Source organism: Perna viridis, chromosome 14, assembly GCF_037379345.1.
Source record: "Perna viridis isolate PV_CMFRI_1.1 ecotype Kerala chromosome 14, ASM3737934v1, whole genome shotgun sequence".
In the NCBI taxonomy this organism is placed as follows: domain Eukaryota; kingdom Metazoa; phylum Mollusca; class Bivalvia; order Mytilida; family Mytilidae; genus Perna; species Perna viridis.
Genome location: NC_142458.1, coordinates 29,321,048 through 29,436,982, shown reverse-complemented (window position 1 = coordinate 29,436,982; position 115,935 = coordinate 29,321,048). Strand labels below are relative to the sequence as shown.

General features: G+C 32.4%; 2 protein-coding genes and 1 long non-coding RNA gene across 14 annotated transcripts; 1 reads left to right on the top strand and 2 right to left on the bottom strand.

Annotated features, from left to right (window-relative positions):
• Positions 1-13,351: 13,351 nt before the first annotated feature.
• LOC148598920 (aquaporin AQPAe.a-like) lies at positions 13,352-83,320 on the top strand. 9 transcript variants are annotated; one of them, XM_088560375.1, is made up of 7 exons: positions 13,352-13,368; positions 68,442-68,682; positions 69,413-69,600; positions 71,957-72,161; positions 77,996-78,076; positions 79,064-79,175; positions 80,119-83,320. In XM_088560375.1, exons 2-7 carry the CDS (start codon positions 68,476-68,478, stop codon positions 80,208-80,210), a joined length of 885 nt encoding a protein of 294 aa, XP_088416501.1. In that variant the 5' UTR covers positions 13,352-13,368; positions 68,442-68,475; the 3' UTR covers positions 80,211-83,320. The 9 variants fall into 9 exon arrangements, with proteins under 9 accessions (XP_088416501.1, XP_088416507.1, XP_088416502.1 ...); XM_088560381.1 differs by lacking the exon at positions 13,352-13,368 and adding an exon at positions 13,419-13,436; XM_088560376.1 differs by lacking the exon at positions 13,352-13,368 and adding an exon at positions 16,382-16,492.
• Positions 71,124-86,293, bottom strand: LOC148598919 (uncharacterized). Its single transcript, XR_015918370.1, has 2 exons — positions 86,080-86,293; positions 71,124-71,822 (listed from the first exon to the last, which is right to left on the bottom strand). It is a non-coding gene; the product is annotated as an uncharacterized LOC148598919 (long non-coding RNA).
• A 3,119-nt stretch (positions 86,294-89,412) lies between these two features.
• LOC148598918 (uncharacterized) lies at positions 89,413-101,395 on the bottom strand. 4 transcript variants are annotated; one of them, XM_088561305.1, is made up of 6 exons: positions 101,238-101,395; positions 98,579-99,169; positions 97,766-97,861; positions 93,132-93,464; positions 92,091-92,726; positions 89,413-91,257 (listed from the first exon to the last, which is right to left on the bottom strand). In XM_088561305.1, exons 1-6 carry the CDS (start codon positions 101,292-101,294, stop codon positions 90,283-90,285), a joined length of 2,688 nt encoding a protein of 895 aa, XP_088417431.1. In that variant the 5' UTR covers positions 101,295-101,395; the 3' UTR covers positions 89,413-90,282. The 4 variants fall into 4 exon arrangements, with proteins under 4 accessions (XP_088417431.1, XP_088417432.1, XP_088417430.1 ...); XM_088561306.1 differs by lacking the exon at positions 101,238-101,395 and adding an exon at positions 100,690-100,708; XM_088561304.1 differs by lacking the exon at positions 101,238-101,395 and adding an exon at positions 100,557-100,683.
• Positions 101,396-115,935: the final 14,540 nt, after the last annotated feature.

Sequence of the window (115,935 nt, the reverse complement as noted above, 5' to 3'; positions counted from 1 at the left end):
CTCTTGAACATTCAATGAATGAGCAATCACTAGCTATGAAAGAACGAGATTCAGACATAGATGCATGCATTATACAGGAGAAAACAGATTGGAAAGCCAGGAACAGTATTCTAGGAGAACTTCTCTTAGGTTCCATAATATAAAGGTACCCACTGAAAATGGTCGCGTAAAACATCCAGTAAACACAGATGATTTGGTGCTGGACGTTGGCAATAACAAACTTGGATTGAACATTAGTATCAACGACATTGGCAGATCTCAAGTAATTGGTAAGGTTAGAGACGGAAAATCTCAGGTTATTGCAAGGTTCTTATCTTACAGAGTTAGACAACAAGTGTATACCAACAAAAAGGAACTGAAAGATGATCCAGATGGAATTTTCATTACCGAAAATTTAACACAATTCCGATCCAACCTTACTCGAAAATTAGCCGATCTAAAATATAACGAAATCATATACACTTTCTGGACGACTGGTGGACGCATCTTCGTGAAGGAAAATGAAAAAAGCAGAAAGAAAATAATCCAAAATTTCGGTGACATTGACATCATCGAACGTAGAGCTCAAGTTGTTGCTTCTATTCGAGCTAGTCGGCAGATGTCAGAAGAACCGAGAGATCTAATGCCCTAAAATCAAAAGTAAACTTGTATTTCTGATATTCGAAAGTGTAACTATCTTAATATGCCATAAACTGTTCCATTGTCATGTGCTTTATATTAACTACATCTTAATGCTGTCTAAATCATTTGAAAAATCGCATTTAGATAGAATCATGCATATTATACCCTGAGTTCAGAACAGTTAATGTTCAATGACTTGATAGATAAATGTTCACCCTAGTAAACCTGTTTTCCCCTACTCCTTCAATAATTATGTCAATCGTACTTTCATCACGTGTGATAGTTTCCGAACGAACCTATACACTAATATATAATTTGAAAAGTAATTGAGTGTTGTCTTGTCGCCTGTTTAATTATAATAATACCGTACTAGGAATTTAACCTATGACCCAACTTGAAATTTAGCCTGTTTATACAAACATGTTTTCATTGAAATGCTTATCAAATTTCATGGTTCATTACAGATCTCTATACTGGAGAAATTATTGTATAATCTAACCTTCATATATCATCAATTGAAATATGCAAATTACCAACATTTCCTTTTTACAGCTTCACAATAAATACAATTTACTAAGTGACAAAATGCTTTTATTGATTCCAAATGTATAATATAAAATTAAAATCTACAACTTCGTGTTGATTAAAAATCAACTAAACTTTCATTGATTGTCTTCCTTTTTTATGTATGTTAATCTTATATCTGTTAATTTTTAACAACTTTTTTTACAACTGTTTTCCTAAAAATCCTCTCTTGTGTCCAGTGACCAACTGAATGACTCTCTTCCTGAGATAGGACTCATTAACTAGTATTAAAGTATTGGCTTATTCACATTCATTAGTTCGATTATTTTATTTATTTATTTCAGACTTTAAAAATCAAAGTTGCCGGTCACAAGAGACTTTCTTGACCTTCAATATTAATTTATAACCAAATTCTATCGACTTCTAAACCAGATATTGATATGAAATATTGTTAATCAATTTCCCATGTTTAACATTTGTTTTCCAAAATGAAACTCAAACCAGCCTTGTACATAATTTTACTACATATACTCATTCCATTTGTATTTTATTGTATTTTCTTAACTATTAGTGGATGCGATGTGATGTGCAATTCTGTTTTTTTCATTGGAAACATTCCTTTGGTTGCAAGTTTATATCCAAATACATACTACCAAATATGATTGACTAACCTACGCTGTTCTATACTGTTTATCTCGCTATTGGCGCTTCAATGCATAAATCCCAAAGTAAATTCTGTATTTCTATTATATCTACTACACTTTATTCTTATTATTGGAAATATTGAATTAAATCCTGGTCCCGAATTTGCTAATTCTCATAATATTTCATTTCAAAGTAAAGATTCGTTAACCGACAAATCTATCTCCATTTTTAACCTCAATGTAAGAAGTATCAGAAATAAAACGGCATTTCTCGAAACTTTTAACGAAGAGTTTGATATTCTCATAATAACAGAAAGTCATGTTGATAGCTTAATAAAAACGATGACATAAATCTAGACTTTTTTAATCCGAATCCACTGCGGAGAGATCGAACCAACACTGGTGTGGGTCTGCTTATTTACACAAAAGATGATATCGACATTTCACATCAACCTGAATTAGAAAATGACATCGATGAAAGCTTATGGGCTGAAGTCCATGCTAGAGGCCAATCCTTTTTATTGTGTAACACATACCTACCACCCGGAATTGGTATTGACTACTGGGTAACACATACCGTTTGCATACCGACCGACCGGAACTGGTATTGACTGCTGGACACGTTTAAGTTATTCAATCGAACTCGCCCAACAGGTAACCGAAAACATCGTGATCGAGGGCGACTTGAACTCTAATCTCTTAGCTACGTCTGATAATAAACTTGTTGATTTGATGCGTAACTTAAATCTTCAAAACGTAATAACAAAACCAATCAGAATTGTTAATTATAGCAGTACTTTACTTGACCCTATAATCATAAGTGAAAATACGAATTGCTTGTACTCTGATGTATTTAATATCCCGAATGAGATTAGCGATCATTATGCAGCAATTGCAGTGATCGAAATTTTCATAGCCCTAAACATTCTCTTACAAGAGATGTGTGGGAGTATGATAAACTGGACACTGAAAAATTTGACGAGAAACTTGGAGCTATAGACTGGGAAACTAAACTTAATAATTTACTTGATATCGATGCCATGTGTGTTGAATTTACAAATACATTTATTAATTTGGCCAGGGAATTTATACCAATAAAAACAATTCTCATACGTGATAAACCTTGGTTTAACTGCACTATCAAAAAAGAAATTAGAATTAGTGATCGATTGAGGAAAAAAGTCTTGAAGCATAAACGGGATCAAGACATCCAAAAATATAAACATCAACGTAATAAGGTTTATAATATAAAGAAGATTGCAAAGGAAAATATTGAAAGTAATTTAGATAATATGCTTCTAGAAAACTCTCCTAACTCTAAAACCTACTGGAAAATCATGAAAAGTCTATGGAGGTCCAGTAAAGCAAACACCTGTATTTCACCTCTTCGTAACATAATAAACGATTCTGGTATTAATGAAATAGCATATGATGATAATGATAAGTGCGAACTATTGAATAATTATTTCAGTTCAATTTCAAACTTATATGAACAGGATGTCCATCTTCCAGACTTCCGGTTGAAAACCGAAATTTCGATCAGTGATAACGTAATCTGCGAACAGGAGATCATTGATGTCATACAAATTTAGATGCTAATAAAGCATCTGGACCTGACAAAATTAGTCATAAAATGTTAAAGATCTCACCCCAAAAATTTGCTGTTCCTCTTCAGATTATCTTCAACAATTCTTTAAGACAAAGTATATATCCTTCTGATTAGAAAGTTGCCTTTGTTACTGCCATTTTTAAAAAGGGAGACAAATCTATTCCCTCAAACTATCGCCCAACATCGCTTATAAGTTGTGTGGGTAAAATTATGGAAAGAATAGTTTATAAAACATGTTTACACCTACCTCGTCAGTAATAGTTTAATCTATGATTACCAATCAGGGTTTCTACCGCAACACTCAACTGTGCATCAGCTATTAGAATTGTACAACACAGTACTGAACACAATGGAGAAAAAAGAATACAACTGTTTCGTCTTCTGCGACTTTTCCAAAGCTTTCGACAAGGTCTGGCATCGTGGTCTTTTGTGTAAATCAAAATCGTATGGTATTAAAGGAGAGCTATTAAACTGGTTCGAAAATTATCTTTCATGTAGAAAGCAAAAAGTAGTGGACAAATCTGCGTCTTCTTCCTTCGCTACAGTTCTAACTGGAGTCACTCAGGGATCTGTACTGGGACCTTTACTATTCCTTATATATATATAAATGATATCAGGGACAAATTATTTTCTCTTACTAGATTGTTTGCAGATGATACGTCTTTGGGTTACTCAAATTCCAGTCTTGAAGACATAAAAAATGTAGTTTATCACGATTTAAGAGAATTGAATGATTGGTCCTTTAAATGGCTTATGTCAGATAAAACTGAGATCATGTGGTTCTAATAATGAATTACAGGAACCTTTTACTGTCTCATTCGATGGGATGCAAATACAAAATACAGCCACTCATAAGTATCTTGGAGTAACATTCTCTGATAATGGTAAATGGAACACTCACATTGATAACCTTATTCTAAGTGTATCCAAACACTTGTGTGTACTACGAAAATTAAAATTTAGATTAAGTAGAAAAAATCTCAATAAGTTATATCTTGTCTTTATACGCCCCATCTTAGAATATGCCAGTGATGTCTGGGACAATTGTGGTATCACGTACTCTGACAAGCTGGAAAAACTGCAATTAGAAGCCGCGAGGACAGTAACAGCTCTTCCAGTATTTAGGAAATGTACTATTTACACGAAGAAACAAGTTGGGAAAAATTGTCAGAAAGGCGAAAAAAGAGAAAATTACGAATGTTTTACAATATACAAAATGACAGTGCTCCAGGCTATCTCCGCAAATTTATCCCTCCTCCTGTTCAGAGTACAACAGTCTATCCGCTACGAAATGGATCTGATATTATATTACCCTTCTTTAGATTATCATTAACTAGTAAATCATTCATACCATCTGCTATAAGAGAATGGAACAATTTAAGTGAAGACGTGCGAAATGTGAATTCAATATCAGGATTCAAATGTGCAATCCGAAGCAAAAACACCTTGCATAAACTAGACATTCCCCAATATTTTAGTTACGGCCCTCGTAAATTAAATATCTGTTTGACCTAGCTACGATTTTCTGTGTCTTTCCTTCACTACGATTTACACAGAGTCCATATTGTAGCTGATCCTGCGTGTAGTTGCGGTGCTCCAATTGAAAGTGTCTACCATTTTGTTTCTTCGAATACAAAAAATATACAGAAAACCGTATTACACTATTCGACAGTTTACGCTTAATTCCTTTAAGATTGGATGTTTCACTGCTTACCAGGGGCAGTACTGATCTAACGTTCGAAGAAAATATACTTATTTTTGATAGTGTCTTCATATTTATTAAAAGGTCAAAAAGATTTCTGACCTAATATTGTTATGGAGGTAAAACCAGTGTCACACAAGAACAGCGCATCAACTCGTCCACTTTATGTTTCTCTTCAGTTTTGTACATATATTTTTTGAAACTTTGGTGTATTATATATGCATCGTATACTATTGTTGATGGGAAAAGATTTCATACGTTGGTAAAACTTGTGTCCTATCCCTTTTGTAGAGTTAACAAATAAAATTGTTGTAAACTAAACTTGAATTTTATTTTGAACAGTCTCCATCTATGATGATTAACTGCTAGGCTAAACTGATTAATGAAATATAGTAGGCTGCCAACCCGCATGGAAAGATACATACGATGTGAACATAACTTTTTGTAGTTTTTAACTGGTCTCGAGCTGGTATGTCCTTTAACTAATAGAGTCCTTTGTTCATTTGTGCAACGTATAATCAGTTTCTTTATTTCTATTTTAACAAAGGACTCAGACCTTTTAGAAGAGATTTTAAATGTGTTTAATTGTGTAATAAGTTTTGTGCCATATTTTTTTCACAGTGGCCAGATTTAAAAGGGAGATGATTGTGCTTTAACCCCGCCGCTCTTTTTGCGCATGTGCCCAAAAAGGAATTTCTTGTCTGTGTGTATTGTTTCATTTTCACTTTTAGTGTACATTTATGTTAATGCGGTATATAGAGGCAACAATAGAAGGTGTTATTAAAAAAAACAACAACATAATTTTCTACATTCCTAAATAATTTAGTACAGCTGCCTCTGAGATTTAGAACTGACACTGTAATACCGTTCTTTTAATGGCTTTGCACAATAACTGATACATAATTCAGTTAAATACTGTTTATATGAACTCTACAATCCCATAACCTTTTATGTGCCACCTTGACACTGAAACACTACAAAACTGTCAAAAAAATGATGGAGGATTGTTTACGTGTTTTTTTTATACGATGACAAATGATCATTGGGATCACCCAGTCCAATCTTCCATTCTTTGTTACTTTATATATTCTGTTCTGTTTACTTAAATTTTGCTAGTGCAAAAGATTTTATTTACGAATTGTTTGACTTTACTATAGGCCATTTAATTTTTAATAGGAGTCCAAAATAGTACCATGACCCTAAAAGTACTTTAGCTATGATCATGAGTTGGCCCAATTTTTGGTAAACTATGACCCTAAAAGTACTTAAGTTATGATCATGAGTTAGTCCAATCTTTGGTAAACTATTTATGAAATATAATGGATTTGATTATTAGATTTCACACGGGGAACAAGAAAATAACAAGAATTTTTTTCTTAAAGATAATTTTATTGATTAAGTATTTATAATTCTTTAAGTATTGTTAGCTTTAACAAAGATTTAGTATTTTCATCCGCTTGTATTGAAAATAAAATTCGATTCAAGTAGTTGTCAACTATTTAACAAAAACGAGTTTTATTTACTACTATAAAGATGGGTAAACAATTCATTAATTTTACCTTGAGAAAAAGTAGATTGATTGAATACCATCATATAAAAAGTACATGATGTGATTCAAGGCTTAAAATCAAGCCTTTCTTTAATGAGATTGAAAATGTTGTCTTTTTAAGATGTTACAGTCGTAATTAAAAAAATTTATACTTCGGTTAGCTGTTTTAGTTATCTTCGTCATTTCAATGAAAAAATACAGTGTATTTAGCTTGAACCTTGTTTCGATCGTTCCTTCTCAGTAAACAAAGGAATCGCTTCCCTAACTTCCAGCATACCTACTTAACTACCCTTATTCAAACTTGCGAGTATCGGAGTAGGAAAACCGCTGATAACAGCATTTTAATTTAAACATGACCTTACAAACCGAAACATTCGATGTTTTATTATAACCCAGCTTAGACTAGGGGTATAAAGCGACAAGGGTGTCGCTCTGCCTGCCCTTCCATCATTCCTTCCTTCCTTCTGTTCGTCCGTCAGTATATATGTACATCCTTCCGTTACACAGAGGGGTACCGACATATCATATCTTACTTCCCCTACATCACTGTATGTAATTTAATGAAACTCTCCCAGAATTTGTTTTCCATATTCTCATTGTGCACGTCCTATTTCTATTTTGTTATAAATCAATTTGGAGGTTTCACATTGCACAATATGGACTTAGTCATTTATCTAAATGGGCGATCTGGGATCTCATCCGTTGCTCCTACACATCGGAATGGATTTCAATTAAACTTCCACAGAATATTTTTTAGATATTGACATTGTTCATGTTCTATTTTAGGTTTTGATCCAATCGGATTGGAAGTTTCACGTAGCAAAACACGACCTTTGTCATTTTTGAATATTAGGACTCGAGATAGCCATCTCTTATTCGTAACTTCTATATTCACAGGATCTTCATTGCATATTCATATTGTGTACCGCCTATTTTAGATTAATATCAAAATCAATATTGAGGTCTAAAGGTGCATGTAACGGTAGCAATTTAGTGACCATTGTATTGGTCACTGTTTTTTTAGTGTGAATTTGAATGTAAAGAAAAAAAACGAGAAATATGTCAAAGACAACAACACATTTAAATGCAAAACAGCCAAGATAGTCTATGAAACCTCAATGTATAGTGTGAAACGGACCCCTGAAGATATACCAGCTCATGGAAAGGAGAATTTCTAAAACACAAAGGATAAAAATCAAGATAGCCAAGACTAAGTGTTCTTGATTTTAAACAGCTACAAAATAAGTGACAGACATGACCTAGCTTGTTCGGGCCCAAACCAATACCACTAGTTAGCTGAATAATGATCATTTGCCTAATGACTTAAATATCTAATCAAGACTTAATCGTCAAACAAATGCAAAATGCTAAGTTTCGTATACGATTCGATATTACATTTTGCAACTTACAGTACAAAAATTCTGACTATTTCAAAATTATCAAACTATGTTCCATCACTTCAAGTGATATATTTGACTACAACGATTATGAACCACATTGTACCATATCAAAATGTGGTATTAAAAATTGCAAAACATGCAACATTCATATAACCGACTCTTATTTCTCCAGTTCCCTTACGTACAAAACCTTCCATACAAGAAGTCACGATGACATAAGTTGCAAATCAACTTAATATATGGATTAGAATGCAACTTATGTGGTTTAGTATATGCCGGAGAAACAGAAGAGCGATTAAGCAAAAGAACGTACGGTCATCGTTCGGGAATTACACCGCCAAATTGGAATTATAACTTTAAAGTTCTTATGGATGCCGTGGAGGACTATGCAAGAAATGGATAAAACAAGAACAAGAAGACATTAATTCTCTGTCGGAGTGGTTAAAGGCCGTGAGGTCTTTAATTTTGAAACGAATGACAGTTTTAAGTAGGTCAATGAGTGCCAAGGCTACACAAGTTTTCAAAGACCCCGATGTAGCAAAACCATTGTCTACTATACATGACAAATATGTTGTCGTACCAGCAGACAAAGCCAAAAATAACATTGATTTTGTCTGCACAACGTTTTACAACCAATGTTTATTATCAGAGGTAGACGTAGAAAATAATAGCAGTGATAAGACCTATACTGCTACCACACTGTCCAAAGAAGAGATTGTAGAAAACCATAAATCCGTCCTCTTTTGGTCTCTCTACCAAGGACGATGATTGTGATTTACCGTCTATGTACTGGATTCCTAAACTCCACAAGAATCCATACAAACAACGTTTCATAGCTGGATCTGCAAAATGTACCACCAAACCTCTTTCAAAACTTTTAACTTCCATACTCACAACTGTCAAAGAGGGTCTGCAGTCCTACCACAGCACTTGTTACTCCCGTAGTGGAATTAATTCAATGTAGATCCTAAAAAATTCGAAAGATCATTTGGAGACAATGAGTACAAGACTATTATATATCTGAATATAATAGCATTAAAACCTATGATTTTTCAATAATGTATACGTCTATTCCCCATACTCAGCTAAAATCCCGACTTAAAAACATTATACATCGTTGTTTTTCCAAAAAAAGATGGTACACCTTGATACAAATATATAGTTCTTGGTAGAGATTCCTCATACTTTGTAAGAAAGAATTCCTAATCATCTTCCAAATATACAGAGCAAGATGTTTACAAAATGCTGGAATTTTTAATCGACAACATATATGTCCAGTGTGGTGGACGTGTTTTTCAACAAACGGTCGGCATTCCAATGGTGCTCCTTTACTTGCTGACCTATTCCTTCACTCTTATGAGGCTGACTTTATAACTGATCTTATCCGAAAGAAAGAATATCGTTTGCCTACATCCTTTAATCTCAGTTTCCGATATATAGATGACGTATTATCTTTAAACAATCCTAATTTCGGGGATTTGATACATCGCATCTACCCCAAATAACTTGAGGTTAAGGACACTACAAACACTGCCATGTCAGCCTCATATCTTGACCTACACTTAGAAATCGATGGTAAAGGAAAACTATTGACCAAACGTTACGACAAACGTGATGACTTTTCATTCAGAATTGTCAACTTTCCTTTCATCTGTGGCAACATCCCTTCAGCACCTGCGTATGGAGTGTTCATATCACAACTTATATGTTATGCCAGAGCTACGCATACTTTTTTTTTATCGCGCTAGAACTCTAACAAAAAGGCTTTTGAAACAGGGTTATGTTGCTACAAGATTGAAGTCATCACTACAGAAGTTTTTTGGTCATCATGAACTTGTGGATCGTTATGGTATATCCATCTGCACCATGAAAACTGATTTATTCAACAGGTCAGAGTTTTCCTTTCCTCGTTTGTCTACCCCGGAATTGATTTTTTATGAGCAACTCGGCGGGTGTTTCCAGAAAAGCAGAGAACGCTTACCCTTCCGGTGCACCTGGTCCATGCTCCCAGTTTTTAGTGGAGTCCGAGTTGCTCATTTGCTTTTGTAACTTTGTATGTATGATTTTATTTGATTTATGTTCTTTGTTGTATATGTCTGTTTTTCATGTCTGGTCTTTGTCTCTGGATTACATTATTTTGATTACCGCTATAGCCTTGGTTCCCTTGATTACTCTTGCATATATTATATTAAACCCTTTTAAAAGTCGAACTATGCAAAACAAAAGATCTAGAATATTTAATAATTATAGTTGTAATATGTAGATGAATTGAATTGAATTGTAGTGACAATAGTATTAATTTCTAAGCATAGATTTTAACTAAATTAACGGAAGGGTAATGACGGGAACCAAAAGGAAATCTAAAGAATATACCCAAGCATAAAGACTAGACTGCGAAAATAGACACAAACAATTACGAACTTGAAATTACCAGAATACATTATTTTTGTAACATGTTCAAACAAACAAAAGTAAATGACTCTACTAAAACTAGGAGCATGAACAAGGTGCACGTTTTGGGTAAGCATTCTCTGCTTTTCCAGAAACACACGCCGAGTTACCCATGAAAGGTAACGTCCGGGGTAGACGAAAGAAAAAAGGAAAACTATGAAACGATAAACAAATCATTTTCATGGAGCAGATGGAAACACCATTTTGATCCACAAGTTCATGGTGACGACCATAAAACCTCTTCGGTGATGTCTTCAAGCTCATAGCAACACACCCTTGTTCAAGAAATTTACATGTAAGAAGTTTAGCACGCTACAAAAAGTTTGCGTAGTTAGGGCAAACTCTGGCATAACGTACTGGTTGTGATGTGAAAAAACTATACACATGTGCTGAAGATATGTTGCCACAGATGAAGGTGTTATTTTTGTAGTGTTAACCAGTGACGGTTTGAGGTATCGTTGGCACTTTCTTTGCGAGGGGATGTGGAAGTGTTATAATATTCTGAAGTTAAAAGATGCTTTTATTTCATGTATAGAAAATGTAAGTAGATGGAAAGAGCCAACAGGATCATGTATCAAAGATATTGAATGTTTATACCAACATACCATCATACATTGTACACTAAAGACAAATACTGACTGTTTCAGAATTGGATGTGATAATATCTAAAACAAATAGACACGTACAATGTAACATAATATTTTCAGCTGGAGTTAAATTCATGCAATTTGAATAGAGAATATGAGAGGATATATCCATGGTAGATCTAGTTAGGGTTCTAGATCAAAATTAGTGTCGAATAAACAAATATTTAATCGTGTCACATGAAGCCAAGATTAATTCAAACAAGATACTGATATGTCGTACAATGTAAGAATCAACTTTCTCATAAAAAAATCTCAAGTTGCGATTTTCATCAAAGCCTTGAACTTTCCCTCAAAGCTTTACTTTCAAGTTATTTGATTGGTTGAAACGTTTAAGGATTTAGGGAACATCTCAATTTGAAATTCTTTATGAAAATGGGCCCTGTTTGCCTAACATCGATTGCGGGAATTTATTTACTACAAGAAAACCATAACGTTACTAAAACCGGTTGCTTTTTCAAGGTACTTCAGTGAATATCATAGGATTAGTGCATAAAAACTGGTGAATGGTATACTGTTGCACGGGCGTGTGAGTGCACTATGATAACTGGCGAGTGCCAATATTCATTAATATTCATGCAATATCCCTAGTATACTATAATAATTTTTCTAGGGATCCTGGAAATATTATTTAAACACTGTTTTGATATCGCACTATGTCCAACATAGCACTTGTGCAATATGACTATTTTCCTTTGACAGTGCTTATTTTTGAAAAGTACGTAATTAATTAGGTTTTTATTAATTAATTTCATTTTTTTTATCTGAAACATGATCAATTTTCACTCAGTCCTGTAAACAATCAAATGAGACGAACGGCAAAATTTCCTATACTTTCTCGTTACACATGTAACCACTACACGACTGAGATATTGATTGAACAATGAAACTTAAGTAAAATGTATAGTTGGTAAATACTGATCCATGCCCGAATAAGTCAAGAAAGTTCGAAATCGGGCACTTGTACACCATGTATAAAGTTTCTAGTCCTTTTTGTACCGTTTACGCTTGTTTAATTACTTTTTCTGCTGATTTATAAAACTTTCATAATAGTAGTCAGTTGGTTCTTCTTCTAGGATTTCGACTAATTCGCCTATATTCGAAAGATTAATGGTGTCCTGTTCCACCGTTTTATTTTGTCTACCACGAATAAGTGTGCAATATACAATTGAACACGCGGAACGTTTCCCAAAGGGCATTTTTCCTATCCAAAGGAATATGGTCCTGTGTTCACTAAAAAGATCCCAAATAACGCATGATGCCGGTATGTTGTCATCCAATCATTCATTCCAGGTGTCCTTGGATGGAATACTAGAAAAGACTTATTGTCATATCTTACCCTACCGGTGCACCTGGTCCATGCTCCCAGTTTTTAGTGGAGTCCGAGTTGCTCATTTGCTTTTGTTACTTTGTATGTATGATTTTAGTTACTTTGTGTTTTTTGTTGTGTGTGTCTGTTTTCCGTGTCTGGTCTTTGTCCCTGGATTGCGTTCTTTTGGTTTCCGCTATAGCCTTGGTTCCCTTGGTTGGTCTCTCGCACCTGTTGTTAGAGCAATAATGGCAGTCAATTTATCACTCATCGAAACTGCAACCAAACTGCATTCCATTATGATATTTCGAATACAAAGTAGAAACTGCCTGTGTGGAAATTAAAACAAGATATAAGTTCAAAATTAATGATAAGCTGAAATTTCATAATTTGATTACTCGAAAACAAATGATAAACCACCTTATATTAAGCAAGTGCTAATGCTCTGGTAAAATAAGCAAAAGAAAAATGCACCAAAACACTCAGCTTTGATAAACAACTTCAACAACATCAGCAGAACAAAATGGTAAAAATGACAGAATCTAAGAAATTTAAGGTACAGTAACATGAAAGGACAAACAATATCAGATATTAACTTAAGTTCACAGAGGAAGTATTTACATGTAATTTAACTAGTGAAGTCTTCAATTTAACGCTTATATAACAATTCATCGAAATCCATCACCCTTATTTTTTCTTGTTTATAGTTCGACCGTAGAAAATAAAAGAGAAAAAATGACAATTCGAAAATATATCAGGGATGATCCATCAATTGGGAATTCACCACATGAATCCTGTTGTATTTAGACCTCTATATAGATGCATATAGAACTGGACTTTCGAGACTTCGCTGAGTAAAACAGAAGCAATATGACGGTTAAATTGGAAAAGCAGAATGGAGATGCATGTGTCAAGTAAGTTGATAAAGCAGAAAGATAATGTGGATTTACTAGCTCGTCCGGATTTACATTTGTGTAGTTGTGTGAGTTTACTTATTTATTCTTTCTCTATTGTTTTAATTCCCTGCGTATATATCCTTTAAAGTTTTGGTTATCTACTAAGCGGGTAAAATATATCCTTACATTTGATAGTTTTTGAAGATTTTCGTTTCTATCGCGATATACAGACATATATAAGTACGAAAACTAGTACCGCGAATTTGTCTTTTTAACACTAGGAAACACTAACATTTTAAGCTGTGAAAATGTGTACTCGCAAATGACAAAATTTGCGAAAATTAGCAACCGCCGAAATTAATAAATTTACAGTATTTACGAAAGTATATGTTAAAACGATTTTTAAGTCCTATAAAAACTTGATATACTATATCATATATTACTTCCGGACTGTATTGACATATTACTAACATAAGATAACTGGTAATTTTGTAACTATGTCTTTAATGCCAATACTAAGCATGTTGGTTTTCTAAAATGCATCAGACTGTTCTGTCGACTTTTATTAGCATGTGTTATCCTGCAACCCAACTTTGCAACTAAACAATATTCGTTGGAAATACAAATCAATTTGCTTTTAATGTTACATTTAAAAAATATTTTTTCTGTTAAAAGTAATTTGTACTGTGCCATTCCTGTTTTATTTTTACCTGTGGTTGATATTAGAATCTCCGGTACCATTTGCGCCTCCTCTATTTGTTTATGTTTAAAACATTGCTCTATGTGTCTTTCAATTTAACAGATATGCTTATAAGATCCTTGAGAAGCGAATGACAAATAATAAATCAAAATTAAGCAAGTGTTATTATGATACTTTTCTAACCCATCTAAATCAATTTTACTGAACAATATATACTTGTAACAGTACACAGACTAAATCTCATCACGTGAAACTCATGTGACGCGAGCTCCACGTGAACACAATTTCTGCGGAAAATTTATTTAACATGAACTCCGTATGAAAAGTTTAAATATCATCAAAATGTAAATTTCATGTGAACCCTGTTATAAATTATATTTGCATTATATAATAATAATTAATTATATTCCTGTGAAACGTATGAGAAACAATTTTACATTTGTATCAGAAAATTAAAAAAATCAGTTGCGTCAACTTAAAATTGCTTTCTGATTAATCAATATTTATAGTAGACAAAACACATGCACACTTACAAAATAAATAAATAAACAAAAAAGGAAAAAGAAATTAGATCAATCACAGTAAATTGTGCTTGTTAATTGTTGATATCAATCCATGTAAATTAAAAGTACATCAAAATAGCGAGGTTTGAACGATTTTATTTGTTTAATGCACTTATGTAAAAACATGAAGATAATCATATTGACAATGATGAGTTGTAAAAGTAATTAAGGAATACTGCGATGTTTGGTACCTTACATATGAGTATTACAATGACACCTAATCTCCAGACAATAAGTAAAATTAATGGTAACGAACATTGAGTAAAATGAATCTATTTGTATACATGTTACTTTAGAGGGAATGATTTTGTACAGATGAACAATTCAGTTCATGCTGGACTTAACATATTCATATTTTAATTGGTGTGATTTTTTTTCGCTTTAAAGAATAAAATTAGCTATGACAAAACTGTTGAGGTAGAATTTTTTTTAATGACTTAGATTTTGGGCGCTTAGAACATCAGCAAGTGCAATTCAGTGGATGTTTTACGCATACACATCAAAACAGATAACTAAACACCAATAAAAACGGAAAAGCAAGCAAGTTTTTAACCACCGTTTTAATTGATCTTAATAAGATGAACAAGTAGTTATTGCTAGACACAGGTACTAACTAGAATGCTTACAAAGGGTATTATGAAAGTTTGCTCTATTCCAAAAACTGCCATGGCAGACTGCATCTTCCGCCCACATGCTCAGCAGCAAAGTTGGAGGAAATTCGCACGATGTAAATCACATTTAAACATTCTGTTTTTTTTTGTTTTTTTGTTTGGTTTGGTTTTATTTTGTTTTGGTTTTTTGGGGGGTGTGGGAGGGAGTATACCAGATTTTATCTTTCATATTGTTTTCGTTTTTTAAACTTCTTAAGGTCATGCAATTGTATACTTTGTTTTGACAATTAACTTCTGATATAAATATTTGTCTTGCAAGAGTCAAATGCAATAGCAGACAGATTACGAAATAACTGGAAAACATCCATGATTTAGATATATATATATATATACATAACAGAATTCAAAAGCCAGTCATAATCCAAATTGGTTTTATTATGGACAAAGCATAACCCCTTTGGAAACATATATATATAGGCCCCGCATTTTTTTTAGTTTGTTTTGTTGTGTTTTGTCGTCAAATTTGTAGCAGATGATAAACGTATGGATACAATGAATTCATGTGTTACTAGTCCATCTTTTTTTCAATAATGCATGACATAGGCCATGTAAAGAGAAAGTAAATTAGACAATTGTTAGTCGTATCGATTCACGATTACAATAAGCTCCATAATAATTCAACTGAAATCCTTCTCTTTGTATTTACTGGTGCAACATCTTGATATTTGTATGACATTTGAAGTACAAGTTCTTGTAAGAACTTGGCTGTTTTGTGTTAGAAACTGTCTGACAAAAATACGCGTATAAATCTAATCTCAAAGGATCCATTTATGCATTTCGGCTCTATACAAATTTGACATTTTTAACAAAATCAATATTTCCAATAAACTTGGTCGTTTTTGTTACCCATTTTACAGCTAAAATTTGACGTTTTGTAACACAACAAAGCATTTTCTTTTCTTCAGTCACCACTCCAAGAAAAAAGTTCAGATTAGTTAATTGACATTAACGAACGTATTGACGGACAAAAGGTATGAAAATGGGTTCCATTAAAAGACGGACAATTTAGTGTAAAGAAAATAACTAAGCTAATGTATCGCAATTAAACTCTTGCCCGTTTCTTACCAAAAACCTTTATTTAATACTTTTGGCTAATAGTTTATGTTCAGAAAGTTCATATCAGTCTTGTAGTTGCAAATTCCTATTAATTTTGCAAACGTTTTAGACATGACATCTGATAGTGCAACGGAGGATACAGAGTCTACACCGTAAGTTTTCAACGTTTACTCATAAACTAATTTAACCCCACCGCATATTTTGAGAGGAATAGAAACTAGACTCGTCTTATAACTTTGAGTAATTGACAAAATACAATGTAGTTAAGAACGTTTTGCTTCATCTAGGAAAGGTTTCATATCATTCCAACGTTTTATTTTTATTTTAGAAATACGACCAAGACTAGGGAATCCCCACCCCTATGTATTGTGTATAGCTCAGGTTTCAATGCTTAACCATATCAAGTATAATATATGGAAATTGCAGATCCAAGATCAAAATAAATGAATTGCATTAAATTTTGGATTCAAAGTTACAGAGGAGAACCTTTTGTGTAAATATCAATAAACATGGTACGATGAACAGCAGACCACGGGTATCAACAAGACCATCTTGATAATTGGGTATCATTTACTCATGTTTGCCTATTTTTATCAAAATATGACAAACTTTGCAGATAAAAGTAGGAAAGAGAGTTCCGACCCTGGGAAACCCCTCCCTTTAATCGGTCACTGATCATTATTAATGCCTACGAAACGTATCTCATAGTTCATCATACAACTTTGTGTTCATAACATCAATTATTGTACAAATTTTACACAACAGTAATACAGGATAAGCGTATTAGTTATTCCACTTTATAAAACATTATATTTCTGTCAGTTAATGATTATACATATATGTGTTTTGTGTGACGAGTTCTCGAGCCTACAACATGAAAAGCATAGAGAGTTCTGAATATTTGTAATCATGGCAACATAAAATATGCTACTTTCGATTATTCTTCAAACAACAACGGGATAACCACGTCACAGAAATTAGAGGTTTCTATTGGATGATGACATATAACTGTGTAAAATCTATTGTATTCTGATAATTAGCTTTGGTACCTGTCTGCATATTGAATGAAAGGCAAACTCAAGGTTGTGGTGTGTCCTGTTTTAAACTAATAATAAACTAGTGTTCACACTTAAGAGTTTGGTTACGAAGTTGTTTATGCAAAAACAACACCATTTACAGTTCAAAGTTGGCACATAACCAAATAGTTTTTACGTCACGAACTCATCGAAAATGATACTCAAAATGTAGTGTAAGCAATGTATAGTTTTATCGAAATGAATTACTAGTACTTATTTAAGAGTCCTTTGATTTAACGACAAAATCATCAGTATATTTTGTTTAATTATTCATAGAATAAGAAAAAGCTTTAAAAACTTAATAGGAATCAAAGCAGAAACGTCCGTCATCTACTTTGATTTATCTGGCTCATCCTGATTGATATGTTGACCCTCGATATTTCTTTATATGAACATTGCATTTGAATAACAAATATAGAAATACCGATCATACTAATATTGTAAATTTTGGTATGGTGTACATGTGTTCCAATGAGTAATATTTCATCAGCTGTATTAAAATCAAATACAAGAGAAAATAAAAAATTAAGTCCATACAAGAAGTACTCAACAACAACATTATAGAAATAGGAAGCCATATCCAAGACCATGAGGTTTTAATATGTGCAATACAACGACTGAAGCCTCAATTTTAAGGGGATTTAGAATTTTGTAACAGTGTAAATATCAATAAATAATATATGGTGTGATTCGGGGTTAGACAAGTCTGGTTACTGGGCTCATGAATACATCCGGGGTCCTCCGGTCTACCAGGAATGACATCAGCCGAATGGTTATTAAATACCAAAATACGAGTTAAACTTTACATTTACGTTTATTTACTTATAAATTCTTTATGACATAGAATGAAGATGTTTTGTTTACCAGGAAAAATGGATTTGACATGAATAAATATGAAATTGTTTCTCTTAAAATACAAACGCCCTCACAAGAATCAATCAATTTTATTATTGTTATATTTTAGTATTAAAATCTAATTTGTCTTTTAGTCATGAAGCGTAAGCCTTGTTTTTTTAGAGTTTCTTTATGGATTACTTGAAATCATCCGTTTAATGGTCCTATAAAAGCCCATACATGCCTATCTTGATGTCATAAAAGATATACTTTCATCATGCCGTTCCTTCAACCAGTGTCTAAAACAATTATGGACAAGGACCCTCATCCAAGGTAGGGGTAAAATTTTATCAAATGCCAATAATAATGAATTAAAAGAATGTGTCTTATTTGTATCATTTTTTCTAATTATATTTATGTGCACCATTTCAACTACTACCTACCTAGAAGTTGTCGGCGGAAAGCATCTCTAGGTCTCATTTTTCGATATAGGTAGCATACTTGCTATTTAAAACACGTCATAGTGACAATGGGGAATTAAAGTTTGTCGAAAACTGTATGTTTTAAGATTTCGCAGTATTGATCTTGACAGATTCGCGACTGTACTCGACGAAACGTCTCTATCTTATAAGATGGGTAAATACTAAACAATGACAACACTGCCCCTTCAAAAAAGGTCGGCATTCCAATGGGAACAAATTGTGCTCCTTTACTTGCTGACCTATTCCTTCACTCTTATGAGGCTGACTTTATAGCTGATCTGATCAGAAAGAAGGAATATCATTTGGCTAGATCCTTCAATCTCAGTTTCCGCTATATAGATGACGTATTATCTTTAAACAATCCTAATTTCGGGGATTTGATACATCGCATCTACCCAAAAGAACTTGAGATAAAGGATTCTACAGACACTGTGAAGTCAGCCTCATATCTTGATCTACACTTAGAAATCGATGATAAAGGAAAACTATTGACCAAACTTTACGACAAACGTGATGACTTTTCATTCAGAATTGTCAACTTTCCTTTCATCTGTGGCAACATCCCTTCGGCTCCTGCGTATGGAGTGTTCATATCACAACTCATACGTTATGCCAGAGCTTGCCGAAACTACGCAGACTTTTTGTATCGCGCTAGAACTCTAACAAATAGGCTTCTGGAACTGGAGTTATGTTGCTACAAGATTGAAGTCATCACTACAGAAGTTTTATGGGCGTTATCATGAACTCGTGGATCGTTATGGTGTATCCATCAGCACCATGAAAACTGATTTATTCAACGGGTCATAGTTTTCCTTCCCTCGTTTGTCTACCCCGGACTTGACTTTTTATGAGCAACTCGGCGGGTGTTTCTAGAAAAGCAAAGGGCGCTTACCCTACCGATGCACCTGGTCCATGCTCCCAGTTTTTAGTGGAGTCCGAGTTCAGGATAATTGGAAGTTTCTGTACAATGTTAACCAAATAAATATACAAATATGCCAGTTAATGGAAAGATACGCAATTATTTAAAAATAAATGACAAAATCAAGAATTTATACCATCTATGTAAGTATTATTATCAAAAATCTGTATTTATTTATTGAAAGCAAACACGAACCTTAACTAAACCCAAATAACACATTAAACGAAACGAAACGAAAATGAAAACTACAAAACATATTTTTTTCTTTTTCATTGTGTTATAAAATAATGATATAGGATTTCCAAAGAACATCCCAACATGCATTCTAAGTATACCCATTCTTTCAATCCAATATTGCGCGACTTAAAACAGAAAGCAAAACTACTGTATATTCCGCTTGATTATCTTTTTCATTATCCATCCATTGGAGGAAAAAAAACTGTATTTGATCTTTACAGCCATTGACTTTTCATCAAAGTCTGATTGGTAAATACGTTATCTCGTCGCACTTCAAAGATAGGTTTATTAATTAAAGTGCATGTTTTTCTTGGAGAAAGACAGGCGTGGATTGTCATCATCGTCTTTGAAATTATGCATTTTCTACTCCATACCATTCATATTATTGTGTTATAAGTTTTTTTTAACAAAACTCTGTGAGTATGTGACGGATATGTAGCCGAAGTCCCAAACGTAAATCCTTTTAAGTGTAAATGTTAAGAAACATGTTTTCAATGTGCTGTTTTACATTTCAAACATTTGATGTTAAACGGCTTTGGCTAAATGTACTTTGAACGGCGCGTAAAATTGTATCGAGGAAAACAATTGGAACCCCTTTGTGTTGGAAAATGTTCATTTTGTGCAGATAGTTCGCAAAAGTTTCATTGGGAATGTTTGTAGTTTTACATCAAAACATTATGCTAGATTTGTCAATTTTTTGTTCATTTTCCAGTATTGTTGTTAGTTTGCCTGCTAATTTGTATGTGAATACTCCTTTTGGAAACTATGTTCAAATTTGTATTTAATACTTTTAAAAAAGATCAAAACTATACAAATTTTCGATCGATCCTCGTAAGGTATGCAAATTTATTTGCTCATAAGTATCATAAGGAAGATAAGGAGCAATTTGAGACTATTATTAATGAAAAAAATAAATATTGGCAACAAACAGTTGATACCTTAAAGTCAATAATGTGACAATTAACAAACTAAAGAAATACAAGGCTGAATGTGAAAACAGAAAACAAATTAGGACGAAATTTGAAACATTTACATTTCAAAACTCAAGGTTAGGGAGACAAGACACCACACAAAATACTAATGCACTAGCAATTGAACACCCAAATAAAAAAAACCCCACACACTCCAGGAGTGACATCAGGTTATCTGGAGGCAGCCAGTTGTTCGCTTCATATCGCAAACGAGTTAAATACAGTAAGACTTTTAAGCAATAACCTGTTTCATAGCGCAGTAGGTCACTTGCTTTCATAACGCTTACTTAATATCATTCCAATTTCAGCCGTATCTCCTTTTAGTCATGTGATGTGTACATATACTATTTGATGTGTACGTATTAGCTGCTTAGTACTTGCTTCAACCTTGTATATAGTATTTGTATTAAACGACGGAGCAACATACCGATTCATCTTGTGATGACGTTAGAAGAAACAAAATATGATAGATTACAGTTACGACAAAACACATCCCTTCTTTGATACCTTCTGTTTGTTTTTATTTCAATTAAGTTGTTTTTTCCCTTCAAATTGGTGTGATGGATGTATACATGTAACTTCACATACATGTACAACATGAACATTATACTAGCGCATTTATAATCAACAGAACAATAAAAATATTTTTTTTCCAATGAAAAAAGTATTATAGAAATTTTTTTTATAAGTAACATTACAATTATCCTTTACGAAAGCCCATCGAGCTTATTTGTGCATATAACAAAATGTGTTTTCACGCAATTTTCTTTATTACTTAAAACCATTTACTTCTTGCTTGCAGTGGCTATTTGGTTCGATATCGAACGCCTTGCAGTGAGTGAAATTATCCTACGATCCCTCATTCTTAAGTGTCAGTCTCTGTAAGAATCAGGCAGTTGGTGAAACTTGGAATGAAAAAAAAAACAATCATTTTGATAGTGTAATTGTGTAACTTGACTTCGCGCCATCAGAATCAATGGAAAAAAGACAATATTTTCCATATCATGTTGGAAAATTGAGTTATAATTTCATTGAAATGCACTGAAAATAAACATTTCTAAGGCAAATAACTCTGTCAAAAAGCTAATTTTTCTAACATTCTATCGACAAATTTATGAGTAAAGCCAGTGATGCCAAGAGCAAATAATGGTCTTTTCAAATAGAACAAGTATCTGTGAGTGATACTATATTGTCCGATCGGTGGGGTATTACATGCAAGTCACTGATTTTTTCACGTTTTGCCTGTTTCTTACAAACACTTACACTTAATTAAAATAAAAAAATAAATGGCGTATAGCACAAAACGTTCTTTCCGTATTGTTTAGATTGGTGGGTTTTTGCTTACTGTTTCACAGAATTTAAATTTCAATGATATTGTTTTCTAAGCAATTTTTCACTCTAAAGCATATGAATTTTCAATTACGCTGAAATATTTTGTTTCGGTAAAATTGAGTTTATTTTTTTCACATTATCTTAACAATTAAACAATTTCGGAGTCAAAAATTCTAATCATGTTCCATATTTCTATTTTAATAATTTTATTGTTATGCATCATGGTCTTTTGTATATTTACGTAAGTGTGACACATACATTGTTGACGAGCAAATGTTTTTCATCAAGTTAAAAAAATGTTAAAAAAGAAAAAAAATTAGGTAATTACTTATAAAATTGACAAATTATATATCTCCATTGTAACCTTGTGTCAGCGCGTGAATCTATAATATCTAAGTTGGTATGATGAAGTGGTATTCGTTAACTTGTTGAAATATCCAGGAATCCCCCTTTTATATTTCATTTTTCCGTATCCCAAAAAACAACATCCGCCGTTTGTGACGGAAGTGACGCATATAAGTAGTTCTTGCATTAGTTCTTTATGTACTTACGATACGAAGTCGTCAAAATGATTCTAGTATCGAATAATTGTCTAAATGTTTTCGGCTTCCTATGGAATATCGTAGCTTAATTTGATTAAGTTAGGTACGAACTTGGCTCTTGCATATAGCAACAATCTTATGTACTTATTTAGCCACTGTGGTCGTGCAAATAATTAAACCAAAAAGTTTTTTGCACCACAATCTATGCAAGTTTTGTGCAATTAAACTCGTTTGTAGTAGCCGATATTCACCCTTCTGTTTCTATAGTTCGAGTATGCTTTCATTATAGAAACTTCTTGATAATAGTACATAATGCATGATATAAACAACTCGATTTTAGCAGACTAAAGTTGCTTTAATGGTTTCCTATGAGAGTAACACTGAGAATTACACCCAAGTCGCGGCAATATAGAGTATAATGGAATTTAGAAGTCGAGTAAAAATATTACAGTTTTGATGTCCTGTTAAGATGTCCAAGCTCACGTTATTCTTTTTTTTTCTGTTTATGACGTAATTATCAAATATTGTCGATATATTTAGAATAACGAGAGAAGCATATAAGATAAAGAGCATAAGGCAGTAAGAACAGAAGAAAGAGCTGTAGGACATTAAGTGACGACATATTTTTTTCTAACTTTGTCGAAATAAAGATCTTGTCGTCCTCTAGGGTTCTATGATCATCATGTTATGTATGAATACATTATGACATTGTTTTCATGGTCAACGTATCGCGTATCAGACGTGTATATCTATAAACAGAAAAACGACATTATAAAGAACATATCGCAGTGAGCTGTCTAGATGTTAAAAAAACCATATCTCTTTTTCTCGATGACATCACACTAGCTTTTACGTAACTTTGTCAGTAGAAATTGTCTATATATTTAGTATAGCGACAGAAGACTAAGATAAAAATAATATCGACAGTAAGAACAAGGGACAAACAATTAGGTTGCCAGTTTTAAATAAAATTAGTGGCGACATGTTCTTCTGTCTAAGTCAATTTGTCTACCTGAAGTCCGTGCTGTTTCTTAGATACTGCATTTGTGTTCCAATAAGTTACAATCTTTTGAGATGGTTAAGTATTGTACAAATATAGAATCGTAAACTGCATCCGTTGTGAAAGTAATTCCTACATTATAGGCGCATCGAAGGTTTTAGAACTGACAAATTTACTTTTGAAAGTTCGGAAAAATGTAATTTGAAACATTATGAGATATAATAGTTTGTTTCCTTAATGACTTTTCTTTACGTCGAATGAGTTATTTCATTAAGATATGAAACAAAGTTTATTATTTCTTTTAGTAACTTCATAAAAAGAAATTTGTTTTACGGTTGCCACATTCCCATTGAAAAGTGATCATTTCCCGGGTACAAAGCATAATATATATTGGGTGAAGCATTTTGTCTCACACTGGCTTGAACTTGTAAACATTGATTAGACAATGAAGGACCTTGGATCCTTTCTGTGTATGAAATTCTATCGACAAGAAATATTTTTCAGCGGATGTTTGATTTTTATTTTCATTATGGTACTAACAAATTATCGAACACATCATCATTGATCGAAGAAACATCAAATAGTTCTGGCAAAAGAACTGGCAAAAATCAGAAATAAGCCACGATGAACGAAAAAAAGTTTCTATGTTCATAACTTAAAGCCATTGTAAAGTGAAATGTTGTGTTGAACCTTTTAGGGATAGTTAGATCTCCTCCGATAGTAACTGAAACCCTTCCAGTTGAAGTTGGTGTTTTCAACACAAAAATATGTATGGTTTGACCCATTAATGACTGTATAATGTAAGGTTTATCAACCTACATTAACATATTGGAATTTTTGCCAGTAACCATAGCAAAAATTATGATACCTTGTACTGAAATAAATACGTCTAAATTACTGTTGTATTATAATATTGAAAAGTATGTTCAAATATTATACCGAATGGTTGATAATTAAAATGATCCTGTCTGAATGATACTTTATCAATTTTGTCATTAGATTTTGATAGCTGAAGTGTCATTGTTTTGTCTTATCATTAACATTGATAAGTTTTTCTTCCTTTTGGTCCCTTGTTGTCAATTCTGAAGTGCACATATCAAGCCATTAGTATGTGAAAAGATTTTAAAAATGTTAAAAAGGACATGTATTTTTGCATGTTGATATTAATTTTTATCAGTCATATGAAAGTCATTAGAATATAATTGTTAAAAGATCTTCTCTATATTGACAGAACGCGATCGTGATTTTGTCGAATGAGATCCAAACATGTTTTGATTGATTAATCCACAGATTTTCAGACATGATACATATGTAAGAAGTTGTTTCTAAAATGCATTTGGTCATAGTTTTCCTTTCCTCGTTTGTCTACCCCGGACTTGACTTTTTATGAGCAACTCGGCGGTTGTTTCTAGAGAAGCAGAGGACGCTTACTCTACCGGTGCACCTGGTCCATGCTCCAAGTTTTTAGTGGAGTCTGAGTTGCTCATTTACTTTTGTTACTTTGTATATATGATTTTAGTTATTTTATGTTCTTTGTTGTGAATGTCTGTTTTCCCTGTCTGGTCTTTGTCCCATTCTTTTGATTATCGCTATAACTTTGGTTCCCTTGATTAATCTTTGATATTTCAATAATAACGAAATTTAATAGCGTAAAGGAATCTGTATTGAATTTTATTTTTTGTGATTATTATTTTGTATGCAATTTGTTAAAGCATCTCAATTTACATGTTCTAATCCCCGATTTAATGATAAATGATGATAGTATTGCGTCATCCGTAGACAGATATATCACCAAACAACGAAAATATGTGTCGTAATTACTATTTCTCTCACTATACGGATTAAGCTTTACATATTCCTTTTATTAAATGACGATTGCCATTTTGCGATATCGATCTTAAGATTTTATTTTATATGCACTTTAAGTCCTCGTTTAAAAAAACAGACCTGAAAAAATAAAATACGACATTGTTAATAACCTGCATGTTTATAAAAACAATTTATTTTTTGAAATATCTTCTAACAAATCCTTGTTTTATGGCCACATCCGCATTGTGAACCTACAATTACCTGCTTTAGTATTTTAAGTTCATTAGTAAATCAGACAGCAAATATCAAACCCACGTTCCAAACAGCAAATATCAAACCCACGTTCCAAACAGCAAATATCAAACCCACGTTCCAAACAGCAAATTTCAAATGCACGTTCAAATGAGCACACACAGATACATATTTTGATACTAAATTATGTATATTAAGAGTCGATCATGCATAGACGCCGTAGTGTGAGTACTGTGTGTCACGTCTATTAAGTCTTGTCTTTGTAAGAATCAGGCCAAATCGGAAAAATGTGATACACCCCAAAAAAAGCTACATATTTTTATTTTTTTTTTGTAATTAAGTTGTTTTATGGGTGTGTATTGTGAAATGTGTAATTATTCATTCATGTCTGCCTGCTCGTAGGAGATAATCAACATTGAAAATACAATAGATTTTATCGTTTTTGAGTGTCATTTACAGATTTATCTCCCTTAATTTTGAAATAATCCACAGTGCATTCTATATATTTTTATCTCCTATGAACATAGGTTATATGAAAAACCACATGTATCTTTAAGTTTACTATGACATTTCAACAAAATATCAAAATTAAAAATATGTAGGCTTTCCAACAATGAATCACATTTTGCATGATTCTTATGTGGAGTGCTACTTAAAAGATTTTAAACGTGTGAAAGTTAGAAGATGGTGACTACTACCTACATAAACATATCTGTTTAAATTTTCAACGAAGCCCACGCATTATGGTTATATGTGTGAAACTCTGAACTGCAGATATATTTATACAATAATGTAAGAATCACCTGATTGTTCCCTTGTCCTGTTAACAGTTCTGGTAGGTACTACTATGTATATGTGCTTATATCATATATTTATATTGAAATATACATTTTTCGTATATGCATTGTTAGTGTTTGTTTAAACCTAATATCGTTACCACTATATAATATACCCTTTATCACAACCCTAGATCTAGATCATACCCTCTATATCACAAACCTAGACCTATATCACATACCCAATATCACACCCCTAGACCTATATCACATACGCTATATCACACCACAGACCAATATCATACCCCCTGTATTACACCCCTAGAACTTTATCACATACCTTATATTACATCCCTAGACCTATATCTCATACCCTACATCACCCCATGACCTATATCGTATACACTTTATCACACCCCTTAATCTATATCGTATTCTCTATATCACACCCCTAGATCTGTATTTCATACCCTATATCACACCCTTAGACCTACATCGCAAATTCTACATCGCACCTATTCACGGACCATACTTGAATTAACTTCATATAATGAACACAGGTCAGGATCTGTATTATATATGGTAGCAACTCTCGACCTGGCCCTAGGAGTGATATACACTCTTTGAGACCTTTAGGTTTCCCGCACTCCCGATACCTAAACGCACGATAAACGAACGCTCCCAGCGTGCGTTTAAACGCACGATAAAAGAATGCTCACAGCGTGCATTTAAATCCACAATTAAACCTCCGTTTAATATTTCTCAGTATTCATGGGTTAATCACATACTATAGAACCTTTTTGTTCAAACATATGTATCAAAAAAGCATTCCCAAAATATTCTATGAAACAGACTTATTTTCATTCTGAGTATAAATATATCATATTCAGGTCAATTTTGTATATTGTGTCGCATTGTTTTACAGTTTAAACATTTGTTTACATATGAAATTCACGACAAGTAGATCAATGAGGAGGTACACGGGTATCTTTATTATCATGTAAATATTTCAGTATCACAAACTTTTATTACTATCTTACCCCCCTCATAATGCCATTGATCTCTGTTTCATTGTCAATAATGTGCGAGTAAAAAATATATTTTTCATTGAAAAATAGTAGCAAGTAAATGTATCGGTTCATGGAACTAAATCTTGATACAAACTGCAAATCGAAATTATTTTTGCAATAAAGTTATACAAAAATACAATTTTAACCTTTAAAAATAGTGAGAAAAACTTTTATCCGAAAGTTTCTTGTAATAGAGCGAGTTTCGTTTTGTTTCATATCAAATTCATAAAAAGTTATTGCAGTTAGTTTGATGAGAAAAGTACAATTTTCCAAAATAAAATGATCCGAGAACATTTTCCCATATAATTTTTCACAGACCATTAGAAATGTTCAACTGTAAATGCACCGATAAATAAATGTCGTTTTTTTCTATTTTACCTTTTTGTTTTGAAAGAGTATAAATACCATTGTTCACATGTATTTACCTTAAGAAGTCCATAAAACGCATTGCTTTATTGCAATAATTCGTAAAGATACTAAAGACATTGATTGGTCAACTTATGTTAAAAACATATTCTTTTAAACAACAAAAAAGATGATACAGCAATGAATTGTCACTAATTTTGCAGTCACACGTAATAGCATTGTAAGTATCATGCTACGTTGGCAATAAAAATTGCTCATGACATTTACGTGCAATCTGACACTATAATAGAATCTTAATTTAGATATTTAAACGACAAAAACATCCTTTCATTCAAAATCATGCGATTGATTATAAACATTCATATTTTTAGATCGGTCCGTTTCTTTCTTTCTTTTAATTGCGTTCTTTACATCATACCACATAAAAATAACAACAAAGATGTGTATTTTGTTTTCATTTTAAAAAAAAAACATCCTTCGGCATCGCCTGTAGGTAAGTGGGAATGATAACAAGTATAATATTTCAATTGGAATTGTTTTGATTAATTATTTGATGTAAATCTCTGATACATGTATATCACACAGGAATAATTATTTAACATTGATTTTCCTACAAATTTCCCATGAATTGAATACATAATTTGTGTTATAGTTTACGTGAAATTTATATGAACATGTCACATGAATTTCACGTCAAGTGAATTGCTCATGAAGATAATGTACATTTTATGTGAGCTTCATTTGAATCTACATTCAAATACATTTAGCGGGAACATTTTTCCCTGTTTACACAAACGTCAAATATCAATTCGCGTGTTGTAGGATTTTGTCTTTTCACAGATATTTCATAATAATATTTGACGAATTAAATGTATTGCATGTTTATTTCATATTCGTCATACTCGTCCGACAGCTGTACCTTGCCCTCTACCGATCTAACAACTGCATCCTGTTACTAACGAGGAATTTCACCCTATCGGTGCCCCTGGTCCATACTCCCAGCATTTTGTGCAGTCCCCATTTATTATCGTTTCTGTGTATACATGCTATCTTGGTTATTTCATTTTCTTCATTGAGTGTTTACCTTTTCCTTGTATAGTCGTCATCCTTGAATTATATTCGTTTGATAACCGTTCCCCCCAATTTACCTATGCTTAATTAGATGCAAAATCTTTAAATATCATGCCTGCCCAACATATTCAATTCCATATACCTATTAAATGCATAAAAGCAAAGATAAAAAATGTTAACACTTTGATAAATGAAAATAAAAGGATTACAAATGACGAAAAATATTACATTTGACGAAAAATTAATTGTAGATTGCACATTACACAAACATATAAAACCCATTAAATCGATACTTGAAAACAACCAGATCTCTTAGCACTTAATGTCTAATATATAACTAAACTAAATATACAATATGAAATGTATTTTTATTTCGTTTGCAAGTCTTAATTTATTGTGATTATACATAAACTAAAGCTTACAATACCAGTCCCTGTTTTACGGCCATGAATGAATACAGAAAAAAAACTTGTCAAAGTCAAAGTCATTCAATTATAATTTAGTTGTCCATATTTTATGATTTAAAAGTAGAAAAAACAAATAACTGATTATCATATTGTTGGAAGTGAAAAGCGCTCACATCGATGTAACCACGTGAGTTTATTTATTTACTTTAGGTGATTGAGTGAAAAATAATTCAGTAATTTTTATCCACCGGAATATTTAAACCTTAACGTTCCACCCAAAGTTTACCATTTCTAGTATTGACGTGCAAAGATAGATAACGGATCTTAAGGAATTACCCGTCGTTGTAAGTTAATGTAGAATTAGTCAACTATTATAATGTGAAAAGTTTTATTTACAAATTTGTCCTATAATTATTTAAGTATGCTATTATAGCAATTTAGTAAGTTTATTTCACAAGTATATCTAAATTGGTAGATTTTTTAAAAATATTTCAGTAGCAGTCTTTCTAAAATTCGGACTGAAATGTGATTTATGCATGTTAAAAACCCACCGAATTAGGTCTCATTCCTTATTACTGATCACATAACCAGTTTTATGTTTTCATTGGGTTGTTGTGCTTTTGAGATATAAATCATAAATATTATACATGAAATTTGCACTGTGGAAGAGTTATCTTTCTTGATTTGACTTTATTTGGTTGATTTCAGGGAGGGATAAATGTATGATTTTCTTTAAAGTGCAGATCTAAATGCAGAAACCATTGTTGTTATGTAGACTGAAAAAAAAAACATCGTTTGTTTGGAGGCTTTTTTTAACAAGAATCACCTTACCATTGGTGGTGTCTGAATTTAATGCAGACTAGAACTTTTATACATATTCCTTTTATTGTTTATTCATTAAAAAACAGAAAAAAGATAGTCATGTTTTCATATGATTTTTTTTATAAAGACGCAAAGCAAAAACATGGGATCAAGCTCACTTTAATTAATAAAAAGCAAGGGTGACAACTTAACAGATGTTAATTATTAGATAACTTATGAAAAAGTAAGATTTGCTCTGAACTGAGAAATTTTATACAAAATTCCCTTCAATTGACGTTTTCTCTTTAATTGTATAATTTACTTCATAAGTAATACAGTATTATTAAAGTTACTTCCAATTCTTTGAAAGTAGTTTGCAGTTAAGAGTAACAACAACCGAACTCAGGGTAGTATATTCTTTTGCATTACTATTTGTGGTATGTATCATATCATTTGAAATACCCTTAAACGAATATATGACGGAGTTCACATTTAGATCACTTTATAACGGAATAATCGGAGACATTATTTCTTTTTAGTTCAATGCTGTGAACTTTTAGTTTCCGTAGTTTCTTCAAATTTCGTAGATTCATGGATGATTGATTTCTATAATTCAAAGAGTCCCATTAGAAAATTTTATGATTTTAATCAAGGAAAATTGTTTCCCCTACCGATATTATTTCTTTCACTTTATCAGTATTTAAACAATTTAGCAACTAGATAATTAGGAATTAAAACATCATGACAAACTTCAGTATCTTAGTTTTAAAACGATGAGACCTTTTAGGTATCATTTTTTCCATTCCTTCCTTTTTGTATTATGTAACTGTACATGCATATGTAAACAATTACCTAATTTGTACGTACATACGTGAGTTGCTGATAATCGTCGGTGTAATTGTGGTTGAAGTAGAAGTAGCCTTTGTTTATGTCTGATCAAGAATAATGCAATCAGTATATCATGGTCAGGATGAAATTTGACAAAGACTAAGAGAAAGGTAAAATATACCATGTCATAGACATACTTGTACCAAAAAAATATTAAGTAAAGAATGAAAACAATACTTCATACATTTTGTATAACAGTTAGGTAACTAAAGGACATACACCACAGCGTTCAAACTTGCGCAAATATTGAAGTCCATTACAATGAAAGTATCGACGTAGCTTTTGCTTTGTGGATTCTTGACATACATTTTAGATACTTAGGTTTATGCATGATTGATACAGAAATATGTTTTTACATTGTATTTGCAGTTTTTAAGAGCCCAGTTATTGACGTTTTAAGCATGGCACTGAAGTGCCTATTTGTCTGGAAATATTACTTCAATAGTTTACATGAAACGTTTTTTTTGTACATAGTTTTCAAGCATGGGATTTAGTTGTCTCAAGTGTTAAAACGTAACCAGAATTAGTCTTAGTTGAAACTTCTATTTCATTCTTACTTGACCTAAAATTATGGAAACGGAAATGAAAAATGTTGCAATTGAAACGCAACTTGAAATGAACTGTTAACCTATTTTAGGTTGCCAATGTTGTAAGAATATGAAACAAAACCAATTCATTCGAAAAACGAAGAGAAATATGTCTCCAATTTGTAAGGGCTTTATCTTACGTGGACAATCGTGGCATCTTGGTCATAATTTAGAAACCGCTTGTCACGACATTGCGGAACTTGACATGTTCCGTTACAATCAAAAGATCATTTTACTAGTTGCAAGATCCTAACTACAATGCCCCGGATAGTTCCTACCACTCGGTAAGATTTTTTTCTTCTATATAACGTAAGTTGTTACTCTTGTAACTTCACTGAATCCTCTGTATGTTTTAAGCAGAGTTTTTTATGTGTTTTCTTATGCTATTAACAATAGCAATATTGTTATGCTGATAGTCTAAAAATAATACAGTAAGATCTTACACCTTTTGGTTGTAATAACATAACCTGTTACTCATTTAAAACTCTCTTACACTTGTATTACTTCAAATAATGTCGTAAGAAGAGAATATATCGTTAAAATATTGCTGTCTTTATTTCTTTTAAAATTAGTTATATTTTTACAACATTAATTGTAAGTAACTTATACATGTAGTTACAAACAATGTATTTACAACTATTTAACACCGTTTAAGTACTAAGGCCCCAAAAAATCATGAATGAGGATAGGAAGATATTGATTCTTGTATGACATATTTCCCACGTTTACCTACTAACAGTGGCCCTGATAATCATGTTGACCTTCAGACTGACCATCAAATGTAATCTGCCTGTAGACAAATGTTTACATTTATAATAGAAATGAAAGAAACACAGATTTATCGTTATTTATTTACGTCCAGTCTTTTAGACTGAATGTTGCATGTTGTTCTTGTTTGTGGTATTCTCTTTTAATGATAAATTGACCGCATTTTGATATGTTATTTGCCCCGTATTTGTTGCATACATTTTTATATGAAATCAACGTAAAATGATCAAGTGGAATTCCTCAGAAAAGCCTTAAACAAGGGAGTAAAAACTGTTATAATTGATCATAATGATTGTCCATGGACTGGTCAGTAAGGATATTGGACATTGGGATTGTCCATAATCTGGTCAGATCTGTTTACCCTCATATCTAAAGATAACGTCCAGTAATGATTAAAACTTGTGTATCCTTAGATAAATATTTGCATTCAAAGATATATTACAATTTAATTTCTCTCTGTTGTCTTTATTTAACGACAGTGTAGTTTATTGTTGTAATTTGCATTTAACTGCTTTAAGGAAATGTAACAATCTTCTCCCGGGGTCGAATGTGTTTTTTACAATTGCGTTCATCGCCTTTTAAATATAGGCATACGTGTGGTTTTTATGATATTTCAGTGAAATCTTGTATTATTGTACAAAAGTATCGGAATGTTTTGTAGCGTCAGTATATCGAATCAGACCCTAAAAAGTAAAACTATTTAAACTAAATAATGTTTAAGTGTTAGTCGCTATAAGAATCAGGCAGTAATTGAAACATGGTATGAAAAAAAAATCATCATTTTGTTGGTGTAATTCGACTATTTGCACCATCAGAATCAAGGAAAACAGAACAGATTTCCCATATCATGCTGGACCATTGAATTACAATTTCATTGAAATGCACTGAAAATGAACATTTCAAGGGCAGATAACTCTGTCGAAAATCTCATGTTTCTAAGATTCTATAAATGAGCAAAGCCAGTGACGCAGAGATCAAATAATGGTCTTTTCAACTAGAGACACTATCTTTGAGTGATATTATATTGTCAGATCGGTGGGTTTTTAACATGTTTGTTTCTAATTTTTCCCATTTTGCCTGATTCTTACAAATACTTACACTTAAACATTCAAAACTATTTGGTTTCTAGGTTTAACTGTCCTCTTAATCTTGTGTTTTGAAAAGTACTCCTTCTGCTGGTGGACCTGAGGTCCCCAAAGGTATTCACCAACCCAGTAGTCAGACTTGTCAGATCCCGAATTATATCATATTTTATCTACCCTATTTATGAAATCTTGCAGTATTCCAAATTCAAGAATACGTAAAATACTGAGGCTTCATTCCTTGTATTGCATATGGTAGGACCTCTCAGTGATGGATTTGGCATCCTCTTTCGATAGATTTGGTTATGAGTACTTCTTGTATACAACTAATATTTTGATTGTGATCTTCCTACATATTTGATTTTAATGCTACTGATGAGAAGTTACAACTTGAAACACGTGTACAGCATACTTTATTTTGAAAATGTATATACCATGTAAGCAAGCATAATTAGTACAGTAATTCAAAAGTTAATGAAGGGTCTATCTGTCATTATTATGATAACAGAAGCGTATTTCAGTTTTACCAATTATCACTTAGCGAAAGGCATCATCTCAATTTTGGAGGTCGACTGTTGTATTTGCTTTCCATATCTAGTGTTACTTTAATCTAAACAGATATGATAAACAAATATTTATGTTCAATAATTAAAATTATGTAACAGAATCCTTAAGTATACTTTACGTTTGTAGAATTCCATTAAAATTAATCTTGGGTAAGATAGACTACTGTTATGTCCTTGGATAAGGTCAAATATCATGATAAGTTATTTCACTAAACTACACTGATTCTGTACGCCTTATCATTGGGCAAATACGGGTATACGTCTTTTCTGTGTCATTTGCATTCCAGGGTATACAAGAATAGTACGACATATAATTGGTATGTCTTTGAAATTAGGACAAAATCTGCTTGGGCAACTCATCCATATATTCCCATACGAGGACTACGCGAAGTCCTTAATCGTGCTAAGTTTAAATTCTATCTGTGTCACGATATGATCGACTAAGGATAAGTTTGTATAAAACTATTTCACAAGCTTTATCAAGGATTACGATAACTATCTTAAATATCGTCAATGAATAAAGAAGTTGTAATCATTTAATGATTGTATATTCATTTCAGACAACATTTTTGTGTAAACATATGTATTCATAACATTATAAAGTCAAAACACTTGCTCTAAGATTTGTCAAAAAAATGACAAACAAGTTTATAAGTATGGTACATTTACAAATGACCATTTGATAGAAAACATCTTTCTGTTTAATTTGCTTTATTAAAAAGACCTCTGTGTGGTTGAATATAATAAATGAAAATCCGTTATGAAAAAAAAACAAATAGAAAACAAAACAAAACAAAACAAAACAAAAACAAAAAGAAACATAAAAAACAAAAACAACAAAACTAAAAACAACAAAACAAAAAACAACAAAAAAAAAACGGTAAGTGATTTTCCTCTACTTTGTTCGTGTTTGGATTCACGCTGTGGATTGTCATTGTTATTAGTATTTACTATTGAGGACTGATTACTGTGAAAGTACTTTAATTCGTGGATACAAATTTTGAGGATTAGAAAAGATACACAAGTTCGTAGATTCTTGAATTCGAGGTTTTGAGGTTTTCAGTATGCACATGAATGTGAATCTTCTTTTCGTTGGGAACCAAATTTTGTGGTCTGATAATTCCACGAAAATCGCGAAAATTGGTACCTCACAAAAATCAATATACTTTCTCTGCATATGACAAAAAGTTGTATAAACAAGACATTATTAATTGAGCAATAGACCATAAATTCCATTTTTTTTGTTAAAGCAAGTTAATGTCCACTACAGTTTTAGTTCATTGCTTAATATTCAAAAGTTTTTTTCAGGCAATATATTGTTTTAATTTCCTCACTTTTTTTCGCTGCATTCAATTCATCTTTGTGAGTAATATATATAGAACATATTTTTGTTCATCGTGGTTGAATTCAAAGCATTCCCTTTTCACCTACATTCATTCATCAATTCAACCACCAAAAATGTAGTTAACCGAATATGACATATTCAGAACTTTAAGTGTACAAATTGCTGGTAATATTTATTCTACAACAGGTTAGATTCATGGCGCATAGAAGATAAGAAATTAAACCTTATATGTAATAAACAGAACAATAAATATTTTTCGAAAGAAACATAGATAATATACTTCATCCGGTCACGTGTACACTGTCAGTTGTGAGAACTGTTTAACCAGATTCAATTTAAGTAGCTGTCTATGTAAGAATCATGCAAAATCTGAAAAATGTGATACACTCCAAAAAAGGCTAGATATGTTTATTTTTGTAATTAAGTTGTTTTATGGGTCTATACTATGAAATGTGTAATTATTCATTCAAATCTGCTTGCTCTTAGGAGATAATCAACATTGAAAATCCAATAGATTCTATTGTATTTGAGTGTCATTTACAGAGTTATCTCCATTTATTTTGAAGTTTACAGTGTATTCTATATAATTTTGATCTCTTGTGAACACGGGTTATATGAAAAACTGAATCTTAATTTCTGTTTACTATGGCAATACCCATGAATCACATTTTGCATGATTCTGAGCTGGCGTGCTACTTAATTCCTCGGAAACAAACAATGGGCGTTTTGCTCTAAAACTGTATGCAATAAAAGGATAGAACAGTAACTTCATTCAATATAGATATAAACTGGATATAGAAGATCGCTTTGTTTACATATTTGTGTACATTATCCACTATCATCATCTAAAACATATATCAAACAAATTAAGTAATCTTCAAACAGACTGCGTCAAACCGTTACCTTAGATGACATTTCTTACACCGTGAAGCGGAGCAAATTCTCGAGATTTTGCTGTTTTCTCCTGGTCCACAAACCATCACGAAAGTAAAGCGGTTGGATATTGTCAACTAGTCAAGTAGAAAATGCATGGATATTAACTTATCCCTTTAAAACGCTGAATTTATTTGAATACATTAAAGATCAGCATAACTTAATACCTCATAATAGTATTTTCGTAGCAGATAATCATGTCAAAAACCTAAAAAGTCATTCAAATATCTTTCCATGACAAATTTCCAAATATCTCCTGTGATGCAGACTAAAAACTATTTGCTGCATTTGTTGCGTTTCACAATATTCGTTCCTTTTTATATCATTTCAAATAGAGAAAATCTTCTTGAATGAACATTTATCTTCATAGATCACCATAAGATTTTGATATGCATATTTCCAAATATTTTATTTGTGAGATTCTGAACGACCTATACTTAATTATCATTGACCAACGAATCACATCTCATTCCTTATTGTGACGTCTCTATCTTTATTGAGATTCTTCTGACGTCTCTATCTTTATTGAGATTCTCCTGACGTCTCTATCTTTATTGAGATTCTCCTGACTTTCTTTGATATCATACTTCATATATTTAATAACTACCAGTTAAATTATGACGCACGTTCAAAGAGAACTAGGATTCTTGGGAAAATCATAAAAAAATGTAATCCAGGGACAAAGATCAGACATGGAAAACAGACACACACAACAAAGAACACAATCAAAATCACCTTATTCAGTGAAGATATCAAATAAGGTTGTAATTTCACTTGAATTTCACAAGATTTGCACGTGAAATTCACTTAACATGAACTTTATGAGAAAAGTTCCCGTGAAAGCTTGATACACACAAAATATTGTTCAAATTAATGAAATAATAATGACAATAATATTTTTTATTCAGACTAGTTCAACAAATTTTATAAACATTCTATCACAAAACATTAAACCCAACAAACACATACATAATAATGTAAAGACATACAAGCATTCAAACTATGTCAACTTGATAGTCTAAATTCACCCACAAAGCCTGGCCAAACCAAAAGTTTTTTTTCTTAAAAAAAAGACACGTTTTTACACTGAGGTCCTTTTCGTGAATAGTTGACAAGAAAAAATACTTAAAAAATTACTTATTATTCCTCAAAAAAATAAATAGATAAAAATGAAATAAAAATACTATAATTGTCAAAATCAGAGTCATAGTATATGGAATAAAACTAAAAGTTAAGGAATACAGAGTCAACTTTTTCGCTGTGCATGTGTATAATGTTGTCTTCGGGTCAGCTGCAGCCTGATCAGTTGCGTGAGAGTTTTCTCCTTGTTCATTGAAGACCCATGTAAGGCCTTGCTCTGACATTTTTCATCCCAGTGGGGTTGTTATCTCTTTGACATATTCACCATATCCAGTCTCCTTATTCATTTTCTTCCCATCATTTTGGTTATTCTTGTAAAACCATTTTGACCCCATTTTTAAAAAGCCTGTCTATTTGTTTATTTTTTGTTAGATTCGTGTGAAAATCATGTAAAAAAAGTTTGCCTATGTACGCACTTTACGAAATTCTGATTTCATCAACATTGTTGCAATAGTTACATAATTAAAGCTATTGATTTAGACTTCTTAACGAACATATTAAATAGATTAACACCATGTTTTTCCTGTATATCTCAGTAGTGTCAGCCGTCGTCAAGAAGAAGTACACATATAACTACGTTAATTCGCATTAAATTGCTTAAACTGCATATATTTTATAGCATTTGTTTATAATTTCCATGAAGAATTAATGCGATTATCGAACCGTGAAAAACTGTTTATATAGGGATCACAAGTCTGAATGAACGAACTGATAAAAGATTTTAAGAGATCGCAACTTTCGTTTAAAAGAGTTGAGTGTCTATTCTATATAACGTTTAAAGGGAACAGAAATTACTAGGCCATACAAAATGCCAAACAAGTAAGTTGTAATATGCCATTCATGATTCGAATTGTTTAATACTTTTTTGTAACATTTCGAGATTGCTAACTCATCTAAAATATCCCTTTTCGTTTATTTAATATAGGCTATGTAGAAAATCAAAAACAAATCAAGAATGAATTAACGATTCGTATCTAAGATTCTCTGTCTTTATAAATTTGAATCAAGAAGAATGTTTCTTAGCTATTCAGAGTTTCTCATGTCTACACATGTATCAATGACTTTCCATAAATCAACATAATTTGCACTAGACAACAAGGCACATATGTATTAACTTACAAAAGAATTGTAGATAATCGTGAACTCTTGACTGCTTTCATTTGCATTGTATTGCAATGAAACCATGTTATCAAAACGATATAGGAAATGTAGTCTATATACCATAGTTCTAATAGTCCATTTACCTTTGCTATAATGGTACAGCTAATATAAGTTAAAATATGGTACTCCTCGTGGTCTACTTTACATGAACTTGTGAATCATTACAGTGTATCCGTCTGCACCACAAGAATCGATTTGTTTACCGTGTCATAGATTTCCATTTCTCTTTCGTCTATCCCGGACTTGTCAATTAATGAGCAACACTCGGTGGGTGTTTCTAGAAGAGGTCATAATGCTTATCCCACCGGTACACCTGGTTTTCAGTGGCGTCCGAGTTGCTCGTTAACATTTGTTTCTGTTTAGGTATAATTTTGGTTATTTCATGTTCTTTGTTATATATTTTCCCTGTCTGGTCTTTACATATGAATTGTACAAGTATTCTTTTGATCTCTGTTCGAATTATGATTCCCCTGAATTTTCTTATTCAGCCAAAATGGTTATAACACCCACAGCCCTTTTATTATTTAAAAAAAAAAAAAAAAAACAAAAAAAAAAAAAAACTTAACTATATACTGAGTCTTAACTTTTAATAAGTATTTTTTTTTTTTGGTCGTTTAAAGTGATTAAAGTGTTTATTATTGTTATACAACGAAACCTGTCTAAATCAGCTACTTTTGAATGTCCTATTAAATCAATTTTTATGTATGTTAAACCTTGGTAAAGCAAGCACCTGTCAAATCTGAACATATTCCAAATGAGGTCGGTTTAGACAAGTTTAACTCTACTGATATCAATAACAAAAGCAGATATATTTAAATTTGACGACACATACATTATAACAATGAAGTGAAAATCACAGCAAATTTATTTGTGATATCCCATTCGTAAACAAACGGGACACGATCCTTACAGTTATATATATTGCTTTAGAAACTTATAGTATAAGTGGGGAAATGTATTTGTTTGTTTTTTATAGAAAATCCCAATGCTTATGTTGGAAAAAGCAAATTGAAACTGTGTCATTTATAAATGTGATTGATAGGATACTGGTTTATTCCAACTCATGTCATTTTACAGACATACTGGACTTTACTTATCCCCTTAACATATAATTCTAGAGGAGATTAGAGACCTGATTCTAAAAATATGTTGAACCTGAGCAAACATAAGGCAAAATTTCATCAACAAATCACCATCATATAACACTATAACAAACAGCAACAATCGTATTGAATAATCGTGAATAGTTAGAGAAGAGTGTAAAGTATTTTGAAATTCATCTTTGGTTTAACTCTCCGAATCTGTTATGCAGACAACAAACTCTATCGATGCGTAAAAGTTAGCCTAGATTTAGTAGTATTCAATTTTTTCAATATTACAATGTACAAAACTGCTACAACTTAAGTGGGTTTCACGTGACCACAAAACATTCTATAGTCTGGTAATGTTATTTTTACATTATCGTTATGGTAACTTGTAGTACACCTTTGATATTTTATGACGTCACACACAGTTTAAAACGTTAAGACTGAAGTCATGTTTTGTGGCGTCGTACAGTGGTCATATAAATAACTAAACGTTGAACGCCTATCTTGATATCATAATTTATTTCTAACTACAATTTTATGTTTCGCTTATATCAGTTTTACTGAAGAAAGGTCCGATTATACGTTCAAATGAAGTAATACAATTAATACAAGACTTTCTTTGGGAAAATTAAGAACTTTTTACTACGGATCTTATTAGGAAGCTTTACCTTATCAACTGCATTTTTTCCCATTACTACTTAACTCTGAGACAGTATATTCTAAAGTAAATATGACCTATGTCAGTTAATATAAAATAGAAATTGCATGCTTTGTATGTTGAGAGTCTTTCATATCGATTTTTATCTATCAGTGCAGTTCAATGCTATGCTATAAAAGTGAATCTTTCTTCGGGTATAAAGACTTTCATATGAAAAACGTCAGTGTTATGTTCTGTTGTTGACTTTGAAAGAATAGGTGACTCAAGATCAAACTGTATAAAAACTTTATAATACATTATGTGTTTATTTAAGACCTTTAAGGCCTTAACTTTCTCCTCAGAATTAATAGTATTCGTTTTTTTAATTATCTCATCCTGTATTACGTTGTGATTAAAATATTCAAATACAGTATTTAAAAAATAATACGAATAGTGGAAATATTCTAAATAAGCGGGTCATGGTGTTTAATACGATTGTAGCGTGTTTTAACATTGAAAATTAAAGTGTTAACTGTTTAAAAAGAACCAATGATTCAAGCGGTAAGCAATGGGACAGAGACTAGACAAGAAAAATAGACACTCACATAAAACATTATATAATCTAGAACTTACCAATCATATGGTTTAAACGTGAGGGATTATAACATATCTATATCTATATGATTGGTATTTTTACATTGTCAAATATTGGTTTCCATCACCACATGTTAGCAAAATGAAATCAATCTCACATTATAGTTTTAGTAAAAACGGAGAATTTTTTTTGGCTTCCATGTGATTTTGATCCATACAAAGATTGGATGGCTTTTAGATTGATTTTTTGATTGGTTGATTGTTGGGGTTTAACGCCCGAGCAGCAATATTTTAGCTGTATTTAGGCGATGAACATGAAATGATAATGAAATGAAAAATGGGACACAAGGACAAAGGGATCGTCGACAAAGTTTGATTGCCACTGGAAATAGGGAGAAGTGGGTAGGGTCGGGCAATTTAGCCTCCTGTGGCGGAGCCCTATTTTTCCTACTCTGGGATAACACCATAGAAAGGTTCTTTAACGTGTGAGGAACGTGGCATCTTTCCCAACACGTTGCATCACTATGGTTTGCGGTCAGGATTTCCGTATTATGGCCTGACGACCCCATGCCAGGGTTACCCCCATTAGAAGATTCGATGCATATAATCATGGAATGTAAAAAAAAACTTTATAAAGAAAAATATTTAAAATAATCATATCATAATAAAACAGTCCTAATAACGTTGGTGAATCAAAAGTTAAATGTATTAATTCCCAATGTAGTCATTTTGGTCCACTTACTTTTCATGAACACCTAAATAAATAAACAAAATTCAGTTCGTCACTTTAGTTTACACACCCTATCCATTGAATGTCTCTGCAAATATCCCATTTAATCAGATACAAAGCAGAAGAAGAAAATCGTAGCTACTTTGTGTACTTCTCAAACTTTGACCCCACTGAAAAAAGCTTAAATGTCAAATCCATAGATATGATCTAACAACCAAAAAAACAAAATGCCTTTCTGCCCTAAAGCTTGGGAGATTTATCATTTATCATAACACATCTTTATCTCTAAATAAATTGAAACATAAAAAAGGGCAATTACAAAAAATGTTATTAAAAACTTCATTTTCTTTGAACAGTTATGTATACATTTTCTTTCCTACATATCACTTCAAATTTACATACTTGAGATGAATTATCAAACTCTGTAATGAATTCATTTTGTGATTTTAAAAAGATTTATTTGAACTTGTCACCAAATAAATACTCAACTTCTTTTCCATTGTATCTGTACAAAATAATCATCTATTGACTTTGCATATTTGTGTCTTGTGTTTGTCATGTCATGTCTTTCTTATAGAATTCACATGTGTTTGACGTGAAATAAAGAAAAAGTCACAAGAGGTATGATGTTTTGATCAGAATGTAATGGAAATTGTGAGAGGCAATGGTAGAAAGAGATACAGATTAACCTATCCTATGGAGTATTGTTAAAACTATACTCATAGCAATATGTTCTATCATGTATTGTTTCTGTCTCTATACAATTATTCCGTTCTGTTTCTGTTAAAAAGATATATTCACCACAATCTCTTTGATTTTCTTCGTTTTTATCGTTAACGTGGCGTTGACCATGCAGCTGTATAGGTCTAAATTTGTAATACGTGGGTTGTGAGGAAATCGTTTTAACCAAAGTAATCTAGACGGTCTATTATGGGAACAAGATAAATATTCCCTCGATTCTTCAATGGTTATATGTTTTACAAAATTAATCAGGCGTAGATTATTACTAAAAACAAAGCATTCAATAACAGGTAAAACATAATCGAGAAAATAAATAAAAACGGAAGAAAGATGGGGAAATGACAATAGAGATAGAAACAACAATACCGGAAGATAAAACACAATTAATCTACAATGAATGAATAATTCAGTCTACAGCAAGTTTTTGGAGCGAACAAGATAGGCTGGTGGCTAGAATCTTTTTGCGCCATTTAAAGATTTTTGTAGGAAGAAATTGTGCCACATGTCAGCATTTCGGTGGTAGAAGCTACGCCAAATAATAGAATCTAATTGCGCCACACTTACCTGTAAATCTACTTGCAAAATTCTCCTAAAGTAATTAACCTTTACTGAAAAATGATCACATATAATTGTATATGTAAACTCCATATTGATCAATATTGCCAAAATCTTCAGTCAAAATGTTTGATTTGGAAATAAAAAAGAGATGGAATCCGACAGAAGAAAGCCAGTTATCATTGTAGAAGATTACAAGTTTCACCAAGCAAAATGGAGACATACGATGTACAGTCAAGTCTTGTAATATAAGTAAATGGTTACATTATTTCTTCGGGCTAGCGTTCCCACAACCAGAGGAAATTGCAGAGTGTTTCGTGGAGGATTTAATGCCTACCATGCCTACTGATGTTGGACATGTTTTGTCGACATACCGTGTTTAGAACGCGCCGTCTTCCACCTTAAGTATAGATCAGACACCCATTACTCGCACGAAGAACCAACAATGGAGCTGAGGCTTTCCACATCATTATAATGAGCAATTTTATTCCTCCCTCCCTTCAATGTTTGTTTTTATAGACAATTTATATTGAGATTCTGAGAAGTACTGACTATGTAGCAGTAAGAAGTCGCCACGAATCTGGAAGGAAATCCTTTGCAATTGAACGGTATCAAAAACTCACAGCAGGTGAAATTTTAAAGACAGATTATGTGCGTGCCCTTTGATAAAAGTATCAGCCTCTTATTTAGACTATGAATTTACCAGACACTGCAGGAGTTTCAAGCCTTCCATGTACAGTTTAGTCAATAAGTTGATACGTGTATATTGTTTTAAACTTGCATGTTAACTATAGTGATTTAAAATAAAGTTAAAATATACTTTTATATACAACGTACCTATATTTTACACAGTTTCTACCTAGGGTCTTTCAAAGGAGTGGCGCAATAAGAGTTCTGGTGCAATTCGACTGTGACGAAATTAAAATCATTTTGGCGCAATTTGATTCCGCCTGTGCAGATGGGGTAAACGTCTAATTTCTAATTATCAATAGTCTATAATAAAAGAAAAACTGAATTGGATAGTACGGACTCCATTTAAAAAAAAAACATACCATATTGGTCAAAATGTTATTCTTGCATTATTATGGGATTGGTTCCTATATATTGCATACAGTTTACGTATAGACATTGTGTCCATTCAATTTTTGTATAAGAAATTTAATTGTAGGAAGTTACATAATGTTGACATCGTGGGAAACTTTAAAAAGGGAGACAGTATGCATCGATCTTACATGAATTGTTTAATCTTCTTAAAGGAATATATCGTATTTGCTGCAGGAAAAACTAAGCGTCATAGCAATAACTCCTTCTCATTCATTTTAACAACTAAGGGGTTTAAAGCACAATAGACAATTTTAGTGAGTCTGATTATTTTTGTTGGTGTTTATTTAAATAACTGTTAGACATTGAATTTCTACAATCCAGTATGTCACAATTATATACGGTTATTTGAGCGGTTAAACTTTTAATGATTTTCCGTTTTCATTCAGTTTGAAAAATTAGTAATTAGAATCAAATGTAAGTTTTAAGAAATACTGCTTAGCTACAAACTTCTGACAACAGTCTCTCTCCAAAAATCTCGAAGGACATCAGAAGTGATGACGAAGTGTACATATTCGCATGAAACAAGTGTCAAAGTAGGTCAAATCAATATTGGTTAAACTTTCAAAGGAAAAAAAAACAATATTGATGCATTTTTGGAGTACTTTATAATCAAGTCTGAAACTTCATCCCTATCTTAAGAACTTATACTAGGCTGTTAATTTGGAATGCAAATCGAACCCTTTCTCTTGCTCTCGCACCTAGTTCAACTTGACGGTTAGCGCAATGTTATATGATGTAGATGATATATATATATATATATATATATATATATATATATATATATATATATATATATATATATATATATATATATATATAACACACATTAATGCATTGATTCAAAAAGAGAAGATAAATAGTTATTTGAATGTGATTATTTAACCTTGTTTTACAGTCATAAAACGGGTGTTTTGATTCCATATAGGTATATAATATATAATGGTGGGCTTGAAGTCATATACTAATTCGTCTCATTCAAGTTTATTCAGTATCGATATGAGAACGATTAACTACAAAATATAAAAGAATAACATTCATAAGCATTTGTCAAAATACTTTCACAAAAATACAAATGTTACAATTCACATTAATAGTATTGCAAACATACAAAATCCGATTCGCACTAGATACATAGTGGGAAAAGTGGAAATATCGAGTAGCACTTTGTGGACAGTGAAAAATGGAAAAATCGAACGTGACCCGTTTAACAGAGAGTACCTTTAGAAATAAATATGTATTATTTGTGTGGAATAACAAAATATAAGTTTGGTGTTGTTATTGTCTCTGGACATTTAAACATTCACATGGAAAAGGACACCTCGGATAAATATAGCCACAAGTCAATATCTAGAACAATATATCAAAAACATTATGCATATATAAAATACACATATCAAATGGGTTTTCAAGAAACATAAATGTACATACCGTATTGGTAGACTCAATAAACCCTAAAAAGTGATCATTCTGATAATTCTTCATCGAAATAGATATGTGACCTTCATTGTTTTCATTTAAGAGTAAGCTTTTTTAAAGGGACATAAACCAATGTTACATATAATTCTATGCAAATTGTGTGAAATCAATCAATCACCAAAATCAAACACTTTGATCTCAACAATATATATATATATATTTTGTTATTCATCCATTCATTTAAAAACAAAGAAGCAGATGGATTTGAAAGTACACACTTATGACGGTGTATCATTTATAATGTTGATATATAAGACTACAAAATGTAAAACCAATAAATGATCTTTTTTGGAAAATTATTTGAAAAACGACTACGTTTGTTTGCATTTTTAAAAACATTGTAACGAATCATCCGATGAAGGTGGCGTTTATTTGTTGAAAAGAGATCTTTCCCTGTAATTGTCATATTTATATTCAGTACCGGTTTTAAATGCACAATGCAATATTTTCATTTTTAATTTTTAGAAGTTCATTTAATGCTAGAATACGCACAATCACAATCTACATGTTATTCAAATTAGATCTATCAATTGTTCCATTTAGTCGCCGGGTGTAGGATCTTCGTCTTCTAACAACACTACATTCTTCTTTTGCGTGAACTGAGTGTATGTTAAAATTTTATATTAATATGTACTACAAAGGGACTTTTTTCAAAAGAAATTTAAAGAATTGTATCAAAACGTTTAAAACGTAAACGAGTAAAATAGTTTTTTTACACTGAACTCCGGCCAGTTATCGGCCTTACTGCGATACCTACTCTGAATTCCAGTCATCGGCCTCCGAGCGAGTACCAAACTGTACTCCAGGTCTCGGCCTCCGAGCGAGTACTAAACTTTACTCCGGTTCTCGGCTTTCGAGCAAGTACTAAACTTCACTCCATTTCTCGGCCTCCTAGCGAATATTATACTGTTCTCGGCTTCCGAGGGAGTACAAACTGTACTGCAGTTCTTGGACCCCGAGCGAGTAATATACTGTACTCCAGTTCTGGGGCCTGCAAGCGAGTACTATACTGTACACCAGTTCTCGGCCTTTGAGCGAGTACTAAATTGTACTCCAGTTCTCAGACCCCGAACGATTACTAAACTGTAATTCAGTCCTCGCCCTCCGAGGGAGTACAAACTGTACTCCAGTTCTCGGCTTCCGCGCAATACTACAGTGTACTCCAGTTCTCGGCCCCGAGGAGTAATAAACAGTACTCCAGTTTTTAGCCCCCGAGCGAGTACTCATGCCCTTCACTAATGTAAACCAGTATAGTAATATGACCTATTCATGACGTTTCTGCTTCAGTTGATTTCCATTCGATGTCTGTCGACATAGATCGCCAATTATTCAAGTTTTCTTCTGTAAATGATATGCAAGGAAATTTACATCGTCATCGTGTCATCTAATGTATGTAATAAAAAATGACCTTATTGTTGCATCATGGGTAATCTAAACTTCTGGAGATTTTAAAGCTACCATTTAACTGAAGTTAAATCAAATTTGTAAGCAGTTAAAATGATGAGGCTAGATTGTAATTTTTTGACACTCTTTGCACACCTTTGCATAACATATCTAAATAAGGTTTTACAGCGGTTTTACAGCTTAACATTGTTATTCAAATTTCAAGAAGTGAAACAGGGGAAACAGGGGGAAGGGAAATGCAACGTGATGTTATCCTTGATGTTAAGCCAATTCAAATTGTAATCCATCGTCAATAAGGATTGCTTGTAGATGCAAAATACGCTATTAAAATTTAATTTGAGGGGATTAAATGGGCTATGTTGAGAAATTTCCCATGTTTGGAGCAAGGCGAGGTTAAATTTTTGACAGGGAGAATTTCAATTTACACAGATAAATATTCATGTAATATATGATTGAATTACATAGAATGCATTTTAATTATTTTCTTGGGCCAATAGACACATCGTAAAATTCTACATACTGTATGATAAATGGCATTGTTATATGCACATTGGTGAGAAAGGGGCTCGAATGACGAGCAAGACGGATGATTATATCTTTGAAAGGTATAGTACATTTATCTAGTGAAGGTTATAACGTAGAAACCACAACCATATGGGGCACGGGTGATGCCAAGCGGCACACTCTTACCACCAACAACCTTTATTTCTGACTGATATCTTAAGAAAAGATCGACTTAGGTCGACTGGGTCGATGTCACATGAATTTCTTCATATTTCAAAATAGGCTCAGATATAGGCAGAAATACAATTCTTAATTAGAAAGAAATGATACTGTAGTTATCGAGGAAAATAAGTGGTGTAGGAAACATTTGAGCCGAATATGTGTGTGTGAAGAAGTGGAATAGTTAAAGAGACATTTTTAAAATCTGCAATGCTTGGCTATAGTAAGCAATGTGTATTTAAATTTTATGTCGATTGAATCATGTTATTATTGTAAGATCATGCCCCTCGTGAGCTGTTAATTGGATTGATAAAAGTCTATATCCACATATATCCATCGGTCATTTTGAGATGAAAGTGAAATACTTTGCATTTTAAAGATAAAAATAATTTGTATTACCTCGTCTGTATTATCGTACGATACCATTCAACATAAACAAGGCCCCAAATGACGGTAAAGTGCTATGATTTACAGCAATAACATAAAAGATGACTATCAAATACCGATCATTTTATTTTATTTAAAGTGTTTAATAATATATGTCTCTACTCTTCATGACGTGCAGTTATAAAATGCAGCCATCTGCCTACATTAGGTATAAAATATGTCTCTTTTCCACGTCAAGTAAGTAACATTTATATTGCGTAGGCGGGTCCATCGAGAAACCCCGTGCCTCTTTCCCTTATCAATATGTTTTTTGTTCATTAGCGTATTTCCGTGTGTTTATAAACACAAAAGGAACATAGTGTTTGTCAAGGATTTTTTTGTGGGCTACCTGGTGCACCCCACCCCTCCACACACTTTTAGGTGATGCTCTGGATTCGCAATTGTTATGGAACTGTTTTTCATCCGTATATTAGGTTTATGTCAAGTCAGTGCAATGTTACTGTCTTTGTCTTACGCCCGTTCTTACAAATTCATTCAAACAACTATGGCTTAAAATTAAGGATAACATTATGTTGCACATCCCTGTCGTCTGTTCCCCCCCCCGTAATTCGAGATTACTCGTTGAAATCTGAATTACAATGTATCAAGTAGAAATAACCAAACCATAGGGAAACTGGATAGGTCTTTTAACAACTTAATACTGAGCGTCGCATGCGAGGCTCACAATAGATATTTAGTCAAGCCGGAATTCGTATCAGACATGCCCGCAGTAAAGTGTCAAGAAAGTTAATTAAAATGAAAATGCCTTTAAATTGATCAAAAATCAAAATGTGCCATTCAAAAACAAAGAAAAAATATGTACAGTATCTAAATCCGGTCCGCTAAATTATTTTAAAATTTGCCTATCTTTTCTCGCCTCTTTCAGCCATCGTCCCTTTTTCAATGCCTTTACTCATAAGAGAAGTGTGTAAGTGCGATTCTCGTCTGTAGACTTTGCCTATAATTCATATTAAGATTTTTTTTTAAATTTTGCTGCTCTATGAGACACGATTATTACCCGCATAATTTTCGAACACTTGAAAAATAATGGAAATACACGACATTTTACTTAAGTCAGTGTTATGTTTGAAGATTAGGACGGTTTCACCATATTTGTATATGAAATTTAGCATTTTTGAATTAAAAAAATAAGAACACTTGACATTCATTTTATCCGCATGATGAGATAGGGTATATACTTATATAGTAATATTTGGCAGGTATAACCCGTAAGAGGACGAAATTGAATTATACATGTAGATATTGTAGCGGTGGAGAGGACGGTAGTGAAAATAACACCCGCTAACCTAAAAAAGGTATGTGTAAGCGCGCTGACTACCGATTTAAAGTCTCTCAATAGTATGTCCAGCATTGGCTACGAGAGAGAAGAATTCTGATAAGTACAATTAATTTAATAACAACCACATTTTATTGAACTACTAGTATGTATAGATCATAAAATATATGACAAGATGGCCTGGCTATATGAGATAAGAATTGAACTCTTTAAAATTAAGTGAGTTCTGAATTAAAAGTAATTCATTTCAAGGCCCATAGTTAAATATCCAGATACCAAAGTATGATCAATATCACGGAGAGCAAACGATAATGTATATAGAGTAAGGTATATCTGAGATTAATAAAAAAAATGGCCAAAGCCTAATTTCGGACTAGTTAAAAATGCAACACTTAACTATGGAACACGCTAGTTAAAGAAATCAACAAACACGTAACCATTCTGATTACTTGTATTTAGTGAATTAGATTCCTTATTTGAAATACAGATTTTTACCGGAAATGTACAGGTTTCCCTTATTTCTAATAAATAAATGGACCGATAATTTGTGCCAAGAATAACTTTATGGGAATATTTAAATGACTGTGAACCGCTAACCTCAGCTAAGGTCACAGGCTCCTTAAACTTTTATAGAAATAGTGAACCGCTAATCTCTGCTAAGATCACAGGCTCCTTAAACTTTTATAAAAATAGTGATCCGCTAACCTCTGCTAAGGTCACAGGCTCCTTAAACTTTTATAGAAATATTGAACCGCCAACCTCTGCTAAGGTCACAGGCTCCTTAAACTTTTATAGAAATAGTGAACCGCTAACCTCTGCTAAGGTCACAGGCTCCTTAAACTTTTATAGAAATATTGAACCGCCAACCTCTGCTAAGGTCACAGGCTCCTTAAACTTTTATAGAAATAGTGAACCGCTAACCTCTGCTAAGGTCACAGGCTCCTTAAACTTTTATAGAAATAGTGAACCGCCAACCTCTGCTAAGGTCACAGGCTCCTTAAACTTTTATAGAAATAGTGAACCGCTAACCTCTGCTAAGATCACTATATAATCTTTCAGTGAAATAATTTTAATATGATTGTGAACCGCTAACCTCAGCTAAGATCACAATCTCAGATATACCTTTACAAATAATAATAATAATAATAATAATAATAATAATAATAATAATAAAATCAATAACACAATGATGTTACGGTCTGATGTTTGAAAATGTTTTCAATATGAAATATGAATGATAACTTCTGATAAATCCTCAAAGGTTTTAAATTAACAATTTATTTTTTGCCATCTCAAATACTTCAAAATCCTTCTAAAATGATAAATTTCGTTTTAAAATATATTATCAAAATGATTAAATAATAAGAATAAGAATATAAGGCCAAACATCTCTTACTTTGTTAAACTACAAGAACATAGTGATACCAATCAAGAAAAGCCCTAAAAGTGACGTCATTTCAACGTTGACGTTTTTTATATACTCGGACATCGCACAAATGCACATTTGTGCAGTTGTGCGGTACTCGAGAAATCCACCAATCAGAGCGTCGCAATAAAATGGTAAATCCCCGTTTGTGCACTTAAGTGCTAATTCTAAAATTAAATATACATATATAGTTAAAAAAAATAAACATACGTGATTACAAATAAAAAATTGTGAATTTATCATATCATTTTGCAAGAAATATTAAACAATTCGACGAAATGTTTTTACTAAAACTATCCGACAATAAACAATTCCGCAGCAAATCATTATATACAAAATATGGCGGATAACGATAATCATCCACTAGTGTGGACAAGTCTATAATTGTATTCATGAAAATAATTAAAAAATGTAAACAATAAAAAGTTAATTCCAGGTATCTATTATATGTAAGGTAGCTGTCAGTTTCACTTGCAAGCCGAAACTTATTGCGAATTACGATTTTCACCCCCCCCCCCCCAAAAAAAAAAAAAAAAAAAAATATTCTACCGATGATTTCTAAACACACACTAAAATACTCAACAGAGTAACCAACATTGAGGCATTCTCATTCAGTGAATGATAAAAAGAGTGAGAACTAATGTAAATTTAGCCTTAACAACCTGTAAAAACTACATGTCATTCAGAGCTATCAATAATATCAGCAATTTTCAATAAAAAAAATAATAAAATAACTGGCTGATCTTCCCCTACAATATATTCAAAAATCTCTAGACAACTTGTCACTTTTTGACGTTTCTTGACTCTTTTTGTCGCTAACTAGTGAAACCGGTAGTTTCTGGAAAGCTTCTGTATTTATTGAAGACTATGTATTTCAGTGAAGAAAAGATACAAAAATTCATATAGCTTACTCTGTATCACTGACCGTCAGTCAGTCTGATTTTCAGTCCGTCATTCCGTCCGCCAGTGTCACACTTCTGGTTTCCACTATAGCAAATCTGATTGCAGGGTTATGTGATTACCAGACAAGATGTACCTATATTATATATAGAAAATATATTAAGGTATTTGTATTTAACCTTGCAGGGTTATGCTTAACTTAAAGTTACTATGAGACCTAGTCTACAGACATATGTGAATAGCTAGCTAAGATAACGTGCAAAGGTCGTTTATCAGCCAAACCATGGGGTAGAATTTCGTATTCTTCTTTTTTTCCATTTTCATTATCATTAAAAAGAATGCATGTAAATATTTAAGACAATGACTAGTGTTGACTTGGTAACCTGTGCGTTTTTCATTTCGCAGATGATCATATTATCCTTGCTCAAATGAATGCAATTGGACACAATACAGTAATCAGATCTAATCAAACCGATCTTATCCGATCATCTACGAGTTTAAATATACTTATTTTGATATCTTTATGTCGGAAAGGGAAAGAATTGGATACAAGGGTGTAAATCTAGTTTCTGAAAAGTGGGCGGTCCTAAATTTAAAATTTGCATATTGTCTGTCTACGTTTATCCCATTGTGATCGATGTTTACTTATTGCATGTAAATGAACTAGTTGGCAACACTGCAACTGAACAAACTGCACGTCCTAAATAAAGTTTTGACCGAACACTGGCCACGCCCAACCAGTTCAACAGAAAGTTAATGTTCTTTACTAGTGTTTAAGTTTTAAAAAGATCTTTTTGTTTTGAGTTTTTCGCTAAAGTATCGGTTCATTCATTACCGGCTTGCGTCTCTTTTTGAAAATCGTTTTATTTCCCTCTCTTGAGCCAAGGGATTGTTAAATTCTTTTGCTTGCAATATAAGTGGGGAAACTCTCGTTGGATCGAATGACGAAAACGACGGAGGATTATATATTTGAAAGGTAGGGTAAAACATACAAAATTATAAAAAAAAATTGAAAATAAATTATATTGCAATTTCAAAACGTGCTGTATTTTATGTCGGTCTTAAACTCGAACACCTATAAGTTGTTCATAATATTTTCCAACATTATTTACAATCACCTTAAGTACATAACTGATATTGACATATTTTATGATCATTGCTTTAATGGGGAGCAGTAAATTTTATAATACAGTAGTTGATATATTTTATTTACCTATATACAACAGGTGGTTAGTAATGTCTCTAATGTTTAACGGTCCCTGTCATAGAATCTACTTCAATAGGGTATTACATAGTTTGACGCTTCAAAAGATGGAACGTGATGAATATTATAGCATTATTGCGGAAGGTTTTCAAAATTGGCTTAGTTATTGGTCCGCGAGGCTAGCCAGATTGGACTGAGGCGTAGCCAAAGTCCAATTTTGCTAGCCAAGGAATAATAACTCGGCCTATATGGAAAACATTACATAATTATACCTTTATTTTATTAACCAACTACCCAAAATACGTTAAAATATGTCAAAAACTGACCAAAAGATATGAATTCAAACCGGGCATCTATACGGGGCCAATACGAAAAAAGAGGGCCAATATGGATCAAAGCAAGGCCAATACGGCATCAAAACTTCCGGTCGTTTGAAACCGCAATTGCGAATTAGACATTCTCACTTCATTATCCTGCTGGATTATTTATGCATATGTACCTTAACATGTATATAATTTACCAAACAAATAAGAAACTTAGAATAAGGTAAGAAAACTTTATTTTGATTTGGCATGTGATTCAAATACAATCACAAGCTTTAAGGAGCTTCAGACCAAATATAAAAACATACATTATGTGACATAAACAAGACAAACTAGAATCAAAGGATGTGCACATAGAAAAAAAATAACAGGAATCCGACATAATTCCAACATAATTATGATATGCAAACCAATAATTTATTACACATGGCAAGCCTATTGTAATGTCTAAAACAAAAGAGCATAATATATCTTCAATTGCACATTTGTATATCTAAAATGTGCTTTCAGAATTGTGTTATTTCGGGAACTTTGATAACCAGGACTAAAAGCAGCAGAAAAACACAAAAATCTTCCATATTATACAAAAGAATACTTAGGACTGATAAATACAAATTAACATTGCTAAAACATGAAAACAACTATACTACAAATCATCTAGTTGAGTTGGTTAATAAAATTGTCAATAAATATGTAATTTCATATTGGCCCTGTTATAGGTTTCGGTCGATCATATTGGCCTCGACAGCCGTATTGGCCTAGACAGCCGTATTAGCCCTCGGCAAAGCCTCGGGGCCAATACGACCGCCTCGATCAATATGACAGGCCTCAAACCTATAACAGGGCCGATATGAAATTACATATTCATTAACATATAGACTAACTAGTTCAATATGTCATATTGACCTAAACGCACTTTTGTATTTTATATTGTATCGGCAGTTTGATCATATTTAGACTTATTTTTCGAACGTCAGTAAAAACATATCCTTTCAAGAATCATGCCGGGCTGATTTAAGAGGCAAAAGATAATATTTTTTATATTTGCCGTTTATAATTAATAGTGTTTCGTGTTACCGATATTCAACATTGACTTCATATAATCTTTCTTCTTCTGGTAGAAAAGGTAAATTTTATGCACCATATCTGGATCTGCCCTTGTACTCCAGAACGGTTAAAGGTCTTTTATGGCTAACATTGCCATCAGACAAGACTCTGTTAAGGATGTATATAAATGAATTATAGGTATATATTTTCTGGAAATCTGGAAACGAAGCTGCAACTATTGGCCCAAGAAACTGGTAATTGACTTGTAATTAGTCGACATTAGGAATATTGTTATTGACTGGCATTTCTTGTTGACTACAAACTGGATTGTGGCACACATGGTCACTGATATAACATTTTTATGGAGTCCATATTCCATTTATTATAACCAAATAAATTTAATTATTATTGTTGCAAGGACAAAGAACTGGTCAAATCAATAATTGTTTTATAGGACACGTTTTCATGCTATCGTACGACGTTATTAATACAGTGGTCAAAACGTAAATAACTGAATGTATTACAATCTTTGACAATGTCACACAGCTAACACAATCTTTGATATTGTCGCACGGCTAACAAAATCTTTGACGTTGGAAGTTCACACGGCTAACACAATCTTTGACATTGGAAGTTCACACGGCTTAAACAATTTTTGTCACTGGAAGTTCACACGGCTAACACAATCTTTAATATGGGCACACGGCTAACACAGTCTTTGATATGGGCACACATCTAACACAGTCTTTGACATCGGAAGTCCACACGGCGAACACAGTCTGCAGGCAATTGGCATAGCACACAAAAATATTCTAAAATAAGATCTACATGTACATGTACATACGCCAGCTATATTTGTGTTCAACACTGCCCTCAGCCTTGAGACCCATATCCCTTTCACCCCGATAATTTTCAGCACAATTGTCACTGCACACACAAGCGGTCACTTTTTATGACCACTTCTTTGCCTCTTCTCAGCCAATTTATTTCATGTAAGAATCATTTTCTGTCATCACTTTATGACAGTTGTTAATCCTTTAAAGGACAAAACGATTATTCCTGCATCAATCACGCGCAGGCACAACTTCTGTTTATATGGATTACACGTTATCACGAATGATCACTGCTTTGATGTTCATTTCGTTCCTATTTATTGGTGCTATTTTACTTCCTATAATAATCAACAATCATTGAAAAAAATCGTTTAGTACGAATTAAAATTATAAACGAAAACAGGTTTTTTTCCTAACCAAGCATCACAAATCCTTTCGCAATAAGAGTCAAGAACTATTTTTCTGGTCACGTTTGTAATATCGAAATTTAAAACTGCATGCACAGATGAATTAAGTTCTAATGCGGATCGTACATTGCTGGTGCCATAGTTTGGGGAGTGGTTAACATTTTGCGGGTTTTATTTCTGCAGCTCTACTTCATAGATTCTAGGTAAGAAAAGTATACGGACTGATCAAAATATTTTTTGCTGCTGCTGCAGGAAAAATGTTCAACAATGTGACACAGTATTTGTATTTAAGAAAAACGTATGTTCCACGGTTTTTACTTTTTTATTGGTGAATATTGTCCCTCAGAGTATTGTACCAACATTATTATTGTATAAACTTCCGAGTGCGGTATATACATCATACAGAATAGTGCAAATAACAAATGGACATTGTATATTTTCAATTATTTTTGTTGTGATTAGCACTGAAAATTAGAATAAGGTCAGGTAACATTCCTTTATCATGACGTCATAAACAAAATGATGTAAAATACTTACGTCATAACGCATGTTCGAAGTATCAAATTCAATGGTCATTTAAAAAATATAGGGTAAGTCTTTTAATTGTATTTTCTTGTTAATTATTTTCTTCAACACATGTGAATAACGTCATTGACAACCCCTTTATACGACGCCCATGCGTCCGTTTCGTTCAGTTCGTTTTGTTTCTTTTGCTTTATTTTGTTTGTTATTTTTTTATTATTTTCTGGCAGATATTCAGATCATTAAAAATTCACTTCAACTGGACCCTACAACTACAAGTCAAGTTAGGTTTTGGTGAATATTGTTAATACAGAATAGGAGCTATGGTCCTTTTTTTACTTTAGAAAATTTAGAATACGGAGATCACGGGATTACCTTATCAACTTCTGTACGTTTGAAATTTATGTTACATTGTTAAAAAAATAAATTAAGTGAGCTGCCATGGTTCGGATTAATAATAATCTATTGACACAGAACAGGACTAAGAATTATCAATCAGTCTTAGAATCTGCGCCTTGTATTTTCGTTAAAGTACAAAATCAATTTATATTCATGTCAAGAAGTCATGCTCACTAACAAGTTATATTCTTGTCAAGAAGTAATGTGCACTATAGTCGGCGTCACATAAATAACATACTGTTAAAATTTGAATAAAAATATTTTCTACGACTTTATTGACACCTACCGTCGTTTAAATTGTCTTAAATGACTTGCTCATTCGTTAAGCCAAACGGCTTCTCCCTAAACATTGAATCGTTAAATTCCGGTCAGATTTTAATTCTAGGTGGCAATATTTACATTGTAAAAAGTCGGCCATGTTTACAGTGATCGGGTTGCTAGGAGATGTTGTTTACGTTTAAATGGTTTGTCCAAAAACCGAAGAACCCAGAATGCAATTCGGCGTTATTTCGGATATCTCGGATTTATTTTACGCGAACAACGTATAATACCGAGAAGTTGATCAAGCAGACGATTGTCACCGGAGTTCGACGGGAACTTACGCACTTCGTTTGTAAACAAATCGTCCCGTAAAAACCAACATGGCGGATATTAGTATGGGATTTTCCCGTAAGGATTTGTTACGCATGATTTAAGCTAATAAGCGACTTGTTTTTGAGAAGCTGTTTGGCTAAACGAATGAGCAAGTCATTTAAGACAATTTAAACGACGGTTGGTGTCAATAAAGTCGTAGAAAATATTTTTATTCAAATTTTAACAGTATGTTATTTATGTGACGCCGAGTATAAGCAGTTATATTCTTGTCAAGAAGTCATGCCCACTAACCAGTGTCACTATATGTACTTTAAATTGGTTTCTTTAAAGTACTCGTTATTTTGATTATTTCATGTTCGTTGTTGTTTGTGTCCATTGTCTTTTCCCTGGATTGCGTTCTTTTGATTTTCGCTAGAATATTGATTCCCTTGATCACTGTTTGTATGCTAAAGCAATTGTTAAATTGTGGCTTTTGAATGGTCAAATACTTTGGCATAATCCAAAGTTTAGATATAGTTATGTCTATAGGCAAACCTTGCATTGATAAGCATCGTCTAAGGAAACAAGAAAAATTATTCTAAACTGATGATATATGGTGATAGGGATGTCCGTGCTTCTGTTAGCAAAGAGAGGACCATGTTATTTTATAAGTTATTAAGTGAATTAAAGTATCGTTCTGTATGAGAATCAGGCAGTGGGAGGCACATCATCTTCCCCAATTTAGTCATTTTTGCCTGAAATATATTCAGTACATTTAGAAAACAACCAAAAAGCTTTTTAAGTTTATCCTGAAGCATTTGTGACGTAGATATTTCTGACTGCTTATATAGGGAAAGAGTACGGGAAAATTTTCCCGCCATTTTTCCGTAGTGCATTTCAACTAATTTTGACCTATCAATATCTTAAATAGGCAAATTTTACAAACACTTTGGTGGTCAGTTCTGGAGGTTATCAGCAGTCGATCCGAACGTTCATTGGACCGTCGGATATCACCGGTAAAAATGTGAAATGACCGGTAAAAAATTCGGAACACTAGACCGGAAGTCCGGAAAATTTCTGATATTAGTAATTCTTGTTTGATCCAAGTCGCCCTGGAGTCGCTCACTTCGCCCTAAGACGACACCAAAGCGAAGTGAAGTCACCCATGATCGTGATTGTACCCCGCCTTTAGCGGTAGTCTGATCAGAGTTATATCTCTTCCGATAACAATTCAAACAAAAATGGCGCCTGTTCGAGAAAATAAATAGTATTGTAAAAAGTTTCGAAATCTATCGAATTATTGATTACAAGCGAGTATTTTAATCACTTTTGTTTCAAACGTTTAAGACAGGATACAGAAAGAACATTTTTCACTTCAACTTACGATAATTCATGTTTTACCATTCACATTTCGTTATGAAATGTGCAAATTTGTTGTACGTGTTCTATGTACTTGGGTTAAATTTATCTCAGTTGATAATTCGGTAGAAAACCTGAAGCATTTGTTTTGATCTTCATGCTAATAACAGAACAATAAATTCTCCATTTCGACGGAAAATTTCTTAAGCTTGGGACGAGCTGTTACCGACCGCTACAATATGTGACTGTCAATAAAATTGGCTTGATTGTCAGTAATAAAGTTTGAACATGATTATTGATACTTTTGATCAACTGATATCAAGAGATCTTTAATCAATCAATCGTTATCAGGTATAAATACTTAGTTAATGCAATAAAGTCTTTGTGTTTTTTTCCTTCATGTGCCACACCCAAAACATGTACATATTTTGCCTGATTCTTAGACGGAGAAGTACTTAAAACTTGTTAGTACACATATACATTGTAGTTTTGACAACTTTGTTAAAGTCCTTATATATAAGTGCTCAACGCCAACGCCAATTGAATGTACAAGCTTACTACATGTATGTGGCAATTGTTATCAGTGTATATGACGATGCACAGTTTCTTCTCATTCTATATCTTATTTATTCACCTTTCAAAAACATGCCGCGCAATCACACTATAAATAAGTCTGTTTACCTTGTTTTGCCTTTTAAAATGTTTTTCCTACTATGAAACGTTTTTGATCCTCATGTAAGTGTTTTATTATTGATTTTGATAACGGGCGTTCTCCGTTTAATGACTAGAAAACGCAATTAAAAATGTCCTATTAATACTCTCTAATGAAGCTACATCCAGAGTCGTTTACAGATAGGCCGAAAAAATAGTAGTCTTGTTTCCTGTTACCTGCAATAAAAAAATAATTTACACCGGTGTAGGAAGGTAGGGAAATTACTTTATTTTTCAAAAACCTATTTACACTGAGTTAATGGGAAACAGTTCAGACTTTAACGGGGCTTGAGCCAAACTGGCCACAAAATATTAACTGTAGGCACAAAAAAACTAAGGATGGTAGGGAACAGAAAACAGACATATCATTTGTTTTAGCCTTGACCAACTCAGTCCAACAGTACTGCAGGCAGGAGTAGGTTAAAGGTTTAATCAGTGTGATTTTTTTCCGGATTACTTTCACAAGTTTCTTTGAATACATTAGAGTTTAACAACATGAATGTAAATTTGAAAGAGCATGATGTGTGTAATAGGAACTTGAAAAGGCTATTTAATCCATATTTGGTTCAACACGTAATCACTTTCAAGTTGTATGATAAATAAAGGATACCAATGTACAATGATTACGGAATATGTGATAATATCAATTTTTCAAATATTTCAAAGTTCTTGAAGGTTTAGAAAGGAGGTCTACATGCATCATCATCTATATAGTTACAGCTTCGCATGAGTCTTCCAATACAACAAAAGACAAAAGCGATCCAATTCATATATTTTGCTCTGATATTTTAGACACTATACAGACATACGAAACTTTTTGTTGTGCACATTTCTAGAGAATATCTGGAGATTTCTTTGGCAACACCATCCCGATGCTAAACAACTCTGGGGTCACGTGGGGTGGGTTGATATAAAAAAATGTCATAGAGATTGAAACGTTACTTGGAGAATATGATTTATAATTTGATCAGTACGTACAGCATTCTGCATCATATACTTAAAATGGGAGTGTGAAACACAAAATGGGGAATGTTTAAAAGAAAAGACTTAAGTTTGAATTGAAGGGTTATAAAATACTGTGGATGGAGGTAGAGGATCGAAAATTACTGAAAAGGCTGAGACGAATGACTACGACTGGATGTTGGAAGGATTGTTGGAATGTAGAATTACCTATGCTGTGGCAGCACTAGAAATTTACAAAAGAAAGATCATGGTATAATACCGGGACCTATTTTATCTCCATAAGGAAAATATAAAAAGAAACGCCATCATTTACGGAAACGTATTAGGGCCATTTTTTTTTTTATATTATTTTTTTTCATATTGTATACTTTAATCTTGGAATTATCAACTTTAATCTTGGAATTTCCTACTTTACTTTTGGTATTATCAATATTAATCTTGGAATTATCAACATTTATCTTGGATTTATCAACATTAAAATTGGAAATTCCATTTTTATATTAATTCCAAGATGAAAGTCGAAAATTTGAAAAAATAAAAAAAGGGATGGCCTTAATACGCGTCCATAAATAATTACTTGTACAAATAATACAAACTAATTCGCCTGATCATTAAGCGAACTACATTGTATATTGCAAATGTACATACAGAATACATGTATTTGTCAAGGTTTTAACATAATATTATATTTAATTTTTTGGATTTTATAAGGGGGCTGTGACCTTCAATCTCCTACAGAAAAAACGCAATAAAAATATGTTGGGTGGGACGGGAATGGATTGGGATGGTTAGAATGTAGAATGAAACCAATATTCTGATAGCTACACTCGGAGACGTCAGAAATCTTGACAGGATTTTTCATTACCATCATTTCATCAATTGGTGATTGAATTATCGTTCATTCTTAGAATTATTCATTGATATTCACATTCAACTTTACGTATAAAAGTTCAAATTATCGGTTTGTTACAGAATATAATCTATATAACCCAATTGTTATTAGCTGTGTAAGTAAATCACTAAGGTTTATAAGATATATTCGATATCTCTCATTCGCGAACTTATTATTAGTATACAATAGGTTAGACAGTCTTAACACGGTTCTGAAATAATAATTTTATTCACAATAACTCAGTCGTGAATCAAGATTACCATGATACATCAAATCTCCAAGAAATAGGCAGCATATAGCAGTAACCAATACTTTATTCGTCGAACATTTTTAACAATGTATGGATTTGGAAGACATCGCATTAAATTGGTCATCTTCCGTTATTGAGTTGGCGTACCGGAGCAATCCAAGCTTTGCATTCAAACGTACATGTACATGTTCATTCCATTTGACAATGCATATTAATGAGTGAAAAGTAATAACAAAATTCTGATTAACTCGAGACAATAGTCGAAAAGAAAAAAATCCGTATAACAAATGACAAATATCAAGGTAAAACCCGGAAAGTTGGAAACCACAACAATGATCCTGACTATGTACAGGTATTTTCGACGGAAAACGTTATTATTTTATGTATAATTTTATCAATACAAAGGGGCAGCCTAAAATCGCCAAAGATCAAAATTGGTAGAATCAGTAGTCAAAACAAGACAGAGATATGAAAAATAAGTAAGTGACAATTAAAGGAATTATGTGTACGTAAGACAAAAAGACTCCAACTTCAAATTAATATTGAACATTGTGGAGACGCGTTAAGTTCAATGGAAGAATAATTAGATGTGACAAGAAAGTGCAGAAAAAAATGTTGATATAATTTTGAAAAGCCCTCATCTATTTTCTATTTGTCAGAAAGAAAACATTTTTCTCAATAAGACCTGGATATCGGAAACAAAACATTATTTAGGCAGCGCATGAGAGGCATTTTATATACTGTAACCTTGGTTAAATAGCCTGTCTCGCAGACAACGATGGCGCATTAACAAGTCAGAATAATGGCTACTAGCTCTGACAACTTAGAAATATAAGTTATACTATGGAACGCCTGAACTGTCTGATGAGATACACATTTGTTTACGTGTTGTCAATTTTATATTACTTGCTGTGGTTTCATAACTAAATGGGATCATTTTGTATTTACGTTATGTAGGAACATCTTTACATTATGTAGTTTTGTCTTTACGTTCTGTCATTTCGTTTTTGCTTTCTGTACTTTTGTCTTTACGTTCTGTCGTTTTATTATTACGTTATGTCAACATATATTTACGTTATGTGGATTTATCTTTACATGCTGTGGTTTTATTATAACATGAGGTCGTTTCATCTTTACGTGATGTCGATTTCTAAATACTTTATGTGCATTTTCTTTTCTTTACGTGCAGTGATTTCTTCTTTACGTGCTGTGGACAAAAATTTCATGATCATGTGTGATCCCGGAACTTTTCGATCCGGTGTAACTTCAAATCAGTTCGTAAAAGGCAAAATAGACATCACAACGCCAATTAGAAAAATGCTGAACGAAATATACTTGAGTAGTCTATCCAATCACCCTAGAGTGTTTATTCTATAGTAAAAATAGCTTATTTGTTATTTACGTTCAATATTATCACAATTGATACACCTGGGACTCTGTTGATGACTTGTGGCGATTTTCGTAGTCAGAATATATTTTTTGAATTCCAAAAACATGGGAATTTCGAACCCCGCGAAATTTTGCATAAATTCGACTCTTACAAGTTATTGCGTGACTAATTTATTTTCTACATTAATAAACCACCAAAACTAATTTTCAAGAAAGAATTTAAAAAAAAAATGTTAGAAATATTACCCCTACCCCTAGAAAATTGGTCTCAGTATCAAACATATTTTCATTCACAGCATACCGACACTGTGAAACTCATATTTTAGGCATTCATAATTAAAATAATGATTTAATCAACATATCTGATCAATTCAGGCGTTTGAATTTCTTTATGAATTTTCCCTTTTTATGAAAAAAAAACCACATTATTGTCGCCTACGCTCTTGAAATTAGCAAATATGTTGGATGCATCGCTAATGAAAGCAATCGCCCGCAACATGCCCAGTGTACGCCGTTTATATGTTAAAAATTAACATTTTGGTTCATGTTGAGGTTTTCTTTTCATGGGTAGGGGTGGTAATTTTTGCACCAACTTTACTTGGAAAAGTTCAAATATTAATTACCTGGCCGATTTGAAAGCTTAGACACTATACAAATCTACTGTATCACACAAAAGCTTGTTTAAACTACCGTATTCTGAAAAAAGATAACGGGTGATATAGAAGAAATTCTGAAATTCTGTAAATTCTACTTTTTACGATTTTATAGTAATTGTAACCCTATAAAAAATCATACGCCTGAATTGTTCAGATATTTTGGGCAAATAATTATCTTTTAAATTATGAATGCCTAAAATATGAGTTTCACAATGTCGGTATGCTGTGAATGAGAATTATGCTTGATACTGAGACCAGTTTTTTCGGGGAAGGGGTTAAATTTTAAAACATTTAAAAAAAAAATCTTTCTTGAAAATCAGTTAATGGTGGTTTATTAATTCGAGAAATTTAATTTCTATCGAATTATTCAAAATTTGAGACGCTTTAGTCGAGTAATATCTTGTAGAGTCGAAGTTATCTGACTTTTTACGGGAATATTGAAATTCCCATTTTTGCATTTTTTTATTTTTATTATTATTTTGTTTTGTTTTGGTTTTGTAAATTCTGACTAGGAAAATCGCCACAAGTCACCAACAGAATCCAAGAAGTATCAGTTGTGAATATCCAAAACATAAATAACAAATACTAGTAAGCCATTTTTTACTGAAGAATAAATACTCTAGGGGTTTTGACATTGAAACCTACGTCAATTTAAGCGATTTCTATGAGACATTGTATTCATTTTGATACAAAACCCATATGTTATCGCAACTTTCTTAGTATCATTGTAAAGCTGAGACATTTGGCAGCATATTGATACATACATATGTGAATTTACTTCGTTTTGCAGAAAAAAAGAAGTTAGAAGTATAAAAAACGTAAACAAGATGCTCCAAGGACCCTAAGTAGCTCACCTAGTTATTTTTTTTCAAGGACAACAACTCTAACTTTAAGGATCTGTCCAACAATTTTGACTCAATGAACACTTTGGTAGGACTTATCAGAAGGATCCTTTTATCAATTGAAGGTTTCATTCTATCTATTATAGTTTTCAAAATATTGACTGAAAACTGCTAAAAACATATTTTTTTGTCTTTCAAGGGCAAAAAAATTAACAAGGAGTCATCCAACAAGTTTGATCCTCATAAACATTTGTAGGTCGTGTCATAAGGATCATTTCAACATTTTAAAGTTTTATTCTATCTTTCATAGTTTTCAAGATATTGGCTAATCATTTTTCACATTTCAAGTGCAATAACTCTAACAAGGAAACGTCTGACAACTTTTTCTCCCTGGAGGCTTTAGTAAGCCTTATAATAAGGATCATTTCAGCAATAAAAAGAATTTGGCAAAACCTAACGGTTTTTGGAGATATATGCAAAAAAACTATTGCCTGACCCCTATGTACTATTATAAGTAACGGTGGCCATGTTTTTCGACGAAACAAAAATCTCCATTTCAGTTCTATGGAAGATACCACAAGAAACTTTCATATCAAGTTTGGTTTTAATTGGTTAATTGGTTTCAGAGGAGAAGAGTTTTGTATAATTGTTAACGACGGCGGACGGCGACGGACGCCAAGTGATGGCACTAGTTCACACGGTCTTGGGACAGGTGAGCTAAAAATGATTTTTGCCTCAACGAGGTATAAAAAGTAGCCAAAAAAACAAAAACGTATTGTTTTGAATTGATCAGATATGTTGAGTAAATCATTATCTTAATATTGTGAATGCCTAAAATATGAGTTTCACAGTGTCGGTATGCTGTGAGTGAAAATTATGTTTGATACTGGGACCAGTTTTCTAGGGGTAGGGGTAATATTTCTAACATTTTTTGAAAATTCTTTCTTGAAAATTAGTTTTGGTGGTTTATTAATGTAGAAAATTAAATTGAGTCACGCAATAAAATATATTCTGACTACGAAAATCGCCACAAGTCATCAACAGAGTCCCAGGTGTATCATTTGTGATTATATTGAACGTAAAAAACAAATAAGCTATTTTTTACTATAGAATAAACACTCTAGTGTGACTGGATAGACTACCCAAGTGTATTTCGTTCAGCATTTTTCTAATCGGCGTTTTGACGTCTATTTTGCCTTTTACGGACTGACTTGAAGTTTACACCGGATCGAAAAGTTCCGGGGTAACACGTCATGATGAAATTTTTGTCCACATCACGTAAAGAAGAAATCACTGCACGTAAAGAAAAGAAAATGCACATGAAGTATTTAGAGATCGACATAACGTAAAGACGAAACGACCTCACGTTATAAGAAAACCACTGCACGTAAAGATAAATCCACATAACGTAAATATATGTTAACATAACGTAATAATAAAACGACAGAACATAAAGACAGAACGAAATAATGTAAAGATGTTCCTACATAACATAAATACAAAATGACCATATGTAATTATGAAACCACAGCAAGTAATATAAAATTGACAACACATAAACAAATGTGTGTCTCATTAGACAGTTTAGGCGTTCCATACTATACCCGGGAAAGCTGGTATATTAATGCACAAAAAAGTGACAATTATAATTTGAAATTTAGACTTTTACTTTTATACTGAGGTGACTACTGTCACTTTTTCAAAGCCTTCTTGTCTTTCTCTATATATTATAACTCCGACTCATATGAATAAAGAAACTAATCGGCTAGGATAGAGGCACAATTAATGTTCTTTGGAATTTCTATAACTTGTTGAAAGAGTAATTGTTGATATTTTTATTTGCTGTTATAAAAAACCATGACAATAATTTGATTTTTAATTTCTAAAACGTTCGTATGATCATATTCATCTAAAGCATTGCAGCTTTCTTCTGATGTGTCCAGACACTGCTAACCCGTCCTCTGTATTTGAAGTATGGTATATCAGAACGCTGCCTATACGTATTCCGTATCTGTAGTTATTGTATATTACTGACAATGGTCATGTGACGTCTGATAACTATGATATTTGACATACTGCATTTTTTACATATTTATTTCAAATTACTTTTCATATAAATCTCAAATTGTTAGAAATCTTGATAAAAGCCGAGATTTCTCGAATTTTAATCCACTTGTTGATACCTCCGTATCTTCCTGTGTCAATGAGGGTCTTACTGAATAAAAAAAAATCAATGACTCTGATTTTCTGATTTTCATGTTGTCTAAGCAATCAAGGAAAATGAAATAGGTCGACTTTAATGAAACATAGCAGAGTAAATAAACGAATCGAATCCTAAAAGCATTAAGAGGCTTCAATTTGTTGTCAAACGGTTAAGTGTTTATTTCAAGGAAAATTATTGTATAGAAGACGTTGCTCATAAAGCTTCATATCTTAATGTGTTGTTTGAATGTAGCACTAAGTAGAGTGTAAAATGGAACGTATTGATGTCAGTACAGTTAGTGGTCCTTATAGATTTACCGGGAAATATGACTTAAGCTTTGATGTAAAAGAGTGAATGTTCTAATGATTTTGTTGTAATATATCGTTACCTTGACGCTGGATTATATACACAAGATGTGAAATAAAAGAACATGCACTGAACATATGGAGCAAACTTTAAATGTGTTTGGATGTACGGTTCGAGGTTAAGTTTCATTGGCAAAGGTAGAGAGGAGAAAAAATATTTATTCGAAAGAAGGTGAATTTCTACAAATTAGTCGATGTGATAAACTTAAAAACTTGCGTTTTGATTCGTAAAGCTGTTTTTTTTTTAACATTTAATGGATGGGCTGTTTCCTGAGATATTGGAAAGGTCAAAGAATTGTATAAAAATATCAGTAATCCAGGCAAATTATTAATTTTAAAATGTCACAACCAAATCAACAAACTGACAAGTTTAAGTGTGATCACATGATATTACAATGATTGATGGAAACGGAACTGCTACAAATAAACAACGGAAGTGCAAGATTTGTGAAAAAGAACAAAATAGTTCGTCATTACATTGGAACTAATAGTATGAAGAATCTTTGTTTTATTGAAAAGGACTCACGTTTGACGGTTATAAACCAATACGTAAGATAACGAATGGAAATGCTTGATTGCTTAGATTCATGATTTAATCCCACCTTGAAACTTATTTCAATAAACTTTAACGTTAAATGAATTATCGGTGACCATTGAAAATATTAATATGATATGCGTATGACAGAAACTAATGGATCAATTCATAAAGAGGAGAAATAGGCCAATTGACCTTTTGTCCTTTGCTAATCCCAAATAGTTCAAAGTAAAATTCCACATGCCATAGTAATAGTAGAAAATTAGCTATATCGGTACGGATTGTTGCATGTATTTATTGTATTGAGAATGAAACTTTAAATTAGTTACACGCATTTAATTTTAAGCATGTCGTTTTAACCTTTCAACTCTGTGGACTATTTAAGCATTCTAAATATGTTTAACCTTAAAAAATGGTTCTTCAAACTCTTCGTGTACGACTAGTTGTGCTGTTAACTAAATGGAACTATCTAACTTCTGGACATAGTTATAGATAGAATCTCCTTACAATTCATTACTGTGACCGATTTGACCAAGAATTTGACATACTTAAAAGTGTGGGTTTGAATGCGGTTATAACTTGTTCAGTTTGACTATCTGTGTTTCCGTTGAAGTAAATAGTTAAAACACTAGGTGAATAAATGAATAAATTGTGGTATTCGTTAAAGAATAATATGATATGATTCTCTTCGGTATTTAAAACCACGGCTTTGAGGACTATTTCGTATTTCCGACCAAAGGAACTGTACAGTTACTTAAATTCTTTTTATCGTTACGTCTGATTTGAATCCTAGTTCCTGAGATTTAAGGAATACATTATAAATGTATGCGGAATTGATCAATGTTTAACTTAAATTATGTAATAATTAATTTGAAGTGATTTTGATCTTCAAATACATGTCAGTTAGACGTGAACTGTCTCCTTGCATTGGTCACAGTATGTACACGTAACGTCTTGTATTTATCATTTTATCTTCTTGGAATACGCACACGGGTCACAGATTTCCATCGAAAAACAAACGAACTTGTTACTGATACAGACCCAGGTTCTTGTAAATAATAAGGATTTTTGTTATGATATTATAACTATTCCATCATGGTGATTGGTTGCAGGATAAAAACCAACGTTTCGAACGTGTCATCGGGGATGGAGGCCTATTTTATGTACATTGCTAACAAGATCCAGGAGATTCGATTCGGGAAGCCAAAAGAAGTTCGAATTCTACAGTTTGGGGAACTTAAGACTTGGCCGTTCTGGAGAGCCGCACTTGCTGAATTTGTTGGGACTTTGTTGTTTGTGTTTCTTGGTTCGGCATCTGCCATACCTATAGGCGATACTCAGTCACCTATCAAGGTAAGCTGTAACCGAGCTAATTCTTTCATAATCTAAGGCAAAATTAGGTGAAACGCTTTTATCCCAATTTAAGCTTTAATTGCATTATCTCAACCATTGTCAACTTTTTTTTATTTTCTGAATCGCCGTCTTTACATTTACACATTACATGTTAAACTCAGTAATGCGTTGTCATACTTTTTTCTCTCCTTTTTTGTCAACCCCTCACGTTACATTTCATGGGCTCCTCGGTGGGTATTTAAAAAAAAAACAAAAAAAGTAGAGGACGCTTACCCTACTAATGCACCAGGTCCATGCTCCAAGTTTTTATTGAAGTCCGATTTGCTCATTAACTTTTATTTCTTTGTACGTGTTACTTTGTTTTGTTCATGTGCTTTGATGTGTGTGTGTTTGTGTCTGTTTTCCTCCTCACGCTTAAATTATGTTACGAAAAAAAAATTAAATTGTTCATGATATTAGTCACTTCCTGTAGGACTGAAGTGTTTCTATGGTTATAGGTAAAATTCGTTAAGACTTAGACCTCTAATATTTTGGAACTTGCTAAGTGGGTGGTTTTCTTAACGTAGTTTCTTTTTGCGATTTCTTTTGATACTACTCTGTCATTTTTATGACTTTCGTACAAATCGTTGTTGGTTATTTTATTAAAGATTTGTAAAGACTTTGATTTGGTTTTCGCATACATTACTTATTACAATTTTACAATTATATTCCATTTTTTTTTGAATTTCAGATTGCCTTTGCTTTTGGGATAGCCATTATGGCGTTGGTTCAGATGTTCGGTCATATTTCCGGAGGTCATTTTAATCCAGCAGTGTCCTTTGCTTTGGCTGCTATAGGGATCGTTACTCCTGTCCGTGCAGTGATTTATACTATATCACAAACCGTTGGAGCTATTCTCGGAGGATTGATTTTAAAAGGGTGAGTTACAGAAGCTACGATAGAACTTAATTGATTAAAGTAGGTAGACCTATGGTAAGGGAAATAACTCTTGAAATCAGTGATATGTTTGTATCATATTCAATTTCACCAAAGTCTATCAAGTTTTCATTTGAAACAGAATGAAATTAATCCAAGTAAATTTGAACATGAGATTGGTATAAACATCTTGAGTACAAACGTTCCAATGATATGTAGAATTTTGTCCATTTACATTAGGTGTACCTCCTAAAACATATGTTATTGTACCCCGCGACGCGTCCGGCCGTACGCGTTTTCCTCACTTATTTTTGGATATGCTTTAACCAAATAACTTTGTTTTGTGTATGTGACCTTATTATGAAGAGTTACAGATTAAGTTCGACTTTGGTGACGGTTGAATGATTTATATGGCCCTTGTCTTAGAAACTTTCAGTGAATTTACAGTTTTCTGCACTTTATTAGGTCACCTGACCAAAGGCCAAGTGAGCTTATGCCATCATTTGACGTCTGTCGTCGTCGTCGTGGACAAATTTTCAAAAATCTTCTCTGAAACTACTATACTGACAAGTTTTAAACTTGAAATGATTGTTTCCTAATGTGTTTCGCACAAAATGACCGTTGGGATTTTTGATCCATGAAAAAACATAGCCGTTATTACTAAAAATAGAACATAGAGGTCAGAAGGCAGTTTTTTGCAAATTACTCAAGAACCGTTGCCTTTAGCAAATTTCTGGCAGCGGTTATATTGTTCAGCATCAAGAGATGGACCTATGCCGAAATTTTCAAAACAATTTGTCAACTGATGTAGGAGTTACGGCCCCGGAAAGTTTTTTTTTGTGCATTTTTCGCATGTACAACTTTGAAAATCTTCTTCTCTTAAACCATTTAAGATCATTTAATGAAAATAAGCGTAATAGTTCTGTAGTGTATTGTGCTCAAAATGACTGTTGTGATTTTTAATCCGTGAATAGATATGGCTGTCTATACTAAGAATGGAACATTTTTCATGGTTCTTGAGCCTCTAGTTTTGTAATGCTTTCACCACTTGATTATAAATTTTGTTTGTAGCCTTACAATGAGAAGTTACAGATTAAGTTCAACTTTAGTTACGGTTGAATGATTTTTACGGAAGTTATGGCCCTTGGACTTAGAAAAATTTCAGTGAATTTGCAGTTTTCCGCAATTTTTTTTGTAATGCTTTTACCAATTGATTTTATATTTTGTATGTAGTCTTACTATGAGAAGTTACAGTTTAAGTTGACTTTGGTTACGGTTAATTGATTTTTAAGGAAAATATGGCCCTTTGACTTTCTGTGAATTTAAAGTTTTCCGCACTTTTTTTTCGCGGGGGACATTGGAACGCTGTTCTTTTATTTAGTAATGAGTAGGATTAGGCAGCAGGCTAAGCATGTTCAAGTCCTCTCCATAGAACAAAGTATAATATAACAGAGCATCTAAATACATGGCAATATATATAATATAAGTCATTTATACATTTGTATATGCTCATATTGTCAATTGTCTGTATGGTTTCTATATGAAATTAATGAGATAAATAATGAAGAAAAAATAGAATTATATATCTTATAAAATTAAAAAAATATATGAAGTAAAATAAAGGACTTTACTACATATACTGTATATTTTTATACTTGAAGAAAAAAAAATGCTCAACATTTACTTTGATTTGATAGATATCAACTTTGGCAAGTCGTAAAACTTTAAGCTAACAGTGAACCGAAACATTTTTGTTTTTAACCTGTCCAAAATCTAGATAAGAATTTATTTTAAACTTCGCATTTCTATGAATAAATTCTGTCGTATCCGAACAACTTCACGTGTAAATGATACGAGTATTGAAAATTAAAACAATCATGAGTACATTTTACTTCTTGTATAATTGTAATGAATATCGGTAGAGGAATACCAAAGGAATACCGAAGGAATACCGAAGCGTCAGCAGCGGGATGATTCAAACACGTTAAATCCAAACACACATGAAACAGAGACGATCATCATACACAATATAGTGAACCGAATAATAGATTACACATAAAAACCGAAAATAAAGAAAACGAGAGGTCACACAAAAACTAATGCACTAGCAATAAGAACTCCCACAAAAAAACTGGGAGTGACATCAGGTGCCCCAGTAGGGTAAGCTTGTCCTGCTCCACCAGCAGCAACTGCCATATTACAAGTGAGTATGATCAGGTAGTAATCTAAAAATAATAATGCAGATAATGAAGCTATGATGTAATTCAGTATACAAATGGTACTTCTGGGATACGTGTACAAATATATGATCAGACCGCAAAAGTCTTCACGTGACTTTTTTTTAAATTTTATTTTCCAGAGTCACTCCATCAACATACCATCATAACCTGGCTGTAACCGCAATAAGTAATAAACTTAATGTAGGTCAAGGTTTTGGCGTAGAGGTCATTCTGACATTTGTCCTTATTTTCGTAATAGTCGCTACGACAGATTCTAACAGAGTAGATGGTGGCATGGCATCAGTAGCAATTGGTTTGACGATAGCGCTGTTGCATCTTGCTGGGGTAGGTACATATTTTGTGTAATGTACTATGTATAGGGATTTGTTTTCCTATAAAGTGTATATTTGTTATCACAAAATAATTTAATTTCAGAGGTAACACAGTTTCTGATTGGATCAAAAATTTCGGTTATCATCTCCTAGACCAATTTTGTAATGACTGTGACGTCATCAAACTTTTTCTAATAATTCACTCGTTGAATTTTGGTACTTAAATAAAATATAAGGAATGGCAATTATATTTTTTCGGTCTATTTGAAATAACAGGATATATATAGCGCGCACCACGTGACTGAGGTTATTTCTTCACAGTCAGAAAAAAATATAACAGTCGTTCCCTAAATAATATTTTGGTATTAAAAGTTTAATGTAACCGGCGTCCACAGTAATGTCATTTTTAGCTTATGGCTGGAAAACAACACTACCAAATCTTTCTATGGTGTACATCAAAGGTAAGTAACGAACACCCGACGATTTGTCAGTCGTGGAAAAGTACAGGTTGCACGTCAAGGGCTTGCGCTCTAAAAAAAAATATATGGTCACATGTCAGACACAGCTTGAAAGTTATATATTATTTGCAGATGAATGTTATATTATATACATACTGCCAGTAGTAGAGGGTGTTACGCAGTAGTATTACACGAGGTAAATATATTACCCGAGACGAAGTCGAGGGTGATATATTTACAGATTGTGAGACGATGCGTAACACCCTCAACTGCAGGCAGTATGTATTATATTATACTGAATACAAGAGTGTGATATATCGTGACGTCGAGGGTGATATATCCTAGAGGAGGGTGTATTTTACGTGACGTCGAGGGTGATATATCCTAGCGAAGGTGATATATCGTGACGTCGAGGGTGATATATCGTGTGATATATTGCTGCCGTTCGGGTGATATATCGATCCACAAATCACTGTTCAGTGGGGGCGGGGCAAGTAAGGATGTGCAGGGAATAGACTAAAATAACTCGTTACCCATTAGCCAATCAGAATTCAAGATTTTTGTATGAAGTATAATATATATCGTCCGAAGATTGAAGCAAGTCATTTGAACAAAACATACGTTCTCGAATTTACGTAGTGTATGATATAAAGAAAAACTGTTATGACATGATTCATACCGTGAATTTTTTCCTTATCGTACATATACTGCATTGGATAAGATAGATTCGTGGTTTCCTTTTGAAAAAGAACAAATATTGTTGTTGTACCTTTTTGCTTATGTTTGGTTTGTTTTGTTTTGGTAATTTAATGATTTTTAATTCAAAAATGCTTTTGTCGGAACCTCTCATTATCAATGTTTTATATATGTCTTGATCTGTAATGGCAATGATGGTGTAAAAAGACCTTGGAAAGATCGATGGCTCTTAACAATATCCTTGATTTCAACAAAAGACAATGTCATTGACATCGTTTCAATGACAATTAATCGGATTCAACTCGTTTTATGATACCAAAACCGGACATAAAGCTTAAAGCAGCATAATAATTACAGATGAGTTTTGATATTTTGAAATACTAATAAAGATATTGGTTTGTAGTTGGCAATATTCACTTTATTTTAATATATAGAATTAGGCCTTTGAGGGAAGACGACTAAAAATGTTCCGTTACCACAAATGAGTAAACACGTGACGTCAGTAATATAGCATAATCATTTAGAGGTTCTCTCAAGTTATTATTAGAAAAATGATACATGATACAAGTTCAATGTAGTTCATTAAGTTTCTAAATATAAAACCTCTGAACGTTTAAATTAATACATAGTATTGGTACGACCCACTCATGAATACACTTCGGCTTTATGTTTAGGTTCCCTACACGAACAACACCTGTACGCTAAACTCTCAGCAAGGCACGATAAACGCTTATTAAACGCTAATCTGGTTTCCTGGTCAATATTATAAACGACCCTAGGATCGCTAAAAATATAGACTCAGGTCACCTGCGACGAATATGCACTATATATGACCGCTTATGAAATAAAATATAAAAAAAAATTTTTCTAAATTAACTTAATAGTTGAGCATTCAGATCGGAATATAATATAGGTAATTTGAAAAAAAAATATATTCAAACGTATTTTTCTTTAAATTTGAATATTCGACCGTATAGAAGTAAATAAAATAACGTCATTTTCGCTCAGCCAATCAATACACAGAAGACGTTACTGGTAACCCGGGGTAATATTTGAGAAAAAACTTGTGGAACGAAAATGTTTTCGGGCTTCCAGGTGAACCAAACGTACGATAAACGTACGAATCGTTTGTCCTTTCCCCTTCCGTCTACCCCGGACTTGACTTTTTACGAGCAACTCGGTGGGTGTTTCTAGAAAAGCAGAGGACTCCCAGTTTTTAGTGGAGTCCGAGTTGCTCATTTACTTTTGTGACTTTGTGTGTTATTTTAGTTACTATATGTTCTTTACTATGTTTGATTGTTTTCTATGTCTGGTCTTTGCCCCTGGATTACATTCTTTTGATTTCCGCTAGAATCTTGGTTCCCTCTTTGAAACGCACTATATACGAACGCTCAGTCTGAGTTCTACTTCGGAGAGGAAAACTTTGTTTTAATTATAATACATATATTTCAAATATTCTTTTGTATTTCATTAACGTCTTTCGACTAAAGATATTTCCGTATTATTCATATCAGTGTTAGCTCATAAAATACATTAATAAGGAATACATCAGGATGTTATCGAATTGGGTCCTTTATTTATTTTCCTCGTGTATATTTTCACGTAAGGCTAGCTTTCAGTACATGAATAATTTGATTGTCCGGACGTCTTGCTTTCTTCCTTCCCCTCCTAGTAAGTACTATAGACATAAACAAACTAGCATTATTGTATACATGTATAAACGTATTGAATAAGGAAGAGAAATTTTAATGTTATATGTATATTTGTTTTGAATTTTAATTTATTTATAACTGGAACATGAATCAAATTTGTTTGTAATAAAACCGTATTGTATTCATCAATCTATTGAATAAGATCTATTAATTAATATCTGGTAAAGGACTGCGTCACTGTATGTAAAGAAAAAATTATTACACTAGCCTAGTCTTTAGTTTACACGAGAGTTACTGCCCTGAATGTAAACAAAATATTCTATCGTGCTATTGAACGAAAGCTAAAAGCAGTGCTCGTATCGTGCGTGTAAACGAACGAGTGTGTCATGCGTTTAAACGAACGCGACTTTAATGCGTTTGTACGATGTACAAACGCACGGTAAACGCTGAGCAAAAGAGGAAAAGCGATACATGAACGCTTAAATGGGTAACCTGATCTACTGAAGGAGTGTAACTATCTAAAACATTTTATTTCAGCCATGCAAGTACCATTGTACTTTTGTGAGTTCATGAAAGTATTTGTTTTCGATAGATAAATTCAGTTCATATAAAAAATAAGAGTTTAAATATTGATGTAGACTAAGATATTTAGCATTTCGTCACATTGCTTTAACCTAAAAACTTTGGTCTGACTTGAATATGATGACACCACCATCAACTGACAAAAGGTCGTATTTATTCAAAACAAACGTTTGCACTTTACAACAAACAATAACAACAACAACAACAACAAAATAAACAAAACAACAACGACAAAAACGTATATATGACTAAGATTGTTGTCCGGCAAGGTCATGACGAAATAAAGCACTGTCCTGCAAACGGGTTTTATCATCTCAATTTGATTGCTAATAATGGAATTTCCTACTCATCAATGGGTTATACTACCTATTGAAATTAAACATGATCACAAAAAAAAACAAACAAACAAATAAACACTTAACTCAACCACAACAACAACAAAAATAAGAAAAAATAACAAAATATTATAATATGTTATCAAAGTCTGACTTATCACTTTTGATTTCGTCGTATTCAAATTGGCCATTTAGCAGATCAATATTCAAATTGGCCATTTAGCAGATCAATATGTCTTAATCAGGATTCAACTCGTTGTAATCAGAAGCATTGTAAAAATTCGGACAGGAGGTCATACATTCAAGCCAAGAACCCATCTAAGTCTATTTTTTTTTATAATCCAGAAACAGTTTTAGACCAAATAACCAGTAATAGTTTGTCATTCCGTTGTTGGACTTATGAGATAACATTTATACAGACTGTGTTTGAAATTGGCTAGAGTTATCGTTCTTTCTCTTTTTTTTTTTTTTTTTTTTCTTTTTTTTTTTTGGTTGTATAAGTGGGAGATAATCGTCGTTTAATTTAAAAAATTATATCTACACAGAAAGGCCAATAGTACCATACAGATCGTTTAGTCGTTGGCTTGTTTTGGACTCTGAATCCCCTCTACCATGGGCAGTGCCTGACGTTTATATAGAATTACATTTGACTGTTACGCAAATGAAATCTTCAATCAGACTTATTGCAGTATAGCTAGCCTGCGTAGTAAAACATTGTGATATTAGAACAATTAGACTTTGTATATTTCTTAAAAAGATATAAAATACACAAGTCAAACCATTTTATAATTGTGCAAGGTTAAACACAAAATTACCGAACGTAATAAAGCGGAGGGAAATATCAAATAATACATGAACTTGCAATTAAAAAAATAAACCGGAAAATGAAAATATCCAATTTGTTTTAAAAGGAAATGATTTGTCAAATCAAGTTTTTGAGCCAAATTTTCCGCTTCAAAAGTGAACAGTGATTCTGTACACAAAAGTCAGAATTGTTAAGCTGTAGTTCTTCACATTTCTTTACCCTTAATCTGACACGTATATGTAACTGCTATTTTTTTTTAAGAATTAAAAAATTCATAAGCCACTATCAGTAGTCATGTTGAACGTAAAAGTATCGCTAATGGCGTTATTGACGAAATAGATATGATTCCGTGTTTCACATGCGATCAGTAGGCGAATGTTGATAAAACGTTTATAAATAGTGATACTCAAACGCGAATGAAAAGATATTGAGAAAAGTCGACCTGAAGACGTGCTGTTTTGCACAAGTCTTTAATTAAAGACACTCTACATATTATCCCCACTTCTAACATTGAAACTTAGTTGCAGTGATATTAATAGAATCAGTGGTAGCGTTAACAGGTCTGATCTTATAAGTAATACATTGAATATTTTCTTCTTGGTTTAACTGAAATACTGATTGAAGTAGAAATGAAACAGTGCGAATATATTGTGCTCATTGATCGAGTTAAACCTTTTCGGAATCTAAAACATTTTCAATTACTAATTTGTTGTTGTGTCTAACTGAGAGGAAATGTCTTTTTCTGTGTGTAACTTTAAGGCGATCAAACACTCTTACAACATAAAATAATAACAAATTAGTTTGCTGTACATGCTTTAGTTAAAAAAATAAGTGACACATCATGACACATAATTCAAAGCTTTGTAATTAAAGCCTTCCTAACTACGACTTGTCAGTATTGTAGAACATAGTGTATTGAAACGCAAACAACACGTCTGTCAGAAGAAGAAAGCATTCGAAAATGAATAAAAACTTACATAACGTTTTTTTTTTTTTTTTTTTTTTGTTTTTTTAGTAAAATTCTGTGAGATTACACTACAGTCAGTCGGGTTTAAATTCACAAGACCAACATACAATAATCGATTTTCATTCATATACGACCACTTTAAAGAAAACATAAACAACTACTGCATTCGAATAATGTCATAAATTTGCATCTTGAACTTTGAACATGTATCACTTGCTGTTTAGCAATAAGGTTTAAACAGATCTGCAAAGTTTATTCAAAATATCCCAAAAAATCGGGACCAAAATATACAATTCCACTGTGTACTACCACAGAAATACCACAGAACATTTATATTGCTCTTTTTTTACAGATTACGTATACAGGGTCAAGTATGAACCCAGCTAGATCTATCGGGAGTGCTGTAGCATCTAACAGCTACAAAGATCATTGGGTAAGCTTACAAGCATTCAATATGTTTTATATTTTAGTATCAGTCTGTATAAATATCAGACAGGAGATGACTCCTTCGTCGTTCTGGTGAAGTAAGGTTATCTTGTCATGCGGAATAACGGCAATATATACGAAATACGATTCTGGTCGTTCAACTATAACATATCGGTAAATACATCGCGATAAGGATGGCATTTATTGTTTTAAGTCTCCTCTGGGCTTCCATACAGTAGCGGATAATAAGATAAACAAGTACTATTTTTAAAAAAAAGATAACCGACGCAGAAATATTTCACTTCTAAGTTTCTATATTTCTTTCAAGAAAGTAACTCTTGGCACGCAATTTCAAATTTTCAATACAGTTTTTTTTAACGCCACTAAGTTATCAGTATTTGGCAAATCGGGAAACGAAATTGCGATCAGGTGACTTGCGTTTCCATAGAAGAGCATCCTTGAGGTCAAAGGGTAAAAAGCGAAACTATACCGACTGCGTCGGAAAAAGTTAAATACAGGGGAACATACATAAAAGTGAGAACTTCAAAGTGAAGTATCTGATATTCAACTAGGAAAGTAAAGATAAACGATTTATAATCTGTCTAGCCATTGAAAGCATAGAATATGACATGTAGACGTTGGGTTCAGTTCTATTATCTCCCTTGTTATTTCATCAATAGTGAAGAAAACCGAGTGTAATAATTGTTTTAGGGGATTTGACCTGGGGTATAGTTATAAAGAGTTTTAATATGAAAAACTTTTCAAAGATATTTCTGATCATGGGAGAACAGTAAGAAATTGTTTTACTGGAGAATTAACACAGGTTGTTTTAGAATAACTTTTAGATCCACAGGTGTACTGTTCTATGTTTTGATAAACACCATTCTAAAACAAGAACAGTAACGGATAGACATATAATAGATGACCTCTACTTTTCTGCCAATTGTCAGAACTGTTTTAAGTTTATAATTCAGATTATACTTTTTTCCTTTAGGTTTATTGGGTGGCACCAATTCTAGGAGGAGTTGTAGCATCTGTACTATACAAATTCCTCTTCTCGCCATTCAGAAACGGTATTTCCATGGAAACAGCAGTGAACGACCTGTGTAAGTATTATCACATCTAGATATATTTGCGTCTATTTATCTCTCTGTTAAGTTTATATACGTACTGTGCCTAAGTTACAATGAAAAAAACTCCGAGATTTACTATGTAGCATGGGTGATAATGCACTTTTTGTAGAATCCGCGTTGATTAAGTTCAATCAATGCATGTTTGTTATAGAGAAAATCACCGAGTAGTTTTGATTGAGGAACTATTTAATTTTAAACAAAGATTTACCTCAATTAGCTTGATTGATTGATTGTTTGGGTTTAACGTCCGAGCAGCAATATTTCAGCTATATTCAGACGATACCCCAATTAGACATGTTCAGGTAGAACAGAGATCAACTGAGAAAAATATGTTCCTTATTTATTTCTTTTTCATATGGTTCTGTTACAAATGTATAGGATTTATTTAATTTAAATTCATTCAGACAAAATAAAAATTAATATTTGAATCCATTTATACTACCTATAGTAGTTCTCAGAAATATTACTATGATATTAATCCTCTGTGCTCAGACCGATGTCTTAAAAAACAACGCTAAGTTTATTATATTTGTGCATTTTGAAATCGGAAACATCAATAAACGTATCTTGTTGTACCATAAATCTCTCTCGTGACTGATTCTTATGAAATGAATAACTATACTATAAAGCCATTAGTTAACCACAGTTAATTCACGAATGGTTTCTTTGTTTATCTTGCTGTTTCCGCATTATAATCTCTCTAGTCTACTTGTATTGAATTGAAAATACATGCTATCAACGATGACTTGCTATAAAACCGATTGATTGTTGTACTATTTGCTAAAAATTATCCTTACCAGTATATCTTCCTCACCTTTGTGTTGGGTGGGATAATGTGTCTTAATTACGATATTTCATATATAGAGTTATATTACTCGACTTGTACTCTTTGAACATGTATGAATTATCATTTTAGTACAAGATAGTGAAATGGTTGTAATTCCAAAAGACTACTTCACTGGACAGCGAAATGCACAAAAGCTACAGACATCCAATAGCCATTTGTAATACAGATGTGCCTAGTCATGTGACATACGTATAGTTAGGGTCACGTGGTAATAGTAACTGAGGGATACAATAAACGACCACTGAGATGTTGTTAAAAAGCTTTATGACAACGTCCGAAAAAATATAATATATGAGTGACATTGTGACACTCTACTCACTACAATGTTGTTACTTAATGTATCAGATATTTCATATTCATTGCATGTATTTTTCATCCTATTCTATTATGTAGCACTCCAGATAAAAATCATGCAAAATGTGATTCATTGTTGGAAAGCTTACATACTTTTTTGATATTTTATTAAAAATGTTATGATAAACAGAAATTTACATGTGGATTTTCATATAACCTTCATATATATGTTCTTAGGAGATAAAAATTATTTAGAATGCACTGTAAAATTCAAAATTAAAGAGAAAATTTTGTAAATGACACTAAAATATAATAGAAATTGTCGGATATTCAATGTGGATTACAAACATGTATCTCTTAGGAGCAGGCAAATAAGTATAAATAATTATACATTTCATCATATAGACATATTAAGCAACTGAATAACAAAAATAAAAATGTTTAGACTTTTTGGTGTGTATCACATTTAACATAATTTGCATGACTGTTACAAAGACTACTTCTTAAATATGGTAATACAGTGAAACATTCTAATACCCTGCACATTGATTCAAAGACTAAGACGACACACCGTCGGAATGCTAAGAAATATTCAACTGTTTAAGCGTCTATTCATGGTTTGGGAATGTTAGTCAGGTACCACTGTTATACCAGTGTATATGTATAAGCTTTAGGTAATTTGGCAGGCTGTAAAATATCATGCTTGATGAAAACATTGTTTATGAAGTTACAGTTGTATTTGAAATGTTTGACTAACAAACATTGGGTATCACTTACTTAATATAATTATACACAACATAGTCCTTGTATGTCAACTAATGAACATGTAAGAAAATCCGTTACATAAATTTGTTTTATTTTCATTAGTAAATATATGTATGAACAAATTGATGTACTAATTATTTTCCTGATATGTACCTCAATATTAATATTCACATTTATAAGGCATTAACCATTCTATAAGTGAGGGGGGTTGTAACAAAAAAATCAATCTTTTACAGATTTAAATTCACTAAGCCAATGACAGAAAAAGAAACACTAATGATCAGGTGAAACAGTTAATGTTCATATAAAAATGTCAACTTCGACTGCTGCTGAAATTAAACCAGTCAATCAAAAAATTCCAGGCCTTAACCAGAAGAAAATGGTACATGTCTTATGTCACTGAATATAAAGTAACATATGTTTTTGGTTAATTTGTTTATGTTCATGTATGAGATAGACAAACTTCTGTAATAAGCGACAAAGTGATATGTAGTTTTCTTTAAATTTCTTTCCATATCAGGCGCAAAACGAGACGGTGATTCGTTAGTTAATTTGGATAGAACTTTGTATTGACAAGAAATTACCATTTTCATACGGACTTTCCTTTTTGAATATTCTTCTTTACTATTGCAATGGATTTATCAGTTCGGTAATTTTGTTATTACCCCTCATTTAGCCGTCAATATTAGAACTGCTATTTATGTGTACCATAAGAACACTGACTTATTTATAGGAGTTATACATTGCCATACATCGTTACTATCTTCGTTACACTATGCGTCCATGTACCTTACGTTTTCTGTTTGTATTTCTTATTATCTTTTTACTTTCCCCGTTTGAATAGATTTGAACAAAAGCAAAAACATTTGCTATTAAAAAAAACTATATTTATTTTGGTTCTTACAGTACATTAAACGTATTTCTATATGGTATTTTATCAACATGATGCGATGTATTCCACAGAATCCTAACTTAATTCATTTTAGAAATATATTTTGGTTTAGAACTGTGACGTCATTAACGCCGATTGGTCCGCGATTAAATATATTCCGAACAAATCAACGTTTTGATTACGAAACAATTATTTTTATTTGGCTTGGTATCCATCAGAAACGAATTATAAGAAATAATTCCAATTTTTGAACAGATTATATGAACATCTCGTTTGTGTTAGTTTACACATGTAAGCCACAATGAGGATAATTTACAATATCTATAATATACCACTTCAGTATGAGCTGCATAGTAAACACCTGACTATTTCAGTTGTATCTGAACTTGTCTGTTATGATAATTGATTCATCGGTTTGTACGATGATGGAAAAATGTTACTGATTAAACTTTTTATACAATAGCACAGTAGCCTTAAATTAGACCCATTGTTTTCAGAACTACCCTTTTGTTGAAAAAAAACATTTCCTTCAATTAATTTCAAATGACTTATTATATTGTTAAATAAACTCTTTCTCCGTTTTAGTTTGGTAAAGAGGTGTCTCTGAATTGATATTTACTCTTAAGTAAAGCAAAACATCATTATCTGTTAGTCCTGAAATCCAAGATATATGTTATTTTTGTGTACATTATGTAGAAACTTCACCATTTTGCATTTATATTTTTCTTATTTATTCTGTAAATATGACATTTAGTTTCTCAATTTATTTTTTTCCCAGTAACATAATTAATATCGATAATATTTTTACAGGAAAACAAGTGAAGAGCTCGGTTAAAAAAAGACATATTTTAAATACACTGTACTTGAAGGGAATACATTTAACGTCTCCTTGTTTTGTATAGGGGGATGGGAAATTTGCTCTAAAACTGTTTGATATCTACTAACACAATAAATTTATTATGTTCATGAAACATTTCATCTCCAGTTTATATTATAGTGGTTACAGCTATGAATTTGAATTTGAATGTGTCATGATCGGTGTCCATGGGATGGGAACGGAAAGATACTTATTTTGAAATACGTATTTGGAATAGGGCATGATAATGAAAATTAGGGATGATATGTGCTGTAAACTGGAACTTTACACATTTGCACATTTAAGAGCTGTACCAAAATATACTTTAAAAATTCTACGAATTTGATATTCAGATAAACAAATTATTGTTTGCAATATGGTGCCATAAACATTTTGCTATTTTATTTGATATTTCATTTTTATTATGTAGCCTATTTGTGTATTTGTATTAAATTTCAAAATTGTGGTTTGTTTTTTTTTGTTTTGTTTTGTGTTTTTGTTTTGTTGTTTTTTTTTGTTGTTTTTTTTTTTTTTTGTGTTTCGTTAATATGTTTCAGCAAGAAGTAGTGAACATTAAATCTGAAGGATAGAACAGGTATATCAGACTCAAAAACACCCACAGAACAAGGACAGTCCACATTTACAATGTAGACAACAAAGTAATATACAGATACAAGTAAACACTGAAAAAAATAGCGCTTTTAAATGTATGAAATAATTCTGCAAAAAACAAGGTTGACATCAGATGCTCCGGAGCATGTCCTGCTACGGCATCATCTGCAAATGAAGAATCCGGTAAAATTTCGGTTGATAATGGTGTATAATTTATATAGACCAAATATTTGTCAATTTGTGAATGTTGTGTATAGTTGAGCCGACAACACGCTTTTCTGTTTTTATCAACTAAGTTATTGTTTTCAAGTTTCAAAAGCAAACAATAATTATTCAACACCTATCACACTACACAGAATCAGCAAATGCAAGGAGTTTTTATAGTAAAAATATGATATATACGTACCGCCTCTACAACTCTAAATAAAATTAAACCTTTAATTGCTCTATTCAGTCACTACTTGTAGAATCTAACAAGCTAGATGCAAAAGAAAATGGCGGAATAGGCAGGCAGGAATGTAAACAACATCCGGTCATATATGTGAAATTATTATGATTCCATTGCATTGAAGAGACTATTTCTGTTCTAAAGTGATCTTGGAAGACTCGGTGACATTTCTGGTGTATATATAATGCGTAAAAATAAGTCAAAGAGAGGAGAAAGGAATAATAGTTCAGATCAAACAGGTTTGACCCCACCGGAGAAAATGGCCTCCACAGCAAGACACTTACATAAAACGAACACTTCTCAAGTAATAGCCCAAGCAAATGAATCGATATATGGTACTTTGAGCCCACAACATGTATTACAAGATGTTTCATATATACAACAAACGTTTCCGCCGCCGCAACCTTAGCCAACTTTTCCAACTCCAACCCTCTTCATCTCAACCAATGTACCCACTTCAAACCACACCAGTCCATGCATCCCCTAGCCAAATTGATACAAAACAGATACCTCCTGCATCCCAGAGAGTGTCGCCTTCCCAGCCTATCGACCTGAATATGACACTTCAGAGTATTATTACCAATATGAACACTATGAATGGTAAATTAGAAAGTCTTAACAGTACAAACAACTTTATTCAACAGAAATTACAAAAACTCGACATTCTAGAAGAAATTAATAAAAAACTGATAACCGTAGAGGAAAATATTACACAAATGAAAACAGAAATTAATGACATTAAAAACATTCAGGAACAACAGGCCAAAACAATTCAGAACGAAGAGTGACATCATCATGAAATTGAAGATAGAATGCGATACTTAGAGGGTCAAAACAGGAAACTAGAAGTCGAAAAAAAATGAAATGCATGAACAATTCCTACAATTCCAAACACACTCGATGAAATATAATTTGATATTCACTGGGTTGAATGAGGCAGAGGATGAATCCAGAGAACAAACTGAACATATTGTGAAAACATTTATTGATAAAGAGCTACAAATTGAAAATGCGAATGATATACAGTTTCAGAATGTGCACAGACTGAAACCACGTAATGATGGTAAACCGTAGTATCATTGCGCGATTCATAAACTATTCCGATCATCAGCGAGTTCTACGCGAAGCTTCCTTAAAACTGAAACTTAACCCACAACACTCTGTCTACCAACAGTATCCTCAAGAGATAAGTGAAAGACAAAGAGCCCTTGTCCCAAAACTTAAAGAATTTCAAAGACGTGGTCAAAATGCAAAAAATGTGTATGATCAACTGATTGTAAACCAACAGCGCTATATACCCGAACCCCATGGTGACCCCCACATTCCTGGACAGACATAGGTCAACAGCTCGGACACACATGAACGGCTATCAAGAAATGATTTAAAAATAACATTTATAAATGTATGTGGACTTAAATCAAAATTATTAAACATTGATTTTTGTGATATGATTAAATTATACCATATCGTATGTATATTAGAATCCAAACTAGACAAATATGATGTTCTTATGGCTCCAGATGGTTATGATTATGTCATGAAAAATAGAAAATTGGTAAAAACAAAATCTGGGGGTATAGTAATCATTTACAAAAAGTCGTTGTCAGAGTACATTACATTTTTAAAATCAGAATCCGAATTCGTTCAGTGGTTTGAGATTCATTCAAAATTTACAGGTCTACCAGAAAAGGTTCTTATGGGTTCGGTTTATATTCCTCCAGAAAACTCAAAATATGCATCTGAAAATGCGTTTGATGAAATCGAATCAGAACTTATATCATTGTCATCAAAAAACGCAAATTATGTTTCCCTGTTTGGCGACTTTAATGGCCGCACTGGCACTATGCCTGATTATGTCATAACTGATGTCGATTTGCTCGACAATTTAGTTTTTTTGAACGAATTAGATGATGACACACTAAAGAAAATGTACTCCTATCAGGATTTACTTCATAATAAAATACCGTTGGATAGAAGCTCCCAAGATACAGGTAGAGCCAACAACTATGGTAAAAAAATTATTGACATGTGTAAAAGGTGTTCCCTATATATAGCCAATGGCAGAATTGGATTAGACAAGCTAATTGGAAAAACTACGTGTAAAGATATAAGTCTTATTGACTTTTTATTGTTATCCTCTGATTTGTTTAATTATGTAAATACCTTCTCTGTTTTGGAATATGATCCGATGTTCTCTGATGTCCATAACAGAGTTCATTTTTCTTTTTCATTTCAACATGGTGAGCAAATAAATCCAAATAATAATAATAAGTCTAATGATAAATCCTTTGTTAAATGTCTCAGTTAATAAATCAGTTTCAGCAAGAGATTTCAGCACACCTTAGGGCAATTGACAATAGACTCGATGACCTAATTGTAACAGATAATGTCGCGTGTGAACAGGTAAACACTATTACGAATGATCTTGTTTATGCCTTAACAAATACAGCGTCTGAGGTCATGGGTACTTTTAACAAGAGGGAAAGAAAGGGTAAAAGTACGGATAGCAAACCGTGGTTCGACCCCGATTGTAAGAAAAAAACGCGATACTTTTCATAAATTTAAAAAGGAATATAATTCATATAGATCAATCGAGAATAAAAACTTACTAAACTGTGCGTCTCGTGAGTATAAAAAACAAATGACCTGTAGTTATAAAAATTACCAAGAAAGATGTATTCAAGAGTTACGTAAACACTCCAAATCTGACTCGAAGAAATATTGGAACATTTTGAATAGACTCAATAAATTGTCTAAAGACGAGCCCGACATACCTATAGAAACTTTTTATGAATATTTTAAAAATCTTAATGCAGATAATGTAAATATGAACCTAATAATTATGAGATCGATGATGTTGATCTTCAACTCTTTGTCACAAATAACCCTCGTATTAATGACATTATTAATGGGCCAGTAACTGAAGATGAGGTAAAAAGGGCAGTTTCCAAATTAAAAAATGATAAAGCACCGGGGGCAGATGGTGTTATCAATGAATACATAAAAAGTATACCACCAGAGTATATACCTTTATTTTGTAAACTCTTTAATGTGGTCTTTGACTCTTCAATTATACCCGAAAACTGGCTAATCGGAATTATAAAACCAATTTATAAAAATAAAGGCGACAGATTCAACCCAGATAACTTTAGGGCAATCATACTTATAAGTTCCTTAGGTAAATTATTTACTTCAATTTTGAACGATAGACTGAACGACTTCTCATGCGAATTTGACTTGATCTCAAAAAATCAGGCGGGATTTAGGAAAGGACATTCAACAACTGATAATATATTCGTGCTTCATTCTCTGATATCCTTATATTTGTCCTCTGGGAAAAAATATACAGTGCATTTATTGACTTTAGAAAGGCGTTCGACACTGTCTGGAGGGCAGGACTATGGCAGAAACTCGAGAGTAGTAATACTAAGGGAAAATGTTTCAAAATTATCTACAATATGTATAATAACATAAAATCCTGCGTCCAATATAAAAATGAAAAATCTAATTCTTTCCCTTGTTTAGTAGGAGTTCAACAAGGTGAGAATTTGTCTCCCTTTCTCTTTTCTATATTCCTAAATGATTTAGAAATCTTTTCAAAGATTTAAATAGTGAGCCTCTACAAATGATACGACAAAGACATACTACAAACATATCTGGAAATTTTTGTCTTATTATATGCAAATGATACTGTAATCTTGGCAGAATCTAAAGAAAATCTACAGAAGGCGTTGAATATCTTTGAAATGTACTGTGAAACGTGGAAACTTTCGGTAAATACTAGTAAAACTAAAGTAATGGTATTTGATGAGAGGAAATCCAAAATAGATTATGTTTTTAAGTTAAATGATACTACCCTAGAAATTGTTAATCACTATAACTACCTGGGATTGCTTATAAAATATAATGGTTCTTTTAATGATGCTAAAGCTAAACTCATTGAACAAGCACAAAAAGCTCTGTTTGCCTTATATAAGAAAATTAGAAACTTGAATTTACCTATTGATATTCAAATTGAACTCTTTGACAGTCTTGTCGAACCAATTTTATTATATGGATCCGAGATATGGGGTTCTGAAAATACTGTTAAGATAGAACGTGTACATATTCAGTTTTGCAAACGCATTTTAGGACTTAGGAAAAGTACGCCTAATTTTATGGTATATGGTGAACTTGGGCGATTTCCGTTAGACATAAATATTAAATTAAGAATGGTTTCTTTTTATAGCAGAATGATGAAAAATGAAAATAAACTGAGTAGCATTATGTTTAAACTGTTGCTAAATTTACATCAAAACGGTACGTGATATTAGAAATGGATAGCTTACGTAAAATCAGTTTTTGACGAATGTGGCCTAAGTTACGTTTTCATGAATCAGCAGTATATAGATATTTCATTATATAAGCCAATTATTAAACAAACGTTGAGGGATCAATTTATTCAAATATGGTTTCAAAGTTTAGCGGAATCGTCCAGAGGTTCTTTTTATAGTATATTCAAAACAAATTTCTGCATACAAAATTATTTACTAAAGCTTTCGGGACAAGCAAAGCATTTGATTACAAAATTCCGATGTTGCAATATCAATATCCCAATAGAAAAAGGAAGATGGAATAATATTCCGAAAGAAGAAAGGTTATGTGTGTTATGTACTGAAAATACAGCGGGGGATGAATTTCATTATTTATTCTTATGCAAAAATGCTAAAGTTGTTGAACTTAGAAATAAATTTATTCCATCATATTATATAAAAAATCCATCAACTAATAAAGTGAAGTATATGTTTAGCTACTGCCATAAACAACTTTTGAGCAACATTGCTGTGTTCATTAAAAACCTCTGCTCGCTCATTTGAAATACATGCTTTTCTCATTTACTGATTTGGTTTCATATATTGATACTTTCTTGTCTTCTCCAGTATCACTCTATTCCAAAAATTGGTATATTATCTTTATTTGACCTGTTTTTCTTTATTTAATGTATTCATGTATATATCTGTCTGTATGCTTTGTTATGTTATTTCATGTAAATGTTTATGCCTGTCTGTTTTGTCATTTTTGTATCATGTATATATAATGTCCTCATGTAACACATAACATGTGTCTGAGTGTAAATAAAAGAATCAGAATCAGAACAACACTCTATTCTTCCTTCTGTTCTTCTGACCATTCTAGTTTGCCAATAATGTTTTATCTGTCATAATTTTGCAATCATTTTTTAAAAGAAAACCCGATATTTTCGCCTCTACTGGGTATGACAGTGTTCATTTACCCGCCATTTTGTTTTAGATCATTTGCAAATGACCAACTCGTTTATCTGGAACTGCAACTGTAGCAAGCTCTGAAACATCGTCTGAAGTTCGAAATCAAGCCGCTGCAGCCAGTCCTCTCATATTTTAGTGTCTACATTAATAGACATTAAACGACGTACTTCCTCTTACGTGTATCCGCTTTATCAATCAGGAAGAATTCGGTTTTAAGAACAATAGAGACACATTTAAATACATCACATTTTTTACTTTTTGAATGCAATAAACAATAATTTTGAAGACTATCTGAGACATATTTTATAATCATACTATTGTATTTTCATAGGAAAAGTACTGCACGAGTTGGCACCATCCGTCAGCTCCTTTATAGGGGACTTTCATATACAAACGAATACTATTTGTCGGTTTAAACCTCCCCTTTCCCCGAACATACATTTCATCGCGCTGACTCCCATACTAATACAGTTTTTAGTAACTCATTGGAATCATCAAGTATGAAGACCCGTAAAAGGTTTATAGTCGTCATCATGAACTGATAAAAAATCGTAAGTATCAAATTAGTTCAATTACACTATGGTATCTTAGCATTAGCAGAATTTCAAATTCACAAAACTTTACGAATTGAACATTAATGTTTGTGCCTTATCTTTTAATGATTTAAGGTATACGACAGGACATTGATAAACAAACCAGTGTCTGTTTATAGAAAGAAAAAAATATAATGCATACTTATTTATCAAGTAATCAAATCATTTCATCTAGTTTACATTTAATCCAAACAAATCTTTAAGTACAGTATTTATCATTATTGTAATGTTTAGTCTCCAAATTTGTCTGAAGTTGTTCATGTTTCTACATTTTTAATTTTGTCTCCGTTACTTTTGCACTTTCATGTCATAGCGATAATTTTGCAATGAAATTTGATATAACAAATTTGTATTATTAAGTTTTTATATACAATTTCCTGTTGATAGTTTGATCCCAACCTGCTATTGAGTTTTTCTTAAACACTCCCAAAATCGGTTTGTTTTATAACTATATCTATACTCAATATATACACTGTACAATAGGTTTACCCAGCCGAAACTTCCTTTTCTTATAATTTCTCATTATCACATTCAATCTTCTTTAAACGCCGACTAAGTTTCTCTCGAAATGAGTGACAATTTTGTAAAGCGGAACTTGGTATTTTTAAACTGACAGTATTCACTGTATCTTTTACTTTCTGATCATCAACTTGTTCTACTGTCGGTGTCTCAGTTGACATTGATTTAATTTCTGCTATCGAAGAAAAGTTCATATCTTTGATGCCTGTCCATTCTAAATCACTTTTTCGTTTGGTTAAGGATTCTGTTGTTCTTTTAACATTGACGTCATCGACGATGACGTCATATGAACCACTGGAACGTCTATCTCGTATCTGAGGGGATGCAGCATGCGATTTTTTTTCTCCTGGGGTAATTGTGACAGAGTCGCAGCTTGTCACGTTCTTTGTATTTGAAATAGAATCGTTGGAATTGGAATCAAAAACAGTGATTGTCGTAGTATCTGCTACAACAGGTTTTGGTACATCAAAATCTACTGAATGAAGAGAAACAGTAGAGGACGTCGTTTGAGGAAGCTTATTTTGTAAATCTATGTTTTGTTTGCCACTCAACAGATCATTCTTGTTCTTTCGAACAGCGGTCACGTCGCCATATACACTGTTTACAACTTTGGTTACTTGTTTTGAAGCTGGTACACATAAAGTTTCTTTTACGGTAGTTCCTTCATTGTTATCGACTGCTTGAGGAACCAGCCCAATTGACTTCAAAACCGAAGCGGCGTCATCATAAACAGAACTTGAAACAAAGAGGTCAGGGTTTGAACGAGGAAGACAAGTCCCCATCGATTCGTACTTGTTTTCTTCGAGGTCAATACGAGGGACGCGGAGTTCTACTGAAGATGAAGCAGCAGGTTTGTCATTGTGATTTTCGTACGCAGACTGTTCGTCCGCATTCTTTCCAGTTTTTGATTTCTTTTCTTTTTTGTTCTTTTTGCTCTTTTCAGTTTTCTTATTTGTCTTTGTTGCCTACAAAAAATATAGAAATATGACCTTAACAATTCAAAGTCTATTTATGTTTGAAATATTACAGACAAAGTTTATACATAAAAAATTCTCACATGAATATTGCAACTCTAGAATTTTTTCGACGATCGAATTCTTATTAAACAGTTCTTACGTACTATATCGGAAACAAAAGTACCGAAGCGTCTATGATAGGACAATTCTGAAGCATCAAAATCCATAGCATAAACGTGAAAATTGGAAAAAGACAAGATATAGATGCACAATGTAGAAAAGATAATAAAGTAAAATACATGTAATACATCAAAAGATAACACACAAAATAAGACATTTTTCCATATATAATAAAAAAGAAAGATGGATTGTATATTTTCGTATGATTTTAAGTTTCTAATAACAAAACATGTTTTTATATCGTGGCTTTAACAATATTTACAGCGGAAATAAAGTAATGTTCTTGATGAGTCATTGTTCAATTTTGCAACAAAGTATGAACTCGTCAAATTTCTTATACTATACCCTAAGGATTGCTCAAAAGGGATAAGAGCTAGAATTTATGTATAAATTTTGTAGATTTGTTTATGTAACATAGAACCATACATTATGCCTGTCATTTATTTGATGTATAAGTTGTCTCTTTTACCTGATATCTGTTTGCATGATTACTCTGTTTACCTGCCTTAAAATAGCAACCATTGACGTCACCTTGTTTTTGTTTTAAATTAAAAAAAAAATACATGCGTTCAATAATTATATCCTATATAATATATCGTTAATACATTTCTTATATGTCTTAGCTTTTTAAGTATTTTTATAGATTTATAAGTGGAACTTACTAATTGTTTTAGCGATTGTTTATTTAGACAGTCCATGTTTATTGTATATGTGTCTACAATATCAGAAGGTTGGCCTGATTCATTATTCCTCCTTGTTCGAACAGCATCATTTTCCATTGCTTCGTATGCTGACTGTTCAAAATTAGTTGTTGATGCTGAGTCTTTACCCGTCATAGTTTGGTAAACATCGGGCAATTGGCTATTATTATTTCCATGATAGATTTCCCTTGGTAGATTCCCAGTCATTGTTTCGTAAACATCCGGTATATGCTTGTTCTTTTCAGGATCGTTTTGTTTTGATACATTCGCTGTCATAGTTTCATAAACTTCCAGATTCTGAAATGCTTTATTTTTATGATTGGAAGGGTTTGAAACACCTTCTGACTCTGTTTCCTGTTCCTTTGAAACCCTACTGCTGTTTCCATGACTAACATCAGCCATATCAATGTACTCCTGTATTGTGATGGTTTGTTCAGATTTATCAGTACTTTCTTTATTACAACCTCCGTAGGATTGGGGTAAATCGCCGTATTCGTTCACATTTATTTTGAACTCTGAGGCTTTGTCGATCGAATTTACCTTTAGCTTTGAATTTGTTTCCTCTTTCGTCTTATTTGCCTTTTGTCTTTTTTTTTTCTAGAATAAAATATTCGTAATATGTACATGTATCACAATTTATTTATCAACAGTGGAAACAGAAATTTGAGCAACGTTTGCAACAGAGTAGTTATCTTAGATATTGGTATTGAGTTGTATAAATTTTCATTGTGATAGGTAACTGATTAAAACAACATTGGTTGCATTGGAATTTAAAGTCATTGCTTAGCCGGACCACATGAAGTACACAAATCTCAAATTTTATATAAAATTTGTTCAACGCGCTGACTTACTACGACGGCTTCTGTGGGCTATTTATGTTTTTATTATAACTTTATTGTATCATGTTTTTATTTTTAATTAAAGGGTAAAACTTGATTCTAGGTATAACTCGTAGAAGGAACATGCTTAATTATTTAATATTGATTGATATAATGAACCGACCTCAGCCTTTCCCGCGTTTCCTTTCTTAAACACCCCAATCGTTTTCCCTTCATTTTTTTTCTTTTCAATATCGTCTGAATTAGTCATTGCTTCATCATATATGTTCATTTCTGTGTCAAGTGATCCAGGTATAATTGAATGTTGGGTTGGCATTGATACATATTCCCCTCCAATATCATCTGTCTTTCCGTTTATGTTTATTTCGTTTGTTAATGACGGAGATCCGTTACTCTGTAAGACGGGTGGGATCTCGTTTATTTTCCAGTATGTTTGACGGTCGTGATCGTTGCTTACTGAAGCTGACGTTCCATCGTTATTTGTTGGTCGAATGCGCTGTTAAGAAAATATGTAAAACTACTGGAAAAGTATTTCATTCACATAAACAGAACACAATATGCAGTAATTTCTGCAAAATGTGCTACCAAGGTACATCTTCAGCATGAGTATATAGTAAAACTACATGCATTATTAAAGCAGATTTTCTAATTTCAAAAAATCCCCACTTCTTCAAAATTTGGAATTCCAAACAATGATTGATTGATTGTTGGGGTTTAACGTCCGAGCAGCAATATTTCAGCTATATTCAGACGATGAACATGAAATGGATGATAAAATGAACATGAAATGATGATGAAATGAAAAATGGAATGGGACACAAGGATAATAAAGTCGACAAATTTTGATTGCCACTAGAAAAAGGGGAGGGGTGGGTAAGGTTAGTCAATTTAACCTCCTGTGGCGGAGCGCAAAGGTTCCTACTCTTATTGAATACCACAGCAGGGTTCTGTAACGTACGAGGAACGTGACATCTTTCCCCACACGGTGCACCACTATGGTTTGCGGTCAGGTTTTCCGTATTATAGCTTGACAACCCCAGCATGTAGCATGCTAGGGGTATATCATTCCACCACCTGGGGCACACATCCCAGTTGCTCTGTGGGCAGAGCCCCATGGGGGCTAGGTTTCTGAGCACTCTTTAGTCGCCTTTTACGACAAGCTTAGCGCTGCTGTAGGCCTATTCTTTTGACACCCGGACCTGCACAGGGCGGAATTCTAAACAAGAAGGTAAAACTTTGATGACAAATATAAATTGACAAATATTTCTTAATTTAGATCCAGATATAAACCGTTCCGTTCCGTAATTACTCTCAGCCAATCATGGCAGAAGGAAGTGCCGCGGACGGAGCAGACAAAAAGAAAATACATTATATACATATGTAATATATAAATTAAGGACTTTCACTCAGTCAATACGCTATATATGGACCTGTTAGATTATATTGACATCGGACTTCATTCTCAGTCTATATAATCTGAACTAAATAATATTTAACTTATTGACTTCGTTTAAAGTTCATAAGGGATAAATATTTAATTTGCAAAACTACCACATAGTTAAACATTAATATTTTCTATAATAATATATATGTTAAGGCCAGAGAACTATTTAGTATGTTTCTGAATCCTACTCTTAGTTTGTATGTAAAATGTGTTAAATGTTTTTATACGAGCTTACTTATAAATATGTTTAAATCAAATATGTTAAAATATGTTACTAAAGATTATAACAGTTTTGACCTGTAGTGTATCATAGCAAGCCAAATGTATTACAGAGTTCAATCTATCTGACTGAGTTTATGAAAATAAAATGGTTCATAATTACCAGAGGAGTAACAGACTTATAAATAAAAATGACTGAAATATAGTTTTAATAAGAATTGCCTACTTCAAATCAAATATGGGATCTGAAAATCCCCGCATCCCATGTTCCGAATTATTTTCTTTTTGCGAAAACCTTCGCGAAAATATTGCGAACATGTATAAAGAGTATGGAAGAAGAATGAGAGTAACGTGGAATACTGGGTGCACATAAAAAGTCGTACAAACAAAAGTTTAAAAAAAAGAAATAAGAATGTTTTTTTTCATCATGCCAAAATTATTGTCATTTTACCAAATACATTTAAAAAGCGGTATACTTAAAAATCATTTACAAGAAGGACAGTAATTCTTCTCTAAACGACCAGTGAAACATAAAACTTCTGTTATCTTTGAAGTTTTGATTTGTTTGATATAAATTTTATTTCAAAATATTTGACCTTTTGACAAGAAATTGTCTTTTCTATTTGCGGAAGTGTGTGAATGTTGGTAAATAAACTGTTAGAGTTTTACGAATTTTTCCTCGTTTCGTCATTTAAATTTCTGTCGGTAACAATTTCTTCTAAGGGTATACACCTACGACAGGAAATTATACCATGTCGCAGTTAGCAATAAGAGATTTAAAAAAGAACAGTTGAATAAATTTGAAGAAATGCCAAAAAGATCATTACAATGTAGTTATTTAAAAAGCTAGAGTGACGCTCACAAAAGACAAAAGACATTGAAAATGTTTGAATAAAAATATATGGTAAAATTACAAACTTTAATTTTAAAAAGCACCTTTCAAGGGGAGGTATTTGGCGGGAAAATATTTTATAGAAACGTTATGGAAATTTTAGCGTCAGAAAAAGAGTACAGTGACCCAAATCTCTTCATATACATTTTTAAGAAATTCTTTTTATTAGTTACATATCTCAAAGCCTACACTTTACGGTTTATTACAAAAACAAGTTCAATGACCTATGATTTTTACATTAAAGTTTTCAAGTATGTTCATTCGAGATTACTTTTGATAAAATTAAGAAAATTTTATATATAAAATAATTAGGTATGATCTACCTTAGATCCAGACGAATGTCAATTTCCGATAAGTAGTTAACCGTGAAAATTAAGACTTGTACAGTGAATTACAAAAATAAAACAAGAATGTACAGAGTTCAAAACCAATAGGAAAACATTCCACTAAGTACACAGTACAATAAACCGATAGGAAAACATTCCAATAAGAACACAGTACAGTAAAACCAATAGGAAAACATTCCACTAAGAACACAGTACAGTAAAACCAATAGGAAAACATTCGACTAAGTACACAGTACAATAAAATGAATAGGAAAACATTCCACTAAGTACACAGTACAGTAAAACCAATAGGAAAACATTCCACTAAGTACACAGTATAGTAAAACACCTTCGCCTGCTTGAAATGCTTTTTTCTTACACATTGTGTCCCTTTGAAAAAAAAACCTTAGATATTCTGGAAATTTGAAGTATGGTATTTAATCTCAAAGTAGTTTACACTTTGTTTTCACAGTAAACATAAAGAGCAGGCAATTTCGTGGTAATTTTGAACGCACGCAGGACCAGTTACTTCCGTGAAGTGAATGATACATTGTTTTGGTAAAAAATCTGTTCTCATTTAAAATGTAATGAAAACTTGTTGAACATACCCTAGCAAAATTAGCAAGAAAGGGTCTTTTGTACATTCCCATGATATTTCGTCAGCATAAACTCGGATTATTTATGGGAACGATCAACAAGTGGTTCAGATCTTCAACACGGTAGGTTTAATCATGTGTGCTGCTTTCGACACCTTTACGTTCTGTTTTATTTTACAATATTTTCCACAGTTAAGTGACAGTCTGTAAGAATCAGGCAGTGGGTGAAACATGGTATATCAAAACTCACCATTTTGAAAGTTTAATTTGACTATAAAAAAGGGAAAAATCAGAAACATGCATGTCAAAACCCCACTGATCTGACAATAAAATATCACTCAAGGGTACTTTCTCTTTTTGAAATGACCATTACTTTATCTCTGCATCACTGTCTTTGCGCAGAAATTTTTCAATCGAATCTTAAATAAATAGGTTTTTGACAGAGTTATCTGCCCTTGCAATATTCATTTTCAGTGCATTTCAATGAAATTGTAACTCAATTGTCCAGGAGATATAGCAAATCTTTCTGTTTTCCTTGATTCTGATGGTGCAAATAGTCAAATTATACTATTATACTAAATGGTGGTGTTTTAAACTATGTTTCACCCACTGCCTGATTCTTACAAGGACTGACACTTAAGTAAGTATCACAGGTAGGCAATGATTAAATGTACACAATTATGATCTTTACACAATACGTTTTTATTGATACTGACTACCGTTTTTCATGACTCTTTGGTCTTTAAAAATGGTAACCACGACTTTGGTATACTTTCGTTAACAGCTGAAATTTCAGAGATCCAGTTTCGTTTATCTTTCAATTTACCTAATATTTTATTGTCGCAAACTTCTCCGTTTTCGTTTATAATATCATTTACATCGAAAATATTACAGTCAATCCAATTTTGAAAAAAATAAGTATTTTATTTTCTAATTTGATTTGTTTGTTTCCCCAAATAACATGTTTCCGCACTTCCCTAAAATTTGGTTGCATTTGGAATTTTAAGCCTATTTTTAATCATATCAATGTAGAAATCTGGGATTTTCTTTTTTTAGTTCAATTCTGTTTAAGTCTTTCAAAATTAAGTTCATTTTGAAAGAGTAATCAAGGGAGCCAAGGTTATAGCGGTAATCAAAAGAATGTAATCCAGGGACAAAGACCAGACATGGAAAACAGACATACACAAAGTAACTAAAATCATATATACAAAGTAACAAAAGCAAATGAGCAACTCGGACTCCACTCAAAACTGGGAGCATGGACCAGGTGCACCGGTAGGGTAAATTCATGAATAAATCCCATGAATTTGATATATTTACCTGTACTACAGCCGTCTGTTGTTCGTTTTTTTTCATTTCTTGGTAAAAATTCTGTTCTGTTTCTTTTGCAGTGGTACCCCTACTCGAAATATAACCCTAAAACGAAACTCAATGTCGTCAACATTTTCTTTGTGCAAAGTAGAATGCCTATTTATACAATATAAGATAAAAAAATATTAAAACTAGAAACACATAATAAGAAAATGATCCCAAAAAATGACAACAACTTGCAAAAAAAGAAAAACAAACTGATAAGCAAACAAATGTTTGAAAATAAAACAGTGTGAGGAAAATGATCGAGATCATAGTATTACGATATTTAAAATACAATCTTGTTTTATAACAAATAAATATATTAAATAAGTTTTGAAAAAAATCATCGAACTAATTTTCTGGTAAAATAAAATGTAGTATATGACAGAACCCAGCTGATATCTCCCGAACACACAATTAAACACAGTCTGGAGTGTATACTTTAAACTTAACGTGGTAATAAGAGGATCCAAGCGGTATTTTTTATGATATAACTCCTTTTTTAAAACAAAATGTTTCTTTAAATATTTTTTTATATTGAAATATTCGATATAATTAGAAATCAATAAAGTTCACGAATCATCTAAAAACTTAATTATTTAGCATGGTGTTTTAATCAAGTGAATATATTACATTCTTATATATTGCTTAATGAATTTTCACACTGCGGATTTTGTTAATCATTCGTAAATATCTGGATCAATCACTTCGTTCAAACACATTTTATTCGTTCTCAACAGAAGCACTTTTAAGAAATAGGCAACCAACCCTGAAACTTACCCCATTTCTGTTTTTAAATTTTGAATATTTGTATCGCCATCTACAGCAGCATATAACAGCAACGAGAAAGAGGAACACAAACAGACCACAGACACTGGATAATATATATACTACTGTAAACAACATTTCATGTTTTTCGTTGTCAGTATGTCGTATTTTGTCATCTGTATGCTGATTAAGCGTACTTGAAGTTGATTCATTGACATTGGTAGTTGGATAAGACAAAGCATTTGATACAAACGCATAAGTCATGTTTTCTCTGCTATTGCAAACACACGTTGTGTTTTCCTGATCATCCATTGCAGTGTTTGTAAACTCACAAAATTTTGAACAGGAGATGCATCGTGTAAAGTTACCGTTAGTAAATGCAGTAAAACTGTCTGGACACGTTCGTACGCATATATCTGTAGTATTTGTATTGTTTAAGACTGTCGTGTTACCATGGTTACATGATTCTGGTATTTCTGTGATACTGAGCAAGGCCAATCCGTCCGGACATGTCTGATTACAAGTACTCGTTTCGTTGCTGGAGGAACAATTAGTCATACAACATGACATTGATGTGGTGTAATTCTTATCACAGAAAATTTCCTATGAATAAAAACTTGGTGAATAATTCTTTTTAATTAATATATAATGTTATCGTTTCCACAGTTCTTATAGCTATTAAGTGAATGTCACTTTTTGTCACATTAACTAAACATGCCTTACGTATCCCTTCCATTACTTTAAAACCCATATCCAGCTTAATGTTTCACTTGTTCCACTCCCTTCATCTAATTAATCATTCCCAAACACCACATATTTTGGTGCATTCACCCTTCCCTATACACGACGCCCTTAATTCAATTTATCATTCTCTGTACTTCATGCATTCCATTCCCGACCATCTTCCCATACATTGTACTCCTTGCCTTATTCCCAATTGCCTATACATTCCTGTTCTTTATTCGTTACATTCCGTGATATTCATCCTATTAACCATCCCCAGTACATACTATACTCTATCTCATTCGTCGTTCTACATCTGCCGGGATTTTCATTCCATTTACCATTTAATTTAGAAATAAATTGCGGAAACTCTCTTTTATCGTTGTTTTACCACGGGCTTTCAGTTTATACCGCATTATTTTACCCCGAGCAATAGCGAAGACTGATATCGGCATAAATTGTCAGCCCATGGTGAAACAATGATAAACTTGAGTTTCCTTGATTTATTTCGATTCTAATAAGACAATACGGTACTTTTTTTTTACATTTTCGTGAGATATTACGGTAATCTTAGACCCAACATATTTGTCCATATTTTGGCTGTTTACGCCAGCTGTGTCAGCTGAAATGGTCGAAGTGAAACTTTGCTTCGTACATTTCATAATGAAGGAGTATGCGAATTAGGTAGAACGATGTTGGATATGGCAATAGTCGTTTTGTATTATAAGGTTACAGTATTCCCACATGGACAGGTTCAATGTTTCATTCATTGGCGATTGTTATTGTTCGGTTACATACATGAAGGCGCACGTGCCACGAAGCACCTGGCGAGTGCTAACGAGTATGTGTGTAAGTGATTTTTACGGAATATAATAGAAATCATAGAAACTATTTCATCATTGTCTTTTAACTGTCTGGCCATTTTTGTCGCATTAATTTAATTTCTTAATTTTAAGAAATAAAATATAACTCTTTTTTTAAAACATAAGGTTTAATATCTTTATTAGGTATGAATTTGATGTTTATTCACGCTACTGAAATGAATGAAAACAGCTAATACACATCGGAATGTTACGTGTGTTTGTTTACATGATTAAAGTGGACAGTAATTTACACACACAAGCCACGCTTACTACGTCGCATGCTGCTCATATAGCAAACCAAAATCGACCACTCTTGTGGTCTCATACCCTGTTAAGGACGTCATATTATAATATTCCCATAAACCATATCCTCGATCCAATTTATCATTCATTACCCCATTTACCTTCACCAAACTAAATTCACCATTCAACATCAATGAACCACAGTTTATTCCGTTTGCCATTCTTAATTCAAAATCACCATTTAACATAAATGAATCATAGCTTATTCTTTTTGACATTCTTTTCCAAAATCACCATTCACCATCGATGCTCGATATATTTAATCGCAAACCCGAACCCATTCCTCATCTTTTTTTTTCACTTTTGTCGCCATTACCAGGTCAAACATAAAGTTAATACAGGTACAAAATACATGTAAAAATAACTCATCATTTAATACATGTACATTTCTTTTCGGAAAAAGTACTGTAAAAACTCGTAAAGTACGAATCATAAATTCTTGTTTAGCTGTATTATTCAATTATTTTTTTAATATATTTTGACTGTTTCTAAACCTCAACAGGACCGATAAAAATTAAGAAATTAAATTAATGCAACAAAAATGGCCAGGCAGTTAAAAGACAGTGATGAAATAGAGTTTCTATGATTCAATTAGATTCTAACAGCACGGGTTATTGACGTTAGGGCGAAATCATTCATATCTAATCAAATACCATGTACTTGAAATATTGAGCCTCTTCAAATAAAGATAAATGTAATACCTGTCTAACCGAACACATTAAGCATATGAACATTTCAGAATGAGTTTGGTGTAGATAAGTTTATTGTAGTAAGATACTCACAGCATCGGTTATTTGACAGGACAATAGGAATATAATCCAAAATTCAATTATTCTCATTGCTGCTGGCTACTGAAATTACTCTATGGATTAAATAAAAAAATAAAGTACATTTAAAATTGCCTAACATCTGGTAAACCCAGAGGAAGTCCGTTAGATAGAATTTCTATTCTTTAAAAAAATTTTGTATGTATTTAAATGAACTAGGCTCGTCAAGCGATAACAAAGTTTATTATCATCAGATTTCAATATAAGGAAGTTACCTTTGACGAATTTCATGTTTAGTCCTATAATTTGTGACGCTCCATCAAATTAAATCGTTGATATACAATGAACAAATCTAAAATTTCCGCTTGTAATTGCCGGAGAGTATCTGTTTCTTTTTTATCGGTACGGTTTACTATCCCCTTTAATTAGTCATCTACCCTTTTTCACTTATTAGTAACACACTTATTGATGCGTGTTATTTCAATTCCACATGGTTTAAAACAAAAGCTCATGGACATCACAAAATTCTTCACGCCCAGCCATCATATTTTATTTGTTCTACTTATGGACTGAGGTATCCGATTAAGGTTTAGCTTTTGATTAAAGAGGAAACTGTCTAAGATCGAACAACACTTTTGTAGCACAACATAACCCTGTTCCAGAAGCCTATTTGTTAGAATTCTAACAAAAAAAGTCTGAGTAGTTTCGGCAAGCTCTGGCATAACGCATGAGATGAGATATGAATACTCCATACGCAGTTGCTGAAGGGATGAAAGAAAAGTTGACCATGCTGAATGAAAAGTCAATGCGTTTGTCGTAAAGTTTGGTTAATAGTTTTCAAAGCACATGGTGTACAACTAGAGCCCATGGACATCACAAAATGCTCGACGGCCATCATTTTATTTATTTTACTTATGGACTTGGGAATCCGATTAACTTTAAGCTTTTTTATTAAAGAGATATACATAGATACTTTTAAAAAATCTAAAAGTGGAGAAACAAAGACGAAGCTTTTAAGAAAAAAACAGAGACCTGAAGAAAATTTACTGAAAACTATCCTAAACGACCCAAATAAAATCCGCAAAAAAAAATCACGTCAGTTGCCCAGGAAAGGTAAGCTTCCTCAACTTGAATTTATACAATTTATACCTATGATTATATAAAACGATTTAAACCAATTATTCGTACGTACTTATACCACTTACACAAAAACTTTTTCCGCATTATTTGTCTTTTGCATGTCAAATACGTAAACCATTGCAACGTTGGGAAAAGAACGCGTTGTTTTCGTAGTTAAATGTAATCAAGGACAACCGCATATTTGTATTATCATTTACGATTTTTTTTACTGTAAAAACAAATGTGTATCACCATAAGTACTTTATTACTAATACCCTATACATGTATTCGGAAATTCTTGTAGTATCATTCAACTTAGAAGTCCTATTGAATTTTCATTTCTATACTTAGTATTACTTTATCATTCCTATGAACTCTAAACGCTTTTTTTAAATTCTTTTAAAACGCAAACAGTTTAAAACTAAACACATTTGGTTTATTTTAACCACTTTTATTTATTCCCTCTATTAGAATGAACAAGAGGCTCCCAGGAGCCTGAATCACTCACCTGGTTAATTTTTTGCCTTTTAAGGGCAATCACTCTAACAAGGAGTTGTCAGATAATTTTGACTCCATTTGATTCATTGTAACCCTAATAATGATCATTTCAGCAATTGAAAGCTATTGACTAAATCTAACAGATTTGGAGATGTATGCAAAAATCTGCTGACTCCATTGTTCTATTTTTAGAAATGGTAGCCATGTTCATTTCGTTAAGGATACCCTATAAAACAAAAAATGTCAACTATCATTGAATTCTGTAGAGCAGTTTCTGAGGAGAAGATTTTTTTATGTAAAGTAATAACATCATAAATAGAAAAAAAACATCCAAAAAGGGCAATTACTCCAACATGGGTCAACAAAATTCACCAACATTTGACCACAGATAGATCTCTTCATGCTGAATTATTTCATCCCATGTCAGAATTCGGCTAAACAGTTTTGGAGATAAATGCGAAAAACTACTGTCTGACCCCTATGTTCTATTTTAGTAACGGCGGCAATGTTTTTCAACGGATCAAAAATCCTCACATCAGTTCTATGCACCATATCCCAAGAAACATTCATACCAAGTTTGGTTCAAATTGGTCAGGTGGTGTCAGAGGAGAAGATTTTTGAAAGAAATAAAATTCGAAAAAGCAAAAAAAAAAAAAAAAAAAAACGTGGTAAAAGGGCAATAACTCCAACATGGCTTAACATATCAAAATGAAAATTTGACCGCAGATAGATCTCATCATGCTGAACACTTTTACCTCATGTCAGTATTTAGCATAACCTAACAGTGTATAGGAGACATATGCGAAAAACTACCGTCTGACCCCTATGTTCTATTTTTAGTAACGGCGGTCATGTTTTTCAACATATCAAAAATCAACACATCTGTTCTATGCACGATACCCCAAGAAACATTCATACCAAGTTTGGTTCCAATTGGTCAGGTGTTGTCAGAGGAGATTTTTTAAAGAAATAACATTCAAAATAGCAAAAATCGTTGAAAAAAGGCAATAACTCCAACATGTCTTAATGGATTTTAACCTTTGACCGCAGATAGATCTCATCATGCTGAACACTTTTACCTCATGCTAGAATATGGCTAAACCTAACGGTTTTGGAGATATATGCGAAAAACTACTGTTTGACCCCTACATTCAATTTTTAGAAAAGGCGGCCATATTTGTCGACGGATCAAAAATCCCCACATCAGTTCTATGCAGGATATCCCAAGGAACATCTATACTAAGTTTGGTTCTAATCAGTCAAGTAGTTTCAGAGGAGAAGAGTTTTGTATAATTGTTAAAGACGACGACGGACGCCAAGTGATGGCAATAGTTCACATGGCCTTTGGCCAGGTGAGCTAAAAAGGACCTGCGATTAAACTTTAAATCTAAACGACAGGCGTGTGTCAATACGTCAAACGAAGTGTTATAACTTGAATTAGTATACAATTATGATTGACGACATTTTTTGTTATTGTAATCTCAAACGTTTGTAAACTTTGTCCAAAAACCATTATATTTGTTTTTACATTGTTCTTAACGGTCTATACTTGTTCCATGATCAAATAGTTCTTCTGTAATAAACTGTCGTCTCTTAAGCGTGGATAAGGATAACCTTCTAGGCAATTTTGTCTCTTAAGCGTGGATATGATTAACTAGTTGGGTAACAACATATTCTGTTGTATATTATAATCTAAATCAATCGTGCATACATTCCTTTTTTCACTGAGGAAGATCTGAAAATTTTCGCTAATAATAGAATTTCTGTAATATTTCTTATGAAAGTGAAAATTGTCAATTTATTTAATTTTGATTCTGTAAATATTTCCTCTCTCCTCTCTCTACTTACATTACACTTAATTGAGGAAATTACATGCATAACCCCATTCCCGCTGCACTATCTAACTGTTTTTTTTTTTCAAAAGTGGAAAGGTTGTTTTTTGTTGTTGTTGTTGTTTTTTCTTAGTTTTCAAGAGCAAAGGAAATCATAATTGGCTAGACTTATCATCTTTGGCTCTGAATTCACTTTTTTTGCCATTATCTTGTTTCACGAAGTTACTAGTTATTTTTTTGTACTGATGTTTATATAATAGAGATATAATTATAATAATTCTGCGCGCTGTAGTATTTATGATATTACCCTAAGTTCTTATAATATTCAGGGACTTTGATTTTAAAACCCCATATCCTCACTTCTGATACGGTCGATATGATCTACTTGGTTATCTAGTACGTTTAGGACATATCTGATTGTACATAAAGTTTTAAATCATTCATGCATACCATTCTCTTTTTTCACTGCAAATATTTCCACTTTAAAATAGTTGATTGATTGATGGGGTTTAACGTCCTACCAGCAGTATTTCAGCTATATTCAGACGACCACTTTAAAATAGAAACGCTGTAATACCTCTCTTATCAAATTCAAATTTCAAATTGTTGACATATTTTTCTTAATATTTCCTCTCTCAGCTTTCCATTTGGTAGATAAAAAGCCGGAAATTTCCCTCCAAATAGTAATTATCTTTAGGTTATTGTACGAATAGTGTTTTGAATATGTATTTAAAACTCAGATGCGTGTCCGGTTCAACAAAGTTGTCTGATTTCAAAATCAGGTCCGCTCATATTATGTCAATTTTTTAATTGGAAATTGCAAAACATCTTATATGTACATTGTCTTATGACGCAATCACTTTCACAAACATGCATTCGATCGCACAAACATGTCACATCAACATATAACAGAGCAACTGGGATGTGTGCCCCATGCGGTGGAATGGGGTACCCCTGGCGTGTTACATGCTGGGGTTGTCAGGCTATAATACGGAAAACCTGACCGCCAACACTAGTGGTGCACCGTGTTGGGAAAAATGCCACGTTCCTCGCACGTTAAAGAACCCTACTGTGGTATTCTCCCAGAGTAGGAACCATAGGGCTCCGCCACAGGAGGCTAAATTGCCAGACCCTACCCACCTCTCCCCATTTCCAGTGGCAATCAAAATTTGTCGACCCTATTGTCCTTGTGTCCCATCCCTTTTTCATTTCATCATCGTTTCATGTTCATTTTATCATCAATTTCATGTTCATCGTCTGAATATGGCTGAAATATTGCTGCTCGGACGTTAAACCCCAACATACAAACAAATAACCTTGGTTCCCTTGATTACTCTTTCAGTTTGACTGTGACCAACATCATACCGGTAGCGAAGTTGCTTTTTGATGTTATTTATGTATTATTGTTGTGTTTTTTCGTGGCGTATACTTTTATCATATTTTCAGTTGGAGACAGTTCCACTTTCTGTTATTCTTAATGTGCGTCAATATTTCTACAACTCAATTTTTATCCTTGTGTTTTTTAAATTTTTTATTTATTTATTTTGATTGGGGGGGGGCTTCTTTTCTTTTGTGTTTTGTTTTTTCAGATTAGGCTGATCTATTTTTATTGTTTTATTTTTGTTTTTTTGTTTTGTTTTTGATTTTTTGTTTTTGTTTTTGTTGTGTTTTATTTGGTTGGTTTTGTTTGTTTGTTAGTTCGTTTGTTTTTTGGGGTATTTCTGTGGGTTTTTTTAGTTATTTATATTAATTTCTTTTATTACTGCCTCAATATTTCTTCTACTTGATTTTTAGGGTTTTTTTGTGGTGGAAAGGGGGAAAAGCTGAAAGATAGGGATGGAAAATATGGTTAAAAAATTCAGTCCATCTATGATGGCTTTTGAAAAAAATGGGAATATTGGGAAGAATACTTACAGGCCTATAATTAGACATTTCTTCGGCATTATTTTTTCTTATAGCATGGCACTACTTGGGCTCTTTTAGTTTTTCTGAAAATTTAGAAGTTGTTAAGCTTTTATTTATCAGGTTTGTGATAGGTTGAGCAATGGCTGGTTTAATAGGCAAGTTTTAGCAATATTGGGGATATACAACTATGCATGTTGCTTTCTTAACATTTAATTTAGCTCTATCTATTAGTTTTTCTGCAAAATTACTCAATTTCTCTAAATTTTGATGGTTCAGAATCTTTTTCATTTATTTTTTGTTATACTTGGGTGTTCTTCATCGATAGCTAACTCTGATCCTATATCCTTTGCCACATTTATGAAAAAGTTGTTAATTGTGACTACTTTTACTAGGTCATTAACCGTTTGGTCATTTCCTTCCAGTATTACGACTTATGTTGCCTTAGTAACTCAAAAAAGGTTTGATTGTTGGTCAGAAGTTACTAAACCTTGATTACTCTTTCATTAAATTTTAGGTAAAAAAATTCAGCTACATGTTTTTTTTCTGTAATTCTTTTTATGTTGACACTTGGCTCAATAATTCAGTACTTGACTCGTGACTGTATGGTGTACTGTGTTTCGGACCTTTTATGCGAAGGATACGCATTGTTAAACTAATCGTTGAGGAACTTTACTATTAGTGTAAAATAATCTGAATCCGTTTAATTACAAACATTGATGTAGAAATGTTATGGATAAATATCATTCCTTTTTTATGGTAAACTTCTGTATGAGCAATAACGAATTACAACAAACAAGGCAATTGCGGCTGAATGAATGACATAAGCATGCCTTCCAGCCGTCTGATATTAAAAATCCTTTATAGTATGGTACAAAGCAGGATTTATTCCATTGGTCAATCATACTTGTACTAAAATTCTTGTAGTTCCTGCTTCCAATCATTCCAAGTCAAAGTCCAATGTCATATGATATTTTGACCCCACATTATATTGACCCTGAAGTCGAACTATAAATGCTTGTTTGCAGTCATACAATAGCTGTGAAATCCTTGCAGTTCGCTCATTAGGCTATAGGGGGTATAATGACATGAAGGCAACTCTGACTAGAGAAGAATACTGTTGAAATATATAACAGTGATTTAATCCATAACAGGATTGTTTCTTTATGTAGTAGATTTCCTTTATCAGAGGATGTTTTGGCCTAAAACATTTTGTTGTTAAGAGTGTAATAAACATGTATTAAAAGTTTGGACTTTGTCATGACTATTCCGTAGTTACTTGTGTGGGCCTGTATCTATACAGTGACAAATATTGACCCGATGATACATGTACATAATGACAGGTCCAAAGTAACCAATTCATAATTGAGAAACAACTTCCAGTTGTTTGTGATTTTTAAAAAATTATTGGCTAAAAAGAGTGAAAAAATATACAATTTAATATATTAATTGTTAAGACAAGTAGTGAACATTACAAAGCATGTAAAATACAGTAACATACAATTATACTAGTACTGTACAATATACAAATACATTACAATATTGAAAAGAAGGAAAGAATAGGTCTACCAGATCTACATGTATATACAATTCATAGGTGAGTAAAGTAACACTTAATTTATATCTAATCTTTCTAATAGTAAAGGCTTCTTAAAGAATATTGTGCAGCAATTTCATCATAAAAATGAACATCCAATTTATTTATCTTTACCAATCATTTTAATGTTTTCTTAAACCTGACCTAGCTTATAAAAATTCATATGGAGAGCAAAACTCTTATGAAGTCTACACGTCATGAAAATGCTACAATACCAGTTGAATAACCTAACAATTATAAGTTTTTTTTTATTATTGGAAACTAGTTATGCATACAATTCCTCAAGTTGGGCCAAGGAAAGTATTAAACAATACTTCAAATTTTCCAGTCACCCCCTCCCACTGCAAAATGGTAGCTTCCACAGTATGTACAAACAATATGGAAGAATAAATCGAACTGAAATGCAACTATGGTATAAAAATACAGAAATTTAAGTAAAGGGAATGATTGCTGTTTCCATCTAAATTTGATTGAAATGTTACAGGTATATATGGCACCAATCATTTTATTAGTGGAGGGAAGTTTTTGATTTCTTTGTAACAGAAATGATACCAAATACCTGCAATGGACAGACCAATGATTTAAGATGATATTAAATAACCCTAAACCCCCTCTTTTGAGAAAAAAAGGCTTTCTAAGACATTAATAAGAAAAATTTAGATGTTTTTGGAAAGAGGGGGCACTGTGAATAAATGTAATTGAAACAAAAAGTGCATGAAATGATCTTAAATATGTTAATGAAAAAAGTACAGGCACTAAATGTGCAGTATGTTATAATATCGATAGATCCCGCCTTTCAACTTTATTTTTCCATTAATGCCCCTGCATAAAATGGCAAAAGGGGGAGGCGGTAAGTTCAAGCACCATCCCAACTTATTTTGTATGCTAGGCTACCTACTACAGGTCAACAGTGTCTATATAAACTGTTTAATCTGCTTTGATCTGATGGAAAAAATAACAAGGTACAATAAAGCTGTTCCATGGCAGACAATTTTTAGATTTTTACAGAAAGATGGTTGTTTCAAAGGAACAAAAAATAATTTCAAAATGGTTCATTAAACAGTATAGACAGAATAAATTCACCTTAATTTCTGGTAATGACTCAATGAATGTCAAAACCATGCCATATAAAAACCCCAGCAATAATTTAACCCCATGAGTAACATTCTGTAAGCTGTGCCACATTATTTTTTAACATTTTAGCACATACATAATTATTCATAGATTAATACAGACTTTGAGCTGATACTTTTTTATTAAATAGGCTACAACAGGAAGCATACATGTACACCCACAATCCACCATATGGGTCTCTTTCCCATTTTTAGAAAATGTTTCAAGTACTCACAGAAGATCAGTCCAAATTCAAAAATTTATTTTGTGGAAATGTCAGAACTATGTGATAAAGGTAATTAAGCACAATTCAAGGCATCTTGCTTATCTTCAGTTTAAATATAGATCATTTTCGTTGCCTGTGTTCAAGTACAGGCAATGAACTTTGATTTGACATATTTAAAGGATACAATTGTTGACACTTTTGTGTTTTTTTGCTGATACTGATCAAAAAATAATACATACATTTCAGAGCAACTGTACAATGAAATAAAAAAAATCCATTTTTTTTAAATTAAAAAAATCCACTAAGTCCAATACAGTTTTTTTCTTCAGAATTTTTTTAAAGCTACTAATCATTCACAAGTTCAAAGGAAATCATAAAAAAACTAGGACCTACCAATGCAGCAAGTTTAAATCAATTAAATTAATCTTTAATCTTTTTGTAAATATGCCCACTCAGGAAAAAAAACAAAAAACAGTCCCCTTAAATAATTTCCATGAAAAGAGATCCACAAAATGTATATAGCTATTTTTACTGACCTTAAGGTACAAGGTTTTCATGATACTGCATTTATGTCTGTATGGAAGATATGGAAGTCAATAAATGCATTTCTGTCAAGAGAACAACTGAATAAAAATAATGAATTATGATAATAAAAATATAATCCATTAAAAGTCAAATGATTTTCTATGTAGAAGTTTAGTCCAACCAAGGCTGTATAATATTTGAAAATACATTGTAGTGTTTGATCAGTATTGTTTTGAAGACTATCTATTCCTAAAATCATACCTTTACCTATGACATATGTTTAAATTTTAAAATTTTGAATTTGAAAGATTTTATTCCCAACTCCTTCCCAAAAGCAAAGCCAAAAGCAAGATTTGATATGCAGCAGGCCAAGTTTACGAGCTTATTCCATCCACGCCAGGGACTTACAACCTTACGGCTTTTCACAGCGCGCCAGAGGGTTGCATCCTGTTCTACATATCATGTTATGCTGAATTAATAATAAAGCCCCTAAATAGAAACATATGTCATTTAAAAGTATAATAAAAGGATCAAAAGGTAGAAGTGTAAAGACAACAAGTTTGAATTAATCCTGGCTCTAATTTAAGGAAGAAATTCTAAAAAGTAAGGAAATTAGAGGACTTCTTTTGACAATTAATAAGGGCTTACATCTACTAATGAAAGAAAACAATGTGTACACACCTCCTCAAGGGAAATGCAGGATTTTAGGGTAAAAAAAGGCCAAGTGAAGTAAGACAATAAAAAAATGCATTGGTGATTTTTTTGTCGAAATAAAAAATTCATGCTAAAAAAATATTCATCTATATCAATCCCAGTATTTGGAGAACCTATATTTCCAAGTAATATACAGACATGATTGGACTAAACATTAATTTTTAATTCAAATGAGAAAGTTTGAAAAATCCATCATTCTTCAAAAGATAGAGATGTTATACAACAAACATGAATCAATTAGTTAAAAAAGAGTTGGACCCCTTCAACAAGCCTTCATCAACTATTTTAAACCAAGCCCCCTCCCAAAGAATCGGTCCCCTTAACAAGCCTTCATGAACTATTTCAAACTTAGTCCCCTCCAAAAAAATCAGTACCCTTAACAAGCCTTTGTCAACTATTTTAAACTAAGTCACCCTCCCAAGGGATCTGTCCCCCGACCTTAACAAGCAAATATCAACTATTTCAAACCATGTCCCCCTCACAAAAAAATAAGTCCCTCTTGACAAGCCTATTTCAATTCACCCTACAAGTCTATTATGGCACAAGAACAGATGAAATGTTGAACCAATAACATACTGCATTGTTTATAATAGAGAGATTTTCTCTAGTTTTGAATATCTGCAAAAAAATAAGAAAATGTTAACAATGGTATAATTTAAATACAATAAAATCAAAGTACATGGCCTGAATATGAAAACATGAAATGATGATGATCTAATACACACTGAAGATAAAAACAGAAACTGAGCAATGCTCACTTGTTGATGCCCTCCACTCCTCTCCCTAGAAACTGAATAAAGCCCTAAAAGTCAATCAGATGGAAAAAAAAACATTAAGAAAAAGAGAACAAGGTGAAAGTTTCATCTAATTCAATTCAGTAGTTTTTTTAGGAGTTGAAATTTTTTTTTAAATAAAGGGTGATTGTGGGGTCTTGAAACTTCAAGGTACCACAAGAAGGGGGGGGGAGTCTCCAAAAATTTTAAACGGAGGCTTTGAATTTCATTTTCTAGTTTTTTAAAGGGGGCTTCAACTTGTTTTTGCAATTTAAAGATCAAAATGTGGGAGCTAAATCTATCAAATTCTGAAAGGAGGGTTTTGATTTTTTTTCTCTAATATCTAAATGGAAGGTTGTTAAAAAAAATTGAGAACATAAAAATAAATTCCTCCCAACCCAACCCATGAAATCAAAGTAAATAACCAGTCAGTTCCACGTATACAAACTGAATATTCATAAACAAACAAGCCAAAATCCTTCTTTTTTTTTATATATTTTTTTTAAATATTTTTTTGTTGGTTTATAATTTTTGTTAGATACAAAACTGACTTTAAAGCCATTGATGTTTTTGGCTTTTTTTTAATTTTTTTTTATTGTTGCTAGTTTTTTTTTTTTTTTTTTTTTTTTTTAATTCTTCATTTTTTATATATTTTTTTTTAAATTTTTTTAATTTGTTAGATCTATACAAAACTATACATAGTCTAAGATAACTGCAATGAAAATTGAAATGGAAGAACAAGGGAAATAGGGTTTACTAGTTTTGACTGCCACTTGAAAGAAGGAGAAGTGGTTAGGGTTGGGCAATTTAGCCTACTGTAGTTTAGATTTTTAAATTTGTTAGATACAAAACTGACTTTTAAGCTTTGATTTTTTTCTAATTTTTTTTTTTTTTTTTTTTTATCTTTAATTTTTATTATTTTTAATTTTTAATTTTTTTTATTTATTTTTTGTTCGATTGATTGATTGATTGATTGTTGGGGTTTAACGTCCGAGCAGCAATATTTCAGCTATATTCAGACGATGAACATGAAATGATGATGAAATGAAAAACGGGATGGGACATAAGGACAGTAGGGTCGACAAATTTTGATTGCCACTAGAAAAAAGGGGGGATGTGTAAAGTCGGGCAATTTAACCTCCTGTGGCGGAGCGCAAAGGTTCCTACTCCTATCGAATACCACAGCAGGGTTCTTTTACGTGCGAGGAACGTGGCATCTTTCCCAACACGGTGCACCACTATGGTTTGCGGTCAGGTTTTCCGTATTATAGCCTGACAACCCCAGCATGTAACATGCCGGGGGTACCCCATTCCACCACCTGGGGCACACATCCCAGTTGCTCTGTGGGCAGAGCGCCTAGCCCCTGGCTAGGTTTCTGAGCACTATTTAGTCGCCTTTTACAACAAGCTTAGCGCTGCTGCAGGCCTATTCTTTTGACACCCAGACCTGCACGGGGCTTTTTTTGTTCGATACGAATTTTTGCTAAATAAAATACTTAAAATGCTTTAATTAATTTTTTTATAAATTTTAAAATTTTTATTATTATTTTTTTTTAATTTTAATTTTTGTTAGATACAACACATTCCACCACCTGGGGCACACATCCCAATTGCTCTGTGGGCAGAGCACCCTAGTGCCTGGCCAGGGTTCTGAGCACTATTTAGTCGCCTTTTAGGACAAGCTTAGCGCTGTTGCAGGATTATTCTTTTGACACCCGGGTCCAAAAACAAAGAAAAAGATTGTTTGAACAAGGAACATTCACTTAAAAGATGTAGATGGAGAAGCAGGTGGGGGGGGGGGTAATTTTTATGGTGCCACAATGGGGGATATAGGGTCTTGAAAAGAAAAAAAATACATATTAGGGTGCTTTGAATTTTGTTTTCTGATTTATAAAAGGGGGCTTTAACTTGTTTTTGCAATCAAAAGGTCAAAAAGTGGTGGGTGAAAATTTATTCAATTCTGGAAGGAGGGTTTTAAGGTTTTTTGCTATCTAAATGGAGGGATATTGAAAAAAGTTGAGGACAGAAAATTTCCTCCAAATCCAAATCCATAAAATCAAAATAAATGACAAGTCAGCCACACAGAAATAAAATGCTTATTTAGGAACGAGCCAAAACACTTTTCTGACATTTTAAAAATTTTTTTTACTTTTTTTTTAAAATTCTTTTATTTTTGTTAAATACAAAGCTGACTTCAAAGCCCATGATTTTTTTTTCAACTTTTTGCTAGATAAAAATTTTAAATGCTTTAGTTTTATTAAGTTCTAAAGTTTTTAATGAGGACCATTCACTTACAAAGAAGTAGACATTTTTAAAGAACTTTAATTTATTTACCTATTTATTTTATTTTCTTATTATAATTTTTTTGGGGGGGGTTTTTAATTTTTGTTAGATACAAAGCTGACTTAAAAACCCATGATTTTTTTTCTTCAAATTTTTGCTAAATAAAATACTTAAAATGCTTTAATTAATTTTTTTTTTAATTCCAAATTTTTTATTTTTATTTTAATTTTTTTTATATATTTTTTTTATTTTTGTTAGATACAAAGCTGACTTCAAAGCCAATGATTTTTTTTTCAACATTTTACTAGATAAAAATTTTGAATGCTCTAGTTTTATTAAGTTCTAAAGTTTTTTAATGAGGACCATTCACTTACAAAGAAGTAGACATTTTTAAAGAACTTTAATTTATTTATCTATTTATTTTTTTTCGTATTGTAATTTTTTTTTTTTTTTTTGGTTTTTAATTTTTGTTAGATACAAAGCTGACTTAAAAGCCCATGATTTTTTTTTCAAATTTTTGCTAAATAAAATACTTAAAATGCTTTAATTAATTTTTTTTTTAATTCTAAATTTTTTATTATTTTTTTTTTCAATTTTAATTTTTGTTAGATACAACACAATTTAATTTTCTTTATCTGGTTAAAGATAAATGCAATGAAAACAGGGGTAGCAGAACAAGGAAATTAGGGACTACTTTTGTTTTGATTTCCACTGAAAAAAACAGAAAGGTTGGTATAGTTGGGCAATTTAGCCTACTGTAGTGAAGCCAAGGCTCCTACTCTTGTCGAATACCACAGCAGGTGCCAGAAACGTGGCAATTTTCCCAACACAGTGCACCACTATGGTTTGCGGTCAGGTTTTTTGTATTATGGCCTGACAACCCCAGCATGTAGCATGCTAGGGGTACCCCATTCCACCACCTGGGGCACACATCCAGGTTGCTCTGTGGGCAGAGCACCCTAGTGCCTGTTTTTGTAAGAAACAAAACTGACTTAAAATTTTAAGCTTTTGGTGTTTTTTTTTATTTTTGTTAGATAATTTTAATTTTTGTTTGATATAAAACTTACTTTATTTTTTAATTATTTTATTCTTTTATTTATTTTTTTAAGTTTTCAATTTTTGCTAGATACAAAACTTAAAAAGCTGAGTGCTGCTTCATGATTCTTTTTTTTGACACCCAGAGCTGCACAGGTCCAAAAACAAAGAAAGAGATTTTATGAACAAGAACTATTCACTTGAAAAAAGTAGATGGAACAGGGGATTGAAATTTTAATTTGTCATAATTTGGTGGGTGTCTTGAAAAGAAAAAAATACATATCAGGGGTCTTTGAATTTTGTTTTCTGATTTTTAAAAGGGGGCTTTAACTTGTTTTTGCAATTGAAAGGTCAAAAGGTGTTAAGTGAAAAAGTATTCAATTCTGGAAGGAAGGTTTTGTGTGTTTTCTTTTAATCCAAATGGAGGGATATTGAAAAAAAAAAAGTTCAGAACATAGAAAATCATAGTGCTTTGGATTTTTTTTTGTAATTTTCATCTTTTTTTTTTTGTTTTTTTTTGTTTTTAATATTTGTTAGATACAAAACAGACTTTGTTTTTCATTTTATTTATTTTTTTTATTCAAATTTTTGATTTTTTAAAAAAATTTTGTTAGATATAAAACAGACTTTGTAGTCTTTAATTTTTTATTTTTTTTTTCAAATTTTGTCAGATGGAAAAAATGGCTTTACAGTTCATTATTTTTTTTCAAATTTTTGCTGGATAAAAGACTTATAATGCCTGTATTTAATTTTATTTTTTTAATTATTAATTTTGTAATCTTTTTTTTTTTTTAGTTTTTTAATTTTTGTTAGATACAGAACTTATTCTGGTCAAAGGTAAATGCTGTAAATGTTGTTTTTTTTTCTTTCTTTTTTTTACATATTTTTTTTAGTTTTTAATTTTTGTTTGATACAAAACTGACTTTTTAAGTTTTTGATTTTTTTTTTTAATTTTTAATTTTTTATTATTTTTTTTTTTTTTAATTTTTGTTAGATAATTTTTTTTGTTTTCATTTTTGTTAAGATATAAATCTTACTTTAATGCCCAAGATTTTTTTTCAAATTTTTGTTAGATATAAAACTTAAAAAGCTTAAA

What these genes read in the sequence shown, in the direction of transcription:
- LOC148598920 (XM_088560374.1), top strand. Translation starts at nt 47,628, where the DNA reads ATGCACATTGGTGAGAAAGGGGCTCGAATGACGAGCAAGACGGATGAT. An exon ending in GATGATTATATCTTTGAAAG is followed by an intron (nt 47,690 to 68,441) that starts GTATAGTACATT and finishes GATTGGTTGCAG; the next exon opens with GATAAAAACCAACGTTTCGA. An exon ending in CGCTGTTGCATCTTGCTGGG is followed by an intron (nt 72,162 to 77,995) that starts GTAGGTACATAT and finishes CTTTTTTTACAG; the next exon opens with ATTACGTATACAGGGTCAAG.
- LOC148598918 (XM_088561304.1), bottom strand. Translation starts at nt 100,673, where the DNA reads ATGTCAAAAAGAATAAGCTATGATTCATTTATGTTAAATGGTGATTTT. An exon ending in GTGAATTTAGTTTGGTGAAG is followed by an intron (nt 99,170 to 100,556) that starts GTAAATGGGGTA and finishes TTTTATTCATAG; the next exon opens with GAAATTTTCTGTGATAAGAA. An exon ending in GAAACGCGGGAAAGGCTGAG is followed by an intron (nt 92,727 to 93,131) that starts GTCGGTTCATTA and finishes ATTTTATTCTAG; the next exon opens with AAAAAAAAAAGACAAAAGGC.